This window comes from Chionomys nivalis, chromosome 1 (genome assembly GCF_950005125.1).
Source record: "Chionomys nivalis chromosome 1, mChiNiv1.1, whole genome shotgun sequence".
NCBI classification, from domain to species: domain Eukaryota; kingdom Metazoa; phylum Chordata; class Mammalia; order Rodentia; family Cricetidae; genus Chionomys; species Chionomys nivalis.
In genome coordinates, this window is record NC_080086.1 from 59,355,020 (window position 1) to 59,498,557 (window position 143,538).

The 143,538-nt window shown below is 50.3% G+C and overlaps 1 protein-coding gene and 1 pseudogene across 4 annotated transcripts; one reads left to right on the plus strand and one right to left on the minus strand.

Annotated features, from left to right (window-relative positions):
- Window positions 1-233: 233 nt before the first annotated feature.
- Slc6a6 (solute carrier family 6 member 6) lies at window positions 234-75,187 on the minus strand. 4 transcript variants are annotated; one of them, XM_057762507.1, is made up of 16 exons: window positions 74,898-75,187; window positions 60,412-60,455; window positions 48,160-48,276; window positions 36,943-37,182; window positions 35,530-35,664; window positions 33,968-34,202; window positions 24,297-24,429; window positions 19,598-19,732; window positions 18,642-18,745; window positions 18,396-18,520; window positions 14,662-14,774; window positions 10,565-10,702; window positions 9,467-9,569; window positions 8,897-8,997; window positions 6,816-6,986; window positions 234-4,289 (listed from the first exon to the last, which is right to left on the minus strand). In XM_057762507.1, exons 3-16 carry the CDS (start codon window positions 48,176-48,178, stop codon window positions 4,149-4,151), a joined length of 1,893 nt encoding a protein of 630 aa, XP_057618490.1. In that variant the 5' UTR covers window positions 48,179-48,276; window positions 60,412-60,455; window positions 74,898-75,187; the 3' UTR covers window positions 234-4,148. The 4 variants fall into 4 exon arrangements, with proteins under 4 accessions (XP_057618490.1, XP_057618500.1, XP_057618509.1 ...); XM_057762517.1 differs by lacking the exon at window positions 48,160-48,276 and having other exon boundaries at window positions 74,974-75,187; XM_057762526.1 differs by lacking the exon at window positions 48,160-48,276.
- LOC130876683 (60S ribosomal protein L30-like) lies at window positions 26,878-27,224 on the plus strand (annotated as a pseudogene).
- Window positions 75,188-143,538: the final 68,351 nt, after the last annotated feature.

Below are 143,538 nucleotides of genomic sequence, written 5' to 3' on the forward strand. Positions count from 1 at the left end.
CCCTAGCTGGGGAGGAGACAGGTGAATCCCTAGGGCTCACAGGCCGGCCTATTCTAATTAGCCAGCCCCAAGCTACTGAGAGACCCTGTCTCAAAATGCCAGGTCAGCAAGTGGTCTGAACAGCTGAGCCATCTCTCCAGGCCCAGTGAAATCCCTTTATAAACTGTACAGTGTCTTCCAAAATATAGAGGTGAACACACCGCTCCAAAACACATTACCACACGTTCTTGGATTTTAAAAAGGAAATGTTTATTGTTGTGTTACAAGGTGATTATAAACTCCTCTAAAAAAAGCAAAGATGGATTTAAAATATCAATATACATATTCATCTAAAAAGCAAAGAGGAAAAAAACACGAACCTCTGCAAAATGCAGGGTCGTCATCATTAAACATCAATACACAGAGCTTGTATACTGCAAGACAGGTCACACACCAAGGATCCTTCAAACACGAACGCTCCTCCCCTTGTTGATTGGTTTCAGGTTTTGTGTCTGTGTGTGCGTGTTTGTTTTTTTGTTTTTTATTTTTTACAAAAGTTTAAAATATCTTAAAAATATTTTGAAGTTTTTTAAAAAATGTCCTGATGAGCCAGACATATTTCTGAAGGAGGCAAAACCCACGTTCTCAGCTTTCTCTTGTGCTAAATACAGAGTCACAGTTGTTAGGGATTAGAAAGATCAATTGGGTTTAAAAAAAAAAAAGTGGAGCTACCATTTCATTTTGAAGCCAAATATATAACAAGATGCTCTGTCCTTCAGGGAACATGCCAGAACATGCCTGTAATGATACCACCACCACCACCCCTCCACCCTCCCAAAGAACATGGAAAACCAGCTTCCTGTGACGACCCAACTACTGGGAGGTCAGCATTGAGGAGGAGAGGCAGGAGCAGTGCTTCTGGCTTCCAGGGCACCCCTCTCCATCTTGGGGTATCTGGGTTTGGTTTTGTGTGTGGTTTTGGACTTGATGAAGGAGGGGTGTGCACACAGAGGTATTTACAGTGTCCGTAGGGACAGGGGTCTCAGGATTGAGGGGGACTGTGAGGGGCCTTCTCTAAGATGCCTTCCTGGCTGGTGTCTGCGTCTTGGAGAGAGGATCAAGACTGGTGCCCGTTTCGACTGGTTGCCTAGAGCATTGCCCTGCCCGGAGGAGCAGGGCTGGAATGCTGGTGGCCATGGCAGTGGCACCCTGGGATACAGAAAGCCCCTTCCTGGACAGAGGGGACACATTCTGCTTTCTCCTCATGCTTTGCCATGGTCTGCATGGGATTTCCAGGTGTTAGGGAGATGAGGATTGGAGGCCAGGGGCGTAGAGGGAAACTTCCCATCATCTTCTCAAGAGGGAAAGTAACCTTCTCAGGCTACTCCCTGCATAGCCTTGGCTACATGGAGGTCAAGGACCTGCCATTGTAGCGTGCCTCAGGCCCTTCTCACTAGTGCTGACTTTGGCCCTCAGTTTCCTGTGGTACAAGTTAGGGGGTAGGTATCAATTCCTAGCTCCTAAAGGCTTTGGGGAGGAAGGAAGGGTAGCATGGGACTGGAGTGAGCAGGAGTAAGTTGGGTGGAAGTGGGGTCTGCTCTTTGCTCCATGAGCATGGACAGGGGCCCTTATCAGTCTGGCCTTTGGTTGACAAGGAAGGCCTGGGGGTTCTTAGCCAATGCCCCGGTTCCGCTTTCCTTTTGCCCATACCTTGGAGATCCTGGAGCTACAAATGACTCAATTATCCAGTTCCACTCAGCTCACATGCAAGTCTCTCCTGCTCTAGGCCTTGGTTTTTCTGTTTACAAAAAGTGCCTTGGATTGAGGGCCCCCTGGGACTGTCCACAGTGCCCAGTAGGGACCCTCCACTCAGGGGCTAACAGTCTTGGGACCAAATAACATCCCCAGGAGAGTCCTCCTGGGTCCACCCTGGTCCTCATCTAAATCCAGCATTGTGTCCTGCCCACAGCTGACAGGCCAGACACACCTGACCTGTCCCAGGCAAGGGCTGGGTGGGGGACCACTTAGCCCTCTCTCCAAGAGGCAGGCGGACCAGAATCACGAGCTCTACTTCAAAATGTTCCTTACATGCAGACATGGAAAGACAAACATCACAACAAGGGCTATCAGGGCTAGGGGTGACAGCAGTGGTCATTGAAGACAGGTGCAGGGATACTGTTGGGGAGTGGGCTCAGGAGGCGGCTGGCCTTCCATCCAGGCGGGGCCTGGGGACTTGGCCCGCTATGTCTTTGGTCTAGAATTTTTTGATCTGGGAATGATAAAAAGGCCTTTCTCAGGCCATTTCCAGAATGGTGTCATTTGTCTGCCAACCCAAAATACTGAAGGCTCACCAGAATGGCGTGCCTGGCGGAGGGGAACGGTAGACGGGCATGACCACAGACGTTGCCGCAGCTGGACAAGCCCCCCCCCACACACCCTACACTTCACCTGTCTTCAATCACCCACAGTGGTTACTTTTAAGGTTCCATAAAACAAACACACAAACAAACAAAACAAAACGGCACATTACAAATTGGTAAAATCAGGGGGAAAAAAACTCCAACACACAGAAGAACACAAGAACACAGAAATACACAGGACAACAGGAACACGGTAGAATCACAGGTGGCTGACTGAACAACCACTGGAAGAGGATTGGAGGGTCACTTGGCAGAGTACATTGCTTTGGAGACAGAGAAATGTGTACATTTGTCAAAGAGGTTCAGGATGGCACAGTTGGGCCCAGTGGAGGCTGGGGTGAAGGTGTAGCGCCCTCTCCTGGTTCAGAAGGAAACAGCCCTGCCTGAGGTCAGCTAGCTCTGGGGCATTGGCGGCCTCTCTGTGGAGACAACCTCAACCTACAAAATTTCCCTTTCTCTTCTCTCTGGGGGCAAACACCTGTCCAACAGTCATGGCAGTGGCTTGGGAACAAGATCTGAGGTCACTATCAAGTTGGCTCTGTACTTGAACTTAAATCCTTTAAGATCCAGCATCTATAGCCACTCCGAACGTCCTGTGCCGGAAGCTGGATGGCTCTAGGGTGGCATCTTTAACAAGGGTTTGTCATGAGGCAAGGGAGGAAAGTATCCTCTTGGGGTACACTTGCCAGTCTGGGGTACACTCACCCTCCTGAGCTACTAAAATCCTTTGGTCCACTGACTTCTCTCCAGGCCCTCACCAAAATGCATTCTGCTTGGGGAACACCCTGACCCCCACCCACCATGACTCCATTCAAATACAACAGCCTCTTCTTGTGTGTGCCCTGGAAGCTCCTGTGGACTGGCCTCGGGCGACCGTGTTGAATGTGCCAGAAAGGCTGAGGCTTCTGTCTAAGCATGCTGAGGCTCCCAGCCCCATTCTCATCTGCCGTTCAGACTTCCCATTCCTGCCTCTAAGACCCATGGTGGTTCAGACAACCCCACTGACTACCCACTCTCTACTTCAAAATAAAAGGGAGGGGTTTGGCCCTGGTACAATGGCTTCAGCTGCTCTTAGGCTCAATCCTTCATGCTGAGGGTGGGGCTATTATTTTGGCATCTTTCTTGTGGGTTCTCCCCACAGCCCTGCTCTCTCCTGCCCCTCAGGTTTGTTCAGCTAGTGGGGGCTCCCTCTCCTCAGCTGTATTTTTCCTCCTGAACCAGCCCAGAAGGGACTAAACCTTTCTTGAAGATGTAACTACCATCATAGAAAAAATTCCACCCAGCATTTAGGTTTTCTTTCTTTCTTTTTTTGTTTGTTTTTGGGCAGAACTTTCTGCCAGCTATATAAGCACCGAAGAATTGCTTTTGAAAATGAGATCCATTGCTGGCAAAACCGTTTCAAGTGGTAAAGTGTATGACAGACTCTAAGTATATATAGTTATATGTTAAAAAAAAAATACAATGAAAATTTACCAAGTTCCCATAAAATACATCAAAATCAATAAGAAAGTCCATCCTCTCCCCAGGACTTAGGCCCGTGGGTTCTTTTTGTACAAAATGTCCCCCGAATCAAAACAAAATACACATATACAGACATGTACGTGACACACACACATACACATGGAGTAACATTTTCTGTGACAATTAAAAAAAATCCTAGTACAAATATAAAGCTCTGTAAACCTGGTCCTATGAGAATCTAACGTTAGTAAACAGCAGGAAAGCGGCGCCCGTGGCATGACCCGGACCTCACATCATGGTCTCCACAATGACGTGGCTGGGTTTCATGAGCGTGCCGTTCATGAGGGAGCGGGAGTTGAAGGGTGTGGCCCCCTCACGTTCCACAGCCCAGCGGTTGGGCTCTCTGGGGGTGATCAGGTATTTGATTCTCTGTTAACAAAAAAAAAAAAAGATGAGGAGGGGTCAATAGGGGCCCCAAGGGGTTCCTCTCCACCTACCTCTTGAATACCCCAGGGTGCTTGCTGTGTGGTATTTGCCCAACTGCCACTTGCTCTGGGCCTTTTGTTGGTTTTTGGAAATGGAGGGGAACAGCCCCCAATGTCCTACAGTGGTTTCTACAGCCAACCTCTGCACACATGCTTAAAGACAGGCCCCACACAACTCAACGCATAGGAACTTTCCCTGAGGAGCTGAGTTGTGTCTCCCCGTGGTTTATTCATCCTGGTTGCTTTGATTTGGGTTAGGTTACTAACCTAAGGCCCCACCTTCTCCGAGGAGAAAGTTGGACCCCTTGGCCTCCCAGAGCCTGTGTTTCCTGCTTCCGGGAGGCAGTTCCTCACAGGCAGTCCCTTCTCCTGCAGGGTTGAGAGTCCACTGTAGGGACTGCCCTTCGAGACAGGAGACAGCAGGGAAACTCCTCAGATCCTCTAGGCATGGAGCCCAGACTTCCCAGTGTGGTGACTGATCATGGAATCAGTGAGGAAAGAATCCCCTCCAGGGACTCCAGGAAGTTACTAGCAGAGCCGGGAATGGAACTTGGCTCCTACCTCCCACCTTCTGCCCACTTCCTGCCAAGTGCTCAGACAGAAATGGGCCAGTGGTTGAGAGGGAGGGGACAAGAGGAGAAGAAAAGACCCTCCTAGGTATTTACATTCAACTATGGCATATTAACAGCCGGAAAAGCCACTTAAAGCCTGCATAGGTGTGTGGACTTGAGTTTTCCCTGGCACTGCCAAAGAATCTTTCAAAGACATTATTTCACTTGAGAATCCACATTTCCACATTCTCTTGGAAAAAAGAAACAAAACAAAACAAAAACAAACAAATAAACAAAAACCACAAGACCTGGTCCTACAAACACCTGAGTTGCTCTAAGCAGGCCAACAAACCTCCCCATAGACCTAGCCTGCCTGCTCCGCTTCAACCCTGCCCCCCCTCGGGCTCCATCTGCAATGTGGCGAAGTGGCACCCGTCACTTGTAGCCACCGGGGTTGTCTACATGAGAAGCTCAGCTAGCTCTGGAATCCTGGTAGGGCTGGAGATCCGGGTGTGCCACTAGCTACCTCACAACTCGGAGGCCACCTGGACAGTTTAGTGCTGCCTGACCGGCTGCAGCTCACTCCAGCTGTGGGAGACCTCCTCCCCGTCCCCCTCCCCCGCTGCTGTTCCTCCCTCCCTCAGCAGCTCATTCCGAAGGAACCTGTCTGCACATAGGCCAGACCAGCCTCTTAAAATCAGGCCTTGAGCCAGACAGTGGGCCTTCTACCCATACCCCAGCACTAGGGAGGCTGAGCCAAAAGAGCTGTGTATTTGAGCCAAACTGGACTATATAGTGAATTTTAGACCAGCTTGGGCTATAGATTCAGACACTGTCTCAAAAGACACCTGAAATTTCAAGAGACCCCCACGCCAACTTAATGACTGCTATAGAAGTTGTCTAACCTGAGCAAACCTTTAGAAACTCCTACCATATCTAACTAACTTATGTTTGGGTGGTAATGACCCTCTAGGGTGGTAACCCAGGTTGGCCCAGGGCACTAAGGGCCACCTGGAGGGCTCAGAGCAGATGCTGCACAGCCTGTCTGTCCTGGTTTCACCACTAACAATACAGAGGGATTTAATAGTAGGAGAGCTGGGTCCTAGCCCCAATCCTATACTCTCTAGGAGTCTCTGGTCCTCAGACCAGCATGCACCCCCAGCTCCTTCCCTGTCTCTTCTCTTCTCTCCCAGCCAACACAGCCCCCTCTAAGGAAAGAAGTCTGGGCCAGGCCAGAGGGGAGACAGAGCCCCAGGACATCCTGGCTCCAGATTCTTTTTGTAAGAGAATAAAAACAGCTCAGAATAAAACTGTGGGGCCTTGGAGCCAGCCCAGGCACAAAGGTTAAAGTAGATTCTGAGAAAGGGATTTCGTGAAAACAGCAGGGGACTGCCAGGCCTGGAGGCTCCCACATTGTGGGAAGAATTCCTGAGGAGGCTGGGGGCAGGGAAGGGGCGCCATGAGGAGACAAACAGTCAGTCCTAAAGGTGAGATGCAGGGCAGTGGGACAGGATGGCACACCCCAGCACAAAGGGTAGCATAGGGGGAGGGCAATGGGGGGGAGTGCTGGGTTTCCTCTCCAGAATCCATCTCCTGTCCTGACTCAGAACAGAGATCCCACACCCTTTAGCTTGGCACGTGAGGCCATTGTCCTCTCTCTAGCCTGACCAGTAATCCTCTGTATCTGATACCAGGATCATATTCTATCTCATATTATGTTGGGTACTGTCCTCTTAAGTCCATGGTCCACTTCAAATGTCACCACAGAGTCTCCTCCCAGGTGAATGGCACCTATCTCTGCTTGCAAATAGCACACCCCTGCCTTTTATGCAGTGAAGAAGACCAGGGACTCGGAGAGGGTCATACAGAAAACGGCACTGGTGGTCTGCCACCCCCCATCGCCCATGTCCCATGCTCACCACGCGGAGCGGTCCCTCCGTCCGGCAGAGGAAGATGAGAATGACCAAGGGGATACACACCATGGAGGAAAGGGCCAGGGCCCAGCCCAGCCCAATTGCCCAATCCGGGTACACGTAGACTTTGTTGTAGGTCAGGGGTACATACTTGACAAGAGAGAAGACGAAACATCCCTGTGGAGAGATGGGGCAGTCAGAGAGAGCGGGATGGGCCTTTGCGGGGGCAGGGCCTCTCCCCTATCCTTACTATGGAGATGGGGCAATATTATCCCTTATATGGCTCTCTAGGGAAACTATGGCCAAACCACCTGTTCCGTGTCCTTCCCTGGCTTGCCAGGTCCTTTGAAACCAACCATATCAGCCCATAGCTATGACCTCCTCCTTTGTCATCTGCCCCCACCCCTCAGGACTCTTTCTAACTCTTTAGCATGTGCCCAGGGCCTTAACATAGGCTGTTCCTCTGCCTGCCCCTTTTTCTTCATTTTTCACCCTACCTCCACTCCAACACACTGGCATTGCTTGTCCAGACCCCATCTTTTTTCCTCCAGAAGCCGTGTGGCCCTGATACCCAAAGTTCAGCAGCCTCTAGGGCAGTGATTCTCAATCTGTGGATCGTAACCCCTTTGGGGGGAAGGGTGTCAAACAACTCTTTCACACTGGAAAATACAGATATTTACACTACAGTTCCTAACAGTAGCAAAATTACAGTTTGGAAGTAGCAATGAACATAATCTTATGGCTGGGGCCGCCAAAGCATGAGGCACTATCTCAAGGGATCGCAGCATTAGGAAGGTTGAGAACCACTGCCCTGGAGCATCTTTCTTCTCTTTTAACAGCTGCAGCTTTGGGCATACCCAGCAAATGCTCCATAAACATCCAAGGCATGGCTGAGAGCCAGACAACCAACAACCTCAATGCCATCACCTCTCTGTACACTGGTCACCAGGTCTGGTCCAAGTGACAGGGTGTGGGCCTGGCTTTGATCCTGAAGAAAGAGTAGACCCTAAAGTTGTGCAGAATCCACCTTTGCCTTTGAGAGGGCTTCCTGGGGGACTGCCACGAGGCACCCCAGGGAGGGTCATAGGTGAACTCAATCAGCTGCTCACTGACTAACAACAAGGTCAGATGGGACATAGTGGCTCAGGGTGAGGGCAGATGGTCCACGGGACTCTACCTTTCTCTGATGCTTTCTGCCTAGAAAGCCGGAGCTTGGGTAAAGTGAACCCCATCGGCTCTTGTCACTACCTAGCTTTTCCAGCAGGGAGCCTCATTCTGCCTCAGAGTACAATCCACCTCTGTTCCAGGCAACTCTCCAGAGAGGAGAGAGAAGATTGGGGGTCAATGTGAGAGGACCCCACGCATAAGCCTGGGGTGATTGAGAATGGCAGTGCTGGCCTGAGCCTGGCTGACTGCGTCTCTACCCGGGTTGGGCCCCCCGTTTGTGATCTCTTGACTTTGTTAGGGGATATGTGTTGAGAATCACAGTCACACTCATCAGATTCTAAACTGTCACCAGCCACTGAAATCCGATGTCAGGGTGTCCTTGTCACGGAAGTGGGGAAACTGAGGCCCAGATAGAGAAGTGAATTAGCATGTCTACTCGGTCTGGCCTGGAAGTAGAGGTCACAGGAAAGGGGACCCACTAATCTCTAAGCACTGGTTCTAAAGTGAAGGCCAAATGGACTCAGGGTGCTAGCCAGAAATAGCAGTGCAGGTGGGGCTCCCACACACTTGGGTTCCTAGGGTGTGGGCCAGGATGGACTGTGAGAGTTCAATGGGTCCCACAAGCAGAGTCTTAGAGAAGGACCTTGCTGAAGGTGCCCATGCAAGCATCAAGGCCGGCTCCAAGGTGGTGGGCAAAGGGGAGCAGCCTGGTCTGGTCTAGTGGGACTGCCCTTCCTGTTTCCTCTTCTTCACAAACTCTTATTGATCCTACAAAACCCGTCTTAACCTGGCAACAAAGAGCAACCTGCCCACCCCTCTCTGGTATAGCTGAAGCTGGCTTGGTCAAAGCCCACACCTAGGAGATGCTAAAGAGAAGGCAGGCTCTCAAAGGGAGATTTGTCAGACTGGGTGAGACTTACAACACAGAGAGCTGGAGTGATGACAGCCCAGCTGTACTTCATCCAGGGCCCAGGCCGATAGCCAATCATGTCCTCAATACCGTCATATAAGTTATCACCGCCTATGAGAGACAGCAGTGTGTGAGGCTCAGGTGACACATTGGCCAAAGCCAGAACAACCCTGGGGAACAGTGCAGTGGGGGTCACCTGGGGACCTCTAATACCAGGCCTGTGTCTCTACACCAAGCATGGTCAGGGGTGTCTAAGGCAGCTAGCCACTTAGATGCAGTTGGGTGTTTGTATTTTGCTGCAAATCTTAGACAGAGCCCACATCTCAGTGTGGCCAACCTCAGATATCTAAGAGGTCATAGTGGACCGTTTCTAGGCCAAAGAGTAGGTCATTACAGGCTCTGGTGTGACGGTGTTATATTTATAGCCACATATGTTCCCACCTTGTGCTTTCAGGGGGCTTATCTGTGAGACGCTCAAGGGGCCTCCCAGAGTGAACATTTCGGGCAAAGGAAGTTTTTCCATTAAATTCTCTGACCAAATGAACAGCTTGAAAAAGGATGTGTAAGTATGTATACTCACCATATATCCAGGCAATAACAAAACATTCAAAGAATGCAACCCACAAAAGGCATACACCACTAGCTGCATAGTAGTCAAAGAGTTGAAACACATACATGCCACCCTGTGAGGGGGAAAAAAAAATCAAAGATAAAGTTGGTTTGTTATGTGATCTCCAGTTCCCCTCATATATAAAGGGCTATGCAAATCAACATCTTTTTTAATTCTAAAGAAAAATCGGCAAAAGCTAGGATGATCAAATACAGGTTATGAAGAAAAGAAGAAGAGGAAGAAAAGAAATCGGAGGGAGAAGAATATGATGTTCGGGGCTAAGCATGGGGGCTCACAGCACTTACAACAAATACTCTAGAGGCCAAGGCAGGTGAATTGCTGTGAGTTCAAGGCCAGTTAGGGCTATATAACAAATTCAACTTCATGTTTGGCAAAACACACAGGGTTGGGGGAGAACACAGACTTTGTGTCTTACAACACAAAGGGTCACAGAAATCTATACACACAGGTGGGCTTAAAAGCCAAGTGTGACCAAGTCCAGGGAACTCCTCCTTGGTGAGTGGATGCTATCTGACTTTGGAAGGGTGTTCTCACAAGCACTTCCCTCAAAGTTTCTCCTTCTGGTAAAGAAAAGTGAAGAAGGCCTGAACAGGGTCTGGGCTAATGATTGACAACCTTCTATTAGAGAACTCAGGTAGGTCAGTATACTGGGGGCTCATCCCTCTTATCTGTCCTTACTCCAGTCACTGCAACCTCTAGCCTTCAATCCTCCTGTTCCCTTCCATTCCTGGTGTCTCCTCCTCCTAGCTGAAGTACAGTTCCAGTCCTCTGGGCATAGTGGATGCTCTCTTCAGCAGACAACCACACAAATGGTAGAGTACTTGCCACACAACTGCCAGGGCCTTGGTTTGACCACAGCATCTCAAAAAGGGAGTGTGGAGGAAGCTACATGGTCACTGAGAGCTGAATAGATCAAGGATTGGGGGGGAGGGCAATCCGAAAGGAGTACAGCAAGTACCCCCCTCCCAGCTGCCCCTCTTGTGGCCTTGAGAAGGTGGCTGGGCACTCAATCCAAATGTATGAAGGGAAATCCCTCATGCTACCTACCTCCGTCACCATCGTCAGCCCCAGCAGGTAGCTGATGCTACACACGATGGCGATGAAGATTTCCCGACGATAACCCTTCCTTAGGAAGGACGGGTAAAGATCAACCAAGGATGTGATCTGTCCTTCGACTTCAACAAACTGACGGATGAGAGAGAGAGAGAAGGGGTGTGAGGGGACTCAGCGCTGGCATGGAGCTCAGAAAGAGGCTTTGGCAAATCTGACAAGAGATAGGACTAGGAGCCCTGTCCTGGGCAATGCCTCACAAGACCTACCTGGAAATCCACGTAGCCAAACCCTGGGCTGTGCAGGCAGCCACTGTGGTCTGTGGTTCAAGCAACTCAGGATGTATGGCTCTACTCAGGTCATCTCTGCCCTCATCACTGGAGACTCACCCGAGATCAGTCACTTCTCTAAGAGAGCCAGGGCCAGCTCTCTGGCCTGACACACTTGGAGTGAGTCTGTGGCCATGATGGCCTTTCTCCTTTCCCTGGTCAATGCCGGTCATAGCCACCCATCAAGGCTATGAATGCTTAGCCCAGCTCTTCACATGGATGCTCAGCCAGAGCATGACAAGCAGGTCATCAACCTCTGCACTAACCAAATGGAAGACTCTGGGCAAACCCTGGCCTCAGTTTCCCCAACCACAGCATAGAGGCACTTCCAGTCTGACTCACACGGTGGCTTAAACTCACTGGAAATCATGTGATCCAAGAATACATGGGTTCCAGACATCATAAAGAAAACTCTGGAACATCTACACACACGCACACACACACACACACACACACACACACACACACCATGCTTGAGGCTGATCAGTGTTTCTACATCTTTCCAGCCTACATTTTTCCAACCTAATGGTTTACCTTGGAGACTGCTATGTCCCTAAAAGAGCCACCTTGCTTTTAATAGCAGCATAAAACTTCACCCTCTGGACACATCACCTTTCACCTAATCAATGACACTGGCAACAACATTCCTTGTCATCAGTCAAGGCCTTGGCAGTATTTGGGGGTCTGAGGGTCACAGAAGTTACTTAAATTAGAGGAGATGCAGCCGGGCGGTGGTGGCGCACGCCTTTAATCCCAGCACTCGGGAGGCAGAGGCAGGCGGATCTCTGTGAGTTCGAGACCAGCCTGGTCTACAAGAGCTAGTTTCAGGACAGGCTCCAAAACCACAGAGAAACCCTGTCTCAAAAAAAACCAAAAAAAAAAAAAAAATTAGAGGAGATGCTAAAGGCTGGGGATGTAAAGCCCAGCAGTGTGCTCACCTAGCATGCAAAGGCCCTGGGTTTGATTCACAGTACTGCATTAACAGGCGTGGTAATACACACCTATAATCCCAGCACTCAGGAGCCAGAGGGGGGAAGATCAGAAGTTCAAAGTCATACCCGACTACATCGTGAATTTGAGGTCAGCCTGGTCTACATGAGATGCTGTCTTGAAATAAAAAGATAAAAAGGTTTGGGGACAAAAGTTCCCCCAGCATTTCTATGAGAAAGATCTAATCATGAAGGCCTTTGGGGGCTGGTGAGGGAGAACATATTAGAACAGTTAGAGAGAAAAATCCCTCTCCTGTGCCGGAAGAGATAACACCTGCACCCAGGAGTCAGGGATAAGATGATCAAGAAGTTCCTAAGCAGAGCTCAGAGAGAGGGTGGACTTTATGATTTCTAACTGAGATCATAGGCACAAAGGGGATTTGAACCTGAAAAAGAACTGAGTGGCAAACCAGCAACCTCAATGCCAAGCTATAAAAACAAGTTAAGACAAAAGGTGGTGAATCAGAGCCAAGACAGGCCTCTCTCAGCCTCAGTTTCTCTGGCTACAGCAAGGGTAACAGTGACATCCAAGTCAGAACACTACAGGGACAGGAGCTGATATATAAAATTTGGGTGTGGTGGGCTGGGGAAGAGCATGTATCTAGCATGGACAATGTCCTGGATGGATTCATCCCAAGAACTACAAATAAAGAAATCTGCTGGGAGCTGGGAGAGATGGCTCAGAGGTTAAGAACACCGGCTGTTCTTCCAGAGGTCCTGAGTTCAATTCCCAGAAACTACATGGTGGCTCACAACCATCGGTAATGAGTTATAACGCCCTCTGCATACATGTAGGCAGAACATTGTATACATAACAAATAAATCTTTAAAAAAAAAAAAGGAAGGAAGGAAAGAAGGGAGAAAGGGAGGGAGGGAGGGAGGGAGGGAGGAAGGAAGGAAGGAAGGAAGGAAGGAAGGAAGGAAGGAAGGAAGGAAGAGATAAGAAAGAAATCTGTTGGTGCAGCACGTGGGGAGCAGCCTCAATCTGGGAGTATGGAAAAGTTCCAGGGACAAAGCCTGATATTAGACATACTCAGTGACAACGAGCTACACATGGGAAAAAAAATGGCCATGTGACTTCTGGCACTTGGTGGCATCTTGCACAGTCGAACTCTCTGCACCCCCACGTAAGGCCGGCTTTTCCAGTTCTGTAAACCAGAGTCTGGAAGGCCAGTCATCTATTTTCTTGCCCATCTGTGCTTGAGTGAGTGATGATACCATTAAGTCATTTAAGCCCCAAGCCTTGGGAGCCCACTCCTTGACACAGCAGGACACAGAGGAACACCCTAGGGCCAGCTTTCACAGCCCCTCAAGACTCTCCTTTCAGCCTGTGGCTCAGCTGAGAGTCACACATCCTGCACTGAGCTCCGGCTGGGACAGTTTTGAGCCTACATGGCCAGTTGGGAGCCATGGTGATGTCACGCTTAGCCACTCATTAACTTGTGTCTTTGTTTTCTTCTTCCCCTCTGAGCGCTGGAAGATGTTCTAAAAGCGACTAAAAGGCACTGCATGGGGTCTGCTCTCAGGGCCAAGCTCTCAGAGCAGGAATGATTAACAGAATCTTGCTTGTTTACAACAGCGGTTGCCCATCACCAATGGCACAAGGATTTGTTTTTCTGTCTTCTCTGTTAATCTGACCCTCTCCCCCCCCCCCCCCCCCGGCTGCCAAGTCTTGTACAGTGTTTTTGACCTTGCTAGCTGCCTCCTCTGGACTCATTCACCTCTGCTTGGTTCTGAGTCTCCTAGGACCCATCCTGACAGCGCCTTCTGAGGAAGGGCTCAGAGCGAAGGGTGATAAGGAGTCAGTCTCCAGACCTGATCCCACAGCCTACTTCAGTTTGATGGACTTTTCCTGAAGCAACTGGACTCCCAAGCCCAGGCCACACAGGAGTTTCTCCTGCCTTCCCTGCCTCTCTAGCTGGCTTGAGCCCATGACCCCCGCCCAGCACATATCACAGTCACCCTCCTGGAGTTTCAATATAACCCCACAAAAAGACACACACACTTCAGAGAAAGAGACCCACAATCTCCCATGAATCTCCCAGGCACCTGAATTCTCTATGCCTAGCACTGAGCCCCGAGCGTCTCAAACTATACCCATTAAGCAGGATGAGGAAATTGAGGCTCAGAGGGAAGATGATGGATATGACCATCATCACACACAAATACCTCCTCCCCTGAACTAGATGCAGCAGCTGGCTGGCTGACACCAGCACTCCCTGGAAGTGAATGCCTCCTGTGGAGTCCTACCAGGGAGCTGGGGCAGGATGTAGGGTTCAGAGCACAGGAAAAGGCTAGGAGGCATGGCTTAGGGCAGAGTCCACACATAGTGCATGAGAAGTCCTGATTCCACCCCCAAAATAAAACAGACATGGAGATAAGGCAGATGTTACAGGAGTCAGAGGGTGGGGGACAGGCCAGTCTGAATCAGGAGCTGTAGGCCAAATGTGGGTTCAGCGTTTCTGGACGTACTTGGGACTGTGGTGGCCTGAACCATGATAGACACATTCACTGAGATTTGTACCTCTGAGTCCTGGCCTTCTAATTCTCATTTATGGCTTGACTTTAGCCACATCCCCCAGTCCCCCTCATCTCCTTGCCAGGGTGACAGCCCGGAGAAATAGGATGGAGGGGCTCCTCCCACTGCCGAGCTGAGGCCTTTCTCTGATTGGCTGAAGCCTCTAAGTTAGGGATCTGAGTGTCCCTCAGCTCCAATAAGGATGGGTTCTCCCAGAGAGGCTGACCACATTAGCCCCACAGCCCCACATCCACATACCTGGCTGTCCAGTCCAAGCAAGAGGAGCATAATAAAAAACAGAATGGACCAAAAGGTGGGCAACGGCATCATAGTCACAGCTTTCGGGTAGGCAATGAAGGCCAAGCCAGGACCTAAGGGAGAGAAACGGGGAGGGGGACACAGGAGGACAGACATCAGCACCGTATCACTTAGAACCCTGGGCCTCACAGAACACTCATGTCTGAGTGAGGAGAGGGTCACTTAAGCCCCAAATGCAGGAGGAGCCAGAGAAAGAGACTGGTGGGGCTCGGGAGGGGCCCCAGGTAAGCATCTGTCTCCTACCCAGTACATGGCCTCCTCTCAAGTGAATCTAAACCCGTACAGGCACGGGATCCTAGGGGCAGGGAGCAGGACTGAGCCTGCGGCTCAGGTTGCCAGAGACTGAGGAAAAGGAGGACCCGCCTCTCCCACAACCAAAGCAGCACAGTGATGCTGGCTGGAAGGAAAGCCATGGTTATCTGATTCGTGACACTCTGCTTTGCAAAGAATGCTTTCTATTTTTGCGTTAATGGCTAAAACACTGTTTGAATGGAAAGAAAAAAAAAAAGAAATTTAGAAGCATGCCCAGCAGGGCAAATGGCTCTTCAGGGGCATGCCTGTGGGGCCTCTGTCCCCGACAGCTACCCAAGTTCACACAAGGCAAGGTAGAACCAGCCAGGCCTGGCACTGAGGGGCAGCAACATGGGCAGATGGGTTCCCAGGCCCAGGAGACTAGCCACACCCCAGTCCTCATCCACCACTTTCTCTCTTTTGTGGGCTTTAGTCTCCTCTACCTGAAATATGAGGATCAGGTGGCCCCAGGATCCTTCTTTTCAGATTCTCAGAGGTGGATCCCACTGCCCAGAAAAGGGCTATGGATCCTTATCAACAGGGAGTTCTCGCCAGACCCGGAGGCAGCGAGGGCCAAGAGGTCCGCCCACTCCAAGTGCCCCTCACAGAGTCACTGGAACACAAACATCTCCTGCTTGCAAAAGTCCCGAAGTAGATGCTTGGGGGGACATTACCAAGCTGTACGTGTGGGCTGAAAAGCTAAAGTGAAATCAGCTAAGAGAAACAAACAAACCAATCAAGGAGAAATAGAGGCCAGACTACAGGGGACTTGAAAGATGTTCTATATTTTAAAGCAAACATCAAAACCGAATGAATGGCTTAAGGAGAGGGAAAAATAAATCCACAAAAACAAACCAATTTTGAAAAAAAAAAAAACAAAAAACAAAAAACAAAAAAAAACCATTTTTTGGAACCAGAATTCACTTAATAAAGCATCAACAAGCGCAAGTGTGGCGGGGAGGGTGAGACTTACAATGCCATCTGAAAACCCTGCTGAAACAATGACGGGGAGCAGTCAGCCACTGAAGTGATCAGTAGAAGAGGTACTAGAAGATTCTGTAAGGGGGTGGGGGCTGGGAGCTGCTTACCAAGCCAGGAGCTGCTTGAAGGAGCAAGATGAAGGGGAGAGGGCTGGGTGCAGAACACGTACCTCCCACCCAGGATATCGTGAAACACACTGGGGATCTAGTTAGAACCGAAAGGCATTCTGGTCTCCCTAAACTCCAAAGCTCTGACCTTGCCTGGCCTACCCCAAGAGTGAGGAATCAGGACTAGCCAACTACAAGACAGATGTAAAATGTGGTGTCCCCTGCCCCCACAACACCTCTGCACCAGGCGCTGTGAGCAGACTCAGTTGTGAAAGACTCTGCCTTTCACTTCAGATTTTCACAAGCCAGTCTCAGGAGAGGGCCTAAGCACCCTTCTCTAAAATGACAGTGAACTGGGGGAGGGTAGAAGCCGAGAAAACTTAGGCCATTCTGATGCCTGCCAGCACAGCACAGCCGTGTCCTGTCTAGGCTTCCTTTGGCTGGGCAATACCCTTGTTCCAATGCACTCTTCTTTGTTATAGTGCTTGCTAGAATCTTATGGAGTCACTGTCCCTCCTGCTGTGCTGGCTGCTCAGGCATCACTGTGGGGAAGGAGTGACGAAGTCTTGGAAGTGGATAAAAGAAGAAACAACCCGGACTGACCACATATGCAGCATGAAAATCGGTTGTGTACAAAGATCTCCTCATTCTCTCCCCTAACAGGCTTCCTCTGTGCCCTTGGTGACACCCAGTTACAAGCAGAAAGAGCGACATTTGCAGAGGGGATGGAAGTGGTACCTGGGCTACACACCTTGCCATCTAACTTGCAACACAGGAGGCTGCGGAAGAAGTGCTTGTGCCCTGAGTCTCTCCTGTCTGTGGAGACTGAGGACGGGCAGGCAGTTCTTCTGAGTGTCTGGCTGGGACACAGTGCACCGGATACACGTGCACAGTGTGGAGTTCACACTGGTGTGGGGGCGTCTGAGTTAGAGACTGGCAGCAGGCAGGGATGAGGGGTGCCTAGGTCCGAGGAGCCAGTAAGAAGGGCAAGGGCCACAGTAGAGGGCCCATCAGACACGCAGTGGGCGGGGACTCAGCATCCAGATACATTGCCTGTAGCCCTAGCCTGGCCCAGCCTACTCAAGCAAGGCTCCTGCTTTGGGGTCCTTGATCTCATCTGAGACATGGGGACACAGTGTCAAAGTACCCTCTGCCCTTCCAATATGAGGGCTCAGGACTGGGAAACTGGAAATGACCTTGAGTTTCAAACCCAAGGAGCTCAAGGACAGAGAATGACAGGGACTTCGGGTACCTGGCCCTGGTCTGCAAAAACCCAAAGAATAACAATACAGTCTGCCCCTATCTCACCCATCCCTGTGACCTGAAGGGAACCCCAGCCAGGAACTCTTGGCAGCCTCTAGAAGGTCCCGAGGGGCTGTGGGCCATTAGGTTAGGTTAGACAATACCTGACCATTCTCCAAGAGAACTGGGTGGGGAGGTGGCCCCTGTGGATTTCCACCCCAGAACCCCAGGTTCTACAAGGCTGAGTTGCAGGCCCAGGCCAAGGTCAAGTCCTCAAACCCAGACTTCTGAAACACCATGATGAGGTGGTAGGATTCTAGTTCATGTTGCAGGATAATCTTTCCTGGAGCTCCGAGTCCCATGTTGCTAAGGAAGGACCCAGTCTGTGCAGAGCCCAGGAACCTAACACTGACCACTCATTCTGTGACTGCAGGCGTCTTGAGTAGCAACCTGGGACCAACTGGCCCCCAATCCCTAAGGCAACAGTGTTCTCATAGCCTACCCCCAAATCAGCTCTGCCACAGTCCCTGGGTGGTGTTCCGTCCCTGCCCTCTCACTCCTGGTGACTATGGTGGAGGCTGGGAGGGGTGAGGCTTGGTAAACAGACACAGGAAGGACGGAAGAGTGGATGGGCCCGGTGGTGGAGCTCGCTGGGAGCAAAGGGCAGACCGCAGAAGTGAAGGCTAAGGCGCCAGCAGTGCTGGTGATGGTGTGCTAGCTGTGGCTGAGCCTCAGCTGGACAGCAACTTCCATGGCTAAAGCCAGCGGTTGTTGGAGAAGGATTGGGGGCTGGAAGACCATGACTAAACCAGCCACCAATTCCCAACTCAACCGCCCGTGTTCCTCCCACCTTCAGTGGGCCAGGATGCACTGAAACCTTTAAATGTAGTCTTTGTACTCAGGTATGGGGGGGGCACGTCTTGAGGGGAGAGGGGATGTCTATGTAAAAGCCAGGCTCCCTCCATCCCCCTGGGGTCTGGCTCCATGCCTGCAGTACTCATCTTAGACACTAGGTGGCAGTGCCCACCACCACTGCCACCGACACCACCGTACCTGACTCAGCCACATCAGCAATGTCCACCCCTTGCTCTTGTGCCATGAAGCCCAGGATGGAAAAAATTGCGAAGCCAGACACAAAACTGGTACCACTGTTCAGGCATCCCAGCAGCATACAGTCCCTAAGTTACACACACGTCAGGGGGTAAGTTAATCACAACACAAGGAAGCCACGCTCCCTACTTCTCTTTTTCTTTAATCATCATTTCTAACGTTCACCGGGCCCGCCAGCGCGACACTTGCCTGTACGAGTTGTACTTGTACTTGTTGTAGCTTCCCAGTGAGGTCATGGCCCCCAGGCAGATGGCATAGGAAAAGAATATCTGGGTTCCTGCGTCGATCCACACCTGTGAGGGAGGGGAGGAAGAGCATTAGGGTGAGCACGGGGACGGGAGGGGTCTGGCAATGTGAGGATTTTTGACCAACAATGACAAGGTCTACATGGGGATCCTCAGTGTTGATAGAACCCCAGAAGGCAGAGCCAGGTGCCTCTTCTCTGTGCATCAGCTAAAAGGCCAGACTTTAACTCTGGGGTGACCAGTACCACTCCAGGAACCTCGGTATTTGTATCTACAGAATGAGCCCTTAGCATAACTTTCCACACTCAGTAAAATGTGATCTTTACTCCGTCCACTCCTAGGCTGTCACAGCCTACTCCTAGGTCAAGGCTGCTTTGACGGCTGTCAGGGAGCTGAAAGGCAGGCTTCATTTCTCCAGGCACTATCCCAGTAGCTATGAAAGGCGGCACGCCTACCTTCCCGGTTCACAGCTCAGGCTGGCCACCAACCCTGCTCTAGGGGATCAGAGACCCAGAAATGCTGGCCCCTGGGAGGCAACTGGAGAACTTGGGATCCTGGGAAAAAGGTCTCAAAAGGCACACAAAAGCCTCCCGGGTTTCACCAACTCCTGACGCCCTTCAGCTATGTGCTGGGATGGGGGGACTTATAATATAACCCCCTTAAGTGCCAACAATCCCAAGTCTCTCTCTCCCTCATCTGAGGATGCGGCCCTGAATACGGAGTCTCTAGTCTTGGCATGGGTGGAGCAGGAGTCCCTGCCTTAGCCAGTACCATGCCTGAAGCCACAAGCCAGCACTGGCCCAGTGGGAAAGTACTAGGCAGGAAGTCTTGGCTACACCCGGGCATTAAAGAGCCACAAGAAACACTGCCACCTGCACCCTGAGCACCACCCCACCATACCTGTGGGTCCTCGAGGCGGCTGATGTCAGGGTACAGGTAGAATTTGATGCCTTCACCAGCACCTGGCAGGGTCAGTCCACGGACGAGCAGCACCAGAAGCATGGCAAACGGGAAAGTGGCGGTGAAGTAGACAACCTGGAGGGGCAAGAGGGGGTCAGGTAGACCTATGAGGCTGCAAGGACTCTGCAGACATGCTGGTGGTCTCAGCTGCTGTTGCTTAGCCTCTCTGAGCCTCTGTCACCCTTCCTAGATAGGCTGTAAGAATCTAACTTATAGGTGGGAAAAAATTAAATCCTGTGGATAATTTGCATAGCTCATCTAAGCTCAGAACTTAAAAAAGCAGGCAAGATGGAAAACAAATCCTCCCCGCTTGGAAGAACTGATCCCTAGGAGACAAACAAATACAGACAGTGTATAACTGAGAGTAACCTATCAGGGGTATAGTCAACAGCCCAGTAGCTGTCACATGGCACCCAGCACACACTGACCAACATGACACTGTCCGCGTGACACTGGGGTGAAGAACCAGAGGACTGGAGAGATTACTCAATGGTTGAGAGCACTAGAGCACTAGCTGCTTTCACAGAGACCTGAGATCAGTTCCCAGCACCCACTGGGCAGCTCAGGACTATCTGAAACTTGAGTTCCAACGGATCTCGTACTCTCTTCCAGCTAACGTAGGCACCAGACACATACATGTAGGCAAAATACCCACACACATTTAAAAAAAAAAAAAAAAAGGACAGAACCAGGTGTGGGTGCACACCTGTAGTCCCAGCACTCAGGAAGCTGAGGCGGGAACATTCGGGGCTGCCTGGGAATACAGTGAGACAAGCGGCTCCTCAGCTCCAGTTCTGGGCCTTCTCTTGCTAAGAGATTCAGGACACAATGATTACTCTCCCTGGGCCTCGGTTTCTTCCTTGAAATGAGGACAAGAGTCACGGCAGCCCTTGTCAGGGAATGGATGAGGATTTACACAGTCAGACGATAGCAAATGGTTGTCAAGATACAGCCTGCTTAACCTTGACTTGAGAGGAGGTGGGTAGAAACTTTTCTAAGGTCATGGCCAGCTTACAGGAGACTCATGAGGTCACACTGTGTGTCCTAATAGGCCAGGGTCAGGGGTAAGGAAGGGACTGTCTGGTCCCATGAGCTATCTGGTCATGCTACTGCTGGGCTGTTAGCCTTTACAGGGGGTAGGTGACCTGAGGGAAGCCATCACTTTCTAGGGAGTCAAGCACCTCGAGGGGAACTCAAGCACAGTGCCTGGCAGCTGGTGGCCACTATCCCTCTCTAGACTTGGTCTCTCCATCTCGAGGTGAGAGCCTTAGACTGGATAGGCTTAGGTTCCTAGCTCTGAGGCTGGTTGGCCCAGAGAATCCCCTGTAGCTATCACTCATTTGTCCCACATTTCACCCTCTGCCAAGGTCTGCAGGGAGTGTCTGGAAATGCTCAACAACCCGAACTGTGGTGGCTGGTGGCATCCTATAAGGCAGGAGGGGCCCTCTCCTGCCTAACACCCCTCCCTGGATGCCTTCCCTCCTCCGGGCCATGGTGTCCCCCAGTCACCCTTGTTTCTTTTTCCCTTGATGGACAGACAGACACCTGGGACAAAGGCCAGTCAGGAAGCCATTGAAAGGGTAAAAGAAAAAGAAAAAAAAAAACCAACAAAACCCTGCCTGTCCCCTCCCTTCCTGTAGATAGGCGGGCAGCACCCCTGGCAAGGTCCCCTCTCTGAGGGCCTGCAAGGCTACACCCAAGTTGGTAAACAATAGCCACACACAGGAGTCCCTCAGGGGTCACCAGAGAGCTACCACTTCAAAGCAAGTGGATTGCAGCCAGAATAAATGGTGAACTCATGGGGGAGAGGGGCTCCCTGACTTGCCTCTTTAACAAGCACTTACGTGATGCCTACCATGTGCCCAGCATGGTGTTGTGAACTTAACACCAAACCTGGATGAGCCCTTTCCTTTGCGAGGACACTGAGGCCCACACTGGCCAATGTCACCTGCCTGGAATCCCCAAATAGGAGGAGGTGTCAGCGGTGGGATCTGATCTAGGCCAAGTACTTTTGGGGCTCCCATATCTTCAGGAGTGTTACTGTTGTTGACAGTCCTGTCCCGCTTCTCCAGCCATCTCTCCAGAAAGCCACCCTTGTTTGCAGCCTCTGCTGCTCCTTGGATGAGCCTGGGAGCCCTTCTCTCAACTTTTCCGTGACCGTCCCTTGGGATGCTCCAGGGAGAGGCTGGTGCCAGGCGCCACCATGGGCCCCTGAAGGTGGCCCAGTAGGCCTTGCTGTGGGACGTGGTATTTTTCCACTCCTGTTGCTGATTCTCCATAACTCCTCTGAGCTCCGGGCCAGAGCCCTTGAAGAAAATGGAGACTTACAGGGCACCTCACCCGCAGCACACTGGAAGCTAGTGGGCTCAAGAGAGAGCTAGCTTCCAGCCTCCTGATATTCAACTTTACTTGGGAGCAGATGGCCTGGGCATCACGAGTCATTCAATCAATCATTCACTTTACACCAGGGGAAACTGAGGCTGAGCAGTTGAGAGGGATTTGCAAAGTCATTCTGTTTGTAGGAGCAGAGCTGAGACCAAACCCAGGTCAGGCACTGTCTGCCCTGGAGAGTGACCACAGACCCAGCCGTGCACATGTCCAGGCCCTTCCTGGGTGAATGTTGGCAGTCTGTGTCCTTGTGAGGACAAGCACAAACATGCCTGGCTTCTGCTTCGCTGCACTTGCAGCTCAGCACAGGGATGAGGCTGAGAGTGGGGAGAAGGGAGCTGTCTTGAGTTCAAATCCCAGTTTGGCCACTGATGAGCTGTGTAGCATTGGGAAAGTTAGTTAAGCTCTCTGAACCTCAGTTTCCATTGTACAGGATCGAAGAACTTCTGGAGGATTAAAAGAGCTGCCATCCAGCACTGAGAGGCCATGTAGACACCTCAGCTAACTGGCTTGTTGAACGAGTAAGATTGAGGCTGAGTTTGGGACCTATTTCAGATCCTCAGAGTCGGAAAGGCCAAAGTCAAGCACCTGAACTTGGGCCCTGGGGCATCTGGGGCCCAGGCCCCCATCCATCACCCTCCTGTCTCCTGGACTAAGTTAGTCACGGAAGCAGGCTTGGCCAGGACAAGGGCTCAGCCCCCATGGCTGGGAGCCTGGTCTGCAGCCAGGGCTGGAAGCTGAAGCCAGCCAGCGGGTGGGCCTCTGGAAGGGTAGGCGGGCAGGCGGACAGTCTCCAAGGGCCTCTCAGCATTGAGCTGGAGGAAGTCCACAGAGCTGTTTGTCTTGGCTTCTCTGACCCATCAGGCCTACTATTGTTCTAGGAACCACGCGTGCCCCACAGAGCAGGGTGTAGCTCAGGGTAGGTTGTGGGGGCAAAGGGAGGGGGGGAGACTCTGGCCAGTCAATTTTCACAGGAGTCTTAGCTGCAGCCTGGTACCCTTTATTTGGCCTTGGATCTGTCAACTTCGTAGTGTGCTGTGTCTCAGATATTGCTGACTGGTAGACAACCTCCTCCATCAGACTGGGGGCTTCCTATATCCTGGTCAGATGCACAACAGGTCATTTCCACTGACCATTGCCTCTGCCTGCAATACACCCCTCAGATACTCAACTCTCCACACCTCTCTCGTCTTCGCTCAGTCACCTCAGTAACCCTTGCCTGGCTCACCTATAAAAGAATCTTACACTGCTTTCTTCTCTCCTGTAACCCTTGGCACCCGTGTCCCATGTTCAACTCTCTGCAGCCCAGCTTTTCCCAGCCAGCCCCAGATGCCGCACACCATAGATCCCCTCACCCTGTTTTTAAGGCAGAAGGCTCAAAGGACATCAGTGCACCCCTGAACATGGCTGGTGCTCTCCAGCATGCTCAGCACCAAAGTTCCTTGGACACTCGCTTCTACGTGGAGAAACTGGGGCAGTGGGCAGAAAGCAATTGGTGCTTACTGGTCCACAGACCTGAAGTACTGGGCATGCCTCCCTCAACCCTCATGTTCACTGTTCAACAGCCCAGGGGACAGGCTCGGGGGAGGGGCTGCTCTAGGACAAGCTGCCTGACCTCTTCTGAGCCTCAGTTCCCTCACTGTTTACAGGAGGACAACGTGCAAACTCCCAAGACTGCAGGGGAGAAGGGAGCACAGTAGACAGGGTCCTAAGGAGACAGGCAACACCATGACAGGTTCTCTCTCTCTGCCTGTCTTATGAGATGATGCTAGCAGGGTGTGGTCCAGGTCTGGCTGACTTCCCTTCAGACTGAGGTTCAGTACAACAGAGGGCTCTGCACCCCAGTACAGGAACAGTGATACAGGGCAGCTAAACAGCCCTGCTTCAACATCTGTCCTAAACCGGGGGTTGCACACTGTTAGCCCGCTTTGCAAAGCTAGGGTGCACACTGTGGGCTGATGGATGGCCGCAGTCTGGCTGCCAACTGGCCTTTGGCTCAGTGAGCCTTGCGCATCATACCAACATCAGGGAACGGGGTGACCGCTGGTGACGCAGACTCAGCGGGGGATACCTGGCTGCACACCAGTCACGAGGTCACTAAGCCCCCGACACCACACGGGGCTATGTACCTGCCTGTCAGAGCACTCCTGTGTCCAGACATGGGCCCTCCTCCAGGGGTAGAGCTCCCTCCGTGAGGAGAAGCTGTTCGCAGTACAGCTATCCCTGAGGCAGGGGACAGGGGTTCACTCACCTTGCCTGTGGATCGAACACCCTTCCAGATGCAGAAAAAACAGACGAGCCAGACTAAGAGGAGGCAGAGTGCAAGGTCCCATTTCAGAGCGCCTGGGTGGTCGATTCCAGAGGACAAGCTGAGCACATTACGCCTTTGGGGAAAGAGAACAAGAGGTCAGGAGCTGGGGGCCGCCTGGCAGCAAAGCCAGCATGGGCAAAGTCCTAGGTTCTGTCTCCGACAAAATAAAATACAAAATATTCATTTTTATTCCAGCACCAGGGAGGCTGAGGCAGGACTGCCTCGAATCTGAGGCAGGCCTGGGCTCCATAGTGAATTCCCGGCCAGCCTGGACCACAGAGTGTGACCTTGTCTCAAAAATAAGTAAATAAATAAATTAATTAATTAATAAAATAAAGCAAGATAAATCAGCACCTGTCCACGTCTCCATTGAGACATCTCAGCGGTAGCCCCCACCCAGGCACTGCACATGCGTAACTTGGGACCCACTTGTCAGGAAGACAGTGGAGGGGATTGGGACAGCAGGGCAGCCAAGAAACTGCAGAATCCTTATAAGGTGACCTCAGCCTCAACCCAGCCAAGCTATGGGCAACTCCAAGTCTCCATTTCCTCCTTTGTAAAATGGATACTGGTTTGTGTGGTGAGAAGGCTCAGCATGTAAAGGAGCTGTGGCCAAGCCTGCTGTGATCTGGGGCCTGCATGGAGGAAGGAAAGGACTGACTCACTCAGGCTGTTCTTTGACTTCACACACACACACACACACACACACACACACACACACGATGTTTTTTAAGTGGAGAATGATTATCTACAGGACATGTGGACAACGTTCAATTTTAACTGTAGGCCAAACACAAGGTTCCAATCTCCGCTTCTGTCCAGTTGCTAACCTAGGCGAGCTGCCTAACCACCCCAGACCTCTGTCTCAGTATGTAAATGGGGGTGGATTCCCCTCCCAGTACCTTTTGTCCTAACTTCCTTGATTTAACTCTGACTTTTATCTGGGGATGGTGGTACACACCTGTAATCTCTGGCTGAGGCAGAAGGATTATAAGTTCTAGGTCACCCAGGGCTACATGGTCAGATCCTGTTTCAAAAAAAACAAATCAATGGAAAACAAAAAACTCTCCCTGCATGTTATCTAGATTGTTCCCAAAGTATAAGCCTAAAAAAAGGCAAAGTGGGTTCTATATGGGCACAAGGTACCCATCTTGCAGCAGTAACTTATGAAGAAAATATCACAGGAATGCCCAACACCACACCAAAGTCTGGAGGTGGCTGACCCCTGACACACCTGATCACATGACTGCAGGACAAGCATGGCCCACAGAAGCTCCTGGCATACAGCGGGTGCTTAAGTAGTGCTGGCCTCCTCCCTCCTTCCCTGCCAGAGTTTTGGAGCTCTCTGGAGGAGGCAGGTCTTTAACTTTCAGAACAATGCCCAGGGAGAAGAGGCCGCTAACCTGCTCAGAGTCACACAGCGGAGCTGGGGTCTGTGGAGTCAGAGACCTCCAGACATCTTTGTCACCTGGCCCCTCCCCGCAGGGAAGGAACCAGAGGAGGCAGTGCAGGGTGCTCACAGCCAAGATGACCATGAAACCTGCGGCCCAGGTACGCTGTGTCCTGCAGCACTCATGCTGAGCATGCAGATCTCGTTCTTCCCCAGGCCTCCAGGTTAGATGCCACCCAGGCTTTGAGCTGCCAACCACAGCAGAAAGAACACAGGGCCCCACACTCCTGGAGAGTCCCAGACAAAGACAGTCCTTACAGTTGCAGGCAGGTCCCTGTCCCAGGGCACCCTCTGAACAGGTGGAGACTATACAAGCCTCAGTTTCTCCTTTTGTAAGCGGGTAGTGCCAGTTTCTGCCCAAGGTGCTGCTTGGGAAAGCATTCTAGGATGTTCTGAGCTTTCAGTGAGTTAATGGAACCCCACAGTCAGGAAGCCAGCTGGGTCTTAGTACCCTCTGAACCAGGGCCTTTTGGCCTTTTTCCTCCCGAAAAGCTTCAACATAGGGATTTTGAATAAATTTAAGGATACTTCTCAAATGGCCTTCAAGCAACATCTTTGGCCATTGCTCTCAGGACCCAGGATGACACCTAGGACACCGCAGAATCCATCAAACACCCATGGGATAAATGAACCACCCAGGAGGAGAACCAAGTCTCATACTACTGGGTCCATGCAACAGGAACCCCAAGCCTGAAGGAGGGGCAACATCAGTGCCCCTCACCATGTGGCTGGAAGAGTGTGTGACTGACACACAGGAGACAGAAGCCGGCAGATTCTGACTACTTCTTGCCTTTTCTATTGATCTCAGTCAATACATAGGGTAGAACTCATTCACCCCATTTCAAAGATGGGAAAATCAAGGCTTGGAGGGTCAATTTGCCCACACGCACAAAGCCACTAATACTCCAGGCCTGCCTGTGTCCCAAGGCTCTCCCAACTCCACTACAACATGTTCTGACTTTAAAATAAGATAGTGCCTGCTTTTCAGAAGGACCTCCAGGGCGTTCTCGCTCCCCAGCAATCTTGGTGACTGGTCTTGGTTGGGGGCCGTCCTGCACCTAAGGCAGGAAGATGGTGGCTGCAAATAAGACAAAAAAGTCTCTGGAGTCGATCAACTCCAGGCTCCAACTTGTTATGAAAAGTGGCAAGTCCGCCCTGGGATACAAACAGACTCTGAAGATGATCGGACAGGGCAAAGCGAAATTGGTTATCCTCGCCAACAACAGCCCCATTCTGAGGAATCTGAAACAGAATACTATACCATGTTGGCTAAGACTGGTGCCCATCACTACAGTGGCAATAACATTGAATTGGGCACAGCACTACGCTACAGAGTATGCACACCAGCTATCACTGACCCAGGTGGTTCTGGTATTATGAGAAGCATGCCAGAACAGACTGGCGAAAGCAAACCATGAAAGTTTTCCTTTAATAAAACTTTACCAGAGCTCTTTTAAAAGAAAAAAGAAAAGGAGGAGGAGGAGGACCTCCAGGTGCTGGAAGGCTGGCTCAAAGATTAAGAGCACTGGCTGCTCTTACAGAGGACCTGGGTCCAATTCCCAGCACCCACATGCCAGCTCACAACCATGTATAACTCCAGTTCCAGGGGATATTGCACCCTCTTCTGATTTCTGGGGCATTAGACACACAAGTAGTACATATATGCACACAGGCAAAACACCTATACATATAAAATACAATTAAAAATTTAAATAATAAATAAAAGGACCCTCCAGCCCTCCACTAGGAGCTGGAATCATCTGGTGGCTCAGGGCGGCATCCTAGGGTACCTTCACAAAACAGGCTAACAGCCAACCACATGCAGCTGGGCCCCTGCCAAGCTGAGACCTGGCAGCACCACAGAACAAAAAGCCCTTCCCATTCAACATTCAGCACTTGGGTGCCAGCCATGGAAGCTCAGAGTACAGGGAGAAACGGCCCACACTGGTGTGAATGGGCCACATCAGGGGGGAAGAAAATGGCCCTTTTTCACGCCTTCACACATGCAGCCTTTTCCCTGGCCTGCCCTCTGCGAGTGTGCCCGCTGCAGCTGATGCTCCAGGGGACTTGCTGTAGCACCCATCTAACCTGCTTTCCTTCCCCGCTGACTCTGACCACCCCGTGGACAACAGGCTGACATGGTCTACTCAATTAATGATTGGCCACGAGACCGCCATGTCTCTTTGTTCTTTGGGGCAATCCATCATGAAGCTCAAAACTCCAAAGTCAGATCCTGCTTGTCCTGAGAGCTCCATCCAGGTCATGACTCCCTTTCTGCCGATTCCCACCACTCTACTAGGCAAAGCCCAACAGTGCCCACTGCTGCCAGGCACTGCCAAGTAGAGTTGCTTTTGGCAGCCGAGACAAGCAAACGGAGTCCTTTTATCCCTCTGCTGCTGGGGACAGTCCCTGCAAGGTGGCATCCACTGACATTTCAAGGTGGATTTTCCCTGACCCAGTAGCTCCATTCCCAAGACTATCTCCTATCATTCTACCAGCCTGGGGGCCCTCAGACAAAGCATTCAACAGGAAGTGATCCGGGTGCCCCTCTGTAGGGCAGAGCAAGCCTTGGGGCAGGCTCATGTCAAGTTCTTGATGTGCGGATAAAGTAGCATAAAGGACAGAGTGAGCCTGCAGAGCAGGGGGCATCCGCCCAAGACCAGTTGCTGTGATAGGGAGAACCGGAGCATACACCAGTGAGCAGGCACTGGGGACCGGGTCTCAGCAATAAATGCAGTTATTTTGCTGTGTGAGTATTCATATGTTCATATATGTATATATACATATACACACATCATAGACTTTGGGGGGCAGGGTTTCACTGTGCAGTCCTAGTTGTCCTGGAACTCGCCTTGTAGACCAGGCTAGCCTTGAACTCACAGAGTCCCGCCTGCCTTGGTCTCCAGAGTACTTGGATTAAAAGTGTGTGCCACCCCTTCACCCCACCCTGGCTAGACATTTTTTTTTTCTGAGACAGAGTCTCACATAGCCCAGGCTGGCCTTCAATCGTTGATCAATACTGTGTAATTTCAGGTAGAGACAAGAAGATCAACCATTGAAGGCCAGCCTGGGCTATTTAAGTCATCAAACTTCACATAACTTGCCAGAGCCATAAAATGCCCTAGGAAAAGAAGGAGTAAGTCTGTTAATCAGGCTCTGACAGACCCAGGCAGGCTGGAGCGAGAGAATAGTCAGAGGGACCCTCCACTAGTCCTCTCTGTGTGCTCTCTAAGGGGGGATTCACAGATCCCCTGGGCCTTCTCACTGCACCGGTGCGTGCATGAGGTAACGTTGCCACACCCTCATGGGTGCCTCCTAAACACCTGCTTCCCCCATGATGCCCTGCTCAGGCCCTACTGTACCCCAAAGTCACTACAGCAACTTCTTCCCAGCCTAGTAAATTCTCTGCACTTGTCAGAGGGACCCCACAGTATCTGTGAGGCCAGCTCATATCCTTGGCTCCACATCCTCCCATGGCTCCAGCCTCCCTCCTAACATGTCCCTCTCACCTTCCACTCCAGTGGTGTTGCTTTAAAGAATGCAGGGAGGACCTAACAAGAAGACTAGGGTAGCGAGCAGACAGGAAGCCAGACATCATGGGTGTAGAGCCATCCACCCTCCCTCCCTCTCTCACCTGCCCCTTGACTTCTTCCTCAGGAGCGGAGTGTGGTCCCTGAACTGTTGCTTCTTCAGTTACGGTTCCGCCATTCACAGTCTCTTTCCAGGTTTCTGTTCTGATGCACTTTTCCCAGGGGCAACCATTATTCTGGGACACCCTTCATCAAGAGCACCCCAGCCCTCTCCTACCCCGGCGCTGGTTCCGCTGTCCGCACTTTCCCATTCTAACCTTCCTTTCTGACTGGTTGACATGTCTGTCTACTAGAAAGTCAGCTCCGTGCATGTGGGCCCTGCATCTGTCTGAACCACAGCACCCAGTACATGAAGATGTACTGACATTAGGTGAAAGAATTCACTATAGCCATTTGGTAGATGGGGAAACTGAGGCTCAGCCTCCCATTGACCCTAGGTGGTAATCAAGCCTAGGGCTGATTCCTTTTCTCTGATGCCCTCTGGGGCACATCAGTGTGTCTCTGGCCAGGGCTCCCAGCCTTGAGTTTTCTAGTCTCTTCCAGAGGTAAGCTGCAGATCTTTTCCAAGAAAAGGACCACATCTTGCCAGGATGGGAACTAAAAAATTGTGGCCGGCCTGGACACGTGTTTGCAGCCGGCTGCCCTGCTGCCGTCCAGTCAGTACTTGGAGATGTAAATTCATCCTCAGAGTGGGCCAAATCGTTTCCTTTTGACTTCAGGCCAGCCGTTTATTGGCCGCAGCCGTCCCCTGGAGACTGGCAGAGGCAACAATTATAAAAGAGCCGCCGGCCGGAGCATGGGGCCCCCACACAGCCCTTCCCGCACTACCTCCTCCTTCCGACAGCTCCAGAGGAGATTGGCTGAGCATGGCTTGTGTGCAAATATGACTCATTTCTTTGATTCTAATAGAATCTAATGATCCATGCTGGGCTCCCAGGGGGCCCTGAAGGAGCCTCGGAGGAAGGCCTGGCTCCAGTCTGCTGAAGGGCGTTAGGCCAGACCAGGCCCCGCCTGTCCTCCAAGGCCTGTGGGGGGAAGCAGGAGGTTTGGGGACAGAGGTGACCTCAGAGGGGGAGGACCAGTGGGATGAGGCTGTAGGGGCAGAAGTTCTGTGATTCCACCATGCAGCCACCAAACATGCCCTAACACCAATGTAAAATGTCAGTCTCTGGGGCCGAGTGGCTTCTCACAGGAATCACAGAGGCTAAGAAGGTGCTTGGCTTTGCAGACAGGGTTAAGTGTGGCAGGGACAGGCTGAGAGAGGGGCCCAAGCCTGACCAGAGACCGGAGAAATACAGATGTGCACGCACACAAGCAGTACACCATGTGACCTGTGATCATGGACTTGGCTCCAAAGCCTGTCCTGTGTCACAGGGGTAGGAGATAGAGTGGAACACAGATAAAAAGTTCCCTCAGGGTGGACCTGTGGGTGCTGGGTCCCCAGAACCCTAAGCACATAGCTTGCCCAGGTTCCTTAAAGTCAGAGAACAGATGTGAGTGCTGGGGCCAGGCTAACGCTGGCTGGCACAGCATAGAAGGACACTCAAGCCTGAGTTTCAGCTGCCCTGACCTTAGAGGCCTGGGACGTGTGGGAGCTACACTTAGACCACACGGGGGAGGGGAGTTCCCCTCTGAGGTCCTCCTGCCTCCATGGTAACCAGCAGAAGGGAGGAGTCACGGGGTAGCTGACAGAGTCCTCTAGTGATTAGAAACTGGGGGAGGCTCTGCTCCCACCATGCCTGTTACCTTTGGCTCCCAGACCTCCAGATCTGGTTCAGGTAAAGAAAGAAGGGAAAACTTTTGCCTGGTCCTGGGCCAGTGCTCAGTGAGCATTGCTGTACCCGACCACTCCTCTCTGGCAGGGTAAGACCACAGCTTGGGAAAGGCAGGGATGGACCAGAGCTTCAAGGAAAAGGCAGGGGGCAACCAAGAAGCCAAGTGTCTTTTACCTGCACATGCAAGTCCCTCAAGAGGTGTGGCGCACACAGGGAGGGTGGCTGGATTCTGAATGCATGATGGAGGGCCAGTAGGCTGCACATGGAATGTGAGGAGGAGTGTCCCCCTTGCCATACTCTTTTCCCTACTTACGAAACCTCAGGGGCCAACAAGAGGGCTGACTGGATAAAAGTTCTTGCCGCTAAATCTGACGACCTGAATTCAGTCCCTGGAACTCACGTAAGAACATGAGGAAAGAACTGGCTCGACATAGTTGTCCCTTGACCTTCACATACGTCATGATGTGACGTCATGACCTTCACATACGTGCCTGCCTCAAAACCCTCCTAAAATAAACAGAGGAACAGGAGCCTCTGCATTGAACACCTCATTGGACCCACCCTGCCACCTTCCTGATGGCTGCTTCAAGTCCAAGACAAGGGAGCTTCTTGGAAGCAGGAAGCCCTTACAGACTTGGTGACGCTCTTGCCCACCCCACTTCTGCCCCAAGGCCTCACCTCAACCTGCTCTGTGGCTCTGCTCAGTGCACCCCAGGCTCAGGTGCTGTGAATGCTAAGGTATTCTCAGAGGTTCTTCTAGAATTCAAAGTCAGGTCAAGAGCCTGTGCAAGCCAGTGTGGGCAGAAGCTGGCACCCCTTGGGCACAGCACCACAGCATACCTACAGACACTGTGGAAGAGCCTCCAAAAAAAAAGCCAGTGGAACCAGGCATTTTCCTTAAGTCTCGGTGTCTCTGAGTTTTCCTGACAAGAAGCAAAAACCAAGAGCTCCGTGCAAAGCTTCTAGATAGAATACAGGGGTGCTAGAACAGGCTCAGACTGGGGATGTCTCAGGAGAAGGCAAGGAGCACTGAGCAGAGGTCTTCCAAGACTTTCATGCCACAATGACGGGTGCCAGGCAAAGGCTAAAAGAGCACAACTTCCTTGCCACCAGAGCCTGTGGGCATTTGAGAGGGCCACATACAGATTCTAAATGCCCTTAGAGAAGATACTTAACCATAGTGATGATAACATGAACAGTACCCTGAATGAGAGAACAGCTTTTCAGGGTAACCATGCAGGGGTTCATCCAGCTAGGACTGCAGTATAGCGCTTAGGACGGTACTAGGGTCATCCTGGGTATGGACACTGAGGCCCAGAGAGGAGACCGCATCTGCCCAAGACAGATGTGGCAGCATGAAGGTTCAAACCTAGGAGGTAATGAGGTTCAGCAGATACCTCAAGGCTGGCCAGGTGCCAGAAACCTGGGAGGGGTAGCCCTGGTAGCCGCTCCATGCCAAGAAGAGCACAGAAAGGCCAGGGCTCGTGGCCTTGGGCCCCTTCAAGGAAGAGTGAAATGCCAATATTCCTTTGTTTAAAAACTCAGCTCTCTGAAGGGTGGGGAACCTACTTTTAACATTCCCTTTGTTTGCTAGTGGAAAACATACACATCAGAGTACCCAAAGTCCCCAAAGCCCAGGGCCCTGCCTGTGATTGTAGTACAAAAGGCCTAGGCATGGCGCAGGCCACCCAAGGAAGGCCACCTCTTGCAAGTAAGAAGAGCTGACCCATCCTTGTAGGCATCACAATGCATCTCTCTCCTGATGGTCCCTAGTTTGGCTTCCTTGAAGTAGGATAAAACCTCAAAGGCAGCCACTGCCCACCAAGGAGAAGGATTCTCATCCCACGGTAGCCTGGGTCAGGCCTTTGTCTGCCTTGGCTCTTGGCTGCACAAGAGGCCTTATCTCAGTCATTTCCAGAGGCGAGAGGCTGCTCCTGACTAAGTACCCGAGTTAAGAGCATTTGCTTACAAGGGAAGTGATGCACTGAAGGGTTTCTAATCAACTTCCATGACCTGTTAGGATGTCCTGGAACACAGGCTCATGAGAGTCCCCAAGTGCCATTAGCACAAGAAGATGTCTGCGTGCTGTTCACATGCTAGAGCCTGCCCGTCTGTTGCTCCTAAGCTGTCTATGGCAAACTAAAGGGGAAGACTGGTGATGAGATCACCCAAGTCATCTACTTCTAACACCCTCTCCATTGCGAGGTCATCCACAAAAGAGTGACCCATGAACACATGAAGGAGACCAAGAGCAGACCTACCAAACTGAGCACAACCCAAACTGGCACCAAGTAGTCATGAGTTCAACAAACAGTGCTTGGTTAAAACCACCACACTTGGGAATGACTGTTATACAGTATGAGCTAACTAACTGATATATATATTACATATATATATATCATATATATATAACATATATATAATTTTACTATCAACTCACCTTTTCTCTGTGATAATAAAATGTTTTCCCCAAAATGTATTAAGAAAATTATAATTTTCAAACACATGTACACCTATATTTGGAGAAAATTCTCTCACAGGAATCCAAGAATGATACATTTTCCTCATTTGACAGTTAAACTAAGGCTTAAAAGGCAGGGGGTAACTTGCCTTACAAAAGCAAATAGCCTTTAGGTGGTAAACTGAGATTCAATTCCATCTTGTATGAGGCAGAGGCACAGCATTAACTCCAGCTGTGTGTTTTCCTTCCCTCCAGAGACAGGGTCTCCCACAGTCAAGAAGATGCTGTCCCCTCTTAAGACCTGCCCATACCCTTCCTCTTTCCCGTGAACTTACTCCCAGAACTCGATGACAGGCGAGGTGAAGTTGGTGGCCCTAAGGGAGATCCAGAGACTCTCGTTCCTACGCAGGGTGTCCTCCAAGCACTGTGGTGTGTTCCAGCTGTGGTTGCAGTGGGCCCAGGGAAGCTCCTTCTGGAAGGACTGGAATAGGTAGTATGTGGCCCAGGCCAGGATGACAATGTAGTACACATTCAGGAGGGACACGATGACGATGGATGCGTAGCCAATGCCTATGGGCAAGGCAAGCAACATGGACACATGTCAAAAAAGAGGCACATCCAACTGGGAGGCACTGGTGTGCTAGGCTGTGGGTCAAAGGAGCCTTCTCAACAATAAGGAGTAACTGATGAAGAATAGGACATGTGAATGAGTGGTCAGAGAAGTGGTGGCTGGACAAATCACAGGAATGAAAGTAGGGACAATAACTGTGCAGCTGGACTGTTGGATGGGTGGACAGAAACATGGATGGACAGATGTATGGTAGATGGATAGAAATATGGAAGGATGGGTAGATGAATAGAGTGATGGATGAATAGAAAAATGAAAATATGTAGGGAAACATAGGATGAATGGATGGATAGATGGATGGATAGACAGACGGATGGATGAAAACAGATAGATAGGAAGACAGAAATATGGAAGGATGGATAGATAGATGGAAAGATAGGCCGATGATAGACAGACACAGACAGGAAGCAAGGAAGGAAGGAAGCAAGCAAGCAAGGAAGGGAGATGGATGGATGGATGAATGGATGGATGGATGGATGGATGGATACATGGATGGATGGGTCAATGGATGGATGGTTGGGTGGAAACATGGATGGAGAGATGGATGATGGACGGTTGGATGGATAGAAATGAATGGATGAATGCAAAGAGCTAAATAAACGAACTTTATATTCATATTTAAATGTGCATTTGTTGTATACATAGTCTAATTCTTGACGTGTACATATGGTGGTTGGTTGGAAGGCTGGATAGATGGGAGAAAAGGAAATGGATGGCCTAATTGTTGAGTGACTCATTGGGAGAAGAAAGTAGTAGGTAAGTATTTATGTGGGTGACTGAAGAAGGGACTCGTATTCTCATTCCTCCCGCTCCATCACAGTAGTGGTCACTCCAAGTATGCATTAAGTACCAAGCACACATGGAGCAACCATCAGTAGAGTGCTGGCCACACACACAGAACACTCAGACGTGACTGTCATTCTGTTTTCACAGCAACCAGAATGAGAAATTGAGGCTCAATGAAGCCCCTAAAACCACCCCAAGGAGAGAAGCAAGGTCTGAACCCAGACAGTCCTCCAGATTCCTGCATTTTGAGAGAGCTGTCAACTCACTTATCCAAACACCCACAGAGGTGGCCCCAAAGGAACTTTCTGAGTATCCAGAAACCTGCTGTATCTCCCTTCTCCCTGCTTCTTGGTGACAATGACTTCACAACACACTGCTGCCCTGCATCTGGCACTGAGACATGTGAGGAGATCTGATAAACCCAGAAGATGGCAGCTGTCACTAAAATCCTGGTGATCTAGGTGACCCCGGCTACATACTCACCAGAGAACAAGGGGCAGATCTTCTCCCAGCAGGTGATACCCCCTTCTGAGGTGTACTGGCCAATGATGACCTCCAGGAAAAACACAGGCAGGCCGCTCCCAAACAGGAAAATAAAATACGGTATGAGGAAGGCACCTGTCAAGTGAGCAGAAGGGAGAGGGTGAAGCCGTGACTGTCATAGCACGGTCATGGCTAAGTTACCCACTCCCAAGCCCTCCCCACCAAAGTTATCAGGAGGGAGGGGTGTGAGCGTGGAGGCCAAACTCAGACTCCACTCAAGATTCTCCAGGCCCACCCACCCATCCCACTCACTAAACTGCAAATCTACCAGGTTCTCCAAGCCACCAGGATGGTGCCTCTGCCTGTCACCTGCCTGCCTTCTCCAAAATATCCTTCCCAATAGAAGTTGCTCGGCTTGCTAGACCCAGGTACAGCACTACCTCCTGCCGGAGCTTCATCCATCTGCCACAGGCCAGCCTGGGTCAGCGGCCAGGAAAGTCCAGAAGCAGATGGGGTGGAAAGCGGGAGGAGGAACCTCCAGCTGGTGGTGGGTGTCAGGGGGAGACAGGGAATGAAATATCTAAAGGGGGTGGTCCTACCTGCGTACACTAATGGCTTCAGCAGGTCCATAAACACTGAGAACTGTGGGCACTTTGGGTCTAGGCTATCTGCTTTGTTCTAGGGAGCAGCTAGGGTACTCAGAGTTCCCAGGACATCTGATACCTATGAGGTCAAGAAACCAGGTGCTAAGAGGAGGTTCCTCCAAAAGCAATTCTCCTACCACAGCAACAGGCAGGAGGATGCCTACCTGTACAGTCACATGACAAGTGGTTGTCACCTACCTTCTTCTCTGGTCCCCCTCTGCACCAGCAAAAACAGATCTAGGCTGGTGCTGCCTAACTTTGACACCCAAGAGGGCTCTCTCAGAGACCTCTGCGGGAGGAGACACAGCCCACACAAAAACCCAAACCCACCAACTCAACCCATCACAGCTAGAATACCTTCATGGATGTTCTCCGGCCCCACTTCCCTTTGCATTATGGCAAATGTTACTGGTTTGCTGTTTACTGAAAGAGACAGGACTAACTTTTGGGAATACAGAGGGTGAAGTAATGCTAAAAGAGAAGGCTGTGATCTCAGAAGTGGTGGAAGAGAGGAACAGAAGACACGAATGTCTGAGGTTGAGGGGGCATGGGTGAGACAGGGGAAACCAGAGGATCAGAGGGAGTGAGGGAGGGTCCTTCAGAAGGTAACCTAGCCAGAGGCTAGCACAACACCACCCTGTACTCAGGCGTGCTGACCCTGTGTCTGAGGTGCAGTTGGGGCAGGGTATACCTGTCCTGGAGAAGGTCGCAGAATAGGAAAAAAGTCTCTCACACTCTGGCCCTAGCCTTCGGTTCGACCCACACTTACCTCCACCATTTTTGTAGCAGAGGTACGGGAAACGCCAGACGTTGCCCAAACCCACGAATCCTCCGGCCACAGACAGCACAAAGTCGATCTTGCTGGACCACTTCTCCCTCTGAGGGGGCTTCCCCTCGGCCTCATCCTCAGGCCGCGTGCCGGGGCTCTTCCCTGGAGAAGGCTTCAGGATGTCTTTGTGGAAGTCTTTCAGACATTGCAGCTTCTCCTTGGTGGCCATTTTCTCGTTTTCTATGGAAGGAGAGCCAATGAGGAGGAGGAGGTCTACCCCAGTGACTTAGACCAAGTCCTGCCCTCACTGCCGCAGGAGCTTCCCCATGAGTCCCCATCATAGAAGCCATCTAGACCCCAAGGATCTCAAAAATTCAGTGCTTAAACATCTGCAGCCTATAGAAACAACAGGTTCCACTTCCCAGGCACAAGTCAAAGAGAAGCACTGGTGGCCCAAGACCATCCCTTTTAAAACATCAAATTTCATTTAGCCTGTGTATCCTGGGCAGTTCCAGACATCTTCCACAAGAGAGGCTGTCTGCAGCTCCCCACACCAGCAAATACTTTTCTAACTTGAGGTCTGCACAGAAGACAGTAACTCACATCTCAGGTATACCCCCTGCAGAGCCTACTGTGGGGTCTGACCTCCAGGAGATGCCTGCTCCCAGGTGAAGAAGCTAAGCAGGAAAGTGGTGTTGGCTGTACAGAACCCCACCCTGGGAAATAGGCTTCACTATCAGGGTATAGAAAATGGATAGTTACAGATATGTTTGTATTAGAAAAAAAATAAGGCTTTCTTATGCAGAATTATACAAGGATGCTTGTGGCAGCTGAGGATGTGAAGCCAGGGCAGAGTAAGTGTGGAGTATGAGCAAGGAAAGCCTGGGTCCCATCCCAGGCTGTGAACCAGGACTTGCTACTTAGTATCCATTACTCAGTCCTGCTGACTCCAGGCTAAACCCACGACCCCAGCAAGCAGGGGTCTTGCTTTCTGTTTCCCATCTGTGCCTGGACATAAGGAGGCTTCCTAAGGCTGCAACAGTCCAGGGTCACCCTCCTGCTTGGGACTCCACCCTGGGCAGGGGGTTGTATTGGCTGTTGTTCAGCATCTTCTCCTAGTATCTCCGTGTGTCTCTGGAGCTTAGCGAAGACTGTCACCTCTTGTGGTGTGCACCATCCAAGTCATCAAAGGACACATAAGCAGGTCATTTGATAAGAAAGAAACCGAGCACAACCAGAGACCCTGTCAAGCCAGGGTCCTGTGAGCAAGGGGTCACATGCAGCATGGCAGAGAGCTGCAGGGTAGGAATGGGGGAGGGGAACGACTCAGAGCTAGTAGCCCTCCTTGATCTTTTCTGAGTCTCGCTTTCCCCATCTGCAGAGTGAATGAGTGACAACAAAGGTAGCCGCAGAGCCTAGGACACACCTTGTTTGTCTTCGTGATCCAAGTAGATACTTGGCACTGAAGTATCAGATTTCAGAGAAAAATGGAAATTTGAATTCCTCTTACAAAACGGGAAGGTCAGAGCACACAGGGTCTGTGCTCCTCCTAAGAACACCCGCTGAAATAGATACAGAGCGCGCTGTTCCCAACTCATGCCCTCTGGGAAAGCACCTTCACCTGCCTGGCTGCAACCTGGCTTCCCACAGCCAACTCCTGCCTGAGCACACTGCCCAGCTGGAAGTCTTCTCCATGACCAAAGATAAGGATCTGTCCTGTTTAGAGCTCTGATGCCCGGGCACACAGTAGGGCATCAGAAAAATGCTGCTGTACCAACAGAACCTCACTGCCATGGTAAGACCTTGCACTAAGGTTCAGAGTGGCTGCCAGAAACATTAGGGTATACAGGAGTGACATGCCAGGTCCCCGGGGGGCTCTGCAAGGAGGAGAGGCCCAAAAGCTCAATAACCCCACTTCCCCACACCTCCTTCCTCTCACTGGCTGGCTTGGGGTGGAGGACCCCAATTGTTTCACTATCTGGCAAGGAGCAGACCAAGAAAGGCTTCCTGGAGCCACTGGGCAGCCCCCGGAGTCCTTCCTCTGTCTGGGGGAGCATCCGCATGGCCTTTCTCTGCGGCTCCCCCGGGGCCCGCATGCCTTAGCCGGCCTGTGGCCACTATGAAAACAGCTCGGGCAGCCAGCATTGTTCCTGCAGCGGGTCAGCAGCCCCCGATGGTTATCTGAACAACTCATTGTGGCCTGTGGTGGGCGCATAATTGGAGGATGTGGGACTCCACTCCCTCCCAGGGAAGGGTCCGCTCAAGAATGACCTAGAGCCTCCAACTGAGAAGGGCTGATCCACCCTTTAGACACGTCTCAATCCTTTGGGCAAGGTCAGCCTAGCTTCTAAACTTAAGAGGAGGAGAAGGACCAGCTTCCAGTACTCAGGAGAAACAGAAGGGGGTCAAGGGTCTCCTGGCTTCACAGGCAGCTACTGGCCAAGGCTGGACCTATTAGGACCAGGACTCTGATGCCCATGGTCCACTGCCCTGACAGCCCTGGTTCTAAATTCTGGACTCCCAGACCCACTAACAGCTCTCCAGGAGTGTGATTCTCCTTCACCATCACCTCTTCTCCCTATGGGAGCGTGGTCCAAGAAGCAATAGTTCTCCATTTGTCTTTGGAGAACCTAGGGCCCAGTACTCCTGCCTCAGCATCACCTCCCACCCTCAGGTTGGCTGCAAATCACAGGGCTACCATCTAGGGAGGGCAGCCCCAAAGTTTCAGACTCCCCTGTGTCCAGAGAAGGGCCTGCAAAGTCCCAGACACACTGCCCTTCTTCCCTCTTGGATTCTCATTTCAAGCCCTTCGCGTGTGCCTGACCAGCGGCCCAGGAATATACTATTCCAGCAAGACCTGCAGATCCCCTCAGCACATTCTTGGCATCCACCCCCACGTCCCTGTCACCATGGCAACCTTCTCTCTCAGCCAGCAGCCCCTAACGCAGGCATCTACAGCAGCCTCCCCATAGGTCTCCTTGCTGCTCTGCTGCCCCCCAGCCTATTCTCATGCAGCAGCTAAAGGCAGCTTAAAAAAAAAAATCACATTCATAATGGACCCCAGCTCTCAGTGCATTGCTAGAGGGAAACACCAGGCCCGCTCCAATCCCTGGTCCTCCTAGATCCCAAGCAAGACCCTCTCAAACCCTTATTTCCCACCCCCCCACCATGTGGGACAGTCCCACAGGAATGTTGCAGCTTTACCCACTCCTATGCTGGCTGCTCCAGGCACTGTGGTAGCAGCTTGGTGATGCGAGCCCTGAGGGGCTGAAGGACCTTAGGTAAGGCACTCAGCCCCTCCTCATCTTTAGAGCAGTAGTGCCTGTCATGGGGTGCAGAGAGAGAAATGAGGGGGTACATGGAATAGCTCAGAATAGCACGTGGCACATAGCAAGCACTCCCTAAAATAATAGCTGGCGTCATTATTACCTACCCCAGGGCGGACAAGGCCTTTGTCCCACTCAGCAAGAGATGAACAAGGCCCGGCCAACTCTGAGGTCACTGGAATGAGCTGGTATCACAGAGACCCTGAGGCTTTGCCTCAGCCCTTGGCTTCTCTGCCTCTGACAGCCCAGCCTGAATTCTCATGACACCCTGCCTAGGGTCCACCTCTATAGACTCCCAGTTAGTTCACCCCTCTGGTGAGCAAGAAGCCACAGCCTAACACAGTGAGCCCCTTCACATCACCTGCTGGCAGTTTGTTGCTCCAAGGCAGTTGTGTCTCTTGGCTCAGGGCCCAGGGTTGTTCCAGTGGTGAAGGTGCTTACTTCTCTTTCTAGGAGCTTCCTTATGGTTAGCACAGCTACAGGTGATTACAGTTCAGGGAGTTACAGGCTCCAGGATGAAGTGTCCCTCCCCATACGGCAGAAATCACTGTCCCTTTTCCAGGGGTGGCTGCCAGATCCAGCTGTGCTTGAAGATCACCAGGCAAGTTTTGTCACACACACACACACACACACACACACACAGCTCAAGCTGACCCTGGAGCCAGTGACATTGTGGGTTTACAACATACACTTTTGTGGCCAGTTAAAAAACATCGGGTTTTTTTTTTTTTCCACCTAGGCTAAACTATTTCAGAACAGTTTCTTGTTCTGTCATTCTTTGGGGGGACAGAAGGGAGGTATGCAAGAGGGAAGACAGGATCTCATATATCCCAAGCCAGCCTTGAACTCACAGGTAGGAGGGATGACCCTGAACTTCTGATCCTCCTGCCTCTACTACACAAGGCTAACGAAGTGCTGGGGTTTGAACCCAAGGCCTTGCACACACCTATGCAAACGCTCTACCGCGGAGCTGCTCCACAGCCCACAGAGACCTCTAACACATTCCCACACCGCAGAGGCAGAGGTGCAAGGAGAGACATGGTAGCCCGCCTCGGGCCACACACAGGGGCCAGGGTAGATGGAGCCAGATCCCCAGCTTGCTTTACAACTACAACAGAGTACAGACCAGAAGAGTCTACTGTGCGTAGACAGGACTGCTGGGTCAGAGAAGTGGCCTGCCCAGTGCAGAGCCCACAGACTGGAGACTCCTTCATTACCTGGCTCCTGCCTGCCTTCCTCCCAGGACAGGTCTAGCCCCTCTGGCCTTCAGACATCCTTCACACCAGCCAGGCAGTTCTTGAAGTTGATTTACACTGCCCCTGCCTCCCCAACATTTGCCTCTTTAAGACAAGGGGGCACAAAGCCCCAGCTCTCAGTGCCAGCATTCGCCTGCAGGATCTTAGCTCAAATAAACGATCGCTACTAGAAATGATTAAAATCTCTTACTGTTGCTGCCTTCGCCATTCAGGATCTCCTGTCAAGGAGGCAGGCGTACATCTGCTTCCTCTTGAGCTTGTCCCCGGCCCACCCCAGTGCCCAACACACAGATGCTCTCACAGAGAGCTTGCTGAGAGATCGGATGTCTCTTAAGGAGCCTCTGCAAGAGGAACGAGATGCTCTGTATTCACCGTGTTCTCAAAACTGGGGCAGGAGATGGGTCACATACCCATTGCACATATGGAGACACTTTAGTCTGAAGGGCCCTGCAGAGTGAGTCTATGGCTAGACCCCTTTGTACTGTCTTCTCTAGAGAAGAGCTTCCCTCCTTCCCTTTCCCTGTTCACTGCAGAGCCAGCAGGCATGAGCTTCCATGAGGAGGCCATGATGATGCTTGGTGACCCAGGACAAGTGACAACCTCTCTGTGACTCACTGGAATATACTTGAGAGCTCTCACCACACTATGGTGAACAATAAAAGATATATTCAAAAACTGTCATGAGAATTACAGATTTTCAGTGTTCTCTCCATACTGTAAGTATGTAAGAAAGTTGGTTTGATATAGTAATTCCATAACAAATGCGTATCTAAAAACCTCATATTAGGGCTAGAGATGGATTTGTGGTTAAAAGCATTTACTGCAGCTGTGTGTAGAGGTGTATGCCTTTAATCCCAGCACTTGGGGAGCAGAGGCAGTGGAATCTCTGAGTTTGAGGCCAGCATGGTCTAAATATTGAGTTTCAGGACACCCAGGGTTACACACAGAGAAACCCTGTCTGAAACCCCAGTATATTTGGGAGGTTGAAACTGCAGGATTGCCAGCAATTTGAGACTAACTTGGGCTATGTAGAGAGTAATTGGACTATAAAGCATAACCCTGTCTCAAAATAAAAGTAAATTCATAAAGAGGCTGGAGAGACGGCTCAGTGGTTAAGAGCACTGGCTGCTCTTCCAGAAGACCCAGGTTCGATTCCCAGCACCCACATGGTGGCTCACAACTATGTGTAACTTCAGTTCCAGGGAATCTGATGCCCTCCTCTGGTCTTTGTTGGCGCCAGGCACACATGTAGTACACATACAGACATGCAGATAAAACACCCATCCTCGATCATCATGATGATGATGAATAATCATAAAGGAAGAGAGCTGCATTTAATAGGAACCACATTTCCCCAGCTTTATGCTAAGTTCTCCCAGGCGTTCTTTTAGTTCACTCCCTCCAAAGGTGCCTTCATTGCCTTGCTTTTGTTGATGACACCACCCAGAAAGGTGAAGGTCATTTGGCAGTGGCCATGCAATGCATACTTGAGCTGTGAATGGCTCCTAGGCCTCCTGTCCAAATCTCCAAAGTCCATGGTCTTAACCATGACAGTCAGGGATGCCATCTCTACAACTTCACAAGTAGAATAGGCCCTGGTGCCTTTAAGAAGCCTGATGAGATGATGAGATGGCCCAGGGAGCAAAAGCGCCTCGCCACAGTCCCTAGATGTGGCACCCACATGACGGGAGGAGCAAACTCCTACAGGTTGTCTTCTGACCTTCACGTGAGCGGAGTGACCAGTGCACACACAAACCCACTCACACTCAATAGATGCAATTTAAAAAAAAAAAAAAAAAAAAAAAAACCAGCTGCAAGCCACTAGGCCAGCTGACAAATTAGGGAACCAGGCTCAAGGGCAAACAGGGAAGTGAAGGCCACATGACGTGACAGGCTGAGCCAGGGGTCACGGGACTGTGATGGGGGGCCCTGTGCACAGGGGCCTGCCTCTAGTCAGCAAGTGCATCTCAAAGATCAAAAGGGAATCATTGGAGCAAAGTCTCCACAGACCAATAGCAAACATACAGGTGCAAGGAGCAGAAGGGCTGGGATCCATCAGTAGTGTCTGAGGAGGAAGGCTGGGATCCATCAGTGATGTTTGACTAGGAGGCCTGGGATCTATCAATAATGTCTAAATAGGAGGGCTGGGATCCACTAGAACTGTCTGCCAAGGGTCTGCTCTTCTACTCAGGTTCCATCTATGGCCTAAGAGGTATCTAACAAGCATCACTGGATTAATGTTTTCCGCCCGCTCCGCAGGGTAGATGTTTCTGTAAAGAAAACACAGGAGCCAGGGAGATGGCACTGGCCAGAAAACTCAGCTTTTGGAAGGAGGTACCAGGATCAGGAGTTCAAGGTCATACTCAGCTACATAATGTTTGAGGTTAACCTGGGATATCTGAGCCTGGCTCAAATAAAAAATTTTTTTAGGAGAAATTACTTATTTAAAGCCTTTTTTAAAAAGTACACCTTTAAACGATTTAATCATTTAATTGGATCACATGGCCTTTATCCTTTGGTACTCTATTTCTGCAAAGAGGTTAAGTCAAGCGTGACAACTGAACCATCTCCAGGGGTCTGGCAGGCAAAAGCAGAAGAGAAGAACAGGGACCACGGAGGATGGGCAAATATGGGTTCCCGCCGTCAAAGGTGCCTCAGGGACTGGGATCCCCTGGGACCATACCCTCCGTGGTGTCTCAAGAGAGCTGGCCTGCACTAGTACACAGTCCAACTTCTAACACCTGTGCTCCAAATGCAAAGAAAAAGGGGCGTGGCCCAGCCTGGGCTCAGCCAACACAGCCCCAGTGAAGGGCAGGAAGCAACTTGTCAGGGTATACTGGCAAGGTCAGCTGGAGCCCCCATGGCTTTTTCCGATGAGGCCAACCAGGAAGCTGGTGGTTTCACTGGACATGAACAGAACACAAAACAATGGACAGCCTTGCCCTCCCCAGAGTGAAAGAGAACTTGCTAGAGTATCATCTTAGCACTCCACCTCTGGCCAGGGGCCTATCTACCTGGGGCTCAACATCCCACTCCTGAGCTGGCTGCAACCCCACCCTCTGCACAGGGTGGATGCTGAGGCTCAGAGCAGGAACGCTTGCTCCACATCTCCACCCAGAGGACCAGAGGACCAGAGGACCTCCAGATGGGATCTGTCAAACTGAATGATGCCTTTTACCAGCTTACAGGGGCAAGCAGATAGGGTGATGTGGGTTCTGTTTGCAGGCATACACACCGCTGGATTTGCAGGCACACATACAGCTGGATTTACATCAAGACAGTCCATGTTCTCTACCATACGGCCATTAAGCCAAGTTCTGTCTAGAAGAGCTGGGGGAAAAGAGCTCTGAGGGGAGGGAAAGTACACACAAGGACAGTCACACTAGAGCCTGGAAGGGTGACTTAGTGGTTAAGAGCATCAGCTACTCCTCCAGAGGACCTGGATTCCGTTCCCAGCACCCACATGGCAGCTCAGTCTGATGCTCTCCTCTGGCCTTTGCAGGCACTGCACCAACATGGTACAGACATGCACACAAGCAAAACACCCATAAAATGAAGATAATAAGCCAGGTGTGATGGCACACATCTTTAATGCCAGCACTCAGGAGGCAGAAGTAGGTGGATGTCTATGAGTTTGAGGCAGCCTGGTTTACACAGTGAGTTCCAGTCCAGCAAGAGCTACACAGTGAGACCCTGTCTTGAAAACATAAATAAGCCAGGCTGTGGTAGCACACACCTTCAATTCCAGCACTTGTTAGGCAGAGGCAGGTGGATCTCCAAATTCAAGTCCAGCCTGGTCTACAAGAGCTAGTTCCAGGACAGGCCCCAAAGCTACAGAGAAGCCCTATCTCGAAAAACCAAAAGAAAAAAATAAGAAAGAAAGAAAAAAAGAAACCACAAGCAAATAAGTAAATAAAATTTTAAAAATAGCTATAGGGGCTGGAGAGATGGCTCAGTGGTTAAGAGCACTGACTGCTCTTCCAGAGGACCCAGGTTCAATTCCCAGCACCCACATGGCAGCTCACAACTGTCTGAAGATTCAGTTCCAGGGGATCTGACACATAAAATAAAGTTAAATAAACCATAAAAAATATTTTAAAAAATAAATAAATAAAATAAAAATAGCTATATTAGAGCTGGTAACTAGACAGTGGCCAGAGAATACCCGTCACTGTGGGCACAGGACCTCCAGCACCTGTTCAAACCTAGGTTTATACTAAGTTTCCCACTGTTCCACTGACGGCTAAAACCCTTTCATTTTACAAGCCCCAGCTTTCCCTCCTTCCTGTTCAGGAAGAGGGTCTGAAGGGCCTGCCTGGAATGTTATGTGACTTTCTGGTCATTTAACCCCAACAGCCTGGAGCTACCTACTGCCCTCCTAAGTGGAGCCTCTCCCGGGATGGGTGGAAGGCAGCTGCCTTTGTGTGCAAAGAAGGTCCACCCCTGGTGATATGGGGAAGACAGTGCGGAGCTAGCACCAGACTCCAGAGAGGAAGGCAAGCTCTGCAAAGCACAGGGTCCCCCTTCTACAAACATGACTCCAGACCTCGCTCAAAGTGGCAGCTCTCCCTGGTAGCAGAAGGTGGCTGTGTGGAGACAAAGTCCCATCTGTCACCTGCCTGTCATCTTCTTGTTTGGTCTGTTTACAGGGTCATCCTATTGTTCCCTAAAATCAGAGATGGTGGGACAGCACGTTTTATTAAAACAGCACAAAAATTACAGGAAGTTCAGAGGAAAGACAGGAGGCAGAAAGAGGCTGCAAAGAGGGGGGTATAGGGAAGAACCCTCCCCTCTGAGCTAGACACCCAAAGCCTAGGTTGGGGACTGGGGACTGGGAATTGGGGGAGTAACCTATTTTTCAAATGCTATTCTGCAGAACTCTAGCTTGGTGGTAACAAAGCTAGGCAGGAGGAGAAGGTGGGGGAGGAAGGGAGAGAGGGGGAGAGGGAGAGGAGAAGGGAGGGCTAGAAGGGAGAGGCAGATGAAGGAGGGGAAAAGGGGGTGGGGACAAGGGAAAGGGAGAATGAGGAAGTAGGGAGGCCTGACCACACCTTGTGTCTCCTAGGTGCTCTGGGCCGGGGTGTGCACCTGGAGACCGTATACACAAAGCTTCAGGGACGCCTGGCTCCTGGCCGGCCGGCCACCTGTCTTCTTAGTTCCTAGGTGGACATGCTCTTGGCTCTGAAGGGGCAGCTCTGCTCCTCCCCCTCAGCGGAGGAGCCAGGGGAGGGTGAGTCAGCAGGCACTGGCTCCTGGCACTGACTCACCCAGCCACAGAGCTGTCATTCACCTCCAGCAGTGTCACTTCCCCAGCATCTGGGCCCCGGGGCCTCTCGCGGTGGGGGTGGGGCACCAGGGTCCTGGGGTGGGCACTGCGGAGCCCAGGATCATCTCTGGAGGGAAGCCTCTGCCACTCTCACAAACCTACCCTCTCCTTGTGTCCTCTGTGACAGGGAAGAAGAGCCCTGCTCTTGCTCTGCAAGAAGGCAAGAGAAGCCCCAAGCAGAAGCTCCAAGCATTAGGTCACTAAAGTTGTCACCGGTGCTGTCTGAAACCATGGCTTCATGGAGAGAAGCCTGTGCTAGGTGGCCTCAGGCAAGTTACTACTCTTGAGCCTCAGCCTTACCCTCTGTGCAGTGGGCGCGAAGTCTGGGCACAGTGTGCAATGTTTCTAAGTACTCCCCTCCCCACAGCGTTCCTCTTTCAATGCTTCGTTTTCCCCACAGAAAGGGCCTCCTTCCTTCTTTCCTGGAATCAAAGCATCTATCAGACTATGACCTAAGATCATGGCAGGAGCAACCACTTACCCAGAGCCACCCTCGTTTCTGAGCAAATGGGAAGCTGTGTGTGCTTCCCCACCCCCACTCCCAGGAGCTGAAGCCCTCCATGGGATGCCTTCTCTCACCCGACACCTGCCCTTGACCAGGGATACTAGACCATCTGAGAGGAATGCACAGAACCCTCACCCCCTCACCGGGGTGACGGGTGACGGGTGACGGCCGGCCTCTAGAGCAAGGTCTCATGGCCCTACTGTATCACTGGTCTGTGCTCAGCCTTCTGCCACCCCTCCCACCAAGAGTCCCAGCTGCCTCCTGACACACTGAACACATCAGAGTGGTGAGGACCCAGTTGATGCCTGCAGCGCCACAGGGCAAAGCGCAGAGATAGACAGGGCAAAAGAGAGTGACCTGGAACCTGTTCTTGACCTCAGAGCACAACTTCCCCAAGAAGATGACGAGCTTTTGTTGTTGTTGTTTTGGAGAGCCCCGAATCTTAGCTTCAATTTCTATTATACAACACATTCCCTGAGCTGCTCTGCACACGACTCTGGGGTGAACTTGCTGGGGTGTTTCCCCAAAGGTTTGTCGAGCACCAGGGAATTCCCTTGGAAGCTGCACGATAGGGCCTCAGAAGGCCCGGCACGTCCATACACAATCCACTCTGTAGAAGAGAGGAAACCAAGGACCTAGCCCCCACAGACTCTGCCGAGGGTTGCCCAACATGGATCGCCGCAGGAGACATGCTCCAGAGAGGGAACTGGAGAGAGGAGAGGGGATTGGGGGCACTCCTCATACCCCCACCCTGCGGGAATAGTAGGTGCTAGAGGCAGAGAATAATAAACTCCTATTGCAAACCTGGGTGCACGGGATTCATATCTAACTCTGTCAGGATGACGGACGTTGGTGCAGCGGGTGGCGGTGGCAGCGGCTTCCAGGGCTACAAGAGGGTGCCTAACACCAGCTACTGCTTGGCTAGAAGAAAAACTCAGCGTTAAAATCCATGTGGGGACTCTCTGGAGGTGGACACAAATCATCTGTGTCTTCCTCTGTGCACAGGGCATCTCCCAGGGCAACCCCAGCACTTGCCTCTCCACTGCTAGCCTGGGTAAGCGCTGTGATGTCCACCCAGGGCACAGCACTGCTTTCTCACCACCTGTCATTTAGGTGGCATCCTAAGATGCAGCCACACCAGCCGCTGGAGACTCCTCAGAGGCATGTCCCCAGCTCACTTCTAGCAAACTAGCTAGCAGCCAGGTCAACCCAGCTCAAGAATTAGCAGTGGCTCCCAGCTGCCTAAAGAGCTCTCTCGGAAGTCACCTGAAATCTAAGTTTCTCCAACCTCTTCTGTCCAGTCCTGGGTGGGTGACCCCTTTTGTGACCCAGGACTGCCACACTCTCCTGGCATTCCTCTTTCTGGCTGGAAGCTCTTAGAGCACCATGTTTAAGGATAGCCCACTCAGAATGGAAACCCCCTTGGTCATCCCAGATCCTGCCCCATCACGCCTACCAGTCACCTGGGCTGGGCTCTGGTGAAGAGCTGGGAAACTTTGGGCAGTTTCAAGACCTGCTTGAGAAACCTTGATGTCTTCACTTTGTTTTTGACACAGGGTCTCACTGTGTAGTCCCGGCAGGTCTGAAACTCATCATATAAACCAGGCTGGCCTTGAACTTGTGGTGATCCATCTGCTTCTGCCTCCCAATGAAAGATGTGTGCTACCTACCACTGCCAGGCAGCCAGTCTTTGGTCTGATGGTCTGGAGAACCCTGGGACATAAGCTTGGGTGTGGGTACCAGGACCCATCTGTACCTATTGACTCAGTCTTAAAGGTGGAGCCCAGAAATCTCACCTGCTACATCCGCTTCCCAGGAGTCTTAGAACCAAGGCTGGGAAGGGTGGGATTGTAAACTGGGAGGCACCGGATAAAATGTAAACAAAGCTGACCAGTGGAAGAGCCGTTGTTTGGCTGATGCAGTGCACATGTGCCAGGGTGCATGCAACAGGGACTGGGAAAGAGGGGGTGGAGGGAGGCAGGCAAAGCTGAAGGCATTCCAGTTCCTTCTGTGGTGGCTCTTCCAACTCTAGACAGGGCCACACACTTCACCTGCCTCAACTGGAAGGAATTCGAGAGACAAAGATGAGGACTGTTGGGGTAGCTTCTGGGACTGGACAGTTAAGTGGGGGCTGCTTGTCTGATCCAAGAGGAAAGTGTCAGAGGTTACCCCCAACCACAGTGGGTAGCTAGGGCTACAGCAGTTCCCCCTCAGCTCAGCATCTCAGTAAGGGCAGAAAATAGCTGGGCTAGCCTCTCATAGATGGGAGGGACGTGTCTGGGATTTGTAGGAGAGGGGACACCATTTCCTACTGTTCTTTTACAGTAGAAACAAAATATTCCCAGCCAGAGAAACACCGCTATGGAATGCCAACAACAGGGCAGACTTTGGAGTCCTTGGGCTCCATTGCGAAGACAGTCTACCCCTCACTGAAGTGAGGTTAAACCAGCTGGTTGAAGAACCTGATACCCGGAGCCCCACTGTCCCTTCCACACACAGACACACTGGTCTCCCTCAGGCAGAGAGCACTCATAAAGCAGTCCCTGGAGCATGGGCCTTGCTTAGCAGCACTGCTGGGATTTGGTGGCACCAGAGGTCCTAAGAGCAGCACCCGGCACTGCAGGGTCTCCAAAGCCCCAGCTGACAAGACAGTGACAAAGTGACCAACATTCTCCCTAAACCTTTGGCAGCCAGAACTTGGGCATAGCCCTGCTTAGTGTCTGATTGGCTCCCTCACTGTCAGGGCTTAAACATGGGGTGTCACCCTAACACCCCACCTCCTCCATTGCCAGTCCCTGGTCCCTCTTTTATGTCATTTTTGATCTCCTCAAGGGAGGTGCCCATTGTGGAGGGCTGAGGACATAGCAATAACTGTTTCTGATTGACATCTTCCCAAAGAGCTTTGTCCCTATGGCTGTGTAGACTCACAGCCTGTGTTTATCTGGGACAAAGCCTTCACCAGCTGGTACTACTGGGGGTGACAGGGTCCCGAGTATTACAGTTTTTTTGTCTTTTTCTACAATGCTGGGAATGTGGCCCAGAGATCCAAATGCTAGGCAAGTGCTTTGCCAGCAAGATGCACCCCCAGTCCATTTCGACTTTTTTGTTATTAAAAATGTTTTCTTGGGGCTAAAGAGATACATAGCTCGGTAGTTAAGAGTACTGGCTGTTCTTCCGGAAGACCAGGGTTCAATTTCCAGCACCTACATGGCAGCTCACAACTATCTGTCATTTCAGTTCCAGGAGATCTGATACCCTCACACCAATGCACACAAGATAAAGTTAAAAAATGTTTCTCTTTCCCATCAAGGGGAAAATAACTTAAAAAAAAAATCTCCAAGGGGCTGGAGAGATGGGTTAGTAGTAAAGAGTACTTATTCCTCTGGCAGTAAACTAGTTTGGTGGCTCCCCACCATCTGTAACTCCAGTTCCAGGGGGTCTAATGCCCTCTTCTGGCCATTGTGAGCACTGCACCCACATGGTGCACATACATACATATATATAGGCAATTCATATACATAAATAAAAATAAACTTTAAAAAAATCTCTATAAGGGGCTTGGGGTATGGTTCAGTGGCAGAGCTTTGCCTAGTATACACATAATACACAGAGCCTCTGCTTCCACCCTCAGCACTATGGGAGAGGGGGAAATTCCCACCTATTACCACCATGCAGGCCCTAGCAATTCACAGTGGGGTATACCACCACACACCCCAGTATATTTCTGGCTCTCCCCCTCCTCAGTGTTACCTCCTCAGGGAAACCATCCCTGCCCAGCCTACACCCATCTCCCCAAATGTGGCTATGGTTCCCCAGCAGTAATCCTGTACCTTCTCTGGTGGCCTCAGATTGCTTTCTGTTCCAGGGCAGGGGCTGGGCCTGCCCCAGGTGCACTGAGAAGAACCTGGGTTTGCTGTAGTCATAGCAACCCTTTGTTCCTCTAATTCCAACTGTTTTCCTATGGTTGAAATAATAACTGCAGCTGACATGCAGCCACACAGCTCTGGGTGCTTTATATAATTCCACCTAATAACCGTGGTTTTTTTTTTTTTTTTTAATCAGGCTAAATATTTCCCCTTCTTCCCTTAAATCCTTCTCCAGTGATTGCTGCCGCTCACTTATCTCCTAATTGGTCCAAAGGTAATGGAACTTCAGAGCACCTCAGCCTGCAGGGACAAAAATCACTCTGCCAATGTCCTAGGCACATGGAGAGACACCCACATGCTCAGCCGGTACATTCCAGGCTCACAGCATCCAACCCTTACTGCCAGTGGGATGAGAGCCATCACCCCACTTTGGAGATGCCCAACCAAGTCTCATGAGGCTAAGCCACTTGACCAAGGTTTACACAGCCAGGAAGAAGCACGCTCCCAAGTCTTGAATCGTTAACTGCTGAGCTCAGGGTTATTTCCAGGTTATCGCCTTTAACAACCCAAAGTCCTACCCCCTTCAACTTGGCACAGGAAAATACTGACATGTCTCAAGGCAGAGGGGCCACTTTGCAAATTAAACCTCCCCTCCCAAATTAAAGAACCCAAATCTCCAAACCACAGTTGCTTTCACAGGCTGGATGCAGCCACGTGGCATGGCGGCTGTGTGGCAGGTGGTGGTGGCAGCAGCAACAGACACCCACATGCCACCCAGGCCTTGCTAAGTGTTCTCCCACCTAACTACACCCACAACAGGTGAAAGTCGGCGAGACCAGCTGTGATTGCTAAGAACTGACCCTCCAGCTAAGAAAGAGGGCTTGTTTTCAACCATTAAGTTTAACCAGGTTAACACAAGCAGGAGGATAAAGTCCAGGGAACGGCTCCTCTCCAAGACTAATGGTGGGGACGGCCAACCCGAGGGCCTGCCCCAGCCTAAGCCTTTTCTGTAAAGGGACTGCCTCTCCCCACCCCCTGCCTGCCCCTACAGTGCCCCCACCCCTCACCTTCCCTGAACTGTCACTCTGAGCTCTAGGGCACTCAGACTCTCTCTAGTATTCCACCCTCCACAGCCCAAGGCATAATCAGCTTAGTCATGGATACAGCTTGGGCCACCCAAAAAAAGGTCTCCTTTTCCTCCTTGGGGGCAAGGATACCTGTGATTTAGGCCACAGCTATAAATAGCCCCTAACTTCATCCTTTTTAATTGACTCATCTATTTATTTGGTCAAGGAGTTCCTTCTGACCCCTCCCCCACCATGGCCGAGTTCTACATTAATACTTCTTCCTGACATCACATGACTGATGCCTGGAAAGTGGGGGGGGGTCCCTCCCCTGGCTGCTGCAGCTTTGCTCTCTGAAGTCCATAGAAGGTGATACCTCCTTTTGAGAATCTGGTCCCTAGATTCTACTGGCCTCCTCCTCCTCAGTCTCACCTAGATTTTAACTGGAACTTAATGGGTCACTGGCCATCTGAATGGTGGCCTCTGGACCCTGGCTTCTCCCTGACGACCTCAGTAGCATCATCTGCTAAATGGACCATCTCAAATTACACAAGACAAGGCCGGAGGAATGGACTCAGCACAACATCAGATTCACCCTGGGAGACATCACACACCCTCTGCCCCGGATGATCAACCAGCTTTTATTTCATGAACTTTTCAAACAAGCACTGACTTTGACCAGGCCCTTCTCAATTCTGTGAAAGGAAGAAATAAACCCACCAGGAAAACACCGGATATCCTGGTTCTCCAACACACTGGGTGTCAAACGAGCTTCAGCAGCGAGGTTCTCTATGGCCCACCCCAAGCCCTGTGGAACTGTTAACTAGGTAAGACTGAGAACAGTGTTCCTCCCAGGACCTCCAGCCAACGTGACTCTAGTGGCTGAGTTGGGGTGAGAACCAGTTGTGCTTTTCCATCTCGGACACCAGTCATCAAAACAGTTACCTAACAGCTGCAAGCTCCAGCCACAGAATATGGCCACTGGTCTCCACAGTCTGGTTCCCCAAAGCAGAGCAAGACCAACCCCTGGGCACAACATCCAGCCTCGAGGTCACCAGGTGAGAGTCCCCTCCCCTGCCCAGAAGATAAGCCAGGCCAAGACACGCCTTTCTCAGCTTCCTGAAAGTTACTCTTTGCTTTCGCTCTCGGGCAAGCCAAGCGTTGACACACGCTGCTTCCTCTAAGGGCAATGCCCTTCCGGTTTTCTGCCCACCTGTTGCTTAAGACCTCGGGACATAGTTCATGCGTCCAGAGCATCCTTACAGGGGTGTGTGCTGGAGTGTGTGCCTGGCTGTGGGAAGCCATGGTTTCCATGCCTAGCACATGCACACAGGCACACAGGCACACATACCCACCACAGCTTCAGACTCCCATTGCCCTGGAATTCTCCATACTGAGCAGTCTGTCACTCACCTCACAGTCCATGGGACACAGCAAAGGCAAAACCATGGGAAAGCCCACTACCTTTATTTTTGGAGACAGTCTCGTGTAGCTGAGGCTGGCCTTAACCTCGCTGTGTAGCTAAGGATAGCCATGAGCTCCTAATCCTCCCAGGGGCTGGGATTTCAAACACACATGCCTGCACCAGCAATAGCCAACAGTTTTTGATGACCGACAACCAGACTTTCGATTCTCACTTTTCATATACATCAGAGAGTTTCCCCCAAACTTCCCCTGCCATCATGCACTCTTAGCAGCCCTGGTCTTTCCACAGGATAGCAAAGCAAGAAACAGATGAAAAGTAAACTTTCTCAAATACTGGAAAGGTCAAAGGGAAAGGAAAGCCAAGATCCAGCCCCACCCAAGCAGAGAAGATAAACTGAGGTGACATTTCTCCTTGGCCATAGGACCCAGGCATCAGTCAGCCTGGAGAAGGTCACTGTCTGACCTGGGTGTGATGGCTCACACCTATAATATATAGCCCAGCAGCCAGGAAGCTGAGGCAGGAGGATGGCTGTAAGTTCCAAGCCAGCCAGAGCTGCACAGCAGAACCCTGTCTCAAAAGAACAAAGGCCACTCTAGATCTGCCTCTTTTAGGGTGTCAGATGACTCTGAATGTCTCCAAGAGCAATGCTCTGTGACTACAGTTCAAAAGCTGCATCATAGGAGACACAGGCTTTTAAAAATAGACTCTGGGGCTGGAGAGATGGCTCAGTGGTTAAGAGCGCTGGCTGCTCTTGCAGAGGACCCACAGAATGGCTCACAGAGAGGTGCATGTGAACGCTGACTGGGTCAGACAAGGCTCTGTATTTTCCCTGGCAATCCTATCCAGAGACCCAGGGGATCCCTGCGTTATCCACACCCCAGCACAAAACACAAAGCCCAGTATAATACCAGAGTTTGAATTCTCAGGCTGCCTGGTGTGAAAAACAAGGTCTCACCTCTCCCTTCCCAGGCCCCTCCTCTTCTTCCCACCCCCATGGAGCCTCTTTCCTGCTGGCTATGGGCTTTCCCTCTTCAGGTATTCATTACTGAGGGAATGCCATACAAACGACAGACATCCCACCTTCTGCTAGCCTGCTAGCCTGCTCTCCTGACAGACATTATCAATCAATTGTGGCATTGTTTCCACTGATCCGGCACCAGCCTTAGATAAAAGACAAGACAAGGTCCTGTAAGAGAACCGATCAAGGGCTCCAGCTGAAAATCCCAAGACAACTTGTGTTAGAGAACAGCAAAAACAAGTATCTGGGGGTGATGGGTAGGACTGCAGGAAGGAGTGGAGGGATGAGGACAGAGGCAGAGAAAGTCAGTCTGGGACAAGATGGGCAGAGGGAGGTCAGCCAAATGAGGTAAGAGCGGGATTGGGAGGTGTGCCACGCTGGGGCTGAGACTCAAGCAGGGATCGGGACCTGGGCGGGATCAGTGCTCCACGCAAGGAAGAACACTCGGCACCAAGAGGGAGGTCCCTTGGACCAGGGCACCCAGCGCCTAAGTGACAATGGAGCTTCACATCTGGTCATTCCCACCCAAAAAGCCTGTCTGGAAACAAGTGACGCTCCCTGTCCCCCAGGTTTTCAGTGGGAAAGTGGCGGCTGTCCAAGGCGCCTCAGTGGAGGGTGCGAAACAGATAAAGACTGCGTAAAGGCTCTCCTTCCAGGGATCCTGAAACCAGCCCCTTCTGCAGACCAGGCACTCAGGGACTGGCTGGTAACAGGTGAGCAGGTGGAACCTGGCATTTGTGGGGAAATCCATGTCACAGCAGCTACAGTATGGGAAACAAGAGCCAGACTGTCCAGACTGCCTTCTGGGGCCTCAGTTTTCCTGCCTGTGACATGGGTCAGACTATGGGAGTGCCCAATACAGTAGAGCATTGTGAAAACGACAGCTCTGTCCCTGTCTGTGTGTGCTGACTTTTTCAAAACAGCAGGGCCCAATCACACCAGCAACAGGAAGGTGTAGCAATGACAGCTACTGTTTATTGAGCAACTGCTATACCCCTGTTGCTGTACCAAAACTTTTGGTTTTTCTTTCCTTTCCCTCTCAGAAGGCTGCAATGCATGACTTCATACCCATTTTGACAAAGGGCAGAGGAGGCAGGGATGGGTTCAGGGTTACCAGAGAGTGGAGTTTATTTTTAACTTCCTACTGTTGATGGGTTTTTGTTTTGTTTCTGGGTTTCTCTGGTCTTCTCCCAATGAGGAAGGCTAGTTGGGGTGGAAGGTTTTGAATCCTGTCTTCTCGAGGGCCCCAAAGGCAGAGGACTTGCTAAAGTGAGGCTGCCACTTTCCAGTGCCCCAAAGCTGCCGCGGATGTCAGGCAGGAGGGGCTAAGAATATGGCTTCTGGAGAAAGAGAGATTTGAAATTGGGGTGTGCACATCTTTAAAATGGGCACCGGCACCCCAGGATAGAAGTGCGCCTGAGCGGCAGAGCTCGAGGAGGCGCATGCGCCCTGGGTTCCGGGGACGACTTCTACACTGCATCAAGATATGCCTTGTGCAACCACAGTCAGGTCGTCAGATGGAAAAACTCAGAGCAGGCTCCTGCAGCTGAGCCAGTACCGTCACCCCACTGAGTCCTGAAGGCAGTGGGGCTCTGAGGAAGCTCCATGCTGGGACACTCGCCTAGCCTGCAGAGGCCCTGAGTTCCATTCCCGACACTCGGCCCCCTTCACAAAAGGGATGATCTATTACACATTATAAATATAGTTTATCACAAAATAGAAGCAGGCATTGTTCACTATAGACTGTTTTATCAGAAAGAGTAACAACTTCTTATCGACTTCCAATTTTCAGTTATCCTCCTGCCTCCGGCTCCCGAGTCTGGGATCACGGACATGTATCACCACTCCTGGATCATAGTATTCTTTTTATCCTTCTTTCCCCCCTTAATTCAAAGATGACAGTCATTAGAGTTTAAAGAAAATGCCCAGGACAGGCCAACTAGAAGTCGGAGCGACTGCTCGGAGGACAGGAATGGAGAAGGGAGGAAGCCACGCTGTTTGAGATGAACTGGAATGGAAGGCAAGCAGCCACACAGCAGGGAGGGAGACCTTAGAGAGAGAGAGTGAGGAAGCCCAAAACATCCGTGGGGTCTAGTTAGCATCCAAAGGACAGAGGCAGAAAAAGGAAAATGTACCTCATGGGGGCTTGTCAGAACTGGGTCTCATGTATTAAGAATAGTTTGCTAGCCCCACCCACAATTGAGACTATGCCTTGTCTCAATTCCAGAGGAAAATGTTGACCAGATACCTGTGGTCCCACCTACTCAGAAGGCTGAGGCAGAGGGATGGCTAGGGCATAGGAGTTTCAGACCACCCTAGACAACACAGCAGGACCCCAGTCTTTTGCCTTTTCTGTTTCTCTGTGTAGCCACCCTGGCTGTCCTGGAACTCTGCTCACAGAGACCTGTCTGCCTCTGTCTCCCTAGTGCTGGGATTAAAAGGCGTGTGCCACCACTGTCTGACTTCAGATCTTTTATTGTAATACAAAAAAAAAAAAACAAAAAAAAACAGGGTCTTACTCTGCAGCGCTGCCTGGCCCCAGGCTACAGAGACCTTCATGCCTCAGTCTCCTGTGTGGTAGGATGACCGATATGTTCCACTTCTGGCAGCTTATGGACACGTGTGTACGCACACACACCATTCCATTATACTGTGTTCACCCCTGCATGGTGGGAAATGGGTGACTTCCCCCCTTCTTTTAGTACTTTCTGTGTTCAAAACATGACTTTTATCATCAGGGTAAACACACAAATGCCATTTTCTCACTGACAACTCCCCTAGGGAGCAGGAGCTGAGGCGGCACTTTCCAAAGGATAACTGGAGTCCACAGACAAGCAGGAAGTATGCCTTCTCATAGTCTCTTCCTTAGAGTATCTAGCACTCTAAAGGACAAGCACAGAAGTGGACATCTCAGGGGGCAGCATGCTTAAAAGGTGAACTTGCCTCTTCAGTCAAGGGGGAGGGGGATTGCAGCTGCTCTAGGGACCTCTTTGATGCGATAATTCTATGTGGGGTGCTTAGCACTAGTTTTGTTAGTCCTACTGAGCCCATAAAACTCCCCTGAGCTCACCAAGTCTCCATCCTTGCCACCTGCAGTGGACCGCAGTTCTCCTGGCTTGACATGACTTCTCCATTTTATAGTGGGGAGTCTGAGACTCAGAGATATTTGGTGATTCCCATAAAGGTCACACAACAGGCACAGACTGGGGCTAGGCAGGGGGCTTTGTTGTTTGTTTTGTGGTTCCAGAGAAGGCGTCCCAGGCCTTATACAGACCAATGAGCCACAATCCCAGTCCTGAAGCCAGAATGAACCTGGACCTGCCTGACTCCTCGGCGTTATGCTCCCCACCGAAAGGCTGAAAAGATATTATCTCATCCTTCTCAGCTGGAAACCCAAAGGCCAGAGGCCCCACGTGATGTGTGAGGGTGAGCCACACCCAGAACTCAAGTGTGTATCATTCCTGCGTGATACGCTCCCTGCAAATCCACGTGGAGGGTAGAAGGGAGGCCATGAGCCTTTCCAGAAAGAGCAAGCCAGGAGGGCCACACAGGAGTGGTGTGAGGCCGTGAGGGCCAAAGTGCCCCACAACCTGGTCTGCATCTGGGACTAGCACTGAGGAGCAGCCCGGCTTCCATCTGCGATCTGCCTATGAGGCTGCCAGGCCCCAAGGGGTCAGCCACTAGCACAAGACTCTTTATCTAGAAACAGAACTCACATTCCAGCCTCGGAGCAAGCACGGGCCTCCTTGGCTTCCACTATCCTTGGCTGTTCATTAACCCACAGCAGGAAGGCCTTGGGAAGGGGAAGGGGCTGGGCCTGAGGGGACTCCCTGCCTATGGCGAGGGCAGTAGGGCAGTGCCACCAAGTGGGAACCAGAGTTGGGCAAATGGGTTCAGAGCAGTGGGAACCTTGGAGGTGCTCCTTTATCCCTGAGTCTAGGTTTCCCAATCTGCACAACGGAGATATCAGTACCTAGTATTCGGCACGACTCAAAGTCCACACCCAACTTGCTGGGGGGTGCAACCATGCCTGGCACTCAGTAAGCATTCCACCTGTTCATCTACCATTTTCACAGAAAGAACAAGAATTCCTTCTTCCTACGACTCTTGAGGCTGTAACATGGCCCTTGGGGTTGTAACCAGGTAATGTGTTACACTTCCAGGCAAGTCCAATATCTGCTGTAGTAAGTGTCCCTGACACATGGCTGTTAAAGTGAAGACTGAGCACAGCAGAGCGGGTTATTCACCCACTCAGCTGCTCAGAGAGGTCTTCTCAGCCTCTGGGAATGGGCACATCTGATATCAGAGAACCTATGGTCTCTAGTCGGCTGTTTGCGACCAACACAGGAGCACACTGGGCCAGGGAGAGTGAGTAAAAGTGCAATCGGACCCAGCCACAAGGGGCAGTTACCAGGGGATTCGTGAGAGCTCTACAGATGTTCCCAAGCTGATCATGCCCCAGCCCTGTACCAGTGAGAGACCTTCCTTGGGAACTGAGAGTACAGCTCAGGATAGAGCATTGTTTCCACCCAAGGGCTCCACCCCAGAACCAAGAGAAGAAAAGAGAAAAGGGGGGGGGAGGAGATTAGATATTAAGAGAGCTCTACCCAGGAAGGTGGAGTTCTCCAACTTGAGAGCAGGGTCCACAGGTGGGTCACAAGATTGATAGAGTGGCAGGACAGGGGAGTGGCTAGCAGATGGCAGGACAAGAACTTGGAACATTCTCGAGAGCTGTATACACCCTTCACGTCAAGATTAAAAGGACCTCAAAGTCCCGAATTTAAAATCAACTCAGTCTGAAAACAACATCAAAATCTTCCTTCTGGGCACTCTTATAACTCTAAGCTAGAAGAAAGGGAAAAAACTAAAGAGACAAAAAAGCAAGCTGTAGTGAGTACCAAGACAGTCAACAGATTAGATATGAGAACTATGTCAATGTTAAATGTCCAGGGCTGATAACTGGGCTGTGGTTACGTAAGACGAAGGCCTCGCTCTTATGAAATATGTGAAGGACTAGGGGAAGGGGCACCCCATTTGTGAATTACTCCCCAATGATTCAGCAAAAATACTATTCATGTGGCTCTTCATAGGACAGACAGCAGTGGGTGTGGATAAAACGCCCTGGCCAGCAATAACACTAGGACCATCAGTGTGAAGGGCGTCAGAAACTCCCTGAGATCTCGGAACGTTGCTGAACATTTTGAGTTTTGTTCTAATAGATCCTTCAGTGAAGCTGGGGCTATATAGTTCAGTGGTAGGGCTCAGAATGAGCACCCCTCCATCCCCAGCAGCACTCGCGCGTGCACGTGTGTGTGCGTGCGTGTGTGTGCGTGTGCGCACACACGGAAGAGATTAGAGAGGCTTGGTATCAAAATCTGGAGCATCCTGTCTGGAGCCAGGCCACCCTTGAAGTGGGTCTCAGAATCAGTTCATCCAGGCTCCCATACCCCATGCAGCATCTGCTACATCTACTCTCTGGCACAGCATGAGTACAGGCAGGTCAGGTGATCCTCCACTCAGAGATGCCAAGAACAAGGTAATGGGGCCACCTCAGGGATCTTGTCTTCCTCTAGAGCCTGGAGGACACTTTAAACGGGAGACTCCTCCCCCATGGGATCTGGCAGTGGGTAGCAGTAATGGGGGGGTAGCCTGAGCCTGTAAGAAAGCTGAAAAACTACTTACACTTGAAAGGCTCCTCTGAAGAGGCTGTGGGGCTGGCTCTGCACCTGTCACAAAGAGGAAACAAAGAGGTGTGGTCAGGGCCCAGGGTGACCAGGTCTGACCATGGGTGACTCTCAACACACATATGTTAAGGGGGGGGGGCCTCCTTTGAGCCTGTGGGACCAGGGACCTGACATGGGGATGCTGAGTCTCAAGCATGCATATGCACACACAGACCTACACTCTCACCCAAGTGCTAATGCAGCCCTGTGTGCCAGTCAGACACAAACATATTCTCCCTCCCTCCCTCCCTCCTCCTCCTCCTTTCCTCTCCTCAGTCTGAATCCTTCCACTGGCTTCAGTGCTCTTGAACCCAGACAGCCCAAGTTCCAGAGAATCACACTGTGAGGAGCTGCTGGAAGCCCAGGTAGGTTTGATGTACAAAAAAGGTCCCTTTTAAGTTGGACATGGTGGCGCATGCTTTTAATCCCAGAGCTGGGGGGGGGGGGCAGAGGCAGGCAGATCTCTGTGAGTTAGAGACCATCCTGGTCTACAGAGTGAGTTCTAGGACAGCCAAAGACACGCTGAGAAACCCTGTCTCAGGAAGGAAGGAAGGAAGGAAGGAAGGAAGGAAGGAAGGAAGGAAGGAAGGAAGGAAGGAAGGAAGGAAGGAAGGAAGGAAGGAAGGAAAGAAAGAAAGAAAGAAAGAAAGAAAGAAAGAAAGAAAGTTCCCTTCTGAGCCAGGGAGATGGCTTGGCAGGTGAAGGTGCTTCCAGCCAACCTGAGTTTGCTCTCCCGGGCCCACAAGGTGGAAGAAGAGAGCCGACTTCTCCAAGTTCTCCTGTGACCCTGCTCGGATACATATATGCATATCATACACACATATCATACATACATATAACAACTTTTTTTTAAAAGAGAGGTTCTTTTTGCTAGTATGCATTGGTAAGTCACTCACTAGACCAGATCAGAAAGCCCACACCACTACCAGCTCTGTAACCTGTCCGGGTTCCTGGTCTGTCCCTGGCTATCCATCCCCCTATGGACATGGCAAGGCTAGACAGAGGGCTGGAGAGGATTCTTTTATTGGGATCATCATCATCGTTATTATTATATTTCTTTGTGTGTTGGGGGGGAGGTATCACGTGGAGGTCAAAGGACAACTTGCAAGAGACTCCTTCCACCATGTGGGTCCTAGTGGTTGACTTTGGGTCACTGGCTGAGCCACCTTGACAGCCTAGCCCCAAGAGTCTTAGAAGGCAGAGCCCACCAATTATGGCATTTACCCAGGAAACCTGCTGAACTCCACTGTCCAGCAGCTCTCCCCTGGGGATGGCCCAGAAGCCATCACATGGATTCTGACGTATTTGTTCATGTTATGGTGTTAGGGTGAACCCAAGAGTGCACACTCAGTGGGAACACCACAACAGGGCTGCACCATAGATGCTTTTTTTTTTTTTTTTTTTAAACAGGGAGCCTCTGTTCTTTAGGACTGGATTTGGGAAACAGACAAGGCGGGCAGAGCTCTGGGCCTGGAGTCCCAGGCCACCCGCGGTGCTGCTGGCCCAGACACAGGAAGGCTTTTCAGCTTTCCTGGAATATAAAAATGTGGAGACTCGGGAAAGCTGTAGTTGTTGATGGAGAGGTAAGATTTCAAGGCCACTTAAACGGGATTAAAGGTGCTGCGCAGGGGTAAGGGAGGAAGGTGGGCAAAGGCACCTGTCCCTGCTTAAGCCCCACTTCTCCTTCTCCCTGGCAGCTCTACTTTCTAGCTTCTTCCACGACCTGAGCAAAGCTATGGCTGCCGCCCTGTCAGTACATACCAGACTTCCTCCTCAGTCCTCTCACTGCATCAGGGCACACGCAATGAGTCCGAGGTGCCACACGGTAGCAATAGGCATCAGTTTCTGAGGCACCTACTATGTGCCAGGAACTGTATGGGGATAGATCACAGCAGTGCCGGAGAAGCTGAGGTCCTGTTCTCAAGGACAGAAGAATCCTAGGGTAAGGACTGAGACACGAACAAGAAGCCACTGGGGCTTCTGCCACTTCCAGACTGGACACTGCCCGACAGAAGCGGAGGTGGACTGGTAATATCTGCAATGCATGAGGCACAGAAATGGAAAATGGCAACATGCACCTGAGTCCTGGGCTGTGCCAAAGGAAGAAAGACAGGAGGATGGAGTCAGAGTGTTTAAAGCACAATTCTCACCACAGTGTTTGAGGAACAACAAAGGCTGTCCCTGTCTGGGGCGAATCCTGACCGGTAAGAGGCCAGCTCATCTTAGACAGAGAAGACTAGCTTTCTGTGTCAGTGGGTCTATCTAACTTGCGGGCACACACACCCAGCCTGGGAACAGCCTGAACTGATTTGACCTGGAGATGCACATGTATTGATCTCATCCTACAAGGTATCTGGGGACTGATCTCACCTCCTACTTCCAGGAAACATGTGAACAAGACCTGGCCAATCGGAGGGATCGGTCATGGCTAGCTCACTCGTGGACTTGACTATACCTGGACAATTAGAATGACAGCCAGAACTCTTGTTCAAAAAATACTGGAGCTTGGGGAGCTGGCAAGACAGCTCAGTGGATTAAAGACATTTGTCACACAAGCCTGGAGACCTGTCAGAGGTGGAAGGAGAGAACAGACTCACAATTTTCCTCTGATACACACATGCAGGCCACACCTTGTGCACTGCCCCCAACACACACACACACACACACATGCACACATACATAATCCTAAATTTTTCTTTTAAAGAAGGCTCCTACTAAGTTGGGATGGCTTGTGGGGATGGGGTTTCATTGGGGCAGCTAAGGTGCCCACAAGGAGAATGGACCCCAGAGTCCAGAAACGGGGCAGACTGATAACAGCTCAGAGCCTGGATATAGATAGCCACCTCTGAAGCACACCTCACCTGGCCTCTTCCATCAGAGGATCAGTAAATGTTCTCTTGACTTCTAAAGTTAACTGAAACTGATTTCTATTACTACAAGAGCACAATCCAGTCTTATTAGGGCACGGAGGTACACACGTGCAATCCCAGCATTGGAGGGCTGAAGGGGGAGGATCGTGAGTTGGACACTGACCTAAGCTACATAGTAAGTTTGAGGCCAGTTCGAGCTAAATAGAAAAACTCTGTCTTAAAAACTAAATCAATACAGGGCTGGAGAGATGGCTCAGCGGCCAAGAGCTCTTGCTGTTTTTGCAGAGGACTGGAGTTCATTTCCCAACACCCACGTTAAAAGGCTCAGGACCAACTGTTACTCTAGCTTCAGGGAACCTGAGGCCCTCTTCTGGTTTTCTAGGATACTTGTAAATACTTGCACACACACACACACACACACACACATATACATATGTACATACATACAAAAACATGCACACCAAAAAAAATTAACTAAATGCATAGAGATGTGGCTCGAGGGTAGAGTGCTTGCCTAGTATGAGCAAGGTCTTGTGTCCATCTTCAGCAATATTATATCACGTTTGTGTGTGTGTGTGTATGTGAGAGAGAGAGAGACAGAGAGACAGAGAGAGAGAGAGAGAGAGAGAGAGAGAGAGAAAGAGAGAGAGAGAGAGACCTATGCCCTGGCTTGAACTTGCTGTGTCATTTTATGCTCACTCCTTATCTCTCCCATCAGCCCATTAGTACCAAGGTGGAGGATGCAGGTGACAGACTTGACATCTGAGGTCCCCCACAGTCTGACATTCTACCTATCATGTGTCTATTGCCAAGTTTAGGCCTGACCCTTCCTCTTGTCCTCAGCCCTTACCTCAGGGCACACAGGAAGACTGTTTAAATCATTCTTCACAGGTAGGCCTGTGAAACATCTGGAGGACTCTTCACAACAGACCGTGAACCCCACCCCCAGCTCTAAATGCCAGATGTGGGTGGAGCCACCTAGTCTCTCTACTATCCTGTGATAAGTGGCGGTTCTGGTGGAGGGACCACCGTGCTCTACGAACTCAAACTCAATCTGTCCTTTCCTTCAGTTGCTGATGCCAGGTGGCCCATGTAAACACACACCTCAGGCAGGTAGGAGACCAGACCACAGGGCCCTCCATCCTCAAAGCAGAGCCCAATCTGAGACAACTCCAGATGGCTGCAACTTTCCACAAGGGTAGCACCAGTCCTGGTCAAGGGGGCAGCTCTGGCACAGCCCCTGCTTCTGCTGGCCCCATGCTGAAACATATCTAGATAACAGGAGGCCATTTGAGGGGTATTCCAGCAGGCCCTGTGCTGTCTTCCAGAAGCCAGGAGTCTCTCTCAAAGAGTCCCCTAACACCACCACCACCCCAGCAGGCAAAATGCCAGATCCCACGCTGTGGGCCTTGTCCTGACACACTGCCTGGAGCAACCAGGCCTGTCTGCAGGGCCTGGCTGGCCCTGGGCTCTCCCCTGACTTAACATCCGACTTGGCTGCCTGCAAAAGTCTCCTGCGGCTTTTTGGACCGCTAACACTGCAGAATAAGTAGCAAGCGGCTTCCCCATAGCATCCTTTCCAAGGTGGCACTGGCCCAAGGCCGGCTCAGCCAGCTCCCAGACCTATGACCTTGAGTCAGTCACCTGCCTTCAGGAGGCCTTGGGGTTTTCCTATGTGAAACATGAAGACTAAGGAAATAGAATTTATCAACTAATTCCTTTTTAGCTTTTGGGTAAGAAAAGCTTTTGTAGCCTGGGTCTCCCTATGTGGTTCTAGGGGCCATGTTGTCCCAACTCCTGGGCTCTGGCAACACTCTCTCCTTGTCCTCCCAAGGAACTGGAAAGCCCACTGTTAGGGTGTTATCTCGGTTAGGCTTTTAAAGTCTACTGGATGCTAAGTCCCAATGTGGAGGCTAAGAGCCCAGTGTGGTGGTATAATCCCAGCATTCAGGAGCCTGAAGTCGGAGGGTCATGAGTTTGTGGCCAGCATGGGCTGTAAAAAAAATAAAATAAAAAATCACATCTAAAAACAAAATCTGAACAGAACCGCAATGAACCATGCCCAGGCCCCTGGTAACAAAACAAGAAAGAGAGGCTCCAGGCTGGATCATCAAGGAGGTGAGAATTGGTGGTAGTTACCCTGACTGCCTGGGACTCAATAAACAAGGAGAGTGGTTTTCCTGGTGGCAGGATGGGGCTTTCTAAGGATGCTGGCAGAAGGCAACACTCTTTATTATCCTTTGGCTGGAGCCCATGGCCGGAACTTAAAGTAGGAGTTAGCACTAAGAAGGTGTGGCCTAGGTGAGGAGACCATGGTCAGTTCCCTTGTTCCGCCTATTAACTGCCCTCAGCCCCATACAAGAACAGACCCCCACACATGTCCCCTGGGCCCTGCCCTGGCTGGAGGACGGGGTGTACTCTCAAAGAAGGCCCAGCTCAACGGCAATCCCTCATCCAGGCCATACTGACTCAGTGCCCTTGAGTTAGAGGAGCAGTCTGGCTTCCCCCACTTTCTTTCAGCCAACAAAACACCGTCACGAGGGGTGGCAGGTTCCCAGCCAGTGGGGCTTGGGGACGAGAAGAACCATAAAGGAACATCACAGCTGTGGCTTAGCACACAATCCCCACTTCCTGGAACAGTCCACCATGCCATGCCTTCCCTACTGTGCCCTGATGGGTTACAAGAAAAGAAACAGTACCAGTGTTTTATAAGGCTTCCCAGGGCTGGAGTACACACTTACAATCCTGGGTTCCATCCTTAAAATCACCCCCTCCAAAAGAAATACACAAAACACCTGGTGTGGCTGAAAACTGGCCCTGGGGAATATTTGGAAAGAGCTGACAAATTTTTCAGGCTCACAACATTGGACACCTTTAAGAGAAGCCCACCTTCTCCCCATGAAAAATTAAAGACAGAAATAGATGCTACGGCACCTAGAAGGGGCTGGCAGGCGTGGGATTGTTTTTTTCCTTTTAAAGGTTTGTTCTGATCTATATTCTCCCACTAATAGCTTAAGCAAACCCACATTGTTCCTTAGGAGAGCTTCCCTACCAAAAGTCGGTTGCCATAGGTCTACTTGGCACCACCCTGAAACTCTAATCTCCAAATTGGGGCGCATTCTTTCGGAGCAAGGGTCAGGCCATCTGGAAAATCATCAAGAGGATAAGTGTGTGGTACCTCACGCCGTGACAACACAGACATTAGATTCTTCCTCGTTATCCACCAAGTAGTCTCCTCAAACCCAAGGACGAGAGAGGGATAAGGATCCACCCAGATCACACTGTGAGCTAGAGGCCAAGGACACCAGCCCTGACTCTGTGCCTGACTTTGATTTTAGATGTTTACCTGAGTAACTTTTTTGTTGGGACATCTCTCACTCTGTCCTGACAGCCCCAGGAGGGCGTATTTCAGACTGTCCTATTCACTGGCCATATTTATACAGCCTGGGATGAATAAGTACCTGCTAGGCGGGTGGATGGGTGGGTCCAAGCCTGGACCAATAGACGTTCAAAGTATAGGCTCTCATTTCAGGATTGGGGTGCACTTCTGTGAGCCAGGCCCCTCTGCTAGATGCTGGAGTGTCTCCCCCTCCTTTCAGTGTGTCCCTCCTTTTCAGTTGGTGAGCAGGCAGATATAAGGCAAGCTTACAGAGGTCCAAGCTCAGGACTCAGGCCTAGAGTCCAACAGAACTGAGGCGGGGAAGTTCAAATCCACTTTGACTCTCTTGATCTTTGGCTTCCTTTATGTTAAGCACCACCCAGGGTCAAGGAACAGAACACTTCATGGACCAGGACGCTTCAAGATGTACCTTGCTGGAAGAAAACTGTAGGGAACAAAGGACCAGGCTCAGCTGAGAACCCCAGGCTACGAGGACAGGTGAGGCAGATCCGGGAAAGAGTCTAACATCAAATTCTTCTTTAGAGTTAATCTGATTTTACAGAGCACAGTGGAGCCACTGGAAGACCCTTGGGCAGGAGACTGGCTCAGCATCACCACTTAGATGGTACAGAGAGGCACTCAGAAGGCATGGTGGCTGATCAGGAGGCTGTGGATAGCAGGTGCCATCTGGTGATGGAATGAAGGTCCTTGAAATCATGACCAGCCTTCCATTGAGGCTGACTGGTCCTGGATCGGGGCAGAACCCTCAGAACAGCCCTGTTCCAGTGCCCTTCACCCAGTAGGCATGACTGCCCAGACCCACAGGCCAGCCACACTTCTCCACCCACTGCCAAGCATCTAGTGACCTTAGCTAATGGGCTTTCCTCAGGAAGGGGGTTGATGGAACATGGCAACCAGTCAGATTCCACATCTACCCTGTTACAAATGCCATGGAAACGGGACACTCAGAATGTCCCAGCTGGGAGACCTAGTCTAAAACTCCACTTAATGGCAATACTGAAGCTCGGGGGAATGGGGAGGGGACAAGGTGACTAGACTGACCAGCCTGGAACATGGGTAGGCTCGGTTAACAGAAGTCACTTGTCCACTGGATGCCCAACAAGTGTGGGCAACACGTCCTTCTCACCCTCCCCCGCCCTTCCCCGTGCATCTCAGTCCTGGGCTGACCAGAGCCCAGAGCCGTTCATCAGTGCCAGGCTCCAGGCTCTTCTCCAAGCTTTCCGAGAGTTGGGTCCTGGATTACCGGTATCTCTTAAGCAGCTTGCCCTTGGGATTCTTCCTTCACACTCTGTTCCTGTTAACTGAGACTATGAACACCACCATGGAAATACCGAGGTGAGGGGCTGGGGTTGTGGCTCAGTGGTACAGCACCTGTCTATCTGTGGAAACCCTCCCTGGGTTCCATCCCCAGAAACGTCAGTTGCACACGATCTTGCCAGTGTCCTCAATCTACCTCCCAGAAGGGGAGTTTTATATAATCAGAATGGTGGGCGCAGCAGGGGCAAGGGAAACTGAACAATAGGTGGTTTGAAGGTTGGATCTCTCCCACTTCACTTCGCCCAAACCTCACCAGAGCTCCTAGTCCCTGAGGTGAGTGGGTGGGGCAGGTTAGCTGGATGATCCCAAACAAAGTCCACAGTACCTCAGCTCCACAGTCAATGGACCACTCTTCCGCACACCTGCGACCTGTTCAGAAGCACCTGTCCTCAGCATAAAAGGCCCGGGATTGTACATTAACCTACAGATACTCATCTTCTCCCCCCCCCTCGCCCCGTGCTGCTCTCACCCTCGGCAGAGACTGAGAGCCGCCCAGCACCAGAGACTGGTTTATTCATTGCTGCCCTTCCTACCCCTGGGATTGTGCCTGACATACAGTAGGTGTTCAATAAGCATCTGCAGTGCAACCAGTGGTACACACACCTGCAGTTTCAGCCACCTGCGAAGCTGAGGCAGGAGGATTGAATGGGTGAGCTCCTGTATCAGTGGAGAGGCCTCGGGCTGCTGTTCACCTTTAGGGCAAGTTGGAAGCCACTGGGTGGGGCGACTCCCTCACTGAGCTGTAGTCTGGGTGATCAGCTAGAACAGAAGAGGTCAGTGGGTCACAAGCCAAGGATGTTCACAGTGGGCTGGTGGGCTTGTATGTTCTGTGATGTGTTCTGCAAGGTGTTCGGCAATGTGTTCTGCAGGGCATTCTGCTGGGTGGCAGGTCATAATGGGCCATTGTTTTGTACAGACCGAGTGGCAGAACCTGGAACAGTATGATGCTGTTTTTGCTAAAAACAAAACCAAACCACAGCTGGCTAGCTGACTGGCTGGCTGGCCCCCCGAGCAAATCCTTACGCCAACAAGGAAATGAAAACGGACCCAGAAAGTGATAAAAAAGCAGACTGCGTTCCTACAGACTTTCAGGTACCACACAGCTAAAGCTGCACATAAGGGCGATAGATAGCCTTGAGGTCCTTACTAACTCATTTTGTAGTGTCGGGGGTGGAACCCAGGCCTGCACATACTTCACAGCTGTACCCTCAATCCAACCTTATATATGAATCTTTTGTAAAATGATCTGAAGGGAATCTGTCTTAGCTTATAATGGTTTTGTATTGAATTGCTTGAGATATATGATTTCTAACTTAAAAGTGAATCATTTGGCAGTTCCTCATTTCTATGTATATAAAATGGCATGTCCCTAAAAATGCTTGCATACAAGGCCCACAGGAAGTCTCTCACAATCCCACACGTACAAACAAAGCAGCTGTAGGACAGACGGACAGGCTGTAGTATGGTTATCAAGCCTCTTGCCACAGGGCACATGACCTCCAGTTTATACAGCATCCGCTCTTACACATAACTAAGATACAATTTAATTTATAAATTAGTCACTCAGAGCAATAACTCAAAATAGAATAATAACCTTTTACTGTCATAAAATGTATTCAACAACTCATGAACTGCTCATTTCTAAACTCTTTCATTTAATATGTCTGGGCTACAGTGAGCCATACATAATACATCCATACATACGGCGCTGGGATTACAAGGGTGATTCATCACGCCTGGCACAAATCCACTGATACGAGGTGGTGAGAGACATCTAAAAGTGCTATGTAGAGGGGCGGAGAGAGCTGGAGATGTGGCTCGGTGCTACAGTGTCTGCCTCTCAAGTGTGAGGTCCTGGTTCCAACCTCAGGCAAACAAAAAAGCAAGGAGAGAGATGCAGGGAAGACCGCTGGCTGTGCAACACGAGAGCCTGAGCTCAGGTCCCCAGCACCCACATAAGAAGGCAGACGTGGCCATGCACGCATGCAAAGCCAGCACTGGAGGGGGGACAAAGACGGCAAAGTGGAGTTTGTTGGTCACCATCCTAGCTCCAGGTTAGGTAGAGAACCTGTCTCAAAAAGTAACATGGAGAGCGATGGGGGAAGGGACCTGATGCTGAACTCTGGTCTCCACACACAAGTGCACACGTCAACACACACACATGCACATGCACATAAGGTAGAAAGCGACTGAGAAGGCATGTAATGTTGACTTCCAACCTCCACCAGCACACATACACATTTGCACTCACACGCCCTACATGCACCAACACACATCAAGTTCATTCACAAACATGTATGCAAACATAAGGAATATTTATCTTGATCTGGAAGGTGCTGTTACACTGACATCTAAAGCCATTGAACTACAAAGCATCTCTGCATTTTCAGTACATTATACTGATTAAATTTTAATTTAATTTAATCGGGGGGAGGGGGTACCAGAGTCCAAACTTGGAGCTTCAGGTAAAGCACACACTGTATTTATTACTAACCTATAGCTCTGGATCCTTAAACCATCTTTTTACTTTAAAAAAAAAAATGCTATTTATTATTATTGTGTGTACCTTATGTGGCATGCCGGGGTCTCATGTGGAGGTTAAAGGACATATTTGTGGCATTCTCTCCTTCCACCACAGAACCTGGTGGTTTAACTCATTTTCAGGTTTGTATGGAAAATGATTTTGCCTGCTGAGCCATATCTCAGGCCCCGGTTACTGTTTATCTTTGTTGTTGCAGAGTTGGAATGGGGGTGGGGGTTTCTTTGTATAGTCTTGGCTGTCCTTCACTCTATAGATCAGGTTAGCCTCGAACTTAACAATTTACCTACCTCTGCCTCTGAGTGCCGGGATGAAAGGCCTGTACCACCACTTCTTGGTCCAAATGCTTTTTAAAAATCACAGGGCGGGGAGTAGCAATAGACAAGATCTCCTGAGTAAATTGGGAGCATGGGGACCTTGGGAAAGGGTTGAAGGGGAGGGGAGAGGCAGGGAGGGGAGCAGAGAAAAATGTAGAGCTCAATAAAAATCAATAAAAAATAATTTTAAAAAAATCACAGGAAAAAGTTAGGTACAGGAGCTCACACCTGTAATCCCAGTACTCGTAAGTCTGAGGACAGAGGATGGTGGTAAATTCCAGGCCAGACTGGGCTACATAGTAAGTTCCAGATTAACCGCCTCTCAAAAACAAAAACAATCCTCTTCCTGCCTCCCTGACCCCATCCCCCTAAGCCCAGCCTCAGCTCAGGTTTCCAAAAGAAACCACTAACCCAAAGCAGTGGGCAGGGAACAGCTCCCCCCACCCCACCCCCACAGCCCTGCCCATAACTTTCCCTAAGGATGTCAGATCTGCATGCTCCAGGGAAGTGGGAACCAGCAAGTTAATGGCCTGGTAACTGTTAAACAGGGCATCGGACCTCGCCTGGTGTTTACAGAAAGAGCTTGAGGTTGGTAGAGATTCATTGGTACAGAAAATGCCTTGTACCCTGAGCGAGGGAAGCCCGGTAGGCAGCCATCCTTGATCTCTGGAGCCCGGTCGAGCTTCTTGATCACCATTAGGGGTCTCTCCCAGGCTCCAGGGTTGACTGACTCCTGCTACTATCCCCAGACCCTGTTCAAATCTATTTCTCTCCCATATCCCCATAGCTTTATGCCTGTAACTCATAGCCCACCACCAACCTGGCTCCGGTCAGATCTATTCATGTCCTCTGGTCCTCTCTCTAAATGGGACCCTGTGGACATATTCTACAAACACACTTGGTTATTTAGCTTCTCGGTTTCTTTAAGCCCTCTACATCTCTGCCTACCAGACCAGCTTACCCTGCTTCTCTGTCCATAGGAAGCATCGATCGACTCTGATATCACCTTCAACTCGACCTCACTAAACAAACACTGGGTCACACACTCAAGTCTTCCTCGTGGCATCCTGTGGACGACAGTGGTCACTGCAGCAGCCACTCCTTCTAGGTTTCCAGCTCCTCGTAGCCAACATTCTAACCTCAAAGTCAAGGTTTCTTAACCAACTAAAGGAGACACATTAAGAATGAGCTCCCGGGGCTGGTGAGATGGCTCAGAGCACACTGGCTCCTCTTCCAGATGACCCAGGGTTCAATTCCCAGCACCCAGATGGCACTTCACACCTGCCCATAACTCTAATTAGCTCCAGGGGATCTGACACCTTCACACAGACACACACGCAGGCAAAACACCAATGCACATAAAATTTTAAAAGTATGAGCTCTAGTTCTCTTTCAGCATATGGAAGTTCCAGGACCGTAGCTGTTCCGCACAGCAACGTACATTCAAACACCTTCTTTAGCTGGGGTAAGTTGGCAAACACCAGGAAGCAGACCGCAGCCCCAAAAAGCCTGACTCTGGCCCATGACCACTGCTGAAGCGGAGATCAGTCAGTACGGACTGGGGTTCCAGGACAGCCCTCTATTCCCACCCAGATCCCCCAAAGGCTGAGGCTGGGCAGCATTCCAGGGAGTTCTTGTGATTGACAGCTCTTTCCTGTGTCCAGGAATGCACTCAGTGACTCATGGCACCTTATCACTGAGACCTTTGGAAACTTTCAGAGAACTAAATCTTTGACAAGTCGAGGTAGAAACACGGTCTCCAGAGCCCAGGCTGCCTCTGGGGGGGCGGGGGGCAACACCTGCCACAGAAATGGTAGCAGGGCCCCACGCGAAGGTGCGGGGAAGCAAGACGGAATATGAGGTACTAAGGACTCCCCCCTTCAACACCCTCTAGCTCTAAGGACCAGAACACCTTTGTCTCCCATTTTATCCAGACCCAACTTCACTTTCATGTCCCCAACAAACTGGTGGCCCAAGCTCTGTAAAGCCAAAATGCACAGCTGGCCATGATGAGGCTTTTGGAAGCCCAATTCTGTACAGTTCAAGTAAGGCAGGCGCCTAGGCAGCTCTCAACTGGCCCATCTGTGGAATGGGCTCTTTCCCCACTGCTTGAGCCTCCAGATTCTTCCAAGCAGATGAGATCCACAGCAGGGTACAGAGGGGTTAGAAAGTCAGGGAGGCTGACCACAACAGAGCTACAGGCAGTAGGTGCCAGGGTATCTCCCAAGGGACAAAAGCTCTCGCTCTGGACTGCGCCACAGCCCTTGCCACACACCACAGTGACCCAAGACCTCGTGACACAGTCTAATCAGAAGCTCTAGAGCCGAGCCCGGCTTTACAGCTTACCGCAAGCTTATTCAGCCTCATCTCCCTCAATCCCCTCAAGGACAAGGCGAGGCTGGCCTTAGCGTCCTTGTCGCCTGGACAGCCAAGCCCAACCTAAGAGAACTACCTAAAGTCACCATTAAGAGGGACACATTTTGTCTGGGGACAAGCATTGGCTCTTAGATAGGGACATACCCAATGGGTAGCATACCCCGCCCATTTCACAGGTGAAGAAACTGAGGACAAAAAACCTTGCCCAAGGTTAACTGGATGGCTGAGCCAAAGTCTAAGACAGCCTCTAACAATCTGTCAATGCCATCCTATTGTGGGCTCTCGGCTGATGCCTAGGACCCCCTCCAGCCACCCACCATCATCTTGCTAAAACACTTCCCCTTCACCCCCCATTCCCCGATGACTCCCTGATAGAGAGGGAGGCAGGCAGGCGGTTGCTAAGCACTCACCCGCTCTCTCATAAAAATAAACTCCTTCTGGCTTAGAGGCTCTGGGTGAGATCCCCTCCCTACCAGCCAAAAAAAAAATTATTTAAAAAAGATCTCCATGACATTTATTTAAAATCCAGCTGTGCCAAATCAGAGGCCAATTTACTGACATCCAAATGGAGCCACGTGCTACCAAACCGCAGTCCGAAGACCCTCTGGGTCAAGCGCCTGGCCAGTCTCTGAGATGATTTATTTACCCAGGCAGGAAACGGGGGCCCAGGCTGTCTCCCAAGCCTTTGGGGCTGGTCCTGGGGGAGGCAGGGATCTGGCAGAGGCCTGGCAGTGACCAAAATAGCCAGGTCCGTGGCCCTGCCTAGCACACGCCTCCCTTGCGGCCAGGCTAGTCTAGGCTGAGGCTTTGGGGCTGTAGAACCAGGGGACCTGTTTCTGAGACTGGCTCCTTGTGTGGCTTCCCCAGTGGAAGCGGACCAGAACCCTCCCACCCAAAAGAGGAACCTACAAAGGGAAGGAGTGAAATGTGGAGGAAGATCTGTCCAGCTGATCCACTGGCCATTGCCCCTGGCTGTCCCTCCGGGCCTCAGTTCTGCTACTCAAGTCAGGGGGCGGCTGTCATTGCTACCTGCATGCCACACCCAGGCAGCACCTGGAGCCTCTCACCTCTCCTAAAAGCTACAGAGATCTAAAGATGACCACTGGGCCCACTGGGCACAAGGGATGCCCTCTCAGGTACCGCTGAAAGACACCAGACTTGTCCACAACCAGGGACCCAGAGACACGGTTACATTCAGGGACACACACGTGCCTACGACCAGGGTTCCCGAGACAGAAGACACAACCACACCTACAGGTTCACATAGGCAAGACATATATAGCAACACACGAGAGCGCACATCAGAAGACACACGGCCACACTACTCGCAGGTATAACAGCCCAGGACACAGCCCATCACACACCCTGGGGTGCACATGTGCACGGCTGCCTGGACTGCAGAAATAGCCACCCTCACAAACAGAGACATTCAGGGACAAGGAGAAACCCCGTGAAACACACACGCGCGCGCACACACACAAACACACACACACACCTGCCGCCGCACCAACAGCCCCAGCCCCTTCGCCAGGGAAACAATAACTCCCTCGGCTCCGGGGCTTAGCAGGAGACCCTCGGTCACTCCCTCGGCAGAAAAGGGGATGGCGGAGAGCGGGGAGGCCAGACCTGCAAGGGACGCGGGGAGATGGTGGAACGCAGCCCGGGAAGGGGGCTGCAGTCGCGGCCCGCACGCCCTGGGTACCTGGGTTGCTAAGCCCGCGGCCGCGGCGGATGGCCCGGGACTGGCGGGACTGGCGGGACTGGCGGCGATCGCGGCGTTGGTGGCTGGGCACGGGAGCTCGACTGCAGCCAGGTCCCGGAGCACGACGCTGGCGGCGGCGCGGAGGAAGCGGTAATTTATAAGCGGCTTCTCCCTGACCTCGCGTGTCTGTTGTCTGAACAGGCAGCTCTCCGCATCACCCATCCTGCTGGGTGGAAAAATACCAGCTTGGCCGGGCCTGGGGCGGGGCCTGGGGCGGGGCCTGGACTCTCGGTCACGCCCACATGCGGGACACACACATACACACACATACACACACACACACACACGCATGCACGCACGCGCGCACGAGCTCGGACACACAAAGAGCCCGGGCTCGCTTCGTCGAGCGCGCGCACCCATCCTCATGCTCTATCGAAATGCTGGTGGCAAATGGCACTGCTCAGACCTCTCTTTCGGGCGATGAGGAACTAGAGATCAAGACCCCTGGCTCATCTCCTGTCCTGATAGCCACTGCCACATCACAACGCTCTCTAGCACATCCACCTAGCTCTGGGGATGAGGCCTGGGGCTGCTGCAGCTGCTAGGTCTGTGCCAGAATCTCTTCCTCCTCCGCTATGACCTCCTGGCCAGTGGGCAAGCTCTGGGAGCCTGGCTGAGCTGCTGTGGAAATGATCACTGGAGCCAAATCCCCCGGCCCACATGAGGCTGTCCTGGCTTCATCGTGGGCTGTGTGACCTCAGGCAAGTTCCTCAGATTTCTGTGTCTTGGTTTCCTCATCTGTAAAACGGAAATAAAAATAGTGGAACTCATCGCTTTTGGCTGCTGGGAGGCTCCAAGGTTAACAGAGCCCGAACAGGGCACCAGGCACCTCCGAAGTGCCAAACGAGTGTCAGCAAATGTGACTATTTTTAAATGGAGATGGGGAGTGTGCCATTATTCTTGCCCTTATTTGAATGAGCAGGTCCTCTCTCTGATTGTACACACCCACAGCCTGGCTGAGCCTGAGGAGGCGCTGTGTGACCTTCGGTAAGGCCTTCCCCTCTCTGAGTGCCCACTTCCTTTTCTTTCCTCTCCACTCTGTCTGCACACAAGTGGCTGTTAATGTAGCATGCCTCGTCTTTTGCCTCTTAAACTGAAAATAAGGGCCCTGACCTGGCCAGCCCGAGCCCATTGTCCTAGGCTGGCACAAAAGCAAAATAAAGGAGGGGGCATTTTTTCTCTAGCAGGCCTCATTCAGTCCCCCTGCCATTGGGCTCCAGTTTGTCCTCCCACCAGATGCCCCCAAGACCACCTCCAGCCTGTCTCCACGGTGGTTTCTCCTGTCTGTAGTCCAGGAGCACACACAAAAGGCCGCAGGTAGCTTCTGCTGCTGCTCTTCTGAATGTAACACTAGATAGAGGGAAAACTGAGGCTAGAGGAGAAGGGACTTCAGACAGTGGGTATGATGGCTCACGCCTATAATCTCAGCACTTGGGAGTGCCGGGAGTTCAAGGTGAGCTTGGACTGCATAGTAAAACCTGAATTTAGAAAAAAAAAATTAGATGGGTAGTGATGATGCACACCTTTAATTTCAATATCCAGGAGGCAGAGGCGGGCGGATCTCTGAGTTTGAGGCCAGCCTGGTCTACAGAGCCAGTTCCAGGACAGTCAAGGCTACACAGAGAAACCTTGTCTTGAAAAACCAAAAAAAAAAATCCACAGTTTTCCAGACTTACATGTAACTACCCACACCACAAAGGGCTGAGGCCAAGGGGCAGGTTAGAGAGTAAGGAAGTGGCTGAAGTTTGAACCCAGAGCACACTTGAGGAAGCCAGGGACACTGGGGGCAGGCAGAGGAACCTGGGGCGGGGGTGGAGGAGCAGAGGAAGCAAGGGCTGCAAGGCTGCGAAGGCCTTCAGGCGCGACATCACAGGACTATGCAGACAGCCAGGGTAGTGGAGGGCACAGTGCATAGCAGGCCCAGGGAGGCAACTGGAAAGTCTCTCGGGGAAATGGTCCACAGTGATGGCTATGAAGAATGGTAGGGACGTGGCTCGGGTCCCCATCCACCTTTCCCCTCTGTGATGTCAGCTCTGTAAGCATGAGATCTGGTCCTTGACTCCGTCAAGTGCACAGGACTTCCCAGGCACGGTGCACAGAAAGTGCTCAAAGGTATTGATTTATTGCGCTTTGAGATGGGATTACCACTACATTGCCTAGCCAGACCCCAAATTGTTGAGATCAAGGCACCCTACTGCAGAGCCCTTGGGTGGCTGGGGTCACAGCTGAATGCCACTTGGGTCACCACGCTTGCTATATTTATTTTGTTTAGCTTCCTTTCCACAGCACTTTCATGGCCGGCAGAATTCACTTCGTGTAAATAGGTCCAACCCCTCGCCAGAGCATCTCTGTGAGCTAGCTCGGCACTGCTATTTCTCCCACTTTGCAGAAGGAAAAACTGAGCCACAGGGAAAATAACTAGCCTGGGGCTGCTCGGCCAGTGAATCACAGAGCTGGAATCTAAACGTAGACCGTCTGTATGCTTCCAGGGGGGGGGCTTTGGGAGAACCCAGCCCCAGGTTTTGGGTGCAGCAGGTTGGTCAGGCGTGAAGCATGAGCTCAGCATGTGAGAGGCCATGGACTGTCAGAGGAATCACAGGTCTCAAATGGGGCAGGCTCTGCTGAATGCAGCTCCAAAGGCTTTCCCTGTACTAGGCTTCATCCGTTGTGTTTTGAGTTTATTGCCACAAATGAGAATTGAGGTGATTTTGCATATACAAACACCTGTCTCCCCAGCTGTTCAGATGCTTGGACAGGACTGCTAGGCCCAGGAGTTTGGAGCTGGTCTGACAATATAGGGTCACTCTGTCTTTTTAAAACAAATAATTTCACACTGTGGGGTGGTAGTTCATTCCTTGAATCCCTGAACTTGGGAGGTAGAGGCAGGTGGATCTCTGAGTTCAAGGCTAGATTGGTCTACAGAGCGAGTTCCAGGACAGCCAGGACAATGCAGAGAAACCAATATAATAGTAATATTTCAATCCAGGCATGGTGCCACACACATTTAAGCCCAGAACTCAGAGGGCAGAGGAAGGTGAATCTCTGTGAATTTCAGACCAGCCAGAACTACATAGTAAGACCCTGTCTCAATTTATCCAGACACAATGGCACACACTTGTAATACTAGCATATAGGAGGCAGAGGATCAGGAGTTCAAGTCCAGCTTTGGCTACAAGAGACCCTGTGTCAAACAATTTAAAAATAAAATAAAATAAGTGTGTGTGGAGGGGGAGATAGATCAGCAGAGCTCAGACAGCTCTTGCAAAAGTTCCCATCACCAATATCAGACAGCTCACACCACCTTTAACTCCAGCTCCCAGGGGATAAGATACTTCTTCTTGATTCTTAGGACACTATGTGCATGCACACACACAAACACACACACACACACATACACATTAAAAAATAATCTAAAAGAGATGAATAAACCTATAGTTCCAGCCCTGAAAAGACTGAGGCAGGAGCATTGGCTGTAGTTTAATAAGATCCTATCTCCAAGAACAAAACGGAAGGGCCAGCAAGTTGGCTCAATAGATAAAGGTGATTACTGCAAAAGAGATCCAGCCTGACTCTCCAGAACCTATATGGTAGGAGAGCCAACTCATACAAGTTGTCCTCTGACCTCTGTACACATTGTGACACACACACACTGAATGAATGAATGTGAAAAAAAAAACTTTAAAAAGAAAATTTGGATTCTCTTGAAGATTGTTAGAATAGGCCCCCTGATGGCCCATCACCTACCTGTCCAAAACTATCAAGCACTGAAGGCTTCCTTGGCATGCTCACATGCTAGACATGAACCAACCCCCCGCCCCTCGCCAAGGATATCCCAGTTACTCCCTAGCTTGCAAATGTCTCCGCGAGGCTGAGCTGGGACCCAGGCCCAAGCCAGTGGTGGGAGCTGCAAGATTCAGAAAGAGCTATTGGGCACCCAATGCACCGAAAACACTGGCACTTATGAGGCGCTTCAAGGAAAGCCAGGCAGAAGTTCCTTCTATGAGCCAAATATTGGCTGACATTCCAATGGGACCGACTCATTTCAGGAATGAAAAATCGATGTTCGGGCAGAGCTCTTGGGGACACGCGCAGGGTGATGGCCAGGGTTTGGGCTTTTGGTCTGCGGCTGTTATTCACAGCAGTGAACACGGTTTGTAAGAAGCCACTGGGAGCACATTACTCACTCAGAAGTTCTCAATAGTGACATCAAATCGATCCAGGGCTTTGAATGAAACCTCCCGACCCTGCCAGAGGAGCTCCTGTCCTATCTGTCAGGTCATCAAGAGTAGCGGCAACGCTGAGGGCGGCAAAGCGCATGCTGAGCCATCTGGCCAGCTCAGGAAGGCCACTTGGCACCAGCTCTGCAGAGGATCGAGGATCATCTTGGCCAGCCTCACAGGGCTCAGAACACCATCCCCCATGAAAGCCGTGAAGAGACAAGCAGGCCATTAGGTGGCCAGCAATTCTTTCCCCAGCAATATCGCTTTCTCCTAGGCACCCCCTCTCCAGTGTGTCCACATGGCCAGCAAAGCAAAGCACCAGTGGTCACACCATAGAACTTGACCAGAGTACCCTGCCTCTCAGGAACCTGCGTCCTGCCTACCTGCCTTCCTCTTGCCTGCTTGCAAATCCCAGAGCCCGTTATGGGCTGTGCCACCAAAAGTGAAGCATAGACCTCTCCGTGCCTCACTGTTCTGATCTGTACAGCCAGACTAAATAAAACACCAGTTCCCCCGCATTGCTGTGAGGGTCCACTGGAGATGGTTCATGGGAAGCACAGAGCAGGGTCTCTGGCACCGTTCACCACGGGGCATGTGAAAGTACTCCTCTTACCCTTATGCTCCCTGCCTGGGGCCTTCCCTCTTCTGAGCCTTCGTTCGTACTGGTCTTCCCTACCCAAAGCATGTCGCCCATTGGCCTCCTGCAGCCTGGGACTCAGCCAAAACTGGAGCTCCAAGCAGGAAGTACCCAGGAGGCAGACTCCCTAGCAGTGCCCAGCATGCAGCCAGCACAGAGGAGCATGGGAAACCATTGCCGGATGTGGTCTTGGGGAGGTAAGTCCCTGAGCCCCACTTCCTCCTCTGTCTGAGGGAGCAGACTGCGCTAGAGCCAGAGAAGGAAGGTATCATTGAGAGGCATACTGCAAAAAGGACCAGGGACCTGCAAGCAAGTACACATTGCTGCACGGCTGTGTCAGGTCCCTGGGAGTGACTGCAGGGGCCAACTTCTTCCAGGCCTTCTCCCACCCCTAGCCCACCTCCACTTCCGGCTGAGAGCATAGGAGGGCACCACCACCTTGGAAAACAGCTTGGCAGTTTTAGATAAGGTTGGAAATTTCTAGTAAGGCTGAACTCTTGGCCTGTGAGCGAACATGCCCACGCCCAAGTGCTGAGACTCAGAATCCTACCCCCTTGTGCAAGAATGTGAATGGCCGCACAATTCATGGCAGCTAAAAATGGAAACAGCCTGGTTGTATCAACAGGAAAATAGAAGCCGACTGATTGCTTCTCTCGCAAAAGGACTCCTGGGATGCGCAGAACCGCGAGGGAGCTCAGAACACCCTGGGTGAGAGAAGCCAGACTCCCTGTGGTTTCATTTATATGGAAAATCAGACCGGGTTCTGAGAGCAGGGCTGCTGTGGGGAGGGGAGTGGCAGAGCACTGGGGGACCAGAGTACCCTGGGACTCAGTGGCCTGTCCTGAGGAGGCCACACGGGGCTAGATGAGCACATCTGAATGCTTTTTCTGTGGGCAGTACACAGATCTTTGATCTGCAGTCCACACCCCCACCCCATTCTAAATACTAAACCAAGGGGCTGAAGAAACAGCTCAGCGGTTAGGAGAGAATACCGCTCTTGCTAAGAACCCAAGTTCAGTTCTCAGTGCCTGTATCAAGCGTCTGGCAGAGTCTGCAACTCTGCCTCCAGGGGACCTGGTGCCCTCTTCTCTCCTCCTGCCACGCCAGCACATACCCACCCACAGACACCCATACTTATATATAAATAAAGATCTTTAAAAGTAAACGTTAAGCAAAGAAAGCAGGACTGCCTTAAACTGGGGATGTAGCTCAGTAGGTATAGCACTTTTCTAGAAGTCACAAAGCCTTGACTTCAGTCCCCAGTGCTATATACGCTAGACTTGGTGGCACAAGCCTAGAATCTCTGCACCTAGGAGGTTGGAGAGTCATAAATTCAAGGGCATCCTTGGTTACGTGAAGAGTTCTAGGCCAGTCTGGGTTACTTTAGACTTTATCTATAATTTAAGAAAAATAAGGAAATATTGTATTTACATTGAACATATCCAGAATTTTTCCATGTTATCATTCCCTGAAACATGCAGCAGAAAAACTGTTAACGCAGCATTTACAGAGCATTATGTTATTCTAGTTATTATTTTCTGTCAGTGCCTATTAGAACTGAGGTCTGGCACAGGCTAGGCAAGTGCCCTGCGGGGAGACCTCCCACAACCCCATCTAGAGATGACTTACCGTGTTCAGGGAAGGTGCTAACATTATCAAAAACACCAGCTCATTGCCACTGTATACAAGGGGTGCAAGCATTTATAGACAGAGGGAAGGCATGCCACCAAGCCTGAAGACCTGGGTTTGATCTCTGACACCCACAAAAAAGAGGAAGGAGAGAAAAGATCTTCCAAGGTTTTTTTTTTTCTGACATACACACACACACACACACACACACACGTCTCCCCAGGCACTCAGGCCTCCTCCTGACTTTGAGCCACCCTCTGTATGCTCCCATGCCCCTGGAGGCCTGTAAGACAGAACTCCCCCACACACACACTCACACCCCCATTCCCCTACACTCACATCCACTCACACACTCACACACACTGGTCTCCCCAGGCACTCCGCACTTCTGGCACTGCTGCTTCAGAGCCTTTATACCACTGCTCCTATGCAGGGCACTTTCCCCTCAGCCCTTCTCAGGGTGACTCCTGTGACCCTGGCTAAGTAACAACCTTAGATATCAGCTCTTCCGTCTTCTACCTGGCTTCTCAGATAGTCACTGGCCCATTGTCCTGCCCTGAGTTCCATCCTCAGAACCACAGAAAAGAAACCTAGCGCCAGCCAGGCGTGGTGGTGCTTGGGAGGCAGAGACAAGTTCAAAGTCAGCCTATGTATAGAAAGATTCAGGATAGTCAAGACTAGTAGAGGGACCCTGTCTCAAAACAAAACAAAACAAAACAAAACAAAACAAACAAACAACAAAAAAACACAAACAAAAAGAAATACTGATGTCTATTTCTCCTCTTCACCAGAAATTCCAGTTTAATTGAGTGTGAAACTATTTTTTTTACATATTTAGACAGGCTCTCATGAATCCCAGGCTAACCTCAAACCCACAGCAATCCTCCTGCCTCCTAAGTGTTTGGTTTACGTAATTGTTAAACAAGCTCTCCAAATAATGTGAAAGGCTCATCAGGGCCCAGAAACTTTGACCCACGGGGGCTAGGCACCCTATAACATTATAGCTGCCCAGACATACCCAGGCAGGCCCACTTCCTCTGCCCTAATTCCTCTACATTCTTGCTTGAGTCTCTCTGAGGCTGCCTTCTTATATTTGGGTATTTCCCCTCCCTTCCTAAACACAACAATTCAAAATATTCCTAGCCTCCAGACAATAAACAAAGCTGGGGAGGCAGCTCTCCTCTTTGTGCCCACTTATGGCCTGATCCAAGGCCTCCCTGATTGGGTACTCAGACCACTGGGACTGGTCATCTGAGTCTGGGTGGGGGGGGCAACTTTCATTGCTATAATCCCAGAATCCCATGACTATTAGGTGACCCCCCCCCCCCCCCCCCGGCACACCCCCAACACCACTTTCCCAAGGAAACAGATGTGAGTGATTTATGACAAGATACACAGCAAGACTGAACCCTCTGGCCTGAGGTTTCCAGCTCTGGGGCAGATGTAGGCTCTGGAATCAGAAAGGGCTTTAAGGCTGTAAGGGACTCTGTCCCTTATCAGCTGTTACCTCAGACAAGAGATCAGCTCCAGGCTAAACCTCTGAACACTCATTTGCAAATAGAGTCGACTGCAGAGCCCCAGCTGAGGTCACTGTGGAGGCCCAAGTCTATGCAGGGCCAATGCTCAGAATTATTTCTGTCATTCTTGAATGTTTTTGTAATGATGGCAAAACTAGCAGGAATGAACAAAGACCCCGGGGGCGACAGTGGAATGGGGGAAATGGGAGGTTTGATGCCTAGGTGCATGCCTGTGCTGCCAGTGGTGGTGGAGGCCAAGGAATCACAAGTTCAAGGTCAGCATAGGCTTCGTCGTGAGTTCAAAGCACGCCTGGGATTCATGAGCCGGGTTTAAAAAGAAAAAGAAGAGGACACTGGGGGGGGGGGGGAGGAGCTGAGGAGAAGAGGCAAAAAGAAATGTTAGGTCCTAGAAGGATGGAGCTGCTGTTGCCTTGGTGGCAGTAGCCCTGAGGGTGACTTGGGCCCCTCCTCCTGCCTCCCCCAAGCTTGGCCACAGGCGCTCTCTCTGCCACCAACCTCCATCCCCAGCTATTTGAAGCCTTTAAGCCTATTATTTTCTGCCTGTGTATTGAAAAGCTGGGAGCCCAGCCTTTATCCCACACACGGCCCTTTGTGTGTCAGCAGTGAAGAAACAGGAGTGACACAGAACACGCGTCACCCGTAACACAGCACAGACAGATCCGGGGATACGCCCTGACCGATCACTGGATATGTGATCAATGTGTGGATGGCTCTCTGTACAGACACCAGTTTCTCACAAGTCGTCCAGCCAGACAAGACAGATGAAACTCTCAAGGTGTTCCTTAGGCTCTGGTCTTCTACCTGAGACTTTTGCCCGGGTCCCAGGCTTTACAGATAGTCCACCCAGCTGCACACTGCACACCTACCACACACAAGGCAATCTGTTAGTTTGGCCTTCTGTGCACCCAGTCACCAATGCACAAGCAAGACACCTAAGAACTGTTCTATTTGTGCTGTGTGACATCAGACAGATTGCCCAGCCTTTCTGGGTCTGAATTTCCCGAGATGTAATAACAAAGGAGGCAGAGAGACAATGCTGACCCATGAAAATGCCAATCACTAGAGTTAATTCTAACTAATGGGGGGGTTCTCTTTTCATTTAGAAACTACTCTAGCTAGGTGCTCACGGGTTGACACCCTTTGCCACCTGTCAATGACCTTTTCATCCCATTTTGTGGCTTTATTATTATTTTTTATTTTTCTATTGCACGCAGGATCTCTCTTTACATGCTAAGCAAGCATCCCCAGTCCCCTTTTCCTTTTCTTACAAAGTTGTGCCCAGAGATTGAATCCAGCTGGGCTGCTGGCTTACCATGGCCCTTGTTTTTATGAGAGTTTTACATTTTAACAAAATGTGTACCAGTGACGTAAAAGTGTACTTAGAAAAGAAGTTTGGCGGAGAGAATCTTCGAGGCCCTGCAGTTCCCCAGGCTGTTGCCGCCACAGTGGATCTGTTCTGCCACTCTGGAGGCCTGCAGGCCTAAAACAAGGCCCGAGCTTTGCTGGGGTTCTCAACACTACCCTTGCTTGTCCTGGTTCGGGTTCGTATGGGTCTCCATCATTCCCTGAACTTCTTGGTCCTCATCTGTCTCTTCCCTGCCTCTACCTTTGTGTGGAATTCCCCTGTATCACCATCTGGCCATCTTCTGTGTCAGGCCCTACGTCCACATTTCCATCTTCTTTTAGGGAGGAAGGGCTTCCTGTAGCCCAGGATGGCCTCCATCTGCCTATGTAGCCAAGGAAGACTGAGCTTCTGAGCCGTGGGGGGGCTAGAGGTGTGCACCACCATGCCCAGTTCATGCCGTAATGGGGATCCAACCAAGAATTACGAGTTTCTTAGTCAAGTACTCTACCCACTGAACTACAGTCCCAGCATCTCAAAATGCTGTGAAAAACTAAAATTGACAAATAACTAATGGGGAGCACGGCTGCAGGGGAAGGCTCGATGGTTAAGAGTACTGCTTTCAAAGACCTGAGTTCAGTTCCCAACACCCGCGCTGGGCGGCTCATAACCGTCTGTAACCCTCTATAGGTACCTTCACACACTCACAAATAAAACATAACAGTAAATCTTTAAGACTAGATGTGGTGGTACACACCTTTTTTTTTTTTATTTTTTTTTTTACTTATTTATTTATTTTTATTCTTTTTTAATTAAAATTTCCACCTGCTCCCCATTTCCCATTTCCCTCCCCTCCTCCCAAATATTGCCCTCCCCCCACTTCCCTCCCCCTATCCCCACTCCTCTTCTCCTCCCCCCACTCCATTCCCCCTCCCTCTCGATACTGAAGAGCAGTCCAAATTCCCTGCCCTGCGGGAAGACCAAGGTCCTTCTATCTACGTCCAGAAAGGTGAGCGTCCAAACAGGCTAAGCTCCCACAAAGCCAGTTCATGTATTAGGATCGAAACCTAGTGCCATTGTCCTTGGCTTCTCATCAGTCTTCATTGACCGCCATGCTCAGAGAGTCCGGAATCAACCCATGCTTATTCAGTCCCAGACCAGCTGGCCTTGGTGGGCTCCCAATAAATCAGTTCCACTGTCACAGTGGGTGGGTGCATCCCTCGTGGTCCTGATTTTTTGCTCATGTTCTCCCTCCTTCTGCTCCTCATTTGGACCTTAAGAGCTCAGACCGTTGCTCCAAATTGAGACTCTGTCTCTACCTCGATCCATCGCCAGATGAAGGTTCTAAGGTGATATGCAAGATATTCATCAGTATAGGATAGGGTCATTTCAGGTTCCCTCTCCTTAGTTGCCCAAGGTACCAGCTGGGGACATATTCCTGGACACCTGCGAACCCCTCAAGAGTCAAGTCTCTTGCCAACCCTAAGATGGCTCCCTTAGATAGGATATATACTTCGCTGCTCCCGTATCCATCCTTCCTATATCCCAACCATCCCAATCCTCCGAGCTCCTCCCATCCTCCCCTTCTCATATTTCTCATCCCATTTCCCCTTTGCCCCATGCCACCTCACCCGCAAGTTCCCAGTTTTTGCCCTGGAATCTTGTCTACTTCCCCCTCTCCATGCGGATGACTATATGATTTTCTTTGGGTTCACTTTCTTATTTAGCTTCTATAGGATCACACATTATATGCTTAATGTCTTTTATTTTATGGCTAGAAACCGATTATGAGTGAGTACATCCCATGTTCCTCTTTTTGAGGTGGTACACACCTTTAATTCTAGCACTTGGGAGGCGGATACAGACAGACCTTTGTGAGTTCAAGGCCAGCTTGGTCTACATAGTGAGTTCTATGATAGCCAAGATTACACAGAGAGACTCTGTCTCAAAAAAAACAAAAAAAGTAAATAAATAAATAAAAATAAAATATAAGTAGATAGATAAAAATTTTTAAAAACCTTTAGAAACAAAAACTAATTTAGAGGCTGGGAATATGGATCAGTTGTACCTGCTCAGGTGTGCTGTTTGGTTTTGGTTTTTTAAACAGTACTGACCTGGAACTTGACAGCCGAGGATGACTTTCACCTTCTGATCCTCCTGCCTCCATCTCCCAAGTGCTGGGTTACAGGTGTGCACCACCACGCCTGGCTTATGCAGTGCTGGGGATCGAACTTAGAACCTTCTGGATGCTACGCAAGCACTCTACCAACTGATCCACATTTCCAGCCCTTAAACTGGTTTTTGTTTTTCAAGAAGATTCGGGTTTAAGCCTTATTTAAAATCTTCACAGTGCCTATGGAAGAAGATTCTGAAGGATTCTGGTAATCCCCAGTCATTGCCTGAGTCAGAGCCTAGATGACTTTAGAACTTCCTTTAGGGACACAGGCGAGACAGGAAGGAGACTTCAGCCAGGGCCTCCCCAGCCTCCCTAGGCGAAACCGCAGCTCTGAGCTGCAGCTCTCTCACTCTCCTGACCCCAGCTACGTTGCCCTAGAGCCTTCCTGAGGATACCCAGGGTTGTTCAGCAGACCCTGTGAGCATTTGCTATAGCTGGGGCCCAGCACTGCCTCTGACCACACATTGCTCTGCCTTTGACACATTCCACCTCCAGGAAACTTCAGAAGCAGCAGCTGTGCCCCCACCCCTCCACCCTCTACCTTCCCATCCCCACCCACTATGATGAGCCCTTCTAGTCGATAGACAGAGTACTTGTGTTCAGCTTAAAAGTGCCAGGAGAGCCAGGGAGGCTGCGTGAGAAGGACAGTGTGGCTTTGTAATGAGGACTGCAGAGACACAGCCTCACTGTCCCAGCTCAGCATGTAAGTGTGTTTAGTTTGCTCAGTACTTTCCATTGTTAGACTCTCCTGAGCAGGATTCAGGAGTCCAGGGTATCACAGGTACATGTATAGAAGGAAACACTGCAGGCTGGACAGATGGCACAGTGGTTAAGAATACTGGCTGCTCTTCCAGAGGTTCTGAGTTCTAGTGCCCACACCCACCTTGGGTAAAAATAGTTTCAGGGTATCTGATGTCTTCTTCTGGCCTCTTTGGGCACTGCACACAGGTGGTGCATTGCTATACAAACAAGCAAACACTTACATAGACATAAAACTAAACAAATCTTAAAAAAGAAAAGAAAGCTTGAAGTTCTAAAGAACGAAAATGTACAAAACATTGTTGGAGCTCTCTGGCCTTACAGGACTGTGGTCTTGCTACAGTGTAAGGGTTTCAAAGTCTGTGTTGTTACTTTTCCTATTGTCATGAGGAAAGACCGGATAAAATCAATTTAAGGAAGAAAGGGTTTATTTTGGCTCACAGTTCAAGCTTCAGGTAGGGAGCCACGACAGCAACAGCCTGAGGCAGCTGGTCACATTGTATCCACAGTCAGGGAGCAGAGAGAGGTGAATGCCTGCTGACTCTCCTCCTCTGCTCCTTTTCATTCCCCTGCGACACTAGCCCACTTAATGGTGCCACCCACAGCCAAGTGACTCTTCCCACCTGGGTTAACCTCATCTAGAGAAGTTCAGAGGCCTCCCGGGAGTCTTGTCTCCTAGGTGACTCTAGATCCTATCAAATTAACAGTTTAAACCAACAGGAAGCCACAGACACAGCTCGCCTGGGTAGGGTCCAAGGATGTTCGGGCTCAGGAACGCTGGTTCAACTTCTCCTTGACTATGCTTTCTTTCACTGACAATTGTCTGATTGGCCCTACATGATAGCAGTGGAGGTGAGGCTGGAGGTCCCTGGTACTGTGAAGTGCTGAAGGAGCCACAGGGAATGAAAAGTGCCTCCGCTTTTGGTTAAATGATTCTACAAATCATCTCTGCCCAGTTCACAGTTCTGTTTATTTTCCATTTTAGGTTTTCTTTTCTTTTTTTTTTTTTTCTTTTTTTTTTTTTTTGAGACAGGGTCGCCTTTAACCCCTGACTGTCTGAGATTCACTATGCAGCTAATGCCTTCACCTCGCAAGTGCTGGGATTACAGCATGTACCATTATGAAATTATGAATCCTCCTTGGTCTCTACCTTCCATGGTCTCCACCTCACCTTTCTTGTTCTTTCTTAGTTTCCCTAGAACCTTCAGTGGCTCCCCATTACCTGTTCTGATATGGAGACAGTCCTAGAAACCCACGGCATCCTCCCTTCCAACTCTCTCCTCTCCTAACCCAAAGGTACCCAGCGGTGTGCCCTTGGACTCCCTCTGTCCCCACTTGACTCTTTCTTTAGCCTCTATTCAGATTCCCTTTACTCCCCGAGCACCAGCCAGCATCACTATCCCACCACACCTTGCTCCCTCTCCCTCTGGGGTGCCTGAGCCATTCTTTACTTCCTGTGGAGATCAAGGACAGCAGTGTGGAGCCAGTTCTCTCCTTCTACCAGACCGAGGGCTGGAACTCACGTCATCAGTTTTTCCAGACCAGCACTTTGACCAGCTGCACCCTCTCTGGGACTTTAAAAACTGAACTCTTGGCCTTGAGCATACTGGCTAGGTAGGCACTCTCCACCACCACCACCACCGCCACCGCTGCCGCCACCACCAGCCACTCCCCAACCTTGAACTTTTCCAGAAGGAAACCTTTTCCCCAAGCAGCAGATGCTGACGCGTGTGTTTGGTCAGCACCGGCCCCATGCCATTTTAGATGGCTCGCACCACCAGGTCAAGATCTATGAAACCATAATCCAAAGCAACTCTTTTTCTCAATTGACTTCCTGTGTGTCTTCTTGCAGGGAGAACTCGGACTGAGACTCTCATCTCTTGTGGAAGTCCTCTTTGCCCTCTTTCTGGGGGATCCCTGGTCCCACTGAGGCAATTACAGATGCATTTCTGCTCCCACACACTGGCCAGGCTGTCTTTGAACTTCATGTGAACGGATCATGCAGTGCGTTTGATCTCTTTCCCTAAGCAGAAGGATGCAAGATGGAGCGACTAGTTTAGGCTCTCTCTCTCTCTCTCTCTCTCTCTCTCTCTCTCTCTCTCTCTCTCTCTCTCTCTCGTGTGTGTGTGTGTGTGTGTGTGTATGTGTGTGTGTTTGTGTGTGTTGTAACAGTCAAGCCTTTTGTTGCTGAGCAGTAAGTGTCTGTTCTATGGATGGACCAGTTTCTGTTTCTGCTGTTGAGGGACAATTGGGGTGTGATCATCTTATCAGTTCTAAGGCTGGGGTGTAGTTAGTAGTGCAAGGCTGGTTTTGGGGCTGGAGTCCTCCTGACCTTCACTTCCCCAGTACTGGGATTGTAGCCTACCCAAGACTCCTCCTGATTTTATATAAACTGAATTAATAGAATCCTAGCAGCCCCCAGGAAATAAGAGGATCACCAAAAGTCCAAGGCTAGCCTGGTCTACATTGAGAGTTCCAGGCTAGCCAGGACTATATAGCAAGAGTCTGTCTGGGGTTGTATGATTATATTTATGTGTGTATGTATGTATGTATTTAATTTATTTAATGTACATTGATGTACATTATGTTTTGCCTGCATGTGTATCTGTGTGAGGGTGTCAGATCCCCTGGAGCTGAAGTTATGCAGTTGTGACCTGCCATCTGGGTGCCGGGAATTAAACTCAGGACCTTTGGAAGAACAATTAGTGTTCTTAACCACTGAGCCATCTCTCCGTCCCCTGTCTAAAGCTTTAAAAGCAAAATAATGGGGCCAGAGAGATGACTCAGCAATTACAAGCACTGGCTACTCTTGCAGAGAAAGAGGGTTCTATTTCCAGCACCTACATAGGGCCTCACAACCTTTAGTAGTTCCAGTTCCAGGGGATTTGATGCCCTCTCTTGGCCTCTACCAGTACCAAGTCTCAAGACTTAAATGCAGAAAAAAATACATTAAAAAATAAAATAATTTTTTAAAATTAAAGAAATAGATGTGCAAAATTTGAAAAATGAAAATTAAAATAAAAAATGATTTCATAAATAGGCCTGTGTTTCTTTTGCCTCTTTCTAATATCAGTTGATCTGGGTATTATAATCTTAAATTAGTCAGATGATGCCCTCCAATACAAGTCTGAAGTCTCAAAAGGAGTGGCAGAGAAGGCCAAGTGCGATGGCACAGACCTCTGGTCTCAGCGTTTGGGAGGCAGAGGCAGGCAGATCTCTGTGAGTTTAAGGTCAACCTGGTCTACATAGCAAGTTCCAAGACAGCCAACGCTATATAGAAAGATCCTGACTTGAAGGCAGAGAGAGAGAGAGAGAGAGAGAGAGAGAGAGAGAGAGAGAGAGAGAGAGAGAGAGAGAGAGATTGGTGTTTTGTTTTGTTTTACAATGCTGAGGATGGAACTCAGGTTTTCTAACTATCTGGCAAGTGTCTGACCTGGAGCTAAATCTCAGCCAAGTCTTTGTTTTGTTTAAATTATGTGAATGTGTTTATGTCTGTGCACATGTGTGAAGTGCCCAAAGTGGCCAGAAGAGGGTACTGGAGTTGCAGCTCTTAGCTGCCTGATGTGGGTGCTGGGAACTGAGCTTGGGCAAGAGCACTTACTACACACTCATAACAGCCGAGGCATCTCTCCAATCATTTGCTTTAAACAGAATCTCACTTGGTTACCCAGGCAGGCCTACAATTCACTTATGTAGTCCAGGCTGGTCTCAAACTTGAAGCAATCCTCCTGTCTCAGACCCCGAATGCTGGGAGTACAACTTCAAGCCACACCTGGCTTCAAGTCTTGGGTTTGTGTGAGAGTCAGTCCAAGGTTTTGAGCAACAGAGCAACAAAGATGTGATTTATTGATTGAAAAACCCACAGGGAGCCTCCTGGGGAACTGTAGTGATGTCGGGGGTCAAGGGCAAACATGGGAAGCCCTGTGAGCAGCTGTGTTACTTGCTAAAACGCAGTGTGGTAGAAGTGACTGCTCCAGCTCAGCCCGTGTTAGCTGCTGGCACTGCACTCCAGATGGCAGGATGCATGCACAGCTGGTCCACCTCTTTGTGTCTGGCTCTGGGACCACAGAGGGGAGGGGCCAACCTGCTTGGGTGTGCCTGAATTCTGGGAAAGGGAACAGCTTCCAGGTTGGATGCTGTGATAAAAAGAATAATCTAACCTGTTTGTCAGCAGGTCTTGCACTAACTTCTGATGAAGGGTGTGCTGAGGTTGGCTGTACAGCTCAATGGTAGAGGGTCTGGGAACCATCCGGTTCCCAGTGCAACAGAGAAAAAAAATGTCCTAAGAACGTTCTTAACACCTTCTCCTGAACACTGCTGTATGGAAGAAGCTTGACATGGCTGCAGCCATCTTGAGTCATGAGAGGCACTTGGTTACCTTTTTCTGCCCATAAACAGATAAAGCCATTCCAGTCCTGTGGGTCTTAATCAGTGACTTTTCCGGATACTAAGATAAGCAGACACATTCCAGCCAGTGGAAGCCCCTTAAATCCGCTCTGATTTCTGACCTGGCAACCAACTGGTCACAATGCTGCTGGGACCATCTGCCAGTAAATTTCTAATAAGCCACAGCATGCCGTCCCAGGTTTGTCTGCCTCTCTTGGTTTCCTAGTGTGTTGGGGTGGGTCCCCACATCAGGCAGGACTGTGTTGTTCTGGAAAACCTATGAATCACCGGGGAGGTTCAGTTCTCTCCTCTGCCTTGAGGGAGCACAGTTCACATTGCCTTTGAGTGGTAAACAAACGTTGAGAACATTTACGTCTGCTTCCTGGGAACATGAAGTGCCCACCCTGGGGCTCCAGTGCCACACCTCCTCATCTTGATCCTGGGGATACAAGACCTCTGCGTGTCATGGATACATAATGAGAGGCCATCCCCTGGCAATCTGGGGGCAGTTTGGATCTGAAATCCTGCCATCTCAGGACAGTAGTATGACCTCAGGTTGTCTGTGTTGGCCACCTAATAGATCACCCCAAAAGAGTGGTTCAGACAATAGATGTGTGATGTTTGCTGTGGCCAGGAATTTGGGTGAAGGTGGTCAAAGGGTCATGGGGTCACTGCCATGGTGTCATCTGGGGCTGCTCTCATCTGGAGGCTTCATGTACTCTCTTGGGGCTGGTGCACTAGTGTTGGTGGGAGGATTCAGTTCTCTGTGGATGTCTGGCGCACTGTGGCTGGCTCCTCCTGTGAAGCAGTCCCAGAGAGCAGGGTGGAAAACACAGCCCTATGACCCAACCTCAGAAGTCACCCGTCATCCTCTCTGCAATATCATGAGACTCTTTGTCTCCTGACCACTGGATTGCAAGGATGAGGATGGAGCCTGGCCCCTCTCTGGCCTTCCTGAGCACCGTGCTGTGGTACCAGCCTGTGGCTGGACTTGCAGAGCTCCTAGAAAGCATGCCAGTTGTAGAGGACTTTTTAGATCACAGCAGCAGAGGCCACCACAGCCAGGACTGCTGGGCTGGTGAGTGGTAGGACCCAGGAGGAGAGCAAGCTTCCCAGCCTTGTAGAGATTAGGGAGGTCTGCACAGCAGCTGGCTTGGATGTCCAGACAGCTTAGGCCTGGAGTGGGAGGGATAGTGTCTCCATACATAGTCATGGGAGATGAAGAAATCAGACCCATGGCATGGTCCTCAGAGACACTCGAAATATCAGTCATAAGCTGTGTTCTGTGATCTAGCTGTGGGCAACAGGGACACACCTCTGGCCACCACAAAGGCCTTAACACTGATGCTGGGTTAGGGACAGGGTCTAGAAATCACCACCAAAATAAAGGGTCATTCTGTTTTAGCCAAGCTTCATGCACATGCCACCTCCAGAAGACACCATCATGTCCCCATGTGACAAATGGGGAAACAGAGGCCTGGAGCTCACAGCCCTGGCTGAAGTCACAGACAAGGCTAGTCCAGACTTTGCTGTGGACAGACAGATGCAGGTGCTGCAGCCTCTGCCTCCTCGTAGAACTCATAGAGCCTCTTCAGCACTGACCAAAGGCCTCCTAGGTCCAGGGCTTCCTAAGTTGGGAGGAAACAGCCTGTATTCATGCGTGGATCAGCTTCTGTGCTCAAGGTCAGTCATGTGACTGATTAATAGGGCCTGTGAGTTCCACAGGAGGGATTTTTCAGGGATTGCTGAGGAGTGAGGAGGATTGCCTGACCTCTCTCTCCTCCCTCTGTCCAAAGGTAAGAAGAGATGCAGCTTCATCGCCCAGAATCTGTGAGATACTCCATGCATGTCAGTGTGTGTTTGTGTGCCCATTTCACAGGTAAGGAACAAAACGCCAGAGGGAAAGCTGTTGCCCAGTTATATGTGCAAGTGCAGAGCCAGGCCTATGTGTGTCCCTTCAAAGTGACAGGGAGCCAAGGAGACAGCTCAGCATGCAGAGTGCTGCGAGGCACTGAGTGTGGACCCCCAACATGCAAAGCTTGTAACCCGTCCTGGAGGGACCAACATGACAGCATCACTGGGGCTTGCTGGTAGCCTAGTGGGTATGAGAGACAGGACTCACACAACCAGTGACGGAAACAGAAAAATAAATACACAAAAAGAGGTGATCTTCAGGTTCCATGAGACCTGTTGCAAGGGAACAAGGTGGAAAGTAAGTTGGCAGAATACTTGTTGTCCTACTGGGACCCTCCACAGCCATCCCTCTTCCCACTCAGCTCCTGAGGGACTCTAGCTCACGTGGGCTCTCTCTTCAGACTCCTGAACTGGGTGTGGTAGGCCCACACCTGTAATTCCAACTCTCTGTGGGTGCAGGCTGGAGGAGCAAGAATGTCTTGGCCATCTTCTGTCACATAGCTAAATCACAGCCAGCTCAGGTTCCATGAGACCCTGTCTCCAAACAAAAAACCACAAACCCCTCTGCTTTTTTTTTTAATATTTATTTATTTATTTATTTATTTATTTATTTATTTATTATGTATACAATATTCTGTTTACAGGCCAGAAGAGGGCACCAGACCTCATTACAGATGGTTGTGAGCCACCATGTGGTTTCTGGGATTTGAACTCAGGACCTTTGGAAGAACAGACAATGCTCTTAACCACTGAGCCATCTCTCCAGCCCAAACCCCTCTGCTTTGATCAGCTATGGGTTGACTTTTTCTTGGTCACCATGCTGGTCCCAGCCACTAAATAATTCACCAACACAGCTGGACAAGTGGGGACAATTGACCAATGCTGAAGGTCAAATTACGGCAGACCTTGACCTTGGACAGTTTACCCTCCTTGGCCTCACTGAAGGGAGCTTGTGTTTGGAGTTTCTTAATCTAATCCTATTCATTTTAAATTATATTTTATATACATATCTACCTACAAAGAATATAGACAAGTGTCAGTATTTTTCATGTTTATGCATTTTGAGTATTTTTGTTGTTATTGTTGTACTGGATGTGTTGTTTTGAGATAAGATCTTATTATTGGTTAACCTTGTACTTGCTGTGTAGCCTAGACTAGACTCATGGCAAACTGCTTACCTCAGCTTCCCAGGTTCTGGAACTATAGGCATGTGCCTCTGTACCTGGTTAGGTGCTAACCAAGCATGGTGTCACTGTGTCACAGCCTTCTCTTCCGCTAGAGCAGGGTCATGATGGGTGATTCTTAGGGAATTGTCTTTTCTCCTCTACAGCACATCCCCGAGATTCATCTGTGCTGGTCCATGTCAGTCCGGTTCACTCATTCTTGTTACTGTACTCTACTGGCCAAGCTCACGTCCAGGTGATGTGATTTTGGTTTTCCCGTTACAGATGAGAAAACAGGGGCTCACAGAGGTTAAAAGCCTGTCAGGTCAGCTAGCTTATAAGCAACAGAAAATCTGGTCCCCAGAAGCTATGGCTCCCGTGATCCTTTATATTCAATTATATGAATGATAAGAAGGGAGCAATAAATAGAAAGAGAGCCCTGGGAGCCAGCTCATCCTTGGGGACTGGTCAGGAGGGGGGACTGGGTTGACCAGGAGGCTGTCCAAGGTCAGAGAACACTCTCAGTTCTGGAGACGTGGCTCCGCAGTTAAGAGCACATGTTGCTCCTGCAGAACACCTGAGTTTGGTCTCCAGCACCCATCCAGGGGCTCGCAACTGTTTGTGACTCCAGCTCCAGGGGATCTGATGCTCTCCCACAGCCCTCTGGGGGCACTTGCACATACCCACACACATGTACACATACCCCCCACGTGTACATACCCACCACATGTACACATACCCACACACACATGCCCATACACATGTGCACACATCCACGTACATTCATACGTACAAAGACATACATAATAAAAATAAATCTTTTCTGTTTGTTGTAGGTTTTGTTTTGTTTTCTTTTTTCGAGACAGGGTTGTTTCTCTGTGTAGTCCTATCTGTCCTGGAACTCATTCTGTAGACCAGGCTAGCCTCAAACTCTGAGACCTGCCTGTCCCTGCTTCCCTAGGGCAGGGACTAAATGTGTGTGGCACCACCACCTGACATAAAAATAAATCTTAAAACAAACAAATAAACAAAAAACCACCCTCAGTCCCATATCCACCCGCCATAGAAGTGAATTGAGAACACAGGACATAGATCCCAGGGGGGACTCAGATTCTGCAAAACACCTTTTCAGGGGGCTGGAGAGATGGCTCGCAGTTAAGAGCATTGCCTGCTCTTCCAAAGGTCCTGAGTTCAATTCCTAGCAACCACATGGTGGCTCACAACCATCTGTGATGAGGTCTGGTGCCCTCTTCTGGCCTTCAGGCATACACACAAACAAAATATTGTATACATAATAAATAAATAAATGAATATTTTTTAAAAAACACACCTTTTCAGCTGGGCATAGTGGCACCTGAGACAAGAGGATTACCATGAGTTCAGGGCCAGTCTGGTCTCTCTCTCTCTCTCTCTCTCTGAGAGAGAGAGAGAGAGAGAGAGAGAGTGAGTTCTAAGTTACCCTGAGGTATACTGCAAGACCATGTCTGGAAAAATAAAAGACCCATCTACACACACACTTAAAAATTAAAAGGACCCCTCCTCCTCTAGGCAATGAATTGGAACAGCTTGAGAGAGACTCAATTTTGAGCTGTAGTTTCCTTGTTTGTAACATGGAATTAATCGTTCCTGCCCGGAACATCTGAGAGTTAAAAATCATGGAGGGGGCTGGAGATGTGGCTTGGTTGGTAGAATGCTTACCTAGCACGAGCAAAGCCCAGGGTCCATCCCCAACATCCCCTAAACCCAGTGTGGTGAGGCACACCTACGGACTTTCCTTCAGAGAGGTGAAGACAGGAGGGCGAGAAATTCAGGGTCATTCTCAGCTATAGTGACTTTGAAGCCAGCCTGGATTACATGAAAATCAATAAATAAAAATCAAAAATTCAGGGTGACACCATCAGCAGACCAGGCTCTCACTACAGGCAGGAAACCAGCTAGAGCCCTGGGCTGTCTGTCTTTATTCTCTGGTGTGGTGGGCTTTGTAGCTGTGCCTGGCTCCCACACTCAGGAGCTTCAGGAGGAGGGGCTATCTTCTTACCATGGTCTGGGAAAGGGGCAACCCAAGCCCTAGTCTCTAAAGATCCCCCTGAGCTCCTTGGAGCTTGGAGTCAAGGCTGCTGGCCCATGCCCACATTACTAAGCCTCTGGATATAGCTGTGAACACAATACCCTGTCAGCTCATGCCCCAGACATATGAGCATGTCACCAAGCACCAGAGAAAACCCCTCCTCCAGCAGCCTCTACCCTTTTCCCTCCCCATCTCTGGGGACCAACAGTTGCTTCTCTCAGTTTTCACAGCCTCCCCAACCCTTAGACCATTCACCCTCTGTGCCTGGCACAGGCTCTGCCCTTACTGCCAGGGGAAGCTGCTGCTGGAGGAGCTGCTGCCGGGGGAGCTGCCTACCCTCACATCTCTCTGGCACCAGGCACCAGTTTAGCATAAACAGGAGTCCACAGACAGAGCCTACGTAGGGCACCCTCAGAAAGTGCCCCAGCTGGGATACAGTGGGGCCTAGCAAAAACACATATGGGCGTGAGTGCTTAGGGCTGGCTCCTTCCACCCTTGTTGATTGATCCATTCAGAACCACAGGAGGAGGTAGCAGAGGTCAAATACCACCACCCTAGATGGAGGGGTGATGGGTGCGTTCAGGAGCTTGCGTATAACTTTGTACAGAGTGGGGTTTGGGGTTCAATGCCCAACTTACGGCTCAGGGCAGAATGCAGAGGTGGTAGGTGGGTTCCCGAGCTTGGATGTATCACAGGTAGAGTGTGTGGTCCTAGGTTCATTCCCCAGTTTGAACGCAGAGCAACCCACTGACATGTTGATCTGGGTAATACTGAGCATGTGGCCTGAGCTGAGCCCCAGTGTTCTGATCTCCCCTGCTCTGTTTGGTGATGGGATGATGATGAAGGCAGGACCCAGAGGGAGTAGGACAAAGGGTCAGGATGCTAAGTGTATCATAGACTGGAAGGTCACGACAGCAAGGACACTGCCAACAGGAACAGGAAGGCTGGTCTGGTTGAGTGTATGTGTGAGGAACAGTCCTGGTAAGTGCCTGGGGTCTTCAAAGGAAAGGAGTCAGAGAAGCAGGGATGAAGCCATAGCTCCAGTCACCTTTTTAATTAAAATTTAAATTTTGAAACAGTGTTTCTCTAAGTTGCTGAGGCTGACCTTGACCTTACTGTGTAACTCTAGCAGACCTTGAATTTGTGGAGTTCCCAGCTCAGCACCCAGCTGCAAGGATTCTACGCGTGGACCACCAGGTCCTGCTCACCCCCAGTTTATAACACAGAAGAGCAGAGTGCCAAGAGCTGAATGCCAGGCACGTTGCCCCTGGGTACCAAGCCTCCCTTTTAAAGAGGGCCAAGAGCATCTGAGTTCTCAGTCCTCAAACCAGCAGGTATATAGAAAGGCCCTGAAGAAAAGGCTGAATTCATACCTGGAAGAGACCAGACTCCATCCATACCTCTTCAAGACTGCTAGAACCATGGTAGTAGAAGAGAGGATTAGAGAAACTGAGGCACGTATTGCAGCATTTCTCTCCCCAAAAGCCTCCTCCTGGGTGCTCAAGGAGCCCTCCCGGGAGTTAACGCTCCAGGCTGAGTCCTTTGGTGCCCGAGTACCAGGTTTGCCTCCTGCAAACCCCAGCCTAACTGCTGTGTCTGGACCTAGCAATGAGGACTCGGGGAGTGTGAAGTAGAAGGAGGAGGGTCTCTGGGCCCTACGCTGGATAGAGTGGGCAACATTTACTGCCCTCTCTCACCTGCCAAATTATCTTTAGCAAGTTCAGGAAGCACATCTGGCTTTACCTGTCTGTCACTCTGTCGGAAATTTCATGGCAACCTCTGCAGAGTTTCCCGCGGACTTTCTTAAAAAAAAAAAAAAAAAAAAAGATTTATTTATTTATTTCTTATGTATACAACATTCTGCCTCCATGCCCGCACACCAGAAGAGGGTGCTAGATCTCATAACAGATGGTTGTGAGCCACCATGTGGTTGCTGGGAATTGAACTCAGGACCTCTGGAAGAGCAGTCAGTGGTCTTAACCGCTGAGCCATCTCTCCAGCTTCCTCCAGTGGACTTTCTTGTGTTTGGATGCTCCAATGTCTGGATGGTAAAGTGGCTCTGAAATGGGTGTTGTTTTTCTCAAAAGTGAAGACAGAGGAAGGGAGAGAGAGGAGAGAGAGAAGACAAGGGGAGGGAAGGAAAAAGGGTAAGAAAGAGAGGGAGGAGGAAAGAAGAGAGAGAAAAATGAGCCAATGAAAATCTAGGCAGACAGGGTATAGAATCAAAAGAGACATGGAGCCCCTACCCAGGTTTAACTGGATGCAGCAACTGCCCCTGGTTGAGCAGACCCCCTCCCTTCATGACTTGCCACATTCAGCTGGGCATAGCAGATCCCTGGGTGGGAAGCAGGGTGGAGGGATGGTGCCAGCAGGCTGTGGGGTACCTGGTCTCAAACCTGCCTGGGATGACAAAACTTACTGGCGCCCTGAGACAGTCACAGGCCAAGCCATCTCTCCTCCTCCCTGCCTTATGTGCCTGCCCCAGTCAGTCCAGATATTAGTATCTCGGGCCCCTCAGCGGAAATCAGTCTATCTAGCAAGTGTGGCCATGCATGCTTGTAACCTCAGCACTCAAGATACTGAAGCAAGAGGATTGCCATGAGTTCCTAGCCAGCCCAGGCTATGTAGTGAGACTCTTGTCTCAGAAAACAAAAGACATCGAGATAGCTCAGCAGGGTTTGCCATGCAAACCTGGTGACCTGAGTTTGCTCCCTGGAACTCCCATAAAAGTGGAAAGAGAAAAGTGACTCCTCAGAGTTGTCATGTGACCTCCAAGGCATGGGTGCTGACATGTCACAGACACGCTAATAATAAGGTTAAAAAGAAAATGACAATAAAATGACTTGTAGAAACGGTTGTGTGTATATGTGTTGTATATATCTGTATATGTCTGTTATGTATGTATACATGTACATATATTTGTATTTTTTATGTATATGTGTGTATGCACTGTGTGTGTATGTATGTGGGGGGGTGAGTATATGTGTGTGTGCACACAGACTCCCCTCGTATGAACCCTAGTCATTTGTTATAGTGTGGTCATTCTATGCCTCAGTTTCCCCTATACAGAAGATAGAAACATTGCCATCATCATCCTGTGGAATAAGTGAGGGGTGTTAATGCAGCCGTGGACACAATCACAGACCCCAGTCTTAGCCTGTCCCCACACTGATGGTGACAAACTGAACTGGTCATGCCTGTGTCTGGATGCCTGGGTAGGAACTCTCAGTGTTGTGCACCATGCTTGATCTCTGACACAATCCAGCCTTTCAGAGAGGGAAACTGAGGCCCTGGGGGACAACTCAGCTAAGATCAGACAGCACACAGGTGAAGCAGGAGGTGACAGGCATGGCTCCCAAGGAGACTCAGTCTGTTCCAGGCTTAATTCTGCCCTGAGGCAGCCTGAAGCCCAGAAGAGTAAGTGGGACTGCTGCAGGGGCCTCTGGGCAGTGGTGAGCTGACAAACACCAGACACCTTCCGGAATCTTGTGTTGGGAGGTGGCACTGGGACACCAGAAGGGGCAGCAAGGGAGCAGCTGGGAGGAACCTTCTAAGGCTCCCAGAGAGGCTCTGGGCAGACTTTGGCCTGGCTATTCCAGAGGTAAGAAGAACGGAACATGGGTGTAAGGCAAGCTAGGGGCCTGCCAAGGAATGAATGAGTGAATTTTTACCACACATGCTAAGATCAAATATGGTCCTAGAAACCAAGACTCTGGCCACACAAAATCATATATAATATTAAGTTGACCTTGAGCACATGGTTTATGGAGTCATTACAATAGCCTCATAAGGAAGCAGATGTTACACACACACACACACACACACTTTTTGACATTTATTTGTGTATGTGCATATTCATGTGGGTATGTATGTACCATGTACAATTTTGAGGGGTCAGTTCTCTCAGAGTTCAGAGACTGAACTAAAGTCATCAGACTTGGTACACAGACTTTACACACTGAGCCTTCTTGTTGGTCCTGCTATATCCCTTACCCTGGTCCCAACATGCTGGGGTGTTCAGAGAGGTGAAGAAGCAAGCTTCTCTGGGTTAGAGTCCCAGTTGAGAAGCTAAGGGTCAAGAATGAGTGGAGAGGAGGCAGGGAACAGTAGAACCTTCCAGAGCAAGTCAAATGTTTGAATCACACACTGAAAATAATAGAACCCCGAGGTGCTGATGATGAGTGCCCTGCACAGCCACCCCCTGTCTCCAGGCCTGTCTCCGCTTCCCTGCTGAGTGCCTGTCGAGCAGGTGTAACAGCCCATTTCAAGAGGAGGCGACTGAGGCCTCCTCAGTCAAGGGCTGTACTGGACCTGCATTGGAGGCTTGAGGCATTGGTGGTGGTCAGGATGTGCTAATGGGAGGAGGCCTGAGCCTGAGGAAGGACAAAGCCCAGAAATCTAAACTTGTTTATACCTGGGGATTAATGCAGAGCGTGTGGAGGGGTGGGGGTTGCCAGAGGAGCAGGCAGGTAGCAGCAGGCCTAGGGCAGAACTCTAGGGCAAGGGGGTGGACCAGTCCAGCCTTGCCCAGGTTGGGTGTCTGCATGCCACCAGGCTGCCCATAGGTCAACTTCTTCTCTTTTTCTTTTTTCTTTTTTTTTAAAGATAGGGTTATCACATAGCATGTGACCCAGAGCAGCCTTGTATATTCCTCAGACTAGAGAGTGTCCTGGGCTATCCTTATACAACACAGGTGGAGAGACAAAGGCATGCAACCTGCCTGAGGTAATGCAACTACAAAAAGGCAGAGTAGGGATTTGAACCCAGACCCTGGCTGTGGAGTCCTTCAGACTGGCTCCTGCTGCTTGGTTCTATTGCCCAGGTTAAAATGTTTTATTCATGATGAACCTGAGAAAAGGCTCTCAAACCAAGGACTCCATAGAAGCAAATATGAAGGCACACTTGGTTTTGATATTTTCCCTGGGTGCTGTTTACTTGTTCAGGACCAGAGATCTGCTTTCTGTTTACTGACCTAACAAAGCAGCAAATGACAGGGAAACTCAGGGTGAGCCCTCACCATCACAGACAGCCCCTTTGACCAGTGACAAACTTAAGATTCAGTGCTCTTGGTCACTGTCAGAAGCTCCTGGCCAGGTGGAGCTGAGCTGGGCTGAGAAGCTCCCAGGGTGACTTCAGTACTGTCAACATCTACCAGGTAACAAGCCCTCTCTCACTGCAGAGCCAGGACTAGTGTCCCCATTCTGGAGGCCTGCAAAGAAAGGGCTGGCCCCATAGTCGGACCAGTGAGGCAGGACAGGAACATAGGGCTCTTCTCTTCAAGGTGGGTTGGCTTGGAAGCAGTGGCAATTGGCCCAGCCAGAATAAGGTAGAGCCAGATTTTGTTTTTAGTAACTTTGATTATACGGCTTTATGGGGTACAACACGATGAAGAGATACATGTATTCGGGTGTAGTGGTCAAACCAGGATACTTAAGATCTTAAGCCATGCATGGCTGTGCACGCCTATCATCCCAACACTCGCAAGGCAGAGACAGAAGGCTCTCTGCTCTCTAGAGAGTTCAAGGTCAGTCAGCCTTGATTACGCAAGATTCTGTCTCAAAAAGGAAGGAAAAAAATTGAGGCTGAAGACAGTGTCTCAGTGGTTAAAGCAGCCACTGCTCTTGCAGAGTGGGCGGGTCACAACCTCCTGTAACTTCAGTTCCTGGGGATCTGATGTTATCTTCCGGCTTCCTGAGGCACCTCTGTGCTTGTGGTGTACATAAATTCATGCAGGCGCACTACACATGTGAAAATAAATAAATAAAAACACAAATTAATCCTTAAAAAAAAAAACAAAACCAACATCTTGTTTGTTTTGAGACAGAGACCCGTATATCCAGGCTGTTTTTTAACTCCATATTTATCAGAATGACCTTACATTTTTGGTCCTCTTGCTTCTACTTCCCAAGTGCTAGGATTTTACTGCCGTTCCTGTTTGGTTTTGTTTTTTCAAGAGAGGGTCTTACTAGGTAGTGCTGACTGTCCTTAAACTCACTATGTGGACCAGGCTGACCTCAAATTCACAGAGATTCACCTGCCTCTGCCTCCCAAGTGCTGGGATTAAAGGTGTGTGTCACCACATCTGGCTTCCATTCCTGGTTTTATTTGGTTGATTAACTTGAACCCAGGGCTTCATGCTAGACAATCAGTCTATCAACCAAGGTACTCCCAGCCTTCCTTAATCTCTCTCTCCCTTCCTTCCCTCCCTCCTTCCTTCCTTCTCTCCCTCCCTCCTTCCTTCCTTCCCTCCCTCCACCCATCCATCCCTTCTTCCTCTTCTCTTCCTCCTCTTCCTCTTAGTTTTTTAAATAGGATCTCTTTATGTAGTCCAGTCTAACCTTAATGTCATGGCAATCCTCCTGTCTCAGCCTTACCAGCACTGGAATTACAGCAGTGAGCAGCCACTGTAGGCCTCCTTAAATCTCTTTAAATATTCTTTTCTTGCTTCAAAGTGACAGTTATTGCTGCTTATAAAATGTAGTGTAACGTTTCAATAGAGAGCATCAAATCAAGGTCCTTAACCTTCTAACCCCCTGGATTACATTGTTTCAAGTCTCCAAACCCCTTCAGATTCAGGTCAATAGCCGGAAGTCTTTGCGTACCTACCCTTTCTCTTCCTGGTTCTTCATTTCCAGCAGACTATATGGGTCCCTTTCTCCCCAAAGCTCAGATCCTTCCCCTTCATTCATTCTCCTCACCACCTGTCAGTTAAGGTCACTGGGCACACTGAAGCCACCCCAGGCTCTGTCGTCACAGAGACGTGTGGGAAGAACGCAGAGGAGATAGCCAGACCATGGTACAGAGGGGAATGGGCACTGAGGGGTTGCTGAGAGAGCTGCCTCATCTGGGTCAAAAAAGCCCTCCTGGGGACTTCCTGGAGGAGGAAACCTGCCCTCCACAGGCTACAGTACAGTCCCGAGTGCTGTTAGAGGCACGCGTACAGAGAGCCATACTCAGTTTCCTCCTTGGAAAGCAAGAACTCCTTGAGGAATTGAACTGGGGGGGAGGGGTCAGGCCCCTCCAAATCTAACACCATATTCTCATCAAGCACCTGGTCCAAGACTGGTTCCCCTCACACCCATAGTCTTGTCATAGATCTGCAGAATGAGGAGGGCCTTCAAAAAATTGGTGAAGGCCGGGCGGTGGTGGCGCACGCCTTTAATCCCAGCACTTGGGAGGCAGAGGCAGGCGGATCTCTGTGAGTTCGAGACCAGCCTGGTCTACAAGAGCTAGTTCCAGGACAGGCTCCAAGAACCACAGAGAAACCCTGTCTCGAAAAACCAAAAAAAAAAAAAAAAAAAAAAAAAATTGGTGAAGGTCATGGTGGCCCAGACTTGGCTGGATTTGCCAAAGTTCACATAGCCAGTGGGAGCTCTGAGTGGATAGCATGAACCCCGATTTCTTTCCCTTCTCATTATCTCCCACAGTTCTATCTTGAGGAGGTTGGTTATCACTGGTCTTCCGCGGAGCCACTGGGCCCCAGCTCAGGCCCACATACGAGGGCGTGGGAGTGAACAACAGTGCTAGGTGTGATTTTTGTTGAGACAGGGTCATATGTAGCCCCACACAGCCTCACACTCATTAGGTAGCTGCAGATGGCCCGGAGTTTCTGCCTCCTGGGCACTAGAATTACAAGTCTGTGTCACCAGGCCCAGGGATTACCCTCAAAACGGAAGTCCTTACTATAAACGCCTCTTCTCTTCCTGGACAGAGGCCAAGAGAAGTCAAGTAACGGTCTCACAGCTTCACAGCAGACAGATGCTGCGCAGGGTTGGTGTCCATGCTCAGGACAGCCAGGGAAGAGCAGTTTGGCAGTGCGTTCCAGTGATCATGAACGCTCTACCTGAATGGGGTCATTCCCAGGTGTGGGCGGGGACATGACTTGGGTGGTGTTTCCATTTGTAACTCTTGGCCCTGAACTGGATGGCTCAGAGAGAAGAGACTAACTTGAACTTAGCTGAGCTCAACCTTGGCTGAGCTAATGGAGCAGCCTGGGGACTGGGCAGGGTCAGCCTCCAGCCAGAGCTGGCTCCCAGCGTTAGCACACACACCTCTCTGCATCACCCTGCCCTGTCACGGCACGGGAACTGGCAGGCATTGTCCTCGAGCTCCGGGCACGCTCTGCCTCTACCTGCCTCTACCTGCCTGCTGGAATGTGGAGCTCTGGCAGCCAGGAGGCTCAGCTGAAGGGTGAGGAGGAAGAGAGGGAAGAGGGGATGTCACTTGGGGGTAGGGTACCCCTGAAACAAGCGAGTCAGTCTTGCATCTAGGCTCTAAACTTCCTAGCCTGGGAATTTCCCAGGCAGTTCAGAACTGGCCAGGACCTTAGTGGTCTTGTTTGTGAAATGGGGGTTTGGGGTTAGTATTCAGCCATTTCTGAATGATCCTAAGTGTCACAGCCCTGAGGCTGCTACTAGGAGTGACCCAGAGAGGTGAAGGAGCTTTCCGCAGGTCACACAGCTTTGCTTTTATAGCAAGTACACAGTGTAGGCCCTGGCTGATGGAGCAGCTCAGGGCTGGTGTTCCCACAGCTGTGACAGAGGAAAGGGGCTCAGAGGCTGTGAGTGTGTATGTATGTATGTGTGTCTCTGTGTGTGTGTCTCTGTGTGTGTCTGTGAATGTGCATGTGAGAACTCTTGCGGCAGAGGGTGAGGTGGGATGAGATTCTAAACCATTAACAACCGAAGGATTCTTAAAAATAAATAAATAGAAAGACAAGTCACATGTATCCAGCCAGTCATGACCTTCAACTTCTGATTATCCTGTTTACCAAATGCTAGGATTAGAAGCATGTCCCACCATGCCTGGTTTATGCCATGCTGGGGATGAATGCCAGGGCCTTGGGTATGCTAGGCAAGCACCCTACTAAGCTACAACCCCAGTCCCACAGTCTAGAAAACAGAATGACTTGGCCCCTGCTTAGCAAGAAGAAAACAGGAGGAGGGTGTTGGGGAGAAAGCAATGAGAGTTAAGTCTGTGTCAGGTCTGCTTGGCTTACCCCTCAACATTCCGTTCCAGACTGAGAAGGAGAAGCAGAACGGCTCTCCACTCCCCACGTTTTCCAGAGCCTCCCCGGGGTGGGAAGGATGGATGCCAGGAAGATGCGGTCTCTTGATAATTTCAGAGACAGGGCAGGCTCTGTGGGAGACGGGAGGGCTGCAAGCCAATGGCTGTCATACCTTCAAATAGTCTATGACTTCCAAGGGGCAGAGGATGCATCTGGGGCCTGAACCGAAGCAAGGGAGTAAGGCAGTGGACACCAGGGATCGGGGTTGGCCCGGGGTGGAGGCTATGATGATGGAGTATGAAGGCTTCTGCACGGGGATTTAAGATGAGGACACCCAGTGGCTTCCCCAGCTTCGGGCCACTGTGTATTATGACCTGAATGGAGAGGACAGGACAGATATGTGGGATTTGGAGGAAAGGGAGGATGAGATTGAGTCTCTGAGTCTGCAGCCCAGATGATTTGGGGTCAGAGAAAGCTCTTGGAGGGCCAGGGATGTGGTGCAGTCAACAGCTAGCCTAGCTAGCTGCATGAGGTCCTGGATTTGATCCTCATACACCAGACATGGTGGTGCGTGCTGTGATCCTAACACTCGAGAGGTAGAGGCAGGAGGGTCAGAAACGCAAGGCTCCAAACTGAGTGTGAGGCCAGCCTGGGTTATGTGACACTCTGCCTCGAGGAGAAAAACCAGGTCTTGGAGGAAATTCTTTCCCAGTGTCTGTTGCCGCCTTTCTGGAAGTTTTGAGCTTGAGACTGGTTGTAGTCTGGGTCCTTCTTAGTTAAACTGATTCTGGGGGATCCAAACCCCTCAAGCACTTGCTGGTTACTCCATCTCAGGGTCAGGCAAGATATAGAGTGGTGGGAATCCCAGTCTCTCTTGTAGATGGTCTGCCCTGGTGACTGGCTCTGTAAGGGACCTGATGCCTCTCTTCTGGTCCCTTAAATGAGTCATCTGCCTCCCAGAGACTGGAAGACAGTCCTGGGTCCCAACAGCTGCTGTGGTCTGGGTTGAGCACAGTCAGCTCTTATCCACACCCACCACCACCTGCATCCTCATTGCTGGAGGGAAGACAGAGGACACCAAGGCCCAACCCTTGGGACCTGTGACTTCAGGGCCCAGGACACAAGGTGTTTTTGTTTGTTTGTTTAAGTGATTGTTTTTGTTTCTGAGACGTGGTTTCACTGAGTTGTTCTGGTTGTCCTGGAACTTGTTCTGAAGACCAGGGTGGTCTAGAACTCAAATATCCACCTGCCTCTGACTCCCTAGTGCTGGGGTTAAAGGTGTGAGGCACCACAGCCCGGCTATGTTTGTTTGTTTTGTTGTGATTGTTTTCCCAGATGAGGTTTCTCTGCGTAGCTCTGGCTGTCTAGGAACTCTCTCTGTAGACCTGTCCCTGACTCCTGAGTGCTGGAACAGTGTGTTTTCAAGCTGGGTCAGCTACAGTAAGACCTTCACCAACTCACAGGCAATGCAGGTTAGGATAGTAGAGCAATCTGACACATCATGACTGGCTCAATCCTGCCTGGGGGAAGGACAGGTTAGTAAACTGACCACACAATCTCTCTTCAGATACTTCCTCTCCAACACACTGTCGCTGTCCCCTGCACCTGACCTGCACATCTGGAGGTCAGGCGGACTCTCTCGAGGAATCTTATAACCACTCCCCCAGTTAGCATCTCAGAGGCAACCTGCAGTCAAAGGGTTTTGCCAGTGTGGAGGAGCAATGTTTAAGAGTGTGGTTCAGGGCTGGAGAGATGCCTCAGCAGCTAAGAGCACTGATTGCTCTTCCAGAGGACTTGGTGTCAATTCTCAGCACCCACACGGCAGCTCACAACTGTCTGTAACTCCAAGATCTCACACCCTCACACAGACATACATGTAAGAAAACACGATGCACATAAAGTAAAAATAAAAATAAAAAATTATAAAAAATAAGCATTTAAATAGAAAAAGAAAGGATTAAAATAAATCTTTTATAATTTTTGAACAAGGACGAAAGAAAGAAGGAAAGAAAGAGAGAGGGAGAGAGAGAGAGAGAGAGAGAGAGAGAGAGAGAGAGAGAGAGAGAGAGAGAAAGCTGCCTTTAGGAACCAGGCTTGAACAAGTTCGTGCTGCTGGGTAGCCTCTGCTTGTTCAACAACCTCTCTGAGCCTCAGTGTTCTCCTTCAACTAGAACAATCACCTCCTAACAGGGCTACAAGGATTAAATTACATAATTTGGGCAAATTACTCAATGTGGAAAAGCAGCAACTGGCACAATCAAGCTTACAATATCAATCTTGACAGTGGAAGGAACACTTTGCTTGGGACTTAATCGGGGTTGTTCAAAGGGCGCAGAGGCATCTGCGGAGCATGGCTCAGGGGCTAAAAACCATTAAGCTGAAATCCTCTCTCAGCAGGACCGTTTCACATTCTCTCCCCCGCGGAAGCTCCAGAATGCATGTCATTAACGTTGGCGTGGGAGGTTAATTCCAGGTCTGTGTGGGGCTTCTGCTCAGAAACGCAGTGGGGCTGGCAGCTTTTGGCCCACATGTGCCTCCAGAGAGTCTGCATCCAAAATCCCAGCACTTGGGAGGTGAAGGCAGGAGGACCAGAAGTTCAAGGCCACCCTGGGCCATAAATTGAGTTGGAGGCCAGCCCACTGAGGGCCAGAAGCAACCTCCCTGTCCCAGGATGAGGAGAGGGCAGGGAGGTTTGCTAATTGCCACGTTTGTTTTCTCTGCAGCCTCGAACAGCAGAATACTGTTCTCTCTACTTTATAGGTGGGGAAATGGAGGCACAGTGCAGTCAAGTAACTCCTCCAGGGCTTCACAGCTCAAAGAGGCAGAGGCAGGTTTTGAACCCCAGTCAGCTGACTTCGTAGACCACACCCCCTCCTGCTTGCTCGAGCTCTCTCACTCTCGCTCTACTGTACCGCATGTGCTAACAGGGCCACCCTTCACCATCCAGGACACTTGGTTGTCAGAAGGCTGCAGAAGAGGACACTGTGATTCAGGGAGCAAGAGGCAGAGCTGGGGGCTGGCTGGCTCTGTCTGGTTTTAAAGATCTGTCTTTCTTTGAGCAGCTGTGCTTCTGGGATATGAGAATGAATCATCTATCATTCTTTGAGACACTTTTTACTTTATTTATTCATTTATTTAGTTTTGGTTTTTTGAGCCAGGGTTTCTCTGAGTAGCCCTGGCAGTCCTGGAACTAGCTCTACAGACTAGGCTGGCCTCAAACTCACAGAGATCTGCCTGCCTCTGCCTCCCAAGTGCTTGGATTCAAGGTCTGTGCCACCACTGCCTGGCTCCCTGTTTATATTCTAACGAGACAGAAACAGAATAGATCAGGATGGGATGGGAGACGGGGAGGATCTGGAAGTAGACAAAGGGCAAACTATGGTCAGGATGTAATATGTGAGAAAAAAATCTATTTTCAATAAAAGGAAAAGAAACAAAATATAGAAGGAGGAGGAGGAGAAGCACAAACCAAACATATATAAAGGCACTCAAAGCCACGGTCCTGGGAGACATCAAAGCTCTGTCTGGAGATGTCAAATGACTTAGTATCTCTAAGATACCAGCACATAGCGGGGGCACAATGTGACGTGTCATTTGTGGAGTGAGCTGCTTGGGAGTCCTGGTAACCTAGATGGAACCTGAGCTAGGCTTAGGGGGAGGGTTTTAAGGGAGAGGCCAATGCAGATTGTGTGAGGGTGGGAAGAGAGGTTGAACCTGAGTATTCCAGCTGAATGGAGCATTCCAGGTGTGTGGGTCCTCACTGAAGTGCTGGTGGGAGAAATGAGGTGGGGAGGGGCAGCTAGGTATGATCCACCTCCACCCAGTGCCAGGCTGAGGAATGGGAGTCCCTTGGAAACCCAGCCTGCAGGACCCTAGGGTGGGACTGGACCCAGGAGGACATGGTAGGGAGAAATGGAATTGGATTTTGAGTCTACCGCTGCATTACCCATCAGGAAGATCATTTGGGGATGTACTAGCTTCCTCTTCTACAGGCTAGACCGTGATTGCCACTCTGCTACAGGCTAGACTGTATCTGCCAGCCTGTGGCCAGCTGGGGACCTGGCCCTATCAGTCCTCTGCAAGGACTCAGACCTTACCTGAACCTTCATTCCAGCCTGCGTTGATCTCTCCGCCCCATGCTGGACCTGTCCACATCACTGGTCACTTCTGGAAGGCATTTCTGATTCTCACACTTGCTTGCTCAACTCCTTACACAAGCCCTTGATGTTCATGGCCTTCAGGACGCCAGACACGCCTATCCTCCTGTCTCATATCTCTCCCCGACACAGCAGGAGCCTCACACTCTGGCTGCAGAACATATGCACCTTCTCTAAGGAAGACATGTCATGCCTCTAGGCCTTAACCCATGTTGTTCCCCCGCCTATGATGCTTGTCCTGTGTCTATCGAGTCTCTGTAGCCCAGGCTAACAGCTACGGGGCTGAGTCATGAGAAGAGGGGAGAGAAGGGGAGTTGGTACATGGCCAGCATATCTTGCCACAAACATTGTTCTCGTCCAAGCTGGCAGTCAGACCCCAGAGCCTCAGGGGTGGGCACCAGGCCACCATGAGGAGGCGAGGTGGCCAGGCAGGACTCCCAACACAGTTTCCCAAGCTGCCAGATCTCTGGAATGTGTGGTCCCGTCCTGTCTCGTCTGTGGTTAGAGAAATATTCAGTTGAAAATAAGCACTCCTCATTCCTGATGAAGGATGACATCGGGGACCCTCTGGCCCCCACAAAAGAACCCTGAGCATCAGCCTGGTCACATCTGCCTCCAGAGGCTCACCTGCACCATGCTGTGTGACACCTCATTAACTTCTCTGCCAATAGAGCGTCTCCTGCCAGCTCAGCTGTGCAGATCCCATGGGGACCCAGCCCAGGGTGCACTGTCCTGCCTGGCCTCGCTGTCTGCCTTTGAGCACACCTCCTGTGGCTGCCTGTTCTTCCCATGTATAGGATAATTCCTATAGTTCTGACCTTGCCTGGCTAGAACTGCTTCCCTGACACCAGTCCAGCTGCCAATGTTCCCAGGTTCCTGCTTTCCTCATTCCTCCCAGATATAGCCCAGCAGAAGCCGGGGGTAGGGGGAGCTGTGGACTCCTGCCCTGCACTGCCCTGCTCTCTGGGGAGGATGTTTTTCGTTGTCACCTGTTTCCCGAGGACACTGGTAGTTTTCCTCTCTAGCTTGCTCTGGCCTCTCTCTGGATGGGGGATGAAGACTAAGTAGCTGACAGGGCAGGTTTACAACTGGGAAGGAACTAGAAGGGGACTGATAGATGGCCAGGGTCAGGGGGCACCCAGGGGTCAAGGCTTATTGTTTGGTGTCTAAAAGACAGGGCTAAAGTTTGGGTTCAATCAGAGACAAAGCTGATGTCTGCATCTAGTCAGGACCAGGGCTTAGTTCACCACATGAGCCAGGAATAGGGATTAATATATATGATTAGTGTTTGGAGTCCAAGACTAGAGTCAAGTGTAAGTTTATAGGCAGAACTAACTTCAGTCGGTGAGCATTAGGTCTTACCTGCAACCTAGCCCTGTCTGAGATCAGAGTCGTAGTCTCCATTCTGACTAGAATCAGGGCTCAGCTGGACGAGGGTACGACCAGAACAGAAGTTTGCAAGAAGGGCTGAGTCTGAGGTCAAACACAGACTTAGGCTCTAACAAGGAGGGCAACCTGGAAACCAGGGTCAGTCTATGCTTACAACCCAGCCGTGGGAGGGATGAAGGCTCAGTTTGAAGCAGGACCAAGGTTCAGCCTACATTTGTTTACAGATTCCTCTTAAGCACACAGCATAGCAAACAGGGTTTCAGAAACACCTATTAACTCCCAAGTGTGGATCCCTGTGGTCAGCTGGCATTTCCTCCTCACACCAGCTTTCTCTAGGGAGCGACCTCTGGGGATGCCCACGCAGTGATCCAGGGTACTACCAGCCTCCCGCAGGGAAGACTCCTGGCTCCAGGATGGTTAAGGAAGAATCTGTGGGAAGAGGAGGAGGCATGCGGTGGGTGCCCAGTCCCCCTCCCACTCCCCAAAGGCTTAGCAGTCCCTTGGAGTGGGCATGTTGACAGGATACTTAATGAGACCCAGAGGGAGGTGCTCTCTCAGGGCCCCCTGGAAGGAAGCCCGGGTTGGGAATTAAATTAAATGCTGGTGTATGTCCCAACAAGCAGAAAGGCGCGAGCCCGGGCCAGGGCCCAGTCACTGCGGGAGTTTGCCATAATTACAGGGCAAAATAAGTTTCGGAACTTACGTAACTCCACTAAGTGGGCCCTGAGGGTTAGGCAGAATCACTCTACCCCAGAAAACACTTGCACCATGAGGTTGCACCTGTGGGTCCCTGTCACTTCCTCAGGTGACGGGGTGGGAATGGGCACAGAGCAAGCACTTAGTCCTTGTCCCTATCTTATAGAGAAGGCAAACTCAGGGTCAACAAGCAAAGGTCACTTGGGTGAGGCATGACAAGCACCAGGTTCCATGCTCCCTGGTGAAGGCTCACCAGGGCTGGCTGGGAGGCAAGGGACAGGGGTGAAGGCTCACCAGGGCTGGGAGGCAAGGGGCAGGGGTGAAGGCTCACCAGGGCTGGGAGGCAAGGGGCAGGGGTGAAGGCTCACCAGGGCTGGGAGGCAAGGGGCAGGGGTGAAGGCTCACCAGGGCTGGGAGGCAAGGGGCAGGGGTGAAGGCTCACCAGGGCTGGGGAGGCAAGGGGCAGGGGTGAAGGCTCACCAGGGCTGGGAGGCAAGGGGCAGGGGTGAAGGCTCACCAGGGCTGGGGAGGCAAGGGGCAGGGGTGAAGGCTCACCAGGGCTGGGGAGGCAAGGGACGGGGTGAAGGTTCACCAGGGCTGGGGAGGCAAGTTACAAAGTGAAGCCTCGCCACTGGGCACCAGGAAAAGGCCTCTGCAGTTTGGCTCCATTCCATCCTCACAGCACCTTCAGAATCTTCCAGGTGGGTAAACAGAGGCTCTGAGAACTGCAGTCACCCAGCAATAGCCCAGATGTGGTGACACAAAGATTAACCCCTAGGCTTCCGGCCTCCGAAAGGCTGTGCCAACACTTTTGCCTCCTGCTTCTTCAAAAACAACTGACAGACAACAGCAGCAACAGAAACCTTCTGTGTGTCTCACACTGAGCCCGACGCTCTGCCTTCCTCAGAACATTTGACAAGAAGACACACAAGGTGAGTTTGTCTCTCACCCCACCTCATAGATGGGGAAACTGAGGCAGAGTGCAGAAATGTAATCAAATGTGTTCTCTAATGTCTTCCCTCCTCCCTCCTCTTTTTAGGTAGGGTCCTATGTAGCAAAGGCTGGCCTCAAATTTGCCGTATGGTGAAGATAAACTTTGAATGTTTGATTCTCCCGTCTCTACTTCCCAAGTACTGGGGTTATTGGCATGTGCCACCATACCTGGCTTATGTGGTCCTGGGAGTTAACACTGGCTCAGTGCACAGTAGGGAAGCAGTCTAGTAGCTGAGCCACATCCCCAGCCCTGGCATATGCCTGCAAACGCAGGTCTTGGGGTGTGGAAACAGGAGGATAGGAACCCAAGGTCATCTTCAGCTACACAGAGAGTCCAAGGCCAGCCTGGGATACAAGAGATGAGTCTCAAAAACAACAAACAGCAGGGACAAACACACACACACACACATACACACACACAAAGAGATTGCAAAGAAAAGTGGGGGTGAGAGAGAGAGACAAGTGTCTTAGGTGACACACACCTTAATTCCAGCTCTTGGGAAGCAGAGGCGGTCAGCAGAGCTCCTTGAGTTTGAGACCAGCCTGTTCTACATAGTGAGACCAGGTCACCAAAAAGCAGGAGAGTTAGGAGGAGGGAGTCAGCTAGGGGACGGCTGGCAATCAGTGAGAAGTCACTAACGGGGACTTCAGCACCACAGGCATGCTCCCCACCTGGTCCTCCTGCCTCCACTTCCTTGCGCACCAGCATCCCAGGCATGTCACACCACACTCATTTTACACAGTGCTGGGGATTGAACCCCAAGCTTCATGTATGCTAGGCAAGCACTCTACCCACTAAGCCGTGCACCTGGCCTGTGTGGAAGATCCTCTGTGCCCTTGTTCCTCACAACAGTTCTTTTGTCTGTTTTTTTTTTCTAGTGATTTTAGCTCATTTTTCTTGTATACATCAGTTCCGACAATGCCATACATGGAATCAGGGCTTGATGGCGATGCCTTTGTTTTTTGTTTTTTGTTTTTTTATTCTTAAATCAAGGAGATTATTGATATTTATTTTTAGATATGTCTCACTATGTAACTTTGGCTGTCCTGGAACTTACTTTAGTAGACCAGGTTGGCTTTGAACTCAGAGATCTATCTGCTTTTGTCTCCTGAGCTCTGGGATTAAAGGCGTGCGCAATCACGCCTGGGTTTTGTTTGTTTTTCAGATATGCCCTTCTCTGGCTGAAGTTTTCATTCCCAATTAATGTCGTTTTTTTTTTTTTTTAAAGAAAGGGTTTATTTATGTATTTCTTGTGTATATGTGTAGACCCGAATGTGTGTATACATATGCAGATGCTAATACATGCCATATGACGGCGTTAAGTGTGTGTGCATCTATATGTGTGCATCAGCATTTGATCCCTCGGAACTGGAGTTCCTGACAGTTTCTGAGTCACCTGATGTGGGTGCTGGAAGCTGAACCCCAGTCTTCTGCAAAGGAACAAGCACTATTGCTGAGCCCCAGCCACCCGATTAATACACACAATGGCTACTTTCCCCATGTGGGTGATTGTTGATGCCCTGGTTATTCCAGGTTACCATAGCCAGGTCGGGGCAGCTGAACAAAGTACGGGAAGCAGGCTTCCTGATGAGGGCTGAGAAGAGACACTCAAAGGCTAGAGTGTAGGAATGTTCTCACCCCTGGCACATGGGTCACTCCAGGCCAAGTGTATGAAGGTTCCATTCCCACGGTAAGCAGCTGGCTGGGGATGAGCAAAGACAGCAGTGTGCCCAGCTGGAGCTCATGGGAGGGTCAGAGTGCAAGGCAGAGCAGCTGCTTGCTTGGGCCAACCAAGGAACACCAGGCCCAGGGCCCAAGGGTCAGTCACACCTACAGTCAGGAAGCCTGTGGGCATACTCCTTTCTGTGGCTCCTCAGGATCCAGGGACCCCCTCCCCCTCCCCAGATCTCTGTCCTCCTGAAAGCAGAGACTGCCCCTATCTCCGGCAATGGAAGTCACTTCAGCTCACTGCTACCATCCATTGCGACAGTGGGTGCCGGCAATGAACGTCCCTCCCTTTCCCCAAGAAACCTCCTTCAGCCTTTGTTCGAAATGCCAAGTCCCCCTTGAGAATGTTTTTAAAGAATCTTGACAGCATTCGAGCTCTGTGGCCACAAATAGGATGTGAGTCATTCTGAAGCCGAGGCTGGAGCTGGAGCCGGAGCCTACCCTGGGTCTCCACGTGTGAATGAATGAGAGAGCAAGTATGTGGGGGAAGGTTGGGGGCGGGGGTGGGGGACGTCATAAACCTTGCTGGCTCAGGAGGCTGTGCCCTTGCTGCCACAGCTCTGCCGATGCCTGGATCCCAGTCCCTGGACAGAAGTGGTTCCTGTTCTGTCCCCCTTGTCCCAGAGCTACCGAGGACCACGCTCGCCATGCCCAGGTGGATCAGAGTGGAGCTCTTTGTCCTGCATGAGGGGGCATCGTGACTGGAGACACACTGGTGACCTCCATCTGGTCTGAGGACCCAAGAACAACAGCATGTGCTTTAGGGCTCAAACACCGTGAGCCCCCAGCCTTACACACTTCTGTCCCAAGCCTGGAACTCCTGAATTTGCCATACCAGTCCAGTAGGAGCCATTGGCTCATGGCAGCTTCCCTCACACAGCTATGAGAGTTGGTCTCTGAGGGACTGGCTCCCTGCCAGACTCTGCCATTGCCTTGCCAGCCCATGACACACTGGCTCTTTCCTACCTCAGGAACTTTGCACTCTCTTCCCTCTTCACAGAATACCGTTATCAGAGGTCTCGGCTCCTTCCCTTCTTTGGTTCTCAGCTCACCTCTTACAGACCTTTCCTGACCGCCCCAGACAGGAGGACAAGTCCAGGTGCCTGTCCCTTTGTTACTGCTCTGGCAGAAATGAAGGTGTTCTAAGGAGACACTTGTGTTTCTCAGTCTAGCAGGCTATTGGGACAATGAATGCCCCCAAATGAGAATTTCCCCAGGAATTGCATGCTGGGAGAAGGAAATGTGCCAGGCAGAGGGAACTGATCTCCTAGAAAGAGATTTCCCACAGTTCTAATAGTGTGCCAGACATTTTATGGGATGAGACTGAAGCCGGGAGAGTGACTGGTCCGTGGTGGGTGGGACCACACCTTGAGCACCAAATCCTTGGCCTCTGTTTAAACTTTGTTAGCACTTCAGGATCCTGAAGATGGGCTTAGGGTCTCTGGATCTCCCTGTCCCTCTTCCCAGTGTGGACATGTTGAATTCATTTGACTCTTTTAATTGGCTTATTAAGGATGAGTGACTGAACCTAGCGTGGGCCACAGGCTGTGACCTCCAAATTCAGTGGTGGCCTGGGAAGGGGATATCTGCCCATTGTCTGACTCAGGGTACCACATTCTGACGGTGTGGGAGAAGGCCAGGCGTTGTGCTGTGGGTTTTTGGGCCCTCCATCTGCTGGCTTCTGGTCCTCACCACAGGGCAACCTGATGTTGACTGGTGACCTTGAAAAGATGGCATCTCAGGCCTGACTTGGCAGTAGGAGAAACTGGGGCTCAGCGCTGTGAGTGGCTTGTCTAAAGTCACCCCAAACAAGAAAGATAGGCCGCAAATCCTGGCTATGTTCTCCTCTGCTTTCTTCGTGCTCCATCCCTGTCTCTGCGGCTCTTCTAAGGTTTGTCCTTCTCCCCAAGACTGGCTTTGATTCGCAAAGCCCAGCAACATGCCCAGAGAAGAGGAGAGAGGCCCTGGGACTGTGGATCTGAGAGTAGATGACTGTCCTGCCCAAGCTTGACAGGAGCAAGCAGACTAAAGCAGGGTGACCGACTGGCCCTATTTGCCCTTGGTGGTCTTGGTCTGAGCACTGAATGGCCTATTGTCTGGGGTGCCCTCAGCTCTGGGCAGGTTGGGATGTCAGTTGTGTTCTAGTGAAGGGAAAGGGAGTTGAAGGCAGAGAGGTGGGGACGAGGGGAGTGAGTGGCCAAGAGGAAAGCCTGGGCACGAGGACTAGGCCTGGGAGAGGAAGAGCAGGCTCCCAGGGGTGGTGAATGCCAAGCACAAGACTAAAGAATCAGGAGATGATTCCCATGAGACTTACTGGGAGTTGCCTCTGGAGGAAGGAGACTTTAGAGGAAGAAGACAGCCTGAGAGAATTCTCCAGAAAAACCTGTGTGCCCTCCAAACTCACTTGCCCTTGCTTGGCTTGAAAATCACTAATGTGAGCTCTGTGTGGTGGCCCACACCCATAATCCTGCACTCAACAGGCAGAGGCAGATTGCCAACTGGGCTACAGCGTGAGATTTCTGTCTCAAAACAAGAAACAGAAAATGAAAAACAAGCTGGGTGTGGTGGAGCACTCCTTTAATCCCCGTACTTGGGAGGCAGAAGGAGGCAGATCTCTTAGTTCAAGGCCAACCTGGTCTACAGAGCAAGTTCTAGGATAGCCAGGCCTGTTACACAGAGAAACACTGTCTCGAAAAACCAAAGGGGAGAAAACTATTTCATGTTTTTGCAGAGGACCCAGGTTTGGTTCTCAGTATCCACATAGTACCTGTAACCCAGTTCCAGGGGATCTGATACTCTCTGAACTCCATGGGTGCTACGTGGCATACCCAGGTAGACTTAGGTACACAGTTACACACGTGGTGTACATACATAGACTCAGGTACACACCTACACACATGTGGTGTACTTACATAGACCAGGCACATACCTATACTCATGTGGTGTATATACATAGACCAGGCACACACCTACACTCATGTGGTGTACTTACATAGACTCAGGCACACACCTACACTCATGTGGTGTATATACATAGACTCAGGCACACACCTATACACATGTGGTATACTTACATAAACTCAGGCACACACCTACACTCGTGTGGTGTATATACATAGACTCAGGCACACACCTACACACATGTGGTCTACTTACATAGACTCAGGCACACACCTACACTCGTGTGGTGTATATACATAGACTCAGGCACACACCTACACACATGTGGTCTACTTACATAGACTCAGGCACACACCTACACTCATATGGTGTATATATATAGACTCAGGCACACACCTACACACATGTGGTGTACTTACATAGACTCAGGCACACATCTACACACTTCTGGTGTACTTACATAGACTCAGGCACACACCTACACACATCCACACATCCCACACACATATAAAATAAAAAAAAAAGTATTTTAAAAGAGGAGGGGTGGGAGAGAAGGCTCAGTATTTAAGAGCTTGCATTGCTCTTCCAGATTCAGTCCCAGCACCTATGTCAGGAGACTCACAACTTCTGTACCTCCAGCTCCAGGAGATCTAGCACCCTCTTCTGGACTGCAAGGGCACCTGCACTCACACTTGTACATACCCACTCACAGATATACACTATAAACATAATTAAAAGTAATACAAATCTTTTTAAAAAGAAAGTAATTGAGTAAATACATATTAAAATAAAAATTAGTCAACCAATTGATCACTCAGTCACTGATCTGAAGCATCCACCACACCCAGATGGGCAGAATTTGCCCCCCCCCACACACACACACTGGTTTTCTGCCAAGGGTTTTATGGTGATCATCGCCTAGGCCTGACAATGCTGGCTCTTCCCTCAGGCCTGCAGACATTCTGGGAAACTGCAGTGGGGTGATGTGGCTTGCCATTGCTGTCTTGATTTTGAGTCTGGCGCTTTTTGGGTCGGCTCCTACTCAGTTTTGCATATAGGCACGCAGAGATTTTGAGAATGTCTAATATAGAACTTTAATCTGGATCCACATGACTCAGCCTTGCCTAGTCTCAGTTTTCTTCAAGGCTTAATAATGATGCTTATCAGCCTTCATTGTGGGAAACTCCAGACCACAGCAGGAAGGAACAGGGGTGGCCCTCAGGTTCCTGGAAGACCCCAGCCTATTCCCTGAAAATTCTTAAGTATTCCTTCTGGAGTCTCAGCCTTTCTCTCTCCCTCGTGGTTTCTTCCTATAGAGATAGGGCAGCTTTCCAGCCCCTGGAGGGGGAAGCTGATCTGTGGGCATAACTCTATCTTCTCCATTCTTTGGCCAGCGAAGTCTTTCTCTGTCCCCCAACCCTCCCCTATGCGTCTCTCAGCAGGATCAGCTTCCGAGCCTGGGTTTGATATTAGAGCTGGGTGCAGGCTCCTCCACCCTCTAACTGGAGAGCAGGGATGGGGCCAAGTCTCAGGCTTGTATAGCCCCAGGCTCCTGACACAGTGGGTTCTTTCTTAGTGTCTTAGAAAGAATTCAGTAAGAAAACACCAACGGTCACCCGTGACTCCGAATCAGCCCTGCCGAAGGGGTTTGTGAGGGGCAGGCAGGCCAGAGGGAGAGAAGCCCAGGCTCTGGTTTTGTTTTTCTTTGTTTTTGGCAGTACAGGGATAGAACCCAGGGCCTGGGCATGCTGGACGAACACACCCCACACTGAGCTGCACTCCGAGCCCAAGGTTAGGTAGTATGGGGGCAGATTAGTCCGGAGGTGCTCCCTCCAGGCAAGTCTGTGGTTTAGGGACCTTGAAGGCAGATTCTAGCTGGGTTCTTGGCTGTGAGAAGAAATCCACTCAACAGGCAGATAGGAGGGCCCTGATTGGGAATACTCAGAGTATCATGCCTCCATCACTTTCCCCAAAAGCCCACATTTTTTTCTTTTTCCTTTAGTTTTTCGAGATAGCATTTCTTTGTGCAACAGCCCTGACTGTCCTAGAACTTGCTGTGTAGACCTGGCTGGCCTCGAACTCACAGAGACACGCTTGTCTCTAGTAGCCCATTTTTCTAACCAAAGTGAAAAATGAAGAGAGCTCACACAGTCAACCGTATCTTAACACTTTTGAAAGTCAGATGTGGTGGACAATGAGGCACTAGGGAGGTGGAGGCAGGAGGACTATAAATTGAAGGTCATTCTCAGATACATAGTAGATTAGAGGTCAACCTGGGCTACATGAGACCCTGACTCAAAAAAAAAAAAAAAAAAAAAAAAACCAAACTAACCAAGCAAACAACTAGATGAGAGCCTGGGCCAGCCCAGAGCTGGCTCAGCCTGAGACTATTGAATAAAGAAGGGAGACTAAACCAGGTGAAAAGATGCTCCCACTAGGTAGCCAGAGTTCTGTGCTGTACCCCCAGGTCCCCTGTGGGGTTTCATGAAGAAAGAACTGTCTGCAGCTCAGAGCTGGGTGTAGACCTGGCAAGGAAAGAGGGTGAAGTGGACTTCAGCCTTGCCTATGGGATGGAGTGCCAGCCTAAGACTTCCACGGGAACTCACTAATCCCACAGGGCACGGCTGTCACGTGGTGTTTAAGCGCCTCATTCTAACCCCAGCCAGGGAAGGGATTAACTTTGACCGAGCAGTGTCAGCTCAAGCACCAAGTGCTCTGTTCGCCTTCCTCCTTCCCCTCACCTGGTTATTCCCACCAACCTGCTGCAGAATCCTTGCCTCTGTCTCCTCCCAGCACCCACGCAGCCCCAGCACAGATGTGGCCATCCCAATGCTAACAGTCCCTTTCCAGAGCCTGGTGCTGTCCAGGACACAGAACACTTAGCTTGGCACTCACAACTCTTGGCAATCTGACTTGAACTCAACATCTCTTCCTCCATTTTCCTTCAACATCTCACACAAGCCATTTGGTCATGTACTTTTTTCAGATACAGCTTCATACTTCCCTGGGATCTCCAAAGAATCTAAAATGGCTGAAAGATACTTAAGGAAATGTTCAACATCCTTAGTCATCAGAGAAATGCAAATCAAAACAACTCTGAGATTCCATCTTACACCTGTAAGAATGGCCAAGATCAAAAACACTGATGACGTGCCTGGTTTAGTGCTGTTAATTGTCTTATTTTATATATATATATATATATATATATATATATATATATATATATATATATATATATTTCTTGGAGTAAACATTTTAAATAAACAGCATCATTGTTTACTCTGAAAAAAAAACACTGATGACAACTTATGCTGGAGAGGTTGTGGGGTAAAGGGAACACTTCTTCATTGCTGGTGGGAATGCAAGCTGGTACAGCCCCTTTGAATGTCAGTGTGGCGATTTCTCAGAAAATTAGGAAACAACCTTCTCAAGACCCAGTAATACCACTTTCGGGTATATATCCAAAGGATGCTCAATCGTGCCACAAGGACATGTGCTCAACCGTGTTCATAGCAGCTTTGTTTGTCATATCCAGAACCTGGAAACAACCTAAATGCCCCTCAACTGAAGAATGAATAAAAAAAATGTGGTACATTTACACAATGGAGTACTACACAGCAGAAAAAAATTATGACATCTTGAATTTTGCAGGCAAATGTATGGAGCTAGAAAACATCATTTTGAGTGGGGCTTGCTTCTTAGAAGGGGCGAAGCACATGTTCATAGGAAGAGTGCTCTACTTGGTGGCTGCAATAGTCACAGTGTCACATCTTCGCTACTTCTGATGACGTGTCTTGCTAGGCCCCCGAGGGCAGGCTGGTGTAAATGCCTGAATGCCAACAACCACTCCTGGCTCATCTGTGCCTGTGATCTCTGGCACCCAGCAATAGTTTTGATTTTGACTCTTCATTTGTAAGTGACGTACCATGGGCCAGGAGAGCATGCCTGGGTACTTGGTGTCTGTTCTGTGCCCTGGCATCCCAGCTCTCCACCAAGACCTATACTGTCAGGGGCCTGGGCTGATATTTAGAGGCCTGGGAAAGAGGAGATGGGGCTTGCCCTTGCTCCAAGCTGGTAGCAATGAAAACATTTTGGGGGGCTACCCTGGCAGGGGCCAAGGTTCCTAGTTTGAGTGCCTTGCCTGTATAGCAAGTCTGCTATCTTGTCTTGGGTCATCTAGCCATGGCAAGTGGGCAAGATGCCAAATGTAACCTTCTCACCTTATCTAGAGCTTGACCTTTGTCAGGTAGCTGTTGCGACAGAGGACCTGGTAACCAATGGATACAAGCCTCTGGGTGGCTGGGTAGGTCCCCAAGCCCCTCTGAGGATTCCCCATGACTGTCCCTGTGTACAAGGCTAAGACATTTGATGTCAGGTCCATGACAGGCTAGAGAGAGACAAGCAGAGTGGGTTTGCTCCAATTCCCCCACCCCCTTTTTTTCTTTCAGACATGGGCCCCTGCATTCCAGGGTGGCCTCAAACTCACTACTTAGTCAAGAATGACCTTGAAAGTCTGGACCCACCTGCCTCCAACTCCCAAGTGCTGGGATTACAGGTGTGTGTGGGCTACCATGCCTGGCTTCTGTGGTAGTACTGAGGCTCAAACCCAGGGACTCCCTGAGCATGCTAGGTGAACCACACTTTCTTCCATGCACTAGCAAGCCCACCTTCCACAAAGCCCTGCTTTTCTTCTGCACCAGACTGTGAGGATCATAACACTGCCCTGGGACGGAGATGGGCACTATGAAGAGTCTGTGACAGGCGGTACAGCTGGGCAGAGGAGATCTGGGGGAGGGGGAAGGTATGCTATTGCCCACTGTGGAGATATGAAGACCTTCCCCAGGCCAGAGTAAACAGGGAGACTTGACCCCCATTTGTAGCAGGAGGGAAATGGAGCTCTCTGTCAGGGCCTCTTTCCTTCGAACCTGAGCTGCTGTCCCACTGGGGCTGAGGCTGACTGGCCTTTCCTGGGCGAAAGTGGGTACAGGGCTGGGGGTGCTCTTTGTAGTGAAGTCTCAGTGGGAGTGGCGAATGGCAGGGTGGCACAGGAAGTTTGGCATCTGGAGCCTGCCTTGTCCTTGGATGTTGGTCTCACTCACCAGTGAGCAGCCTCAGACTCTGAATGGCTCTTGGAACTTGCCCATCAGATAAAGAGCAATCTTACACCACGCTTCTGGCACCTGGCACTGCCGCAAGTGTTCTTAGCCAATAATTTCAAGGCTGTTTGAAAACAACAGAAATAGGAGGGTACTAAAGGGGCCCCGATTCCCTCTGACCCCCAGCAATGCTTCCCAAGGCCCAAGGCCCTTGGCTCTTCAGGTGTAGTTCCCTACTGAGCATTGTCTGTGGCAGCCATTACCCCTCCCAGGAATACCAGTCAAACAGAGGCCCAGAGCAAATGGAAGTTCAGATGCCCGAGGAGAAAGCCTGCAGCCAAGTCTGCCCCAAATGTTACTTTCGTAAGGAAAGATCCTATTAGGTATCGTAAACTTGGGGGGGGGGTATTAAGAACTCTTTATTTTCGTTGGTTAATTTGACAGCTGTACCCACTGAGCCTATGAGCTTCACTCCCCAGGGAGAAATACCCAAACTATCTTAGGAACCCCCACATTTGAAGTTCAGGTATACACCTTCAAAAAGCCCCCAAATGCCATACAGGGGCGTGGCTCCGTGGTAGAACCTTTGCTCAGTGTGCACGAACTCGTGGGTTGCAGCCCAGCACTGTAAAGCTTCAGATGAGAATGGTGGAGACATTGCATTTCCTTACCTGAGACCCAAGGTCAGAAAGCAGAAGGCTTTGTCTTGCGTCACACAGCCAGGAGTGTACACGGTGCTCAGCGCAGTACACTGCTTGGGCCGTGGACTAGGTGGCTTGGTATCCTCTGTCCAGCTTTTCAGAGAGGATAGCTGGGGCCCTGGGAGGGAGGGGAATCCCTGGGGCACTCAGAAATGGTAACACTTGACTGTCCCTCGCCCAAAGCACCTGTCTGCACAGCCACCAACCTGTCTAGGAATGTGGCGTTTGGGAAGAGTGGTTGTGCTATGACCCTCAGGACGTCTCCCTGGCTTGGAACGCAGCTAGGTGTGTTCTCCTCATCAGTGAGACACGCTGACAACAGGGCGGCAGTCAGAAAGGAAGACACCGTGTCAGCCGTGGCCCCTACCCGCCTGGTTCTTTAGCAGTCAGCATCCATCTTCATTCCTCTGACCTTTCCCATCCCCACTGACCCTGACAGCTGTGCTGGTATAGAGGCCTCTCTGGATGCTTGGGCCCTGGGAGGCTATGGACTCTGGTGCAAGAGGCCACGCTGCTGCCCCTCAAGGCAAACTGGCAAAGGCCTGGGACAAAGAACCCAGAGCCCCATAGGGTTGTGGGAACCAGCATATCTTTTATCTTCTTCTTCAAGCCCTTCTCTGCACCCACCCTAGAGTGGCTCTGCCTAGGTCTCTGACCTTCTCTTGCCTAGTGCCTAGGAGTTGTGCATCTCCTTTAGGCCAGAAACCCATAGTGCCCCATCCTCCCCGAAAAGGCTCTTATCTAATGTAACCAATAGTCATTGATGGTAAGCGGGCTCTACTAGTGGGGACCACACTCTTCTAAACCCTCCTCACAGAATGGGATTGTGTCACTGGAGCAATGCAGACTCCACTTTGAACCCCACAGAAGATGGAGGGAAGGGTCCCGCAGAGGTCCACACAGTCAGGGGCAGGTCTGTGACCTTGACCCATGCAGGGCAACTGTTGTCTAGACCTCAAGTCACAACTCTGCTGCTTCTCAGCCCCAAGCATGGGCCTGGTACATGGTAGATGCTTGGCAAAGAGCTGTCACTTTGTTCTGTGTGATGCATAAGCATACATGTATGTGCTCACACGCATGAGCATGTGCCTGCATGTGCACACACCTGTGAGTGTGGGGACCAGAGGGTCGACACTGGATGTCTTTTCTAATCATTCTCCTCTTCTGAGACAAGACCTCTCACTGAACCTGGAGCTCACTGGTTTGGTTGGGCTAGGGAAGCCCCAGCAAGCCCTGAGAACCTCCCGTCTGCCTCCCAGGTGCTGGGATTGCTGTGTGCACTGCCTGGCATTCCATGGCATTCCATGGGTGCTGCAGGCTTCATGCTCCTGGAGTGTGTCTACAGAGGCTCCCCAGCCTGCCTCCTGGCTAGCTCTGACTGCTTGCTTAGGGAAATGGCTACTCTTTCCAGGTCAGGACAGGACTGTATTGGTCTCACACCCAGGATGGCACCTGGTAAATCCAATTCTGTTTGTACCTGGAGAGAGAGAACACTACCCAGCTGCACATAATCTTTTTCAAATAATTAAAAACTACATCCTAACCCCAAGCATTCCTGTAGCAGCTACACAGTTTGGGTTGAGTGTCAATGAAAACGTCCTTAAGAGGCTTATCACACATTTGTGAGTTCAAATCCCACCCTTGTCATCTGCTGTGTGACTTTGCCTAGGTGTTCCTACTTCTCTGCATGCCATCATTCTCAGCTATGAAAGGGAAGTTTTTTCTTTAAGCATTAAAGTTGCAGGGAATCTGTTAGGATTAAATGAGATATGTAAGGAAACGTGGCATGTTGGCAGGGGCTCAGGTCAAGACTTTGGTTTATCATCCAATGCAGCAAATGCATGCTTATATAGCCCCTGGATGAGGAGCTTGGGGGGCTGGGGCACGGGATCTTGCCACGTGGTCCACACCGGTCACGTAGGCCAAGAGGTTACGATCGGTCAGGTCATGATTCCTCTGCCAGGAGTTCACAAGTTGACACACCTAGTTCTCTGGATAATTAGAGTGTGAGGCGGGTTCCGCTAACAGATAGCTCTCTATTAACAGACAATTTGGGTGTGGGATAGGCTTTGTCAATAAAACAATTCTCAATACAATTGGGAAGTGGAGCCCTCTGCAAAACTCCTCAGGGCGGTGATCCCTATAATAGTTTTGGGGGGGATATGGCTCCTGACACCTCCCAGGGCTGGAGCTCACAATGCGGCAGGTATGGGTTCCAGGTTCAGTAACTGTCATGTCTAGGCTTCCAAGCTGGAGGCCAGAGCTGGGCCTTGAGTTTCTTCAGTGCTTAACGATGAGACTGGAGGCCAGCACTGTGCTGCAGGGCTACTGAACTGTGCCCACACACACTTTGCTCCACATTTCTTTTTGAGGGGGACTTGAAAATGCACAAGGCTCCCCACATGTCGTCCTTTGAAATACTGGTTGAGTAGTCTAGGCTGTAGCACCCTGAATGTGGCTCATCTAGTCAGCAAGGTTGGCTGGAAGACAGAAGTGTGTACTTTTTGCAAGAATGCAAGGCAAAAGGGAACAGAGAAGAGTAGCAGGGAGACGGACCTGGGGTGTGGCAGGCCTGGGGATGTGGCTTGCCAGGCAAGGGAATCATGTGATCAGCCCCAAGGGGGAGTTGAGGGGTGCTGAGAGTGAGTGGGAGGTTAATTCAGAGCTCAGCCTCGAGGCCCTGGGTCTAGAGGCACTGACTGACAAGGAGACAGAAGGACTTCCTAGAGGAGGAGGTGAGGCTTGGCTGCACAGACACCTTCTGTGCTGAGTGTCAGAGGTCATCTGACAGCTTGTCAGAGGCCACACAGTGAACAAGGCAGCATCAGGATTTGAACCCAAGGAGCCTGTTTCCAACACAGTGAATTTGAAGAGAGTCTGTGCCCTCAGTCTAGAAGCTGTAGGATGAACAATTGTGAGCATGTGTGAGCACCAGCAGGGCCCAAAGCAGTGTGTGTGTGTTTGTGTGTGTGTGTGTGTGTGTGTGCACGTACACAAGCACGTGGCCCATGGCAGACTCCAGCCTATGAGGCAACAGGCTTCCCACTCCTTAGTCACCACCAATTGGCCAGGCCTGTAGGTCCCCTGTAGGAACAAGAGGCTGTGATATTTGGGGCATAGGGAATAGACTTTCTAGACTAATCATAGCGATGTTTTCTGCCTGACTGGCTCCAGGCAGCTGGTTGGTACACTCATCCCTAGCTCAGGAGAGACCTTCCCAAGGTGGGCTGGGACTCTGTGAGCCCCCCGGCCCCAAATCAGAACTTAACCCATCTGAGTTCTAGGAGCAGCCAAGATATTTTGAACCAGCTCTTCCTATGGTGTCCAGATGGTACTCATGGCCCCAGCCTTCTTCTGGGGGCAGGCAGTGATATAATACAATGTCCCTGCTCATAGGGCAGGGAAACCTGGGCAGAGGCCACACTAGAATCACTTGCCCCTGTGGTTTGCACATCTGTAAACGGGAGGCTTGCCACCTCTTGTGCTGGCCTTGATATTGTTTTCCAGGGCTCCAGAGTGGGTCTGAGGGATCAGCCACAGAGCATGGCACAGCTGTTGTCACCCAGGGTGAGGAATTAGACACACCAGGGCTCAAGGGCTGTGCTGGCTAGTTTTATGTCAACTTGACACAAGCTAGAGTCATCTAGAGGGACACTTAGTACCTGTGTCTTGACCTCTCAGCCCTTCAGAATCTTCTTCTGAAGACTAGGGACTCACTCCACCTGCCTGACAGGGTCGTGAGCTCAGAGAGGCTAACTCTGGGACGTGGAAATGATTTCACAATATCCCATGTATAACTGATGCTGTGTTCTTATCCTGGGGCCTGTGAGAGAAGAGGGATGATCCAGTGTCCCTCTGTGGATGTGGACTCTGGACAGTTCACTTAACCTCTTTGGATTCTGACTTCTTCTTGGTGTGGGGACAAAGCAAGAGCTCTATAACTGGGTCCTTTCCTTACTTTCTCAGGAGTGTCTTCCCCATGGTCCCTCAATGATGGAGGAGTTACTTTCATTTAATAAAGAAACTGCCTTGGCCCATTTATAGGCCAGCCCTTAGGTGGGTGGAGTAAACAGACAGAATGCTGGGAGAAAGAAGCCAAGTGAGGAGTCGCCATGATTTTCCCACTCCAGACAGACGCAGGTTAAGATCTTTCCTGGTAAGCCAGCTCATGGTGCTACACAGAATATTAGAAATGGGTTAGATCAATATGTAAGAGCTAGCCAATAAGAGGCTGGAAATAATGGGCCAGGCAGGGTTCAAAAGAATACAGTTTCCGTGTAATTATTTCAGGGCATAAGCTAGCCATGCGGGCGGCCGGGTGCCGGGGACGCAGCCCTGCCGCTCCTATTACAACACCTCAATACCAGAGTAATGAAGAAGTCAAGGACCTGCAGATCTTAGGCCTCAGACTTAGGCCCCAGGTAACGGAGTGAGGAGGCACTGAGCACATACTGAGAGGAGGAAGCAACACCAGAGTCCAGGATGGAGAGGCTGGTTAGGATGAGGAGACCAGGAAGGCTTCCTGGAGGAGGTAGAGCTTCCACTCACATTGGAGAGGGGCTGCACAACTCCCCGTGTGGATGGAATGTCAGAGGCTCCCTGTGGGACAAGCACCTCAGTCTCCCCAAGAAAAGCCTGTGGGTGTTTGGCGACATCTCAGCTCCACAGTGGAAGCCCTTCTGGTACCTAGCTGGGGACCTGGAGCTCAATGGTAGAGCACTTGCTTAGCATGGCCTGGGGCCTAGGTTCTGCCTCCAGCAACACGGGATTTTTAAAAATTCCAGTGGCATTAGAGGGCAGGCAGACCCAGCCAGCAGGAAGTTGGAGCCAAGCAAGTGGGTGAGGAGTGGGGGACATGGTCGCCAGTGGAAAGGTGCCAGCTGCGAGCAGACATTGGACTGACTTGGCAGGCTGAGGACTTTCCTGCAGAGTCGCATTTCTTGTTTTAGATTGTCCATCTGTGACAGCTCCGCCCCTCTGCCTCTCTAAGTCGTGGGCCCCTTGAGGCCTGACCATGGCTGCTCAGGCTACTATGGGTACTATGCGCAGCAGGCACCTCACACACGTGCACCCACCCACAGTGACAGTGGAACTGATCTATTGGGAGCTCTCCAAGGCCAGCTGGACTGGGACTGAATAAGCATGGGTTGAAACTGGACTCTCTGAACATGGCGGACAATGAAGGCTGATGAGAAGCCAAGGACAATGGCACTAGGTTTCGATCCTAATACATGAACTGGCTTTGTGGGAGCTTAGCCTGTTTTGATGCTCACCTTCCTGGGCCTGGATGGAAGTGGGAGGACCTTGGTCTTCCTGTAGGGCAGGGAATTTGGACTGCTCTTCAGTAGCGAGAGGGAGGGGGAATGGACTGGGGGGAGGAGAAGAGGAGTGGGGATAGGGGAGGGGAGAGGGGGGAGGGGGCAATGTGTGGGAGGAGGGGAGGGAAATGGGAAACGGGGAGCAGTTGGAAATTTTAATTAAAAAAGAATAAAAAAAAATATATAATAAATAAAAAAAAAAAAAAAAAAAAAAAACTCATGGACAAGGCTCTGTCCATAGTAGTTCAAAACTCAGGCCCATAGCATCTTTGTGGGAAGAGACAAGTAAAACATGGGCTCGGAGGAGGCCTTGCTAGGGGGCTGGCATGAACGTCAGAGGCAAGCTGGAGGTGTCATGGGGAAGACCAGGGAGAAGGTGGGCGGGGAGTCGCTGTATGCGAGACTGAGTGTGGGGTGTTGGGCAGGTCTCCAGGAGGTAAAAGGGCCAGCATGGCAAAGAAGCAGCAATGGGTTCCTGAGTCTAGAGTGTGTGCGCCACGTCTTCAGAGGAGGGGGTTGGTTTCATTAGACAGATGCCCAGCAGGGGAGCGACGGTCCCAGGGCCGAGGAGACCTGACTCCACTGTGAGCCAGCAGCACTTCACTTCCCCCAGCCGTGTGAATAACAAAGCCCAAAGAACTGCGGACTCGCACCTGGAAGTAGACCGCCTAGACTGCCAAGCAGTTCGGAGGCCATGGAGAGCTAAAGCGCCCCACTCAGTCCTGATGGATGTGAGCTGAATCGAATTTCAGTTGGCGTTGTTGGTGTTGGGCACTATGGTGATGTGCTTCGGAGCCATCGCGGCTCCATTATCAGACCATTGCCCAACCTCCATTACCCTTCAGCAGCATCCGCCCACAGCTGGTCCTTGGTATGCCTGTGTCACGTCCCTTCCAATCTCCTGGTGTCGTGGCCGGTGGGTGCTTCATCCCGCCACTGCCCATCTGTAGGTATTAAGGTATTCTGGTTGCCGGCTAAGTAGGCTGTGGTGGTGCACTCCTGGGATCCTAGCCCTGGGGAGCTGGAGGCCGGTGTAGACTGCAGTGTAACCCTGTCTCAAAACAAAAATCCTCCATCCTGCACAAAGGTGCACAGCCACCTGATGTATGGAGTTAATGGTGTTATAATGTCTTTTTCCCTGACAGAAAATTTGGATTTGGATGGGAGTGTAATAGGCCCTTTTGTGGGAGTTGGGGGGTTTGTGCTTTTTGTGTTCTGATCAAGAAATCATTGTTTCCTTGTGTGTGTGTGTGTGTGTGTGTGTGTGTGTGTGTGTGTGTGTGCCATGCATACTGGGATGTCCTCAGAGGCCGGAATAGGGCATCAAATGCCCTGAAACTGCTGACAGAAGTGGTTGAGACCTGCCATGAGGGTGCTGGGACCCAAACGCAGGTCCTCAGTGTTCCTGACAGAGGAGCCATCTTTCCAGCACCGTTTCTGTAGCCTTGAACTCCTAAGTGCTGACTTTACAGGAAGGCATCAGAGTGTGTGTTTTTCGTTGTTTCATCATTTCTTACAAGTACTTTCTCGGGGCTGGGGAGATGGCTCAGTGGTTAAGAGCTCTTACTGACCTGGAAGAGGACCCAGGTTCAATTCCCAGAATCCACAAGGTAGCTCACAACCATCTGTAACTACAGTTCAGGGGATCTAACACTCTCTTCTGACTTCCACGGGCATCAGGCGTACATGTACACAGTCATACAACAGGGACATAAAAAGGTAAATCTAAAAAATATTTTAAAATCTTTTTAAGAGAGTATTTTCTTAACTCTTTTGGTTTATATTCTCTCTCTCTCTCTCTCTCTCTCTCTCTCTCTCTCTCTCTCTCTCTCTCTTCCTCTTCCCTTCATCCCCTAACTGTCTCTAGCCCAGGCTGGCCTAGGATTCACAATGTCTTCCAGACTGACACTAAGCTTGTGCCAATCCTCCTGCGTCCGTGTGCCAAGTGCTGGGTTACATTTCCCTGCTCTTTGTATGTAAGGCTGCCACTCACTGTGAGTCCTGTGCCCAGTGCCAGGGGTACAGTGCAGCAGCTCCTTGGAGGTGACGGTCCACTGTGAGATGGGAAGCTGGCTGAAGTGGTGAGATGCAGACGCTCTCTCCCAGGTCGAGAAGAGATTGATTAGATCCAGCTGTCAGATGCAGGCAGAGTGAGGCCTTCCCAGGAACGAACAAGATCTAGAAACCCAGGGCTGGGGAGATGGCTTAGTAGGTAAGAGCAATGGCTGGCTGCTCTTCCAGAGGACCAGAGTTCAATTCCCAGCAACCACATGGTGGTTCACAACCATCTATAATGGGATCTAATGCCCAGTTCTGTCTGATGCCCTCTTCTGTCATGCAGGTATACATGCAAATAGAGCAAACAAATCTTTAAAAAAAAAATCTAGAGACCTTAATGGACCACAAGCTCAACCCACATTAACAATTAAGTACCTTTAGTTGGGCAGTAGTGGCACACACCTTTAATCCCAGCACTCAAGAGGCATAGGAAGGCAGATCTCTTGAGTCTGAGGTCAGTGAGTTTCAGGACAGGGCAATACAGAGAAACTCTGTCTCGAAAAAAACTCAACCAACCAACCAAACAAACAAAAAACAATTTAGTACCTTAAGACAACTTCCTTTGGGGCCTTCACAGTTTATATGTAGTTTATTCTCTGTTTAGAAGAGAGAAAGGGGGTTTCCTCCTGTCTGTCTAGGATACTCTGCTGTGTTCAGTCCTACTTAAGAATCTTTGGTTCATCTGATGAGGAGGGATGGAGCAGACAGGGGGAAGCTGGGGGACTAGGAGCAGAGAGAGATCCAGGGCTCTTGCTGTATGGAAGGCAGAAGAGCTGGGACACTCTCATCTCTGACAGGCATGGAGTGGATTTTCACTCCAAGTAGGGATGTTTGATCTTGGGTGTGGCTCATTGGTCATGCCTATGCAATTGCTGAGAGAGAATGGATCGCCTTGGAGGATTGATTCTCCAAGGCGGCTTTATACTGTGATGTAGAAGCGTGGCTCCCATCCCTCCACCTGTGATCCTCAGACCATGTGGCACTTCTGTAGAGGTCTGACGTCCTGAAGGGGGACCCAGCCTTGCCAGTGTATTTATTGGAAGGTCTCTTGAACCCCATTCACACTCCTGGGTGGGAGGGCCTAAGAAGGGCCCCAAGAATGTGCCACTAACCTCTCGGCTCTGTCTGGAATTTCACGGTGACATTCAGCAGTCACTAAACTTAGCACCAGAGCCTCTGGGTCACCCAGGCATGCCAGGAGCTGAGCATGAATCATGGGGAGCTGACAGAAAAGAATGGCGTGGACTGTGGGGCTCTGAGGACCTAGCACACCCTGGGCAGCAGGCAAAGTCTAGAGGGGAAGGCCTGAACCACTGGGACCCATGGGACTGTCCTGCTCTGTCCCCAGGGCCCAGAGAAACAGTCTTGTGCTGAAAGGTCTTGAGGTAGAGTGACGTACTTGGTCAGTCACTTACCTACTCCACAAATATTTATTGAGCATCTACTATGTACCAGGCATCTGGTCCCTGGGGACACAGGGGGGCCAGTTACCTGCAACAACTTTATCCTCTGGAGTTTAGACCCCTCTGGGGGAGACACCTGACTTGAAAGAAAGGCTGTGTGGGAGCTGGCAGTAGGGGATCTTTCTGGAATAGGAGGTACCTGCTGAAGGTTTAAAAGAAAAGGGGGGATGCCCAGTTTGGAAAAGGGAAGGGAGTATGTCCTCCAGGCCAGGTCAAAGGTACTCTGGGAAAAGAGGGGTCTGCTTTCCCAGCTACATTTTGATATTTTGCTTTGTTCTTGGAGGCTAAGTTACTTAGATAGAAGTAAGAGACCACCTTTGGAGGTTGGACAGATTGCTGTGTGAGGCAGATAACCTCTCTGATCCTTCATTTTTTCTTCTGTAGAGTGGAGATATTCAAAACTTGCTGGGATGATGATGAGCAGAAAAGCTGGGTACCAGTGTGAACAACTGGCTGCAGTGCCCCAGGCCACATAGGTCCTTACTAAGGGAGTGAGTTCCACAAGGCCTGTAGCCTATCCCCTGTCAACTGTGAGCATGGGCCCATCTCCAGCATCTCCATCCAGAGACTGGTCTGATGTGGCAATGCACCTGCTGGGCCAGGAGGCTTTGGTACAGCCCCTGGTTTGTAGCCGGAGATGTGGCAGGGGCGGGGTGGCTTGGAGTGCCAAGATGGAACCAACCATCCTGTCCTGTCCAACTATCCAGGGGACAAAGAGAAGGTCGTTCCATTGAGGGGAGCAGCTGTCAGCAACAGAGCCCAAATGCTGGCCTGGTACTCTCTCTCCCACGTGGGTGTGGTCCTGCTGGCTGCCAGCACTGTGATGGACAGGGCTGGCTCTCTACACCCTCCTCCTGAGGACTGGCCCTCACCACTGTCCCACATGGCCAGTTCATCCCATGAGCTGGCAGACTGGAATCTGTGCTCCCAGAGACCCTCTGCTGTCCTATTGAATGCTCCCCTTCGGGGGGCTGCGAGGGGGTTGACTCCACATGTCTGACCTCCTCTGTCACTAGGCTCCGGAAGACCTGCTTGAGATTTGTCACACATTCCCGTGGGCCACTGCATTTTTATTTTTAGGATTTATTGAGCACTTCCATGTGGCCCAGGGTCGTCATCTCAAGTGTCCTCCTTTCCAGGCAACCTGGGTGGTTGATGTTTCTCAGGATGTCGGGATGACGGGAGGGAGGCAGGCGTGTGATGTGGCTGCCCAAGGCTACAGGGCTAGAAAGGGTGGGTTGGGAATAGAATCTGCCCCCTTGGCTCTAAAGCTCCCTCAAGTCAGAAAGGGCTCAGACCTGCTGCCAGGTCCCTGTCTGGCAGAGGGAGAGACAGCTGGTGGAAAGACGGTCACCAGCCAGTAAGAGGCAGAGCCCAGGCTTGACCTACGCCTGTAAACCGAGTCTCTAGGCTATGTGGGGAATCAGCTCAGCTATCCTTAGGCCCTGGCAAACCTTGGTAAGGGGTGGAACCTTGTGGGCACACCAACCTGGTTATCAGAGACGTTGTTGGCCAGGCTGCCCAGGGCTACTTATAAGCAAATCCAAGTGGGCCTATCCACTCCCTCTGCTCACAAACTGGCCAATCACAGCCAACTTTCTTTGGCCACAGGAATCTACATAATCTAAATCGGGCTCACTAGTCCCAACACGGGAATTTTTTTTTTTTTTTAAACCTGGGATTTGAAGGTTGAGTTCTGAGACCAAAAATGGGAAGCTCAGGCCAGAGGTAAAAATGCCTCCTTTTTTTTTTTTTTTTTTTTGAGAATGCAGTGAAAACAACAGCAACTGCCTCCATTAAGGTTGCCTTCAGTTCATCTGGAGTCCTAATGCTTGAGAGGCTGAGGCAGGGGGATGGCGAGTTCCAGGCCAATCTGGTTTATGTATTGAGATCCTGCCTTGGGGAGGAAAAAGGCAGCCTTCATTTGTGAGTCCAAATAAATCTGACCACCAGCGGCTTAGTAAAAGAAGGTATACTTTTCTCATATGGTACTAGGTGAAAAAGAAGTGGTAACAGACATTGCTTTGCCACCCAAAGAGGCCAGAGTTGGGATTTTGTGATTTTCTTCCTTCCCCTCATAGATAAAAGATGGCTGCCTCAGCTCTAGTCATCATATCTACATTCAAGGGAGGATGAAAGGGAGGAAGGCCTAGGCCAGCGGTGTGCCGTGTTTGCCTTTGTTTTTAAAATAATTTTCAAAGTTTTATTTTATTTTGTGCATATGAGTGTTTTGCATACATGTGTGTATGTGCACCACTGTGAGTGTGCCTGGTGCCCTCGGAGGTCAGAAGAAGGGTCCCTTAGAACTGGAGTTACTGATGGTTGTGAGTCACCATGTGGGTGCAGGGAACTGAATTTAGATCTTTCTATCTCTTTCTTTCTCTTTTAATTGTGAAAACAAACACCCAGTAAAGCTCACAGTGCGTGTCTATTTGTAGTTCTTTGGCCCAGTCTGTGTCTCCTGGCTGCCACAGAGGAGAAGGAATGATGGGGCATGAGCCGTGTGACAAGGTCACAGGGACCCATGGGCGCCTTTTTCCAGGTTGAGCCTAACCTTGCTGTCCACTCTGGGGTGCCTTAAGACCTGTGTGGGACTTGGGTGGTTAGATAGACTTTCAGAACTAGCCCAGGATGATGTTGGGTTACAGACAGGTGGCTTAATTCCTAAGACAGTGATGCCCATCAGGAACCCCACATGCTATGACTACCATGGCAACAGGAGCCAGTAATCTAGGCTCCAGATCCTGGTGCTATGACAATCTCAGAGGATGGTGTGTGTTTTAGTCAATGTTCTATTTGTGTGAAGAAACACAGCAACTCTTCTATAAGAAAACATTTAACTGGGTCTTGCTTACAGTTTCAGGGGTTTAGTCAATTATCATTATGGTAGGAAGCATGGTAGCACACGGGCAGACATGGTGCTGGAGAAGGAGCTTGAAGCATTTACTTACATTGTTCTATTATTAAATAAAATTTGGGAATCAGATAATTGGGTAATAATCCATGGAGAATCAACCAGTGACCTCTCTCTCCTTCTCCATTTCTTCTTGGGTCTCTGATGAGGTTGTTTAATAGATAGCTATAATTTTACCATTTTCCCTGCTACCAAATTCAGAAAAAAAAAGACCTTGCAAAAGAGACATAAAGTTCATATGCTTGAGAAACATAAAAGCTTAAGTTGTTTATCTAAGAAAATGTTCTAAGGTCTAATAAGATATTTTTAGGTTGGTAATACAGATTATGAGAGAAAGTGAATTAGGTACAAAACTTTAGACTCACCAAGATATGACAGATAATGGAGTGTTTTCTCTAAATTTTCCAAATGCAAATGGACTAGACATTGTGAATATAATGCTTACTTGATAATGAGATAATGGTTCTTATTATACATAGTTCTACTTCATTAACTTTAAAACCTTCCCTTTTTATTTAGACAAAAAGGGGGAAATGTTGTGGGAGATTTGTTCACACTGACCCTCTGAAATTGCCAATAAAGTTAAACCTTTATTGTCAGAGGACTGAGTCAACAGTCAGCAGATCAGAATTAGTCATAGATGTTTTGGAGGACTGAAATAGGAGGGCACAGGAAGTAGAGGGAGGGTCTTAGAAAGATGAATGTTTTTTCTTCAGTCTGAAAGTGTGGAGAAGTAGGGTCAGCTGATGTCCTTATATTGCACTTTGGATCAGATTTTACCCCAATATCTGACTCCCAAGTTTTATTTAATAATAGAACAATATAAGTAAATGCTTCAGGAACTGAGAATTTTACATCTGAATATGTAAACATCAGGAAGAGGGAGACACTGGGCCTGGCTTGGGCTTTTGAAAATCTCAAAGCCCACCTCCAATGATCTACTTCCTTCAACAAAGCCACACCTCTTAACCCTTTCAAACAGTACCACTTCCTGGTGACTAAGCATTCAAATCTAGCAGCCTATGGGGCTCATTCTTGTTCCAACTACCACAGTGTGAAAGGTGGAAGCCTAGGCTTTCTGACGATATAGGTCACATTTTGTGTTGGGTGGCAGAGGACAGCAGGGACTTTGAGGGTCCCGGAGGCCATGCTGGGAGAGGGCAGGACACAGGCCTGCTGAGTTTGGTGAGACTGTGTGGCCTCTGTACAAGGCGGCTGGCTCTTTGATTGTCATGGTGGACTCTAGAATCTGATAACCTAGGATAAAGTTCTGGCCAATAATCACTTCCCGCCCTGCAGATTTTCGATAGTATGAAATTACATTGTAGTGTGCCTGGTACCATGTCTGGAATGGGAGACATGTGTGATCAATAGTTTAAATTCTACATTTACCATGTTGCCATGGGACATAAACGGAAGCCAGAAGACAATTTTAGGAGTCGGTTTTCTCTTTTCACAGTGTGGGCCGAGGGGGACAAACCCAGTTCATAAGGTTTGGTAGCAAGTTCCTTTACTGTCTGAGCCATCTCACTGGGCCCCCATCCTTTTGTTTTTGTTCATTTTTAAAACACGTGCATTGAGGAAACAAAACACAAGAAGCAAAGAACAAAGTGATCCGACCGCAAGCTATTTGGCTGGATGTTAACGTCTAGATGCCGTTCACACGTCGTTCCATGGAGCTAACTGACTGAGCTTCCTCACACAGCAACTACTCATGAGCTCCAAACCCCACATTACAGGACCCTTTAGACAACCAGGAATAGACCAGATCATTTCTGATAAGATAGTCATTTAACGTTCCTGTCATCTCAGTAAATGTTGGCAAAAAATAAAAGGAAAAAAAATCAGAATCCCTCAGGTCCATCACTGTCCCTGCTTCTTCCATGTCATAGGCTAGACATTCCGAGCCTCTGGAGCAGGGCTGGGTGAGGGCTCCACAGACAGTTATTCTTTGTGTTTTCTCTCCACAAAGACAGGTGGCCCTGACCACTGTGACTGACAGTTCCCAGAAATGCTGCAGGGCTGCCCAAGGTTGCCTAAGCTTAGCTAAGGGCCTCCTGACATTCCTTTCCAGTGCCACAAACATCCAACTCAAGCGCATGGTTCCCCAGTGTTCGCCCTGCCAGCAAAGTCACCTCTCCCAGTCAGAAACGTGGGCAACGCCTCTGTGACCCCTTTTCCCTCCTCTGCACCTGGCCTGTCATCATCCTGTGACCCCATCCCAGGCATCTATTTCAGATTCATCCACTTGCGTCAGTCAGGCAGGTTTACTACTGAAAAAAAATCCCCAGATCTCAGACATGAGTCCAATGAGTGGGGCTGGCGGCCTCTATTCTACATGGTCAGCCATCCTCCCAGCTCCACCCTGAGGCCTTCTGGCCTTCTGGGCACTGAAAAAGCCCTAACCCTAATAGGGCGGGCTTTTAATGGCCTGGTCAGGAAGTGCCTTTCATCACATCTGTTCACATTCGATAGGTCAAACTAAATCACATAGCCTCACCCACCTGCAGAGAAGCCTAGGAAACGTAGACCAGCTGATTGTCCAGTAGAAAGGAAGTAAGACTAACCATGGCTTTGTCTCTCAGAAACACAGACCCATACCCGGCATTTCCCTCCCGGTAAATAGACGGTCCTTCCCAGGCTCTTCAGAGACATTGTCCAAGCATCCCTCTTCAGCTTCAGGCCCCTGACCCCTAGCCAAGGAATCCCTGGGGACATCAGCTTGGTTGCAGGTCAGAGCCCTTTCCAGACCAATCCCGTGTGGGTTGCTAGCTGCCGCTCTTCCTCTGATGTCATGCCCCATTTCTAAGAAGCCTCCCTATTACTTAACTGGCACCCAATTCAAGGTTTGACAATGCAATAGGAAACCTTTTATTTTTGATGTAATCTGGCCCTGGTTCCTTTTGAAAGAGGGTTGACCATGTCAGGTTTGGTAGTTCTTAGAGACTCAAATCCAGGTCTTTAGCTTTTGTTTGTTTGTTTTCATTTTGAAACAGAGTCTCCATATATAACCCAGGCTGGCTTTGAGCTTTAGTGATCCTCCTGCCTCAACTTCCTACATACTGAGATTTTAGGCATGCCTAGGAACTGTTATTGTAAATCTCAAAGCCAGGATGGAGCATGGGCTATACCTGGAATCAGCAAGGTGGCAGCAACGGGGACTCTGTGTCCTGGGAAATGCCATGGTGACACCCAGGCAGGCAGCTGTAGAGGAAGAGCTTGTCCAGTGCTCCTTCTTCTCAGCTTAGTGACCCTGAATCTGAAGCAGAGGGATCACAGCCAGCAGCCTGTGGGAAGACCAGTTGGGCACAAATTCAGAGGCACCCTTTGCTCACACTCAACTTCTGCCTGGAACAATCTCAGAACTAAAAACCATCCCATCTTTAGTGTACACCCCACCCCCACGTGCACGACCCAGGGAAAACTGAGGCCCAGTGGCAGAAGTACATGGCCAGCCATGCTCTTCCCAAGTATCACATCCTTGTTGTAGAACATGGGCAGAGCGGCCGCCATCTTCATCTGGTCAGCAGCATCCGTGTGCAGGACTCTATTGTGATGTTCCTACAGAGCAGGGGCTTGAGAGATGCTGACCTTCCCATGAGGTTCCAGCTGCTCCTCACAGCCACACTGACCTTCACATGAGGTTCCAGCTGCTCCTCACAGCCACGCTGACCTTCACATGAGGTTCCAGCTGCTCCTCACAGCCACGCTGACCTTCACATGAGGTTCTAGCTGCTCCTCACAGCCATGCTGACCTTCACATGAGGTTCTGGCTGCTCCCCACAGCCATTTGAGTATAGTGCTGCCCTGACTATGTCTTCTGGGTTCCCAGAGGTGCTGGAGCATGTAGGCTGTGGGAGGTCAGCCGAGAGAACTCCATCGACACAGTTAGGGGGAAGCTGTCATCCACTGGGTGAAGTTTTCCAGTGTGACTTCTTTGAGGTTGCCCACATCCCTGTAAGTAACCCCTCAGCCATGCTCTATAAGAAAGCCCAATAAATCCATTGGTTCCCCAGGAAGAACTAAGGTGGGATAGCGATTTGGCTGACTGCTGGGGCCCTATGAGGATGGGCCCACATCATTTACATCTCAGTTCTAGCAACACGTCATCATGTCCTCTCTTTGTCCTTTTCCAAGACCAGCACTGCCCATACTGGTACTCGGCAGGGTGTCAGCCTTGAGGTAGGCTCTGGCTGTGTGGCACTGGGCAAGTCTGTTCAGCTGCTCATATTCCTGTTTACTCCTTTATGCTGTGTGCTGCAATCTCCCTTGAAGCAGGAGGCCTTTTGCACAGCCCCCAGCACCCCGCTGTCTCTCTATATATATATTCCAGCTATATGTTGGGTAAATCAGCATTTGGGAAGCCTCAGGCAGTACTCTGGAGCATCCGTCAGATTGTGGGTCAGTCTGGAGCTGCAAGCACAGGCAGGGTGGGCACTGGGGAAGCCACGGATGGTACTGGAGCAGGGGAAATCATGGCTAGAAGGCAGTATCATGGTGTTGGTTCTGGTTTTATCTTGTTTATCAGCATCTGGGGGAAGGTTTTGGCTTCAGTTGAGACACAGGGAGGAGGCTGCCAACAGAAGGGGCCCCCAGGTAAGCCCTGGAACAATAGCTTCTCCCCAGCCTTTGCGGGGCCAGATTCCTGCTATCCAAACCACCCCACTTCCTGTTCCCAACCTGCTAGAAGCTGCAGGAGGCAACTTTATCCCCTGGTTATTAGCTAGGGGAAGGGTTCATTTACCCCAGCCTTGGACCAGCACAGGCTCACGGTCCTGACAGGCTTAGGCTTGGGTTTACAGTGGCAAGCAAAGTCCCCACAGGTTCCTCTGTTGTCTTAGGTATTCAGACCTGACATTGGCATCACTTGCACTTCAAATTTAAATGACGTTCAGGAGTAAGTCTGAAACAGACTTTCCTCCATGGCCAAGAGCTCACCTTCAAAGAGAGATCTGTCTGTCCACACACATTGTGAGGAATTTTCCCTTGCTTAATATCGGAGGCAATCAATCTTATCCAGCTCCACCCACTGTCCTTATACAACTGACGAGGACAATGCTTGTTCCCAGGGAAACCAGATAACTATCCCAGGGCTACATAGGCCTCCTTACCTGAGTCCCATTATTTTCTTTATGTTTCTCTTCTCATCCTGAGGATAAAACCTAGAGCCCTGGCCCGTGCTAAGCGAGTGCCACACCCCTAATCCCAGTCCTTTTTTTTTTTTTAAAGTGCTACACACAATATACTTGATTTGTCAAAACAAAATGAAACAAAAAAAAAATCCTTTTGTCGAGGTGGGAAACAGATGTGGTGTTTATGGGGTTCTTTCTAGGGTTAGCAGAATGGAAACAAACATCTGGTCCAGTGGAATGGCACAGCAGGTAAGGGTGCTTGCCCCACACAGGCTGGTGACCCGAGTCCAACCCCTAGAACTGCAAGTGGAAGTGGAAGAGAGAACTGACTTCACCCACGTGCCCCCACTACAGAATAATAAGAATTTTAAGTTTTGTTTGTTTTTTTTTTTGAAATATTTATTTATTATGTATACAACATTCTTTCTGCGTGTATGCCTGAAGGCCAGAAGAGGGCACCAGACCTCATTACAGATGGTTGTGAGCCACCATGTGGTTGCTGGGAATTGAACTCAGGACCTTTGGAAGAGCAGGCAATGCTCTTAACCACTGAGCCATCTCTCCAGCCCTGTTTGTTTTTTTAAGAATAAAATTTCTAAAGCAAAGCCGCAAGTTGGTATTTGAAAAAGGCTATTTTTCTTTTTTCCTTTTTTTTTCAATCTAACACAGGCTCATGACTTTATTCCTTTTCATATTAGTAAGGTTTTAAGTTGTTAGTTTCATATTTTACAACTAAAATATTATATTATATCATCATGTGCTTAAGAATGTGATAGTAAATCAAAGTCAAAATTCTTTCATGTTTGACAATAACAATAAAATATTTGACTAAAGTGTTTAATGGCACAATGCATTGAATTATACTTTCAGAATTTTTATTATATTTAACTTTAACGATTGTAACTCTTTTAAGCAGTTAAAAAATTAGCCAATAAACATATGTATGTATGCATTTGAACTTAATATAAAAATACTATAACATTTTCCTGTATATCTGCTCACTATAATATATGTTGACATATTAACGCGCAGGACAAATTTGTAAGCATGAACAGCTGAAATTTTGAGATGAAATCATACTCGTCTTTTTACTCTCAATATTTTCTTAAAACAACGGGTCAAATTTGGCAAGCCCCACATGTGTGAAAGCCTATTTTTCTTAATCTGTCTGGCTCTAAAGTTGCAGGCTTCCAATGTCTTAAAAGTTATTATTCTTTTAAGAGGATAATTGATCTTGGTTCTTAATTTTCTTGGAAGCTGTTTGGCCAAAGACCTGGTGTTTCTATACCCGGGCTATGAGGATTGTAGTTAGCCACTGGCTAGGAAGGCAGTTGCCACCTACCTCACATGAGTGAAGTCTTCTACCCCATCTCTGGGCACCTGTCGGTGCTGTGCTAGGGTCTTTGGGGCATGAGGTGACTCAGGCTAATCCTGAGGCAGGAGGATCACTACAAGTTGGAGGCCAGCTTCAACAGCAGAGTAAGGCCTTTACAAAGATAAACAAACAAACACACACAAAAAGGAAATTAAGAAAAGAAACCCAGAGCTACCTTTTTCAAGCCATAAAGCTCAGTGTCTGGACCTAGAAAATCTTCCTGTGGCCTGAACCCCAGAAACCCTCCCACAGGCTCATGGGACATTCAAAGTGGCCTGTGTGTGGTGAAAAGATTAGGGACCACTATAGTACTATTCAGATGGATCATTCAAGAACCAGATGTAGGGCTGGAGAGATAGCTCAGTAGTTAAGAGTCCTGTCTACTCTTCTAGAGGATGTGGGTTCAATCCTCAGAACTCCATCTTGGCTAAAAGGCAACTGTAATTCTAGTTCCAGAGAATCCAGTCCTTCTCCGGCCTCCTTAGGCACCAGGTATGTGTGTGGTTCACAGACATACACACAGTAGAAACACCTATAACTATATAGAAATACCTACATTTGTTCAACAGCACAACCTCAATGGGATGCTTTTCAGTGGAGAAAGGGGAATGGAGTTTGCACGTTTGGAACAGTTGCCCCCAAGACAGAAAAGGCAGAATAGGTGGTGAGTGGGGAGGGAGACACTCCTGCAGACAGGAGGAGTCTAACATCACTAGAATACTTCTCCATCACCCGCAGTTTGACTAACTGCTCACAGGCAATAGTTTTCCATTTAAAAAGCCAGTTGGGACTGGAGAGATGGCTCTGTGGTTAAGAGCACTGGTTGCTCTTCCAGAGGACCCAGGTTTGGTTCCTAGGACCCACATGGCAGCTCACAAGCATCTGCAACTGCAGTTCCAGAGGATCTGATGCCCTCTTCTGGCCTCTGCAGACACTGCACTCACACAACATGTATACATGCAGGTCAGACATTCATACACATAAAGCAAAATCATTTAAAATTTATGTATGTATGTATTTTTTACATCCTAAAGTTTCCCCTCCCCTCTTCTCCACTCCTCCCCTCAACCTCCCTTCTACCCTCCCCTTTTCACTCCCCCATCCACTGCTTCTCATTAGATACAGGTAGGCATCCCAGGGATATCAGCTACGCAACTATAACATAAATGCAGAGGGTCTAGGTCAGTCCCATGCAGGTTTCCTGGTTGTCAGTTCAGTCTCAGTGAGCCCTTATGAGGCCAGGCTAGCTGATTCTGTGGGTTTTCTTGTGGTGTCCTTGACCCTTCTGGCTCCTATGGTCCTTCCTTCTCTTCTATAGGATTTTCCAAGAACGGCCTAATGTTTGGCTGTGGGTCTCTACATCTGAGCGGCTCAGGGGCACCAAATGGCTGAGGCAGGAGCAGCTCCAGCTCCAGCTCCCTTGCTGAACTGTGTTGATCTCAGGCTGGAACTGTCGTAATTATCATAATAACAGCACAGTTAAGGTTTAGACAGGGCAGGAAACAGGTGGTAACGTACCGTATTACCCTTATATGGCGCAAGTTAAGTTTTTAAGAAGCGCTTAGCATTTTAAGAAGTGCTCCTGGACAGTAAAGAATTACAGATTCACAATAGGGTGGATTCAGACATGAAAGACCTCTAAATGGGTCACAGTGTTGGATGAGTGTACCTAGGCTTGGGAGAGAGAAGAAAAAGAATACAGAAAATAAAGTCTTTAAAGAGACAGAGAAAAGATAGTTATAGA

Bases quoted from the DNA above. Each gene is read 5' to 3' on its own strand.
- Slc6a6 (XM_057762507.1), bottom strand. The intron at 18,521-18,641 runs GCAAGTGTCGCG...TGTGTAACTTAG, and splicing joins TACAAGTACAACTCGTACAG to GGACTGTATGCTGCTGGGAT. The intron at 10,703-14,661 runs GTATGTGGATGT...CTCATCCGTCAG, and splicing joins TGCTTGGACTGGACAGCCAG to TTTGTTGAAGTCGAAGGACA.